The 143,297-nt window shown below is 45.6% G+C and overlaps 1 protein-coding gene and 1 pseudogene across 1 annotated transcript; both read right to left on the bottom strand.

Moving 5' to 3' along the window:
- Positions 1–24,132: 24,132 nt before the first annotated feature.
- Positions 24,133–25,260, bottom strand: LOC146186687 (uncharacterized; annotated as a pseudogene).
- Positions 25,261–33,937: 8,677 nt separating this feature from the next.
- LOC146186686 (neural cell adhesion molecule L1-like) lies at positions 33,938–131,357 on the bottom strand. Its single transcript, XM_084608083.1, has 12 exons — positions 131,233–131,357; positions 129,361–129,516; positions 128,897–129,220; positions 121,657–121,980; positions 106,482–106,567; positions 104,457–104,540; positions 100,618–100,801; positions 92,135–92,428; positions 74,274–74,374; positions 52,935–53,148; positions 48,930–49,124; positions 33,938–34,160 (listed from the first exon to the last, which is right to left on the bottom strand). Exons 1-12 carry the CDS (start codon positions 131,282–131,284, stop codon positions 34,057–34,059), a joined length of 2,118 nt encoding a protein of 705 aa, XP_084464209.1. The 5' UTR covers positions 131,285–131,357; the 3' UTR covers positions 33,938–34,056.
- Between the last annotated feature and the right edge of the window lie 11,940 nt (positions 131,358–143,297).

Below are 143,297 nucleotides of genomic sequence, written 5' to 3'. Positions count from 1 at the left end.
AATTGTTGCCTCCGTGATATTGGGCTAATTTTGTTTCTTACAGCAAGTATAAAACTGGCGAATTGCTGCGTTCCCTTTCAGAGAAAACTCAGCACTCTGGAGGATATTTATTAATGTGTAAGCATTGTATGGATATGTAGGCGGGGTTCGAAGGGGAATGACTTTGTAGGAGGTCTAAAAGATGATCTAGTTGGTATGCCTGGAAAATTAATTTATTTATTTCAGATACTGGGGGGGGAGGGGGTCAATCGCCATTGGGATTTTTACAGGATGGGCATATAATTGAACACATACTATAACAATGACGATAAAAAGGTTACAACTACATTAATATAGAAGAAAAACGGTTAGCAGATGATAATGTCATACATTGGTACCATCGGATAGGCGTAATAATGATACCATCATATAAGCGTCAAAGACAAGTGCGACTGTGATGAATTGGTTAATTAATTCGGTAAATACTTAGAGCCAATAAATTGAGTACCTGGGAGCCAAGACGGCCGCCAAGCAACTTCCGCTTTCGGTCTTCAGCTTTTGGTCACATGCCTCAGTGCAAAAAATCGGAAGCCTGAGCGTTCCAACTGCACACGGTGCATCGGTCGCAACTAGTCGAACAAACCCAGCGTTCCGTTGAAAGCATCAAAGTTCACCGGCGTTTTATAATTGGTGTACAGGAAAGGAAAGGTGTGGTATCTGTCACTCGCGGGTGGTGGTAAAAGGCCGTTAATTCATCGAAATGAGTATGCGCAGAAAGTTGTGATTGGATCAAACCTTATGGGGGTGCTCCTCATAAGCACTAGGTGTGGTTCCTATTAAGGTACCCTAGTGGCGTCGGCCGCTGCCCAGCTGCGCTCCACCAAAGCCATTTGGGCCTGTAGGTCAGAGCAGCCAAGCACAGTCACCTGCCAGTTCTGCCGGATGTGGCTCGAGAAAACCCACTGAAACATCTGGCAGACAACACAGAAACGCTTAGACTTTAGCATTTCTTCAATACAGGTTCTGCAGTTACCTCAGAAAAACTTTATTACACGTTTTGGTTTCCACTAGGCCTGAAAATTTCTGTTTCTTTGCCTTCAAGTTTTGACATTTGGATATCATTTAACATTAACAATCAAGCTCTGCAGACAGCAACCAGCATTGACCAGTCACCTAATTATTGTTTTACTCGGTACATTAGATAGCTCAACCTATTATCGTTCCTGTACCAGCCTTATCATGCCAGCCATACTGTCCGCTTTAAGTAACACGTCTATAAGAAAAGGTGAAATAAATAATTTGGTCTAATATCCTTCTTTATATCGGACAAAATTTGAAGAGGCAAATTTTAAAATTTATACAGGTTTTCGCTCACTAAGATCGTTGGCGACCACCCTTTTTTAAAGAATTTAATAGCATATTTGGAAGAGTCTTTAACATCGCACTGGAGCGGAAAAAATGCGTATTGTTTTGGTCGCACGTAGTGGTAATAGTGCCCGACGTATATAATAAAATCTAAGAAATACGGCCGCGTTAACATATTCAGCCATACAATGCGGCAGTACTTAAAAAGGCACAAGCATTGACTCTAACAGCACTTTTGTAACTAGGACAAAATTATGATTGATAGCCGCTGGTGATTTTTGATTGAAAAGTATTTTGGGTAAAAGAACAAACCTAGTCTACGAGTCTGCTTGAGCAAGCGCAAGGATAATTTTCTTGAAAAGAAGCCCTGAGCCCTGCCATTTAATAATCCGTCATTCTACACGCCGAGTTACTTCGCTGAGCACTTCCTCAAATATTCCATATCATCGAGATGGTTGCGATGATATGGGCTTCTTTATCTATTGCCTTCAGCGCCACTTTTCTCGTCGTTGCAATCAGGTCAGGGGCTTGAATTTCAGATTGAAACCATATTTTTGACACATCTCCGAAAGAGGCACAAGAATCTCAAGCACAGAATCATCTCCCCAAATGGTTTGCTTTCTTTTTCAGTATTGTTCTATCTCCTTCAAGATATACAACAACATTCAAGAGATTCAAGAGGATTCTTCACGGGTACTCTGCGAGATGGGCGGCGATTTCTTGAGTTACGCAATATTCCTCTCTTTAAAAAAAACCACTCTTTAAAAAAAAAGAACCTCCTTCCAAAGTTTCTACAACAAGAATTTTCCCAATCTATGATAGAAACCCTGGTGAGACAATAATCCTTTTCGTCTCGCGCGCTGTAGCCTCGCACATGGCAGCGCCACTTCATGACTGAGTGCAAAAGCGGCGAAGAGTGGCGGAGGGCACGCCGACGCAAACTGTTTTTCGCGGACTCTTGGGCCATCATTGATTTCGACGCGTACCACCTCGAAACAGATTAGTAAGGGACAGTTTCATAAAAGCATTAGCGGTGAGAAGGACGTCTCTCGATATAGAACAGATATTCGACCTTAACCGAGGACGACAACCTTAGCCTTGAATAATTGAGTGCGCGGAAGAAGTACAGATGGTAGGATAGTTAGACAGGATGCCAGTACATTATCTCTACTGTCGAGAGATCTGATTAAGAAATGCTGCTGTATGAAAGCCTCTAACACAACTGACAGGATAGAACTGGCAGAGCTATCCAAGGTAACCAATAGGTGCAAATTGTCTGATATATAGAAGTATAAAAGGGAGAACGTCAAGCGTGTTCTAAAACACGGGAATATCCCTAAAGTGGTGATGAAATTAGGCATAGGCAAAAACCAGATGTATGCGCTAACGGGAAAGAGGGGCAATGTCATCACGAATGTGGACAAGATAGCCAAAATATCCAGGGAGTTCTGGAATGATCTATACAATAGCCGAAGTAGTCAGGACCATAATCAGATTGGCAGCAGCGAACAGCAGTAAGACATTCCGACCGTGAAGGAAAAGGGGGTTAAGTACGTTTCAGAAACGATGAAAAAGGGAAAGCAGCTCGGGAGGAACATGTAACAACCGAAGTTTTCAAGGAAAGGGAGGTATGTAGTGAAGTCGGGCCACCCTATGTACGCAAAGACTGGTGTCACTGACAGTACTCGAAGCATCCAAAAAGGCTAAGAGTATAGTTATTCATAAAAGAGAGGATGCAAAGTGATTCAAAGTATAGACCTATAAGCTTACTATCCGCTACCTACAAGGTAATTACTAAAGTAATTGTTAATAGGATCACGACAACCTTCGGCTTGGATTAACCAAAGTACCGAGCAGGTTTCCGAATGCATTCTCTATTATTGAATATATCAATACTATCAACCAGGTCATGTAAGAATGCTCGGAATATAGCCAACCCCTGTACATAGCACTCATTTATTACAGACGAGCATTTGGTGCAGTCGAAACCTGCGCAGCCATGGAAGCATTGCGAAATCCGGGTGTTGACTAACCATATGTTAAAATACTGGAAGATACCTAAATGGCTGCACAGCAAGCATAGTTCTGCAAACAAAAAAAATCGCATAAGAAAAGGTGTGAGGCCAGAGGGCACAATCTCCCCAATACTACTTACAGCTGGCTTACAGTATTCAGAGACTTGAAATGAAGCGGTTAGTAATAAGGTTTATAGAAATACCTCAATTATCTGAGATTCGCAGGCAACGTTGCCTTGCTATCTAACTCAGAAAAGGTATTCCAAAGCAAAATTGATGACCCATAGATAAAGAGCAGAAAAATATGAATAAAGTAATATTCAACAGCTTCGGGAAAGAAGAGCAGTTTACAATAGCTAGCGAAGCACTGTAAGCGGCAGGCGAATATGTCTTCTTAGGACATGTAGTAAACGTAAATTCGCACCATGTAAGAAAAATAACTAGGATAATAAGATTGGGATGGTGCACATTTGGAAAACCATCATTATCAGCAGAAGATACGAATTATACTCACTACAGAGCAAAGGCCTCTCCCATCTTCCTTAAATTGACCTCGTTTTGTATAACTGCATCATAGCCTGCTTTATACACTCTGTGCCTCGCAACTCCGCGCTCCGCGGCCGTCGCCGCCGCTCCTCCTCCGTTGATAAGTTACGCCGTTGCCTGCCGAGAGATGGCGACAGCGACGTAGGGTCAGCCTCGCCAGATGAGTGCCGGGTGCGACGTGTTGCAAATTGGTCCGGATAGCCACGCGCTGCCACTTTCTCGCTGTTTCGTGGACTATTTTGCAGTGTGCAATGTCATGCTTCTACTTTTCTCTGCCTTCGGGTGCTGCAGGAATACAGCATTTTACCAACTGGGTAAGTGCCAGCTTTGCTTTGTCCTTCCGGCGATCGCTACGAAGTGTTCAGCTGCTTTGAGGCTTGTAAAAAATAGTGACAGCACCGAACACTGTGTTTATTAAGCGTCAATACTGCAATAGTAATGTTAGATGTGCACCTATGCTTTCTGGACTGCAATGCTAATTGCTTGCCTGCCTAGCTCGTCTGCGAAGTGCTAGATGTGCTCCTGCGAAGGTTTTTTGCAGTATACGCTAATTACGAAATTTTGTGATAAAATAGACACACAAGATTTACCTATTGTGAAGATGACTACTTCAAAGTGAGTTAAACCGAATCGTGCAAAGCCTATATTAGTTTAACCTTGTCAACTAAATCACCGTGCCTCTCTAGCATCGGAAACCGCAAAACTCGTACTTAACCGCATTAAGACCTGTGAAAAGTAATGTCAGCACCAGAAGTGTGTTTATTACGCGTCAGTAAGGTAATAATAATATTAAATGTGCACGTGTATTTTTTGGACTGCGATGCTAACTTCCTCCCTGGTCGGCTCGTCTGTGTGGTATGTTACATGTGCTCCAGCGCAGTAGTTTTTGTTTCGGTAACTGCGCAAATCTGTGAAAAATTGAAAACACAAGCTTTGCCTATTGTGACAATTATTTTGGAGTGATCGAAACAGAAAGATGCAAAGGGTATATTTGTCTTTCCTTGTTTTTCAAGTAAAAAAAAAACGTTTGTACGACGCGCTGAATCATTGAAAGTAACAGCCCCAAAATTGTTCTCCTTACAGATCTCAATTGCATACTGCGATGCAGTTGTTCCAATCATCTGTTAATCAAGCTGGCTTCTGAAGTGCTATCAGTGACAGCAGTCACCGTGAACATTTTTTCCTACTTGTGGCAACTATTCATCACACCCCTTCTACATGGTACTCTTGTGGCACAATTGCTGTTGTGAAATGTGTAAATAAATGCTAGTGCCTTTCTTCTTAAATTTTGTTTTATTGCATCGTAGACTAGCATTGTATTTTTTCTATTACCATTGGCGCTAGCGGAGCAGTCATGCAGTTTTTCGAGCCATGCGCAATTTTTGAAACAGCCTGACATAAAATGTCATATAGCGTTGGTGTTATTGCTTAACAAGTATCATAATCCCTTGTTATGCTTAGTGGACGTCGGCCTTAAAAGTAAATATGCTGAATATACACGATTCATGCTTAGGAACAGTTATCACGCTGGCGAATAACAGCGCTCCTGTCCCCGGCGACGTTCGTACCCGTGCGACCCGCACGGCTAGACCTCTACGTCAGGGGCGCCCTCAACAAGGGGTGCGGCAGGGCCGCGCAACTTTACCCGACGGCGCCGCTCTATTGTTTGCGCGGCGCGTTGACAGGCACAGAGTATAAAGGAGGCTATGGCTGCATGCACTTCACCCCTGCGAACTTCTTAGCGTCCTCCACCCACTTAACTTTCTGCCGCCCCATGCTACGCTTTCCTTCCCTTGGTTTTCAATTGGTTACGCGGCTCCCATTAGTTATTCTCTCTTCCCGAGTAGCACAACAGCATTGGACCAATAACGGCTCAGCATCGGCAAAAATTGGCAAACATGTCATGCCTTTATTCGTATTTGTCCCAATTGCAAGCCAAGCCAATACATAGCCGGGCTAAAAACAGATTTAGGACTTATATTTAGCCATTGAAAAAGCCGGCACACTTTAGGTGCTGGTTTTCCAGTTTCAAAACAATATTTATGCATATTCCTTTCGACAGGCTGTTCTATACTGCATAAACAGAACCGTATTTGTCAGCTATCGTACTATTTTCCATCTGATACTGTTCACTGGCTTCTGATTGTTTTCTTGCTCTCAAATTCATTGGCACCGTAATATATGTACGCCAAGCCTACATACTGACATGCATAATGTTTGTATGTATTAGGACTTATATGTTGGTTTCATGTTTCCTTGCTAATGCGTTGCTTAGAAGCATTCACATGCACAGAGCTGTTTGTGCATCTTATTGGAAAAATGCACTACAGTCAAACCAGGAATATACATTGTGAATGAGATTTCTTTATTTAGTCATAAAACAAGCGCGCATATGGCCCCGAGGTTTGAGTAAGATCGATTGCTTAATTTGTTACCGGTGCCAGACTCTGTGGAAATCCCAGTGGCGATGCAGGGGAAGCAGCTTCTGTATTTAGGCCACTAGTGAGTGCGGAGTTTCCGAAAGGTGACGCCAGTAGTGGCCAAAGGCAGGGCAAGCGGCTAAATGGGGGGCGGTTCCAGAGGCCGTCTGAGAACAATCAACCAGATGTCTCCTTCAGCCTCTCTTGTGGCCTATTGCAGCGGGAATCCATCTAATGATGCATACCTATATTACACCGATGTCGACGTCATCCTTGTAATAGATATGGCATCTGCAGCTGTGGTCTATTGCTGCGGGAATCTATCTAATGATGAACAGCTATACTACAGCGATGTCCTTGTAATAGATATGTCGTCGGCAGAAACAGAAACTCAAAACAAATATACAGTTTGCGCGGCTCCCCACGCACAGTTATCGCGCGTCATAGCTCCGCCAGGGAGACCTCAGCAGCAGTCGTTTATCACAGCCTTGCAGGACTGGTAATATATGCTTAATCATTTTCTATTGCAACGACGTTTCTAAGTGTATTGTCACGCTACCAGGAATTTTTTTTTCTTTCTGGGGTTATAAGACAGCGCTGTATGGGAACAATGATGGAGATATAGGAAGATTGTAGTACATGAGGCATGGAAGAAAATTCTTTTATTTATTTATTTGTTAAGAATACTGCAGAGCTACATGGCTCTAAGCAGGAGTGAGCACAAAAATATAAATACAACTTACACCACAAAATAAGCATCAACTACATCACATGATGGCATGCATCTCAAACAAATGAAATCGGACAGGGAAGTACAAGTACATCATGTATGAATTTTCTTCAAATATGCAAGAAATGCATCAACACTGAAGCTATTGGCAATATATTTCGGTAATTGATTCCAGGTGCTTATGGTTGTTTTTTAATAAAATGAAAATTTAAACGTGTTATTCAGAGCGGCATATTCTTTAATCATTTTACGGTAGCTTCCGCGCAAAACATTTTCCTTGAAAAATAGTGACCCCTTGTGCTGCATATTAGCGTCATTCGCGTGAAAATTTAATAAAAATGTCGCAGGTTACAATCCTGGTTTGCTTCCGCTAATGCAAAAAGCGGAGTACATTCTGGCTCGAGAGCGAGCCATATTGAACATCGGCAACAGAGCCAAAGAGTGGAAACAAAATGCAAGATGCGTTGACATAGTTTATTTCAGGCGCAGGGCCAGGTTCATGTGCAGCAGCGGAATTTACGGTCATAAAACACGTGAAGAGGTCCAAGGTGAAAAATGATTGCCTATTTTTATGGAAGAGAGATACACTGAGGGAGCTCGACTGCCGAGGGGGCCTTGGACAGCGGTTACGCTTTAAAGAAGGGAAAAAGCGCAGACCTCTTATAAGCTGAAGTATGACTAGCTTATATAAAGCATCACCTACTACCGCTCTACACAGCTTCCAAGTGGCTAACGGCTTGTTTTCTTTTTCTCCATTCTTCCTCACGACAGCGATGCTGATGGTACTCAAAGTAATGTATTACAGTCGCCGGAGGCTTGGACAGCTTAATTGCAAATGGTTCTCACTGTGAAAGCAGGAATAATTAATTAAAGAAATAAAACCTTCATGCAGAAAGGCATCAGTGTAAATATTTCTGGTCATAAAAAGAAGTTGGAGCTAACAGCACTGGATGCGTATATCAAATATTGATTGATCAAGAGTGCGAGGCAGTAACACATAACCGCGTATGGGTACGCTATGAGTCTGATTTGAATAGTAACAGTAATTTTTGTGTGTGAGCAGTAACACGGAAAAAAGAGGGGGGATTTCTGGGGGCTAGTACTGCTTTCAGGTGTCTTCATTGCTTCAATATTCAATAGCTTTAGGTTGAAAGGGGGGGGGGGGGGGGGGAGAAAAAGGAGGCGTCAATCGCGCGTTGGCAGCGAGTGCATTGTTTGCACCCAGGCTTTTCTAAATATTCGCGACAAGAATTTTTGCGTCGGTTTCAAGCGCATGCTTCTTGGAGGACAGCTTCTGCTGTAGCCGACCAGCATAGAGCGCTCGGAACCGGGCAAGCTGTTGGTTCAATTATGGTTGCGAAAAAGAAAATATATTCAACAAAACAATTAGATACTTTGGGAAACTGTTGTGTTACTGCTGTAGAGCGCATTCAGTTAGAAACCTTCGTGCTCAGATATAACTTCCACGAAATTGTGAGGCTTAAATGTAAAAAAATGTACTAGACCACGATATATTGTACTTTGTCTTTACACCTATCTGCTAGCGAATAATGAGAATAAAATTCTATGCCATAATTCTCGTGAATGGGCTTATCGTTATCTGCGCTCTTGGCTGAAATAGTGAGCAATAAAAATATAGATGCCCATGAATGTAAGCCCATTTATTATATTTTGATAAGGTGTCTAGCCCAGGTATATGGATATAGGTAGCAATAGTTGTAATCTGTATTTCTTATAACCTAAAAAAAATGCAGGACAGCGCACAGCCAAATTTTCTCATAGAAAACGGGGACGTTGCTTCTCCCTATGAGATGCAGCTGAAATGCCACTGATAAATTTCATCTAGTGACGTCACGTGTAAGCCTGTTCGAGACGAACTGGGTACGCCAATAGTGCCAACGTTTTCTCTTTCTGCTTACATTAAATCACGGAGATAGGGATATTTTCCGCCTGATTTGCTGTTACAAATTTTCGATTGCTTGCGATGATGATTGTCCTATCATTTTTCCACTGTCATCATTCCTTCTGTTTTAAACTATGTCCGTTGTGTTATTTTTCCTCTGTGTAGTCCAGCGCCATTCTTGTAAAGTGCGTCGTCAATATAGTCTGTATAACGAGCTTTATTGTAAGGCAAGCCGTTTGCTGGGGCTATGTGAAGGTAGGCACTGCAGGTAGGCGCTTGCAAGGTAGGCGCTGGCTCGAACAGTTGGTACTCCGTCTCGTTCCGGCGCGCTGGCGCCAGGGCGTCATCTTCTTTACATTCACGCGCCAGGAGAAGAGGGAGCCATCCTGGTGACATAAACAGCAATACGTCTGGGTCGTGGTAGGGGTCTAGCCAAAAAGCATGGGCGGTCTCACGCCCACGTCGTCGAAGGTCTGGCGAAGGCGTGATGAGCTCAACAATGTAACTGACGGATAAGGTGCGCTCAAGGACGCGGTAGGGTCTATGGTATTATGGCAGTACCTTGGAGGAGAGGCTAGGTGATGCAGAAGGCACACATAGCCAAACACGGGCTTGCAGAAGAAAGCTATCGACGGCGTGCGCGGAGTCAAAACGATGTTTCTGTTGGCCCTGGTCGAAAAACGAGAGCGAACGGGCGAGCTTCCTGCACTTTACAGCGTATCTGGAGGCTTCAGACACGGTGGTGGCTTCGGAAGAATCGGGCAGGCTTAGGAAGTATGATGTCGAGTGGTGAAGATGGCTCACGTCGTCATAATAGGAAAAATGGCGAGAATTCCGTAGTGGTCTGCGTAGCCGTGTTGTATGCATACATGATGAAGGGTAGCAATGTGTCCCAGTTGGAATGGTCGGCAGGCACATACATTGACAACACGTCATCTAGGGTTCGGTTGAACCTTTCAGTCAGACATTTAGTCTGTGGTAGGTAGGCTGTAGTAGTGCGAAGTGTGATGTTACATTGTTGCAGGAGGGATGAAACCACCTCAGATAAAAATACATGACCACGGTCGCTAAGGAGCTCCCCTGGGGCTCCGTGACGAAGGATGAAGTGGTGCAAAAATGGACGCAGCAACATCACGTGCGTAGCAGCAGGTAGAGGTGTTTCATGGCACTCCATGTGACAATGGCAGGTCTTTCCATTTTCTTCTTCAATAGAAGTGGAAAAAACGCCCACTTCAAAACCTAACCGCGCCAAGGACGTTTTAATTCACTGCCTCTGTCTTGTGTCCATATTCACTTGAACATAACGGTAAAGTTCGGGCTGTCTCGAAACACGTACACTGACAATGCAACCAAGTAGAGCAGCCTAGTTATGCGACTGTCTCTAGTTTTATAATATAACCATGCCCGGTAGCTAAATTTATCTGAATGTTTATGAACCGCTATCAGATAAGGCGGACGAGAATTATTTCAGCAATTTGTGTACGCCTGGTTGCATAACCGACGCACACTAGCAAGTTAAATGGGCTGCTTATATGTTTACCTAAAATCTATAAAGACCGATTTGGAGCATTGAAGATCCTAGGGGAATGTCTCATTCTGAAATGCCATATCCTAAATCAACGAAACAGTGTTGTCAACAAACGCATGCCAAAATACGTGAGATGTTGGCAGTCTACGCGGAAAATGTTGACAACGCTCGCTAGCAGTCTGACTAAATAACCGTGCAATGTTGATGAATATATTGCCAGATGTACCTCATGTTGGCAGCGCGAACTTAATGAGCGAACAAACGTTTGCCAGCATACATAAGCGTATATCTTATGTTGGCACTCATACCTAGATGAGCGAACAATATTTGCAAACGCCGACGAACATATATGAATTGTTGGAAGACCGAAGAATCTGATGGACAATGTTGCCGAGGTCACACCAGCTAATGCGAAATATTGGCAGGCTACACCTATAGCAGAGCAATGTTCACCACTGGTTTCTAAACATAGTACCAATGTCAGCAAGCAATGGCATGCCTGGCCCGTTGTAACCAACTTATAGAATTGCATGAGCAATATCAAAAACACACTGGCAGCAATGTGGCGCCCTTGGACAATGTTTTGCTAGAACATTCCCAATATCGGGCCGGCTAACTATGCTATTTAGGTTGCCACAGCATGCCCTACTGATGTTCATTTCTTCTAGATTTTGACTAGAATATCAATGACAAGTTATTCCTATGACCCACTCTGATATGCTCCCTATCTCTTAACGATGTACCCTGCTATTTCCCGTTCCACAAGCAGATATTTACGTTTCCTCAACTTTGGTAGAGCGCCGCCGGGGTGCTACAATGGTAAGACGCCCGACTACTGTGTCGGAGTACCCACCCGGCTTCGAACCCAACCTCGGCGGCTGCGTTTCGATGGAGGCGAAACGGAGTGGCGTCCGTGTGCTGTGCGATGTCAGTGCACGTTAAAAAACGCCAGCTGGTCGAAATTTCCGGAGTCCTTCACTACGGCGTCTCTCATAGCCTTAGTCGCTTTGGGACGTTAAACCCCACAAACCAAACCAAACCAACTTTAGTAGAGCCCTTTTCGTTACCCTCACGGTTATGCCACAGAGGTGAGTACTGGAATAAAGTCATCCTCAGTCGTGATGTCAGAGACCGGGTGTGATGTCATTATGACGTCAGATCTGGTTATGAGACACGATCGGATAGCCGATCATGACGTCTTACTTGATGACGTCACCACATGGTGATGTCAAACCCAGTAATGTTTGGCATTAGTCATAACTAATGACCAATGAGTACTAGTTATTGACTAATTAGTCATAACTTAGTGCTGATGAGTCACCACTTAACCACCAGTCATTAGTACTATACCAGCGATGACCAACCGCGCTCCGGCGCATGCGCACAGCTACTTCGCTCGACGTGAACCATAGCTGCTTAAAGGTCACGGCGCAGCCACGTTGAAGGCTCCAAAATCTGGTGTAATGTAGCACTCGCTACAAAAAACTACCGCAGGTGTCATCACAGACTTCGGCCCTGAAATAAGGGATATCGATTTCAAAATCTCATCTAATGTAATGCAGTGATTAATTCAATTGGCCGAAACAAGTTTGTTTTACTGTGTTCTCGGACTGAATACCTTCGTTCCCTGTTAACTTAGACTACGTGAGACATCCAGTCTGACTGCATATCGCGTGACCTTACGTGCATAAGGTCGCTCATAATTTGAAGGTCGCCAGCATACATGACGTCAGGATGGTCTTCCCCGTCCACCCAAAATTAGCTAAAATGGCGTGTGAGTGACGGGCAATAAAACAAATTAGCTGTATACTTGCTTGGCTACGCTTAGAATTCGCTTGTTGTTAGGCGTTGATGTGCTTCCGTCAACTTGGCTTCTTTCACTCTTACCCACTTCTCGATGGCTGGCCTCCCGCGATGCCGAACCGTATAGGGAACCCAAGCTCAAATTTCGCCACCGCGCCGCATTCCTGGCGTGGTGGCGAAATGTGAAACGATGGGGCTTCGCCGGAGCAGACGCTCCGCTAGCTTCCTGTGCACGCACGGCGATCGCGTTGCGCCTGGCGGTTATTTAGTAATACAAAAACGCTTCCGCTGATGCGAAACGGAGGTACTAAGTAGCATTGCGTCATGGGAAGCCACAATAGTAGGCCAAGCACCAAAAGACAAGGGTCACGTGTGAAACTTTGCAGATTCCTTTGAAAGCGTGTCCGCAAGACCTGTTTTCCACCCGCATGACAGCTTTCTGAGAAGTCTCGCGTTTTTTGTGCAAACGAGAGCCAATTTCCCCCTTCTTCGTAAACTCAGAAATGTTGACAGTTTACAAAGACGGCTTGGAGAGGCATAAAAAAACGTACAGTGGTTTACCACCATGCATAAAAAGCGAAGATGATGGAAGATTATCCTGCTTTTCGCTCCCCGCGTGTCAAGTTTTTGCCGATTTTCTGGTCTCTCCCTGCGTTGTGAGTGCTCTGAAAGCAACCAAATCAACAGATGCGACGTCTGCGATCGAGACTGATGTGTGAATGTGCCCTAAGTGTCCGCATCGGCCTTTTCATTTTTAGATTGACCAAGAAAATATCTAGGAATGAGGCCTTTCTTTATCGGAGGTGGGGGCGGCGTTGGAAAACATGCCTTGCTGAGACACTTTTAGAGATTTTCGCAAATTGGCCAATAAGTGAACCAATTATTATTATTATTATTAATAACGAAGATATGTCGGAAGTGCAGTACAAAAGTGATCCTAGCTATGGCTCGGCTGACACTACTCGCACGGAGCACCCCATTTGCGTCACAGGGTTCGTGAGTGCAAACCAAATATTATCATAAATGAAGCACAACCATTTAATAAGAATCGAAATAAAACACTAAGTAGTACAAGCTTGGATTTCCCCTGCCTTCCGAGCCAGCGAGCCGGTTATGTCGCGTGCAGCGCACGCAGCACGCATGTGCTTATGAGATTGCTAGCGTTCTTGTCTTTGAAGAAACACCTCCTTCGGACTATATACTTATTCTTCTACTGCAAGATGTGCTTTGGTAACGTCGTAATAATAAAACAAATCCGTATATAGATAGCATGCTACAGGCCAAAACGATGGTCAACGAGCGCGCCACTTTATTTCACAGTACTGATGATACTTCAGCAATGTTTAAACATATTACATACGACAATACAATTACATAGCGGACTTACCTCGAGATGCACTTCCTACGTTTTTGTTAACGTGGGATGCATTCACAATAAATATTTACTCATCCCCATCTGTTGTCTGCTCTTCAGTGCAGACGTGAATAAAACGTTTCCCGCCTATAATTAAGTATGCTTCATGGAAATAAGCGTCAGGCTGCCCAGTCAAGACGGAATGCAGGTGGCATGTCGCGGTGCGCCGGCGGGGCGCGTCAAGACGCATGCTCGTGCTAGAGAAAGCGCGCGGCGCACGCCGTGAAGGCAGCGAGCTGAGCCGGCGGCGTCCAGTGTGTGCCCGCGCGACAAAGCAGCGCGAGACGTCTGCACGTGCGCGGAAGCGATCGAGCGAAAGGAGAAAACTTGCACGGGATGCCTAGGTGGTGCCGCTGCGTGTATCCCCAGTTTCTACATTTCTGTCAGAGTTCCTTGTCAGGAGCAGCAGCGCCACTCGACGGTGCTTTGGAAGCCTACATATACACACACAGCGACACCTCTTCTCCTCAAAAGCGTATGCGCACAGCTGGGAAAGCGAGCGGCAGCGGCTCCGCGGCCGGTGCTCCGCTCGGCGCGCCGACAGCTGCGGCGGTTGCTAGGCAACGGCTCAACATTAGAGTATGACCCCACGGCCTTTGCGCCTTCACGAAGAGAGCGCCGTTACGTGGAGAGGCGCCGTTACGCGACGAGGTGAACTGGCTGACGTAATGTTGCTTTCGTAACAAAAAGAAAACATGCCAGCGGCTGCTCTAAGAAGCATTTTAAGACGTATGTCAAATGTGCCGCAGGAGTCATTTATCAAATCTCCTTAACTTGTAGCAAGGTATACGTCAGCAAAACTGGTATTCATAAATGTGGAGCAACAAACACAAACACAAGAGAAGAGACACAACACACGCGCACTTTAAAAAAAGAATGATTCACTGCAGAGCCCTTATCCGCAATGACAAAGAAATCGTCAACATATCTAAATATCTTAAAACCTTAACCATTAAGGGATGTATAAATTGATCTGTCAACAGAGGATAAAAAGATGTTACATAGAAGTGGGGCAACACATGACCCTATACAAATGCCCCTCTCTGCACGTACATATCGGACCCAAACGACACAACAGTGGACTTAAGGTAAAACTCGAGTAGGGCTAGAAAATTGTCCAGCAGAGTTCTGAAAGTCTATAGTGCCATTACTTTCAATGCATTCCCGCACCGATTCAAACAATTCTAAATGTGGCACCGAATAGAACAAATCCTCTACATCAATAGAAAAAAAGTACCCAAGATTGGTTTGATCTTTTACAAAATTGATCACTTCAAAAGAATTCTTAGTAGCAAAGGGATCATGAACCTCCAAACCTTTTAAATGTTTATGAAGATACCGGCTGATCTGCTGCTGCCACGCATCACGTTCACTCACAATACATCTGAAAGGCGAGTCGGGTTTATGAGTCTTAACAGTGAAGAACACATCCAAACAAGCCTTGCATTCACTGATTTCCTTTACCAACCTGGTTAGCTTCATATCATTACATAACGCAATAGCTTTTGTTCCGCAAACTTTCTTCTTCAATGCAACAATGCAAACACGGGGGCCAGTTGGTTGATCATACTGGGGAATACTGCGCTACTTGATAGACAGAGACAAGTGGAGGACGACACACGAATGAAGCGCAAACTTATATGTATATATCTACGTGTTTTGTCGATAAAAATAAATAGTTGTAAGTTTGCGCTTCATTCGTGTGTCGTCCTCCACTTGTCTCTGTCTATAGTATTCCACAGTATTTCTTCTTCAGTTTAACGAAATTTTTCTCAATTGCCATTGTCGCCTCCTCTTCAAAGAGTCCAGCCGGTATCACGTGTGTGTTGTGTCTCTTCTCTTGTGTTTGTGTTTGTTGCGCCACATTTCTGAATACTATGCAGCACCAACTAGCCCCTCAAGCCATTATTTTGAGCAACACTGGTGTGTGTGTGAATATATCGGGCTGCAGAGCAGAAGAGTTCTATAAAAAACACTTTAAATTTACCTTTACGCGTCCACTTTACGATTTCTAGCCAAAGTGTGAACCAAGTCTCACAGACTTAGGGATTTTAAGCAGCAGCAGGAACACTTTCGTCCGTGAGTTGCTCAAAGCTCCTAATATCAATATGATGAGAACTGCCTGCACCCGTGAAAACTCGGTGTCACTTCTTAGCGCTGACAAGTCTGCTTATTTGATTTGGTAGGAATGACATACCGTGACATTTAGGGTGTTGGCGGCGGTGTGAAGGCATATATGGGCGTCATTTCACCAATTCGTGTGCGCATGCGCATAAAATGTCCATTCTTTGTCGTTTCGAAGAAGTGTGACCAGTTGGAGTTCGGCGCCTGTCCTATCCGTATCTATTTGTGCATTCGTCTTTGTAAGCGCTGTGGAACATATCCTTTTCATTATTATGTTCTTGTGTCCGGTAGTATTGCAAGCGAATTGAAACGCCGCCTCCTTATTCCATACCCGTTTCTTTTTTTACGTTTATTTAATTTGTTTGATTCTGACATTTGTTTTTATTCGTTATTTGTTTCCTAATATTTCCTGCATGTGCTTGTCATGCCTTGTTTGTACAATGACGGCACTCCTCCTGCTAGGCTACAGCTACTCTGCAGCATTTCAAATAAATAAATAAATTACTCAGGCCAGGGTAAGTCGTCGGGCAAAGCGGAGGCTGGTACAAACCTGAAGGTCAAGCCAGGACACCACTGTGGTAGAAAAACTCCGAGAGTTACTTATTTTGGCGAAGCTTGAAGCTCAAAAAAGACACCGACGTGAGAGAGAAAAAAACTTTATTTTATTAAAATTATGGCAGACACACCCAGGAGGGTCTCTTAGTGCAGGAGCCCTCTGGCTGTTCCCTCCAGCTTGGCCTGCTAGACTAGTTGTAGCTGATCTGCGGGTTGTATGGCCAGAATGGCAGCCTCCCAAGAGGGGGGGGGGGAGGAGTTTTCGGTAGGAAGAATGTGGATGGGATGTGGGCATTGCCATAGGTAACTGTAGAGAGTGAGGGGGTAGCGTTACAAATGTTTCAGTATGATGGTAAGAGCGTATGGTGAAAGATGTGAGCAAAATGATGGGAACGAGTGCGTCTGAAGTTGTCGCCAGTGCGTACTGTAGATGTGATTGAGCGTGTGATATGGTGGGGAGTACGCGACGCGGCAACGACATTAGCGGTGGACAATGGTACTCTAGTAAAAAGGTTCTAAGTGAGTGCATACTGAAGGTTTGGGGAGGCTATCCACCGGCGCCCAGAAGCTCGAATTTCGGGCAGGCTATCCACCGGCACCCGGAAGCTCAGTTCTCTGGCAAACGCATGAGCACACTCATTTACGAGCATGACCTTTTGCCCAGGTGGCCATGTGATGGTGATGAGATCGAGAAGGTTAGGTAGTGTAAACAATATTCTAGCGGATGAGTGTGGGAGGGTACCTCGCAGCAGATATCGGTATGCTGTTCGGGAGACTGTGCATGTCGTTGTGTGCTGAGTATACAACAGACTGATGTGTGCGGGAACGAGTGTGATGGCCAGTCATTCGCACTCGACGATGCTAGTGCATTGGATTGAGGTCGCACTGAATGTTGAGCGGCGAATGTCCGTGAACACAGCAGTGAAGATGTGAGGATTGTCTGGATGAAGTGAAGAGTATGTGTAGACGATGTCCTGGGATGTACTGCTTTCAGAGTATGTTCAGAATACGACTTTTACGATATTCGGGGAAGGGTTTGAGTTCAAGGAAGATCCGTAGATGCGCGCAGTTCTCGCAAAAATAAGCAAATTATACTAACTAGCGCAGGAATAAGCCTTGCTTAACTTGATTCCTAGAGTAAATACAGTATAAGGAGTTAAAAGTGAATGTCTCGTATTCATGCATTCCGGGGTACGCACACGAAATATCGGCAGTGACAATACCTGTAGCTAAATAAACCGGATGGCTTTTGTGATCTACGAATGCGCAAATGCGCACAATATGCGGTTGAGGCAACGCAATGTCACCTGTCAATCATAAACACGATGGTAACTGGAATCACTCTTTCAAATAGAGCATAGGTTTTTGTTGCAACTAGAAATCGTTGCTGCAAGTTGGACATTTGAAGAATGCGCATAGATACGACAAATAGCAACAAAGTAAAAATTATAAGGGGTGCATAAGCTTCGCATTTTTAGAATAATGCGCAATAGCGTTATATAGAAGAACTTCGTAATCATCAGCGGTAGCATGGCGTAGGACCCTATAGTGGCCAAAGAAAGGTGACGCAAGAATTATTCGGAATTGCCTCTCAGCCGTATCTTGGTCCATACCCAGACGTGGTCAGCGCGGTGATATTGTTACGGGCGACGGAGAAGAAGCGGGCGCTGGCGTGGACAGGCACGTTCGTAATAGATTCGCCATCTTTCATTAAACGCCTTCTACCATCGGCATCGGTCAGTTCCATCTCCTTTCTTCATCGGCTTGCCGCCTCCCAATATATTGGTGAAGGTGCAGGGTCCATCATCATCACTCGTCTTCCTAGAACTGAGCTTCGGCGCCCTGTGTTCTGGCGCCGCCGGCAGCGGGCTCCTGGGACGACGCATCACCTGGCGGTTCTCCGGCCTACCTGACCCTACGCTACATCACCGTTCTCCCCACGCCCACCCCTGCGTCATGACCACAAGACACGACGAAAGACGCTCTAGACGTCACCAACACGCGAGGACACATCACAAGACACAGCGCATCAAAGACCTGACTAAAGGATCCGACTGACCCGAGACTCCTACCAGACAAACACACCTACTCCATACAACAGTACACGTGATGAGATCGCCCCCGACTGTGCTGTTTTATGCGTGACTGGGACCCAGCCATCAAATCCCGGCGACCGGTGCAGCGAAGGCTTCCTGGGTCAAGCTTCATCGGTCATCACGGCGGCAAGCCGTTACCTTCTATCACTTCTGTCTTCCCCAATCAAAACAAGATCATCATCATCTCACAATTTTGATCAAATTATGGCTTCTTCCTCCACCGATAGGGACGATCTCTCGGTTGCCTCGGGTAGTGTTACTGGCGATGAAGAAGCGGGCCCTGGCGTGGCTAGGCGTGCCCCGAAGAGGTCCACCATTTTTCATTAATTGTCAACTACCATCGCCCACGGTCATGTTCTGTGCCTTTTTTTGTCGGCTTGCCGCCATGTAACAATACTTAACATCCCGACGACGAAAAGTATATCGCTGGTCATGATATTACGACTGTGTTGCGGACGGATGCGAAGCCTAGCCGTTCTGCTGGCCTCTTCGACAAGCTTGACGAATTCTTCTACGTCAGAGACGGAGGCGTTGTACCATCCTGTAGGAGCTTCGCATGCAACATGGTAGTAATTTCACGTCCATGAAAAAGACGGAAATTAGTGCATCCGATAGTTTCTTGGCACGCGGTTTTATGTGCGAACGCGCGAAGGGCAGAATGCATTCCAGTTATTGTGGTCGACGGCTGCGTAATATCGCACTCAATATGAGCTACACCGCCCGAGCGCCTGGACGTGGACAGTGGTGCCGATAACATCGTTATCTACTGCTATAGGGATAGGGTAGGATGCTTTCGCCAGTCGCGCGTCAGCCCGTATGCTTCCTTTCTCTGCACCGTTTAATTGATGGGTGTTTCAATCACTGCTTATTGCTTTCTTTTGTCTACTGAGAGTGAACAGCAAACAAACCTACAAGTGCATATGAGCGTGTGACAGAAAGTTCTGCATTCCCCTGTGCATGAAGTGATTCAGCAAAAAGGCGGCTGAGCAGATATTTGAGATTTCAGGAAGCAGGAATGCCCAAGCATGAAGTTTGGCCGCCGGATCAGAGCTGCTGCTATCATTTTCGGAATTGATATCACCGCAAGGAAAATGAAGGGGAGGATGACAGAAAGCAAGCGGTGGTGATGCACTCTCGCAGAAACAGCCACTATCTTATATCCCTATAATCTCTAAATTCCTCGCAATCACTGCTATTGTACAAACATGGAGTGCTCTCCGGCATGCGCACTCACGGTGTAGCTCATACTGATTGCGATCGTACATGAAAATGCTATCTGTCCGGGTTTTGTTTATTCGTACTTTTTGTCCGTCCCCCTAGTGGGTATAGGCGGTACTTCTCCGGTGAGCTGCGCAACTGAGCCACAATACTTCTTACACCAGCTGTGCATTAAATGCGGTTCCGCTATCTGTCATAATACCAGCTGGAGCAAAATGGCGGAGCACGAGGCTTTCTACAAAAACATGGAACGATTTCAGCAGCAATACTACTCTGAAGGGCTTTGTTTAAAAATAACGTGATAAATCATCGGTGGCAACGATCCACATGCTCCCCTGAGATGACGTATGAAACGGCCCCAAAAACTTGATACCAGCTTGGTGAAACGGCGGATGAAAAGGTTGGAACAAATCGGCAGGCTTCAAAGATGGTGTTTACGGTGGTGACAGTCACAATGAAATTTTGCGTACTCATTGTGTCCGCAATACTTCTGACGTATCCATGCCAATATGCGACTGAAGCCAAGATGTCGGACGATGCTTCATCTCGACAGGCACACAGAAATTCGGTGCGAAGAGCAACAGAAACGACTTCGAGATACGTGGGCTGAGAGGCTTCAAAAGTGCATTTGTACAACACGCCACTGATAGGGAAAACAAGGCTAGTGTGTCCGAGAAACAGAGAGATGGTAGTGGCATGAGGCCTTCAAGCTTATCAATAAGCGAACAAAACTCGAGGCCTCACGCTGCATTTGAGAAAATGTTGACGTTGGGAATGCGCCAAGGAAGGCTTCGACATCCAGCTCAGCATCAGCCATGACGATTGGTAGGGTTGCCTGCGAGAGACAATCTGCGCAGATGTGTTTTGGCGAGATTTATATACCACAGTAACTTCGACCTCTTAGAGCCAAACCTACATCTGGTAAGGTGTAGAGAAGGATCCTGTGTGTAGGTTCGGGAAGGAACCTCTCTGTAGCTACCTCCACGTGACGGAGTCCTCCTTGCTGAGGGATATGTGCGGAGGTGGATACCGCATTCTGTAGCCTTTGTAGTAGTTCAGGATTGCAGAGTACTCTTGGGGCACGGGGTGTTAGATGCCCGGTATTGAGCGTAACCTTGAGCTATCTCGTCCGCCTTCTTGGTTTCCCCTTACCCCGGTGTGTTCCGGTGTTCACACGATCGTGTGTCTCATTAGGTCTTCTTCTTCAGGTTGTTTCATTATGCGGATTGCTCGATGACCGATTCTGCCCCGCAGATAGTTGCGGCACGTTGCTTGCGAGTCTGTCAAACTTGTCAGTGACTGCTTCTTCCTGTAGCCTTCCGCCAGGGCCATAGCTACGGCAACCTCCTCGGCCTCGACGACTGAGCAGTCTTTGAGCGATGCGCTGGTCAATACTCTTAGATTCGAGTCAACAAGCATCGCTACCCCGTTTGAGTGTTCCTGCCCACTGGTCCTGAGGTATTTATTTATTTATTTCATAATACTGCAGGCCTGATGGCCCAAGCAGGAGGGGCATACCAGGTAACAATCACACACAGAAAAAACAAAAAATACAATACACACTACAATTCGGTGAGAAAAAAGGAATCATAATAGTAATAGTAATTATTAAACAATTTGACAGTCTAACAAATAAAAATAGGCAATAACACACAGCACAATTCGGCATGAACAAAGGAAACAGATATAAAGTACTGAAAAGTTGAGCAGCCTAACCAAACAAATGACCTTCCAGTGCCTTGTTAAAATTACTGCTTTGGAAAAGAAATTCTGGAAGCAAATTCCAATCAGAGATTGTCCGTGGGAAAAAACTGTACTTAAATGAATTTGTTCGGGCAAAGACAGGTTGCAGCATATGTTCCCTAGTGTGTCGTGTTCGTCTGGCAGTAGAAGGTTGGACAAAGTTAGGTAATGGAATATTAACTTCCTGTGACAGAATCTTACGAAGAAACAAAATTCTGTTCATTTTGCGGCGGACTGAAAGGAGCGGGATGTCATTTTCTACCATCAGCTGTGTGGGAGAATCAGATCTGCTGTACTTGTGGAAAATAAACCTGACTGCTTTCCTTTGTATCATTTCAAGAGCAGTGATGTTCTTTTTGTGTGAGGGTCCCAAATGATAGAGGCGTATTCGAGCTTAGTTCGGATGAATGTGTTGTATGCCAAAAGTTTGATATTAGATGGGGCGCGATTAAGTTTGCGTTTTAGGAAGCAGAGTGTCGAGAATGCCGAAGAACAAATTTGTGAGATATGCGGTGACCAGTCCAATTGATTGGTAAGTGTCAGCCCTAAATACTTATGGCTTGCTACTTCTTTAATATCGGAGCCTTGTAGGGAATAAGTAAATGGGCTAAAATGTTTTTTCCTTGTTACACGTAGGAGTACAGTTTTCTTGACATTAAGTTTCATGCTGCATTCCACACACCATTTGTCAATAGCTGTCAAAGAGGCTTGAAGAATACCATGATCAGAAGTTTTCCTTACCTGCTTAAACACTATGCAATCATCTGCAAATAATCGTATGGATACAGAATTTGGAATAACATCAGGCAAATCATTTATATATATAAGAAACAGTAATCGACCCAACACGCTTCCCTGCGGTACACCCGAAGTGACACACAGTGATTCGGAAATGGCACCATTCACCTCAACAAACTGACTTCTCTTTTCCAAGTATGCCTCTAGCCATTGAACTATATATTAGCTCTAATTTACGAATAAGTTTATTGTGTGGGACCGTATCGAAGGCCTTGGCAAAATCCAAGAACAATATGTCCATTTGGCCGGAATTGTCAAGGGCAGAGGATAATTCATGAACAGTTGACACAAGTTGGGTAACTGTTGACATTCCTTTTCGGAATCCATGTTGGAAAGGTGACAAAATGTTTTTGTCACTGAGAAAATCCCTAACGATACCCGCCAGAATGTGTTCTATAATTTTGCAACAGCTGCTAGTTATTGATATAGGACGGTAATTGGATAGTATTGATCGATCACCTGATTTGTGAATAGGCACTACAAGTGCTACTTTCCAGTCAAAAGGTAAATCACTTGTACGGAAGGAAACTGAAAACATGTTGGCTAAATACTCAGCAATCTGTGAAGCATAGCGTTTTAAAAAAGTGTTTGGAATGCCGTCCACTCCACAGCCTTTCTTTGTGTCAAGTTGGCGTAGCAATGATAATACGCCTTCTGTTGAGATGGAAGGAATACTACTAGGATCTATACATTCTTTCGATTTAGTAAGGACAGGTTTCAATGTGAAAGCGCTTTGAAAGTAATGATAAAAGAATCCGCAATTTTCTGGCTATCAAGTAACACAGTTTCATCTGTTTTCACTCTATCTATCACTTCCTTTCTCTTACTTAGATGTCTCCAAAATCTGCTAGGATAAGTATTTAAATATGAAGGAAGAATAACTTGGTAGTAATGGTTCTTTGCCATCATTAACTTACGTGCTAACGCGTGCTTTAATTCTTGAAAGGTTGCAGTAGGGGCCTTAAGTTGCCTACGATGTCGTTTTATTTTGCGTTTCAGGTGTATAATTTCCCGGGTGACCCAAGGATTCCTTCGATTAGGTTTTATTTTTTTCAGAGGAACAAAAGTTTCAATAGCAGAAAGTATTGATTTTTTAAACCTATTCCACAAAACATGAATATCATCGCTCTCGTTAATAACTAAAGACGTTTCTAGGTAGTCTATTATGGCAGTGTCGTCTGATCGATTAAAGTCTCGAATACGTACAGGTGGTACATTCTCGGACGACCGTTCATAGTTACAAGACCAACAAAACGATAACAAGTCATGATCTGAAATGCCACGCTCAACACTCAAAAAGCCATTGGAAAAAATTTCACTGACAAAAAACAAATCAAGAAGGCACTGTCACGGGTGGGTTCTCTAACCATTTGATCTAAATTCAAAGCTAACATGATATCCAAGATAGTATTATTGTCATCACATTGTCCATAAGCCAGACATGGCCAATTCACGCTTGGCAGGTTGAAATCGCCAGTTAATATGGTATTACAATAACGCTTTGCCAGCAGGTGATCATACAGTTTTTGAAGGTACAAATTTGCAGAGTTGGGTGGACGATAAACTGAACATAGTAGAAAGGAAGTGCCCCAAAGAGATACGTTCAAAAATAAGCTTTCGCGGTCAGGTATTTGGTTTAATACAGTAACGGCAACAGAAGACTTCACTATAACGGCAACCCCTCCACCACGAGAACACCGGTCACGCCTGTATACTTTGTAACCAGTTGGAACAATTGTATCGCTAGAGATGCCATCATGTAACCAAGTTTCTGTAAGGATGACTATATGAGGGTCATATGAAAGAAGCAGGCATTCCAGGCTATCAGTTTTATTCACGATACTCCTGACGTTGAGCGAGAGCATGCGTAGTTGACGCTGCAGAGTCTGTGATCGCTATCTATCTGATTGAACGGTCCGTCGAGCCGGCATTCGCATGTTGCATGAATCATCCCAAACGTAAAGGGCTTTATCAACACGTAGTTTATCTCCAACTAGATTTACTTTTTTGCCAGCGTCCTTCTCTGCTTTTCCGCTTTGCCAAAGTAATTTGCGCTTTCTTAAAGTTTCTGGCGAGAAGTCATTTTGAATAGAAATACCAGAATCTTCTAGCTTCCGTACGTTACGCCAAACCATTTGCTTCTCAAGGTAGTTCTGGAAGTAGAGAATAACTGGGCGAATAGAGGCTCCTCGCCCCATTTTGTGAATGCGTGCTACAGACAAGCAATCAACACCCAATTTTTGATTAAAGACCTCATCAATTACCTTCCGTCACAGGTCATCTTCAGTTTCATCATCCTGTTCGTTAATGCCAAACACAACTAAGTTATTTCTTCGACTACGATCTTCCAAATCCGATAGGCGTGACCTCTGCGAGTTAAGTTCTTCTTGGTATTTTGCAACAATTTCTTGCAGCCTTTGTATCTGCTGCGAATTTTTGTGTACTTCCTTAATATTCTCTTCTACCTTCTCCATGCGCACACCAAATTCAAACACAGCTTTCTCAGTATTCTCCAGTCTTTGCTTAATATCTACTAGATCGCTGCGAATTATTTTCTGACCTTCCACTAGTTGCTCTAACATTTCCGCAACAGAAGGACCAGGGTTTTCCTCTATATCGCCACAAAGCAATAACTTACAAACATGAAAGCAGTCAGCAGCAATAAATAGGAGAGTGTGTGGGCTCGGCACAACAACAAGCGTTCTTTCATCACTTCTAAATAAGCTAGTATAACTAACCTGCAATAAGATGGGAGGCATGCTTAGCACACCGTCCGGTCCTCTTTCGCCGAGCCCACTGAAGTCCCAAGAATGCAGTCCTGATTTTATAGCCCGTGTCTTTGATGACGTCACAAATCCGATGCATGATGTTGCCGCTTGTAGAAAACCGTCGATGCAGTAGGCGTTGTCCCACGTGCTGCCAAATGTTGCTGCTTGCTCTCTGAGCCCATCGCCTTGGGGTTGAAATGTTGAAAGCAGTCCGGCTGTAGATAGCACGATCACCTGCAGTAAGATGGGAGGCATGCTTAGCACACCGTCCGGTCCTCTTTCGCCGAGCCCACTGAAGTCCCAAGAATGCAGTCCTGATTTTATAGCCCATGTCTTTGATGACGTCACAAATCCGATGCTTGATGTTGCCGCTTGTAGAAAACCGTCGATGCAGTAGGCGTTGTCCCACGTCCTGCCGAATGTTGCTGCTTGCTGGCCGCGTCCACATATACCGTCGTATATGTGGCCGCATCCACATATACCGTCGTTTCGTCTTGGGCAGGTATGCAGGTATGAGGCTCTTGCCTCTGTGCGGCACGTTGGAAGGATCTTGGAAAGCGTGGACAATGGATGACGAACGGGGTGCAGCCGATTCGCAGTGAAAGGCCTTTAAGGCCGGCGACTTGTCCGAAGGCTGGTGTGTGCGATGATGTCTTTACTACGCTGGTCACTTCCTTCGGGGAGAAAGGTCGTAGATGTACCCTGGACCTGTACCAATCGTCACGGATGAAAATCGAGCAAGAGAAACAGCCCGTTACGAAGCCGGGGATCACCAGAGCACTCCGGTCTCTTCGTCTTCCAACAAAGAGCCACACCAATTCAACATACATCATCATCATCATCAGCCTGATTATACCCACTGCAGGGCGAAGGCCTCTCCCATATTTCTCCACTTAAACCGGTTCTGTGCTAGCTGCATCCACTTGACCCCTGCGAACTTTTTAATCTCATCCGCCCACCTAACTTTCTGCCGCCCCCTTCTACGCTTTCCTTCCCTTGGAATCCAGTTTGTTACCCTCAGCGACCATCGGTTATCCTCTCTTCGCACTACATGTCCTGCCCATGTCCATTTCTTCTTCTTAATTTCTACTAGAATGTCGGTAACTTGAGTTATTTCTCTGACCCACTCTGCACGCTTTCTATCTCTTAATGTTACACCTACCATTTTTCGTTCCATAGCCTTCTGGGTTGTCCTCAACTTAAGTAGAACTCTCTTGGTTAGCCTCCACGTTTCAGCCCCATAGGTGCGTACAGGCAAGATGCAACTGTTGTATGCTTTCCTCTTGAGCGATACCGGTAAGCTGCTAGTCATAACCTGCGAGTACTTGCCAAATGCGCTCCATCCCAATCTTATTCTTCTTGTTATTTCCTTTTCATGGTCCGGATCTGCGGTTACTACCTGTCCTAAGTAGACATATTCGCCTACTACTTCCAGTACTTCGCTACCTAATGTAAACTGCTGTTCCTTCCCGAGGCTGTTGAACGTTACCTTAGTCTTCTGCATATTGATTTTAAAGCCTACCTTTCTACTTTTTCTGTCTAGGTCATCAATCATTATTTGCAGTTCATCCCCCCCCAGTTGCTTAGCAAGGCAATTTCATCAGCAAATCGCAGATTACTGAGGTATTCTCCATCTACCCTTATCCCTAACTGCTCCCATTCCAAGTCTCTGAATACTTCCTCTAAACAAGCTGTGAATAGTACTGGGGAGATTGTGTCTCCTTGCCTAACACCTTTCTTTATGGGAATTTTGTTACTTTCTTTATGCAGAACTATGGTTGCTGTGCAGCCACTATATATATCTTCCAGCACTTTCACGTACGGCTCGTCTGCCCCCTGATTTCGCAATGCCGGCATCACCGCCGAGGTTTCAACTGAGGCAAATGCTTTTTCGTAATCAATGAATGCTATGTATAGGGCTGGTTATATTCCGAGCATTTTTCTATCACCTGATTGATGGTATGGATTTGATCGATAGTAGAGTACCGTTTCAGAAACCCTGCTTGATCCTTTGCTTGATTGCAGTCTAAGGTTGTCCTGATTCTATTAGCGATTACCTTAGTAAATACCTTATACGTAACAGACAGTAAGCTGATTGGTTTGTAATTTTTAGGGTCCTTCTTGTGAATGAGGATAATGTTGGCATTCTTCCATGGTTCCGGTACCGTCGACGACACCAGGCACTGCGTACACAGGGTGGCCAGTTTTTCTAGCACGATATCCCCCCCGTCCTTCAGCAAATATGTATTTATCTGATCCTCTCCAGCTGATTACCCCTTTTTCATAGTTTCTAGTGCTTTCTTGACCTCGTCCTTCGTCATTGGTGGAACGTCTATTTTTCCCCACCGCCAATCTCACTACGGTCCTGACTATTTTGGCTACTGTAGAGATCTGTATAGAACTCCTCGGCTACTTTGACTACCTTTTCCATATTAGTGATGACGTTGCCCACCTTGTCCCTTATCGCATACATCTGGTTTTAGCCTATGCCCAATTTCTTCTTTACCGCTTTAAGGCTTCCCCCGTTCTTTACAGCATGCTCAATTTTCTCCATGTTATACTTCCTTATATCGGCCACCTTGCGCTTATTGATTAGCTTTGATATCTCGGCCAATTCGATCTGGTCTGTTGGATTGGAAGATTTCATACTCTGGCGTTTCTTAATCAAATCTTTCTTCTCCTTAGATAGCTTACCGGTATCCTCTCCAACTATCCTTCCGCCTACTTCTACCGCGCACTCAGTAATGATATCTCTGAAATTATGGTTCCTTGCCTCTATGGCAATGTCGCCGTCCTCAGTTAGAACTGAATACCTATTCTGTAGCGAGATCCTGAACTCTTCTGCCCTCCCCCTCACCGCTAATTTGTTGATGGGTTTCTTTCTTACTAATTGTTCGCGTTCCTTCTTCAGATTTAGGCTAATTCGGGACCTCACCATCCGGTGGTCACTGCATCGCACTTTCCCGATTACCTCTACATCTTGCATAATGGCGGGGGTTGAACACATTATGAAGTCGATTTCAGTTTTAGTCTCTCCGTTAAGACTTTCCATGTCCATTTCCGGTTCTTCCGCTTGCTGAAGAAGGTATTCATGATTCGTAAGTTATTGCGCTCTGCAAACCCAACAAGTAACTCCCCCCCCTGCTATTCCTAGAACCAATGCCATAGTCACCTACTGCCTTGTCTCCTGCCTGTTTTTTCCCTACCTTGGCATTGAAGTCGCCCATTATTACAGTATACTGCGTCTTTTCTTTTCGCATTGCCGATTCTACATCTTCATAGAAGCTTTACTCTGCCTGGTCATCATAACTACATGTAGGTGCATAGGCCTGTACAACCTTCAGTTTATACCGCTTATTAGGCCTAATTACGATGCATGCCACCCTCTCATTAATACTATAGAATTCATCTATATTACCCACTATATACATATTGACAAGGAAACCTACTCCTAGTTGTCGCCTCTCTGGTAAACCTCGATAACACAGTACATGCCCATCCTTCTGTACAGTATATGCCTCATTCGGCCTCCTAACCTCACTAAGCCTTATGACATCCCATTTCATGCCCTCTAGTTCCTCTAACAGCACTGCTAAACCAGCTTCACTAGCTAGGGTTCTAGCATTAAACGTTGCCAGGGTCAGTTTCCAATGGCGGCCTGTCCAGCGGAGCCAGGCTTTCTTAGCACCCCCTGCTGCGTCACAGGTTTGACCGCCGCCGTGGTCAGTTGTTCCGCAGCCGCTGGTGACTGAGGGCCGGGGTTTTATGGAGCTTATCATAGGAGGTTTGCGGCCAATTACTGCACCAGGGTGGCCAACTCCTGTTCTGGTGAGGCAGTGCGTTGCCGGGGGTGTTCACCGGAATCAGGTGGCACCCCAAACCTGTCTATGCAATTCCATCAACACGCGGACTTTTTTTTATTTTTTTTTCATCCGGTGGAGAATTGCGCGGCACCGGGATTTGAACCCTGGTCCTCTTGCATGCGAGGCGGATGTTCTACCGCTACGCCACCACTGCACTACATACATGTGGCAATATCTATTTAAGAAGTCTAGAAGATAGCCTCCTTTCTCACACTGCCGTATCAAATTTTCAATACAAAGTGGAAATTGTCAAGTTTTGTTGCACAAAAATGAGTGCGTTGTCTTGATCGCATTCATATTAATTCAGTCACCTGAGGAGAGTGTACTGAAGATAGCAAAGGCCACTCTGCCGAGTTTGTAAGCAGCTTCGCGCTTTGCGCTTTCCGCTTTAGGCGTAGAAGAGCCTCTTAAACATCTCATTTTGTAATTTGTCCGCGGCTTCAGCCATTACACTTCATACGACTTCAGGCGTCCTGATATGGAAGTTTTGAATGCGTGGGTTTCCTACTCCTGAGACAGAAAGTAACCGGCCAATTTCAACGCATGCTCTGGATTTTATGTTTTAACAGTCGGCCAGAAAATTTGTGCGAACGTGTGCGTATACTCGACGAATCTCCAGCACAACCTTATTCTCCTTGTTAAGAGCAGAGCGGCAAAATACATATGCGTTACTTGCCTAAATTCTGATAACAAAATACAAAACCAGTATGCGGGAATTTAAATATGGGTTATACGAATGGGCGTAGTTTGAAAGAGTGAACCAAATGTAAACTATGAGTAAACATTTTTTATTCAACTGGCTTAACGCTTTAATAAAAATGAGTGGAAGACTCGCTTTTTAAGACTTACCGCAAAGCTCCTGACATTCGTCGAAAATCTCTCCATCACCATCTTCAGTGTGTGGCACATAGCATTGTACAGTTCCATCGCAAAACGACGTTGGAGCTGGTGTGACCCGTAAATAATTAGAGGATTAACGCGCTCTTAACGGTGCGCACACTCCCAGACCCCCTTAAAGTGAGTGGGGGTAGATGTTCCGATCGCAAAGGAGATGCCATTGACTTGCGTGGCAAGCTCAGCCAGAATTCAACTACTTTGTAATGACAGAAGGCGTGGCCGTTTCGTGCCCAGCTTTCGCCGGTTGAAGCCAGAGTAAGGGATGGAGTCAGAAGTAACAAACAGAACAAACTTTATACACAGCAAAAGACGATACAGAGGAATACACACGATCACTTAAAATGTACAGATGAGAGGTTCACAGAAAACAAACTCTAAGCATGTAACTATAGAGGAATTCAATAACACAGAGGCCTACAATACGGAACAATACACGAGAGAGTCAAATACACACCAAATTCTGCACCGGGCACTGTTGCAGTCCGACGCCTCGAGAGTCACGATGTGGCCACCATGTAAGATGAGCGCCGCTCCATCGCAGGTCTGTGGGCCTGCCAGCAGCGGGTGATCCCCGGGAGTCCAGCTGTAGCACTTGCGACCACGCCGCAATAACTCTGACTACACAAGAGACGCGGCCTCTATAAATAGGGCGCGCCGCATCTGTCTATTAAGACGCGCCAAGGCTAGGGAGCACACAGACTTAGCTTCACTGCTTGAAGCGCTTCCTTTTCCTCCCATCGAGCAGCACGTCGTCATTGGCTAGGCTCCGTCGAACCTTCTGGAGACGACTGGCATCTTCCGGCCTGATGAATCACCTTCATGGCTAGCTGATGATTAAGAGGGTGACGGCGACGCATAAAAAGCTACTCACTCTCTCGCGCGGGGAAGGAGGCGTTTCTCGAATGTCGTCGAAATGTCGATGCGACGCCGCGCGGGCGGGCTTCTCGTTGCGCTAGCTTAATAAAAATGTGCGCTGATTTCTTGACAGGGGGAAAAGCTCTGTGCCTATCCTCATGAAGGCAAGTGAACTCTGTCCCCTCAAAGGCTCAACCTGTAGACATGAAAATTGTGCTAACATCTTGTGTCCGTGTTGCCCTTCATACTGGGCCTCAAACAGCAGAAATAATTTTCTAGCTTTTAAATAAGAACCAGAGTAGGCTTCTGATAGATTTAATAACGGCAGACGCCAGTAAATATTAAACTGTTAATTTAAGCCTGTCAACGAGTTTTAGAACTACGAGATTCCTTTTCCAATCCGCTTCATCTGTTTAAAGGCTACTAGCATTTTCCAAACAGGGGCTTTTCTTGTTTCAAAACGTTCAATGCAACAGGGCATTGAAGATCATGGAAACAGTCATTTTCAAGTGCTCACTCACCCATCGTCTACAAAATCAGCGGAAGGAAAGCCAGCCTCAATTTGTAAATACGATGTGCTTCTATACGCATGCGCATCGGAACTAGTCGACAGATCATTCAAATCACCGGGAAGCAGAGCACTGCTATGGCTGCCTCGTACTGAAAACACTGCGGAGAACATTCGAACCTTGCAGCAGCCAAAGAGGGCAAGCTGACGGTAGTAGCTCTTTAAGCACACCGAGCCAGGAAAATGAAGTACAGGCACGGTCCCTCTTGGGATAATACCGCGGAAAGGCGCAACGACGAAGCGGTAATGTTTGATAATGACCTTGTGCGTCACCACAGGTCATTGCATGACTTTTAGGAACCAATGAGAGTTATAGTTCGCTTTCCTAGATAGATGACCCGTCAAAATAACTACAGAACCGTGTCAAAAATATGACAAAATCTTCAGTAGTTCTGTCGTAAACATCAGATTTTTCGGTAAATCTGTAGTACCGTCTGTTGCAGAAGTTTGCGGCCCAACGCGCCGGGCAGAGGAGCAGTATCGCTCCCGAGAGGCGGCGCTGCGCCCGCCGGCGCTGCCTGGTGACGTAGCTATAAAGAGTGAGGAGGCTTGTTCTCTTCTCCTCATCCCGCGGTTGATATCGCACATCTTTGGTCTCAGCCGTGGGATGAGGGGAAGAGAACAAGCCTCCTCACTCTTTATAACTACGTCACCAGGCAGCGCCGGCGGGCGCAGCGCCGCCTCTCGGGAGCGATACTGCTCCTCTGCCCGGCGCGTTGGGCCGCAAACTTCTGCAACAGACGGTACTTTTCTGTAGTTTGGTAGTTTTGCTGTAGTCTATTTCGGTTGTCTGTAGTTCTGTAGCACTTTTCTGAGGTAACTATAGAAAGTTCCGATGCTACAACAGAACGTTCTATTGTCACAATAGGTTTTCCATTACAACCCGCACAGAAATTCTGTCGTTACAGAAATCTTTCTTTAAATTTCTCGACATGGTGAAAGTGCCAAAATGCACGTACCGTTACGCACACCGATAATAAAAGCGTTTAAATTGTCAACACTTGAAATGAAGGCAGCGGCTGGTAACATTGCACTCTTGACAGATGTGCAGCCATCGCTTCTTTTGAGGCAGGGGGAACAAACACTCGATACAAACAGCGAGCACCCTTTACGCACTCATAAAAACGCTTCTTTTTGTACTGGTGGGCTGAATTTAGAGCTCGCTTATCTTAAACATTTGAGAATGGAAAGGCTCATTAGAATCAAGTAACCTGACGGCATCACAACCTAATGATGGGGAGATGTAAAAACGGTCGTACTAAGTGGTGCCCAGTTCCTATTTCGACACTCACTAGCAACCGGCGCACCTCGAGCCACCGCAAGCTGCCAAATCTATTTCAAATTTTCTGGTGGCTAAGCACAAAAAAATAGTGCATTCGTTAGCCATCGCAGAGCAGTGGACAATTGTGGATGCAGTATAATCAACGGCATTGTAATTAAGGGGATGTAGCTGTCAGCCAATGAATCATGACGAAGGAGCCCTTTTTAGATCGCATCTAGCTTTTACTATAGTGCCCGGAACCGTGAGTATCAAATATTTTGAATTAAAGCGGAAAAATATGTAAATACTGAGCGGGATAAAAATAAAATTTTCCTCTTTTCAAGGACAAGAAAACTTATATAGAACGGGACAAAATTAGATGACTGGTAATGAAGTTTGAGTTTTCATTTATAGCAGACGTCGCACAATTCACAAAAACTAAGGGACGCGTGCATATCGGCTAACATGAGGTTCGCAAACTTGATAACAATAGTAATGTAGAGATCAAAGTGTACAGAGAAAACTTTGCTGTGATAGAAACAGGAAAAGAAAGCAATTTTCAAATTATGTACATTGATATGTTAGGCACATAACATTCGGGTATAAATCAGTAGAGTAAACATGCTACTTTACTTTGAGAATGGCAAGATGTATATTGTTGATGATTATGATGATTTCATCAGTCGTAATGGCACATACCCATCGCGCGGGATTGGCCAGGTTGCATTGCAGTAGATATTACTTGTGGTCAACGAGTTGAGCATTTTGATAAACTTGAATTGATATAATAAATCAAAAGAAAACAACGCAATATATAAATCAGCATTTTCGTTCTGAACCACTATTGCTTAGCAGCAAGACAAAGACGTGAACGAGACTACAATTGTTATCGGCAATCAATATTGTACATTGAAATGAAATTGTTCATTTCAGCAACCCCGGCATTGTGGGCGACTTGAGAGTATTCAGAATGGTCAATAAAGGCCTTCTAAAAGCCAGGTGCACGTTGGTAGTTAAGGCAGATTGGGACAATTATTGTATATAATGAGGTATTTTACATCAATAATGATACTGTACCTGTTTCAGATATGGTGAAAATATAGAGCGCTCACATTTGGGGTATGAAACGGATCCTAACAGGTTTATCTGAAAAACCCGGATTTTTCCCCAGGGTAATATACAATACCGGAAATGAAATACTTATTTCATATCAGGGTGACAAATCGATCATTGAGAAGCATATTGAATCAAGTTTCCAAGAGTTGATCTGAGATGAAACGCGTTTTTTAATGTAATTTTGTTAACCTATCACTTAAGTACTGTAAGCACTGCAACACATTCTTCATTCATTTACGAAACCCAACTTTCGCTCAGTGTCCAAAAAGTAAACTTTTTGAAAGAAGAAAAAAAAAATTCTAAACACTAGACTTCTTGCATCTCAAGTGGGCTGCACAGTCATCATTCTTTTTTTTTTTTTTGTTGTTCAAGGCAGATTTTTATTTGAAAGAACCACCCCATACCAACAATTTATTGTGATCAGAAAACAATAGGTTTAATATGTTTATTTCTTCTGAAATCCAAGATAATATTTTCAAGCCACTCGAAACCTATTCTTCAACGGCCTGGACTGGGAGGCTGAAATACCTTTCTTCGCCTACATTGCGGAAAAGTGAGGCGGAGAACACGCAGCTTTCGGCGTTGAATAACAATCCTGCAAAGTAAATAAATGTAATAATGAAAGTGCTGGCTTAGAGTTTCAAATTGTCAACAGTATCAGCAGTTCTGAACACGGCTCTTTATTTCTATTTATTTCACCTCGGTATAGAAAGGGCAGGGGCAGACCATCTAAGTATACAAAGAAATACGATGGATATGCGATGACAGCTCCAATTAAACCCGGCAACTTTCGCTATATCTACCTACCTCATTACTTCCTTCCCCAATCAAACAATGCAGCACAAAGCTAGTCCAAGAATTATTTCCATGAATCGATTTTACGCAGCAATGAAGGGCCGTTTATAGAAGTCATAGAAGTTTTGAGCTCAAGTTACCAGGTGGTACATTTCGACTGGGATCTATGTAGTCCACCGCAAAGAGATGTTCAATGGAATGATGTGCAAGTGCATGATTTTTCATTATTGCGATTACATTCAAAATTATTGTATGATCCGATTTTCTGCCAAGACTTACTAAATTCAATTAAATTCGTTTCATAACGACCTTGCTGAGTCTTCTTCAGCACGACTGTATGTACAATCTGTAATTTATGCCGTCTACCAATTGGAAGCGAATGATGGAATATGAAGTGCACAAAACTGTTGAACGCCTCAATTATTTATTCTAAATGCGCACGTTAAGGCATTTTCGAAATCACGTAGCAAACGGGATTTATTGTATTTTTGCTGCATTAGAAAAGCCCTCGATAGTAACCGTCATCTTAAAGGGGTCATGAAATGGTAATAACATTAATAATGTAATGCAAGATATCCATAGAGAAGTTCTATTCTAGTCTTCGAATCAAATGCAAAACCTCTGAGCGGAGTCTATAATTTATAAATGATTTTGCAGCGAGAGCTCCATTGCCGACATTCACGCAACTTCGCCGCGCCTGTCCGAAGAGTGATGAAGAAGAAAAAAAAGGTGAACGCAGAAACACTAAATTGACGCAGTGACTAGCTTTGCAGCTTCAGGTGCATGTACAGCAGAAGTAGTCAATTTGGCACTGAGTTGACAGGACCGTGATCTCGGTAGCTCGAAGCTGAAAATTTGTTTTTCATTAAAGGCGAGGGTTTTGTACTGACGTAACCTGAAATTTCTGGGCCTACAAAAATTTCAAGGCGGACCAAGCGAATACATACCTGTCTGCAATAGAAAATACTCTTCTTTTAATAGTGCGAAGAATATACAACTTTTTCATCGATTTCTCATTAAACCTTGGCGCAATACACGTGAAAGGGTTTATTTCTTCCATAGTAAATCTTCTTCAACTCTTTAGGCAATTTTTAAGGAAAATTCTATTGTTAAAAACAAGTTTCGCGGCGCCCTGAACAATACATTTTCGCGTATACTTCTTATATCGCGCGCACTTTTGAGCGGAGGAACCCGCCATAAACTCGCACTGCAATAGGTGCGTACGGCTGTCTCCCTAGGTTCCCCGGCCGCGGCGGGGGAACGGGAAATGTGAAAATTTGCACCTTGCACCCTTGCTCACGTGCAAGCCTGGAAGCAGACCGGCGATCGTCTGCATGGCGGCGACACTTCTCAGTCAGGAAGGCGTGATATGGCACGGGTATCCCTATGTGCCGGTGGCGTCGAGCATTTAGTCATCAACTTGCGACCTCTATCGTCGAGATGTGGCATTCCTCGTCTCCCACGTGATGTGTTGCGCACGCTTTATTAGTTTGGTTGGTAGTGCGGTCTGCGAGCGCCCTTAGCCTCATCGCGTAGGCATGTGTACATCTGCGTCGTGCTCGTGGCACCGCGGTTCCGCTTTCGGGTGCTGCGGCAGGGATGTGGATTGAACGATGTCTACGGCTCAGGGCAGTGTTTGTAACTAGCATGTCTGTATAATTAACACTTCTGCTTATTACTAATGTCCATTAACCGCCGGGATGGCGCAGTGCTTACAGTGTTCGACTATTGTTCCCAAGGATACGGGATTGAATCCCGGCCTCGGGGGCCGCTTTTTGATGGCGGCGAGAAGCAAGACGCCCGTGTGCTGTGTGATGTCAGTGCACGTTAAAGAACCCCATGTGGTCGAAATTTCCGGAATCCTCCACTACAGCGTCTCTCATAGCCTGAGTCGCTTTGGGACGTTAAACCCCACAAACCAAGTTTCATGCTCCCTTCGGAGCCAAAGCGCCGGCGAGCAGTGCACGCTGGCGGTGCCCTCAGCTTGCTGTGGCCGCCACACGAAACAGCACCCCTTCCAAAATATAGATGTGGAAATGCACATGAACACCCTGTCCCATTGTAATGGAAGCGACTAATTATCAAGCGGGGTTACGTGCGCTGTTCGGGAGGATGGCGAGGGGAGTGCAAACCTGCTACCCCCACAGCATTACCTCTCCAGAAGCTACTCCCCCGCGGCCCTCCAGCCATAGCCCCGAGGAGCTAATGTTAACAGCGCGAGACGAGTTTCTTCATCCTGAGCATGAGTGCCTCTGGTTTTCTGTCTGGGGATGCACGCGTGCCAGATTCCAACTTTGTGCCCAGGAGACCGCCACCGTCAGTTGAATGCTGGAACTCCCGGCCATGGTACATGCGCACTTACCGCTGCAGGCCGTGAGCGCGAGGCCTCGCGAGATGAGCAAAACATACCTGTCACCTTTCGCGTGTGCTTCCAGCTTTTGGCGGTTCATTTCACCTCCGTACGCGAGTGGGACGTTCGTTCTCTACGCGGTTATTTTTTATCATTGTCAGCTGAGTTATTACTCGAGAAGAATGAAGCCTGCTTCTAGAGCGCTACTCGCGTCTTTCCCCTCAGTCTCAAAATAACCGTGAAGACAACTTAATGCACCGAGGGTAGCTAGTCACAGCTCTGATAGGTCTCGCGCGCTGGTGCAAGAAGGCAACTTCTGCGTCTAGCCCTGAACGTTATCACAATAATCCCCATATTCTTCGTGCTTAACTTGAGGCCAGAGAAGTGACATAACGAGCGTCTGTGTATCGTACTACCGATACGCAGACAAGCCATGAAGTTAAAAAGACTGATTTCCTATCTCTTCTGTGGCCACCAGGGGTAACTTCTTAACCGGAACAAAGTTAAACTACCGTAGCTGTTGTTACTGAGAGTCTCAGGGGCTACGTTAGCCACAGTGACAAGTAATTTTCGCGAGAACAGGGACGTCCCACGACGCCCCTGCTGTATAGCATGCTGACACGCGGGCCCTAGTTAGATAGTCATTGTCTCATGGTGTTTTGACTTCACCACGCTCTACGGAGCGATGAACAACATTGCAGTATGCTGAATTTCGCTCGCGAACGTTCGTGAGAAATATTTAACATTACTATTCGTTCTGCAGCTCCCGTTAGCCAGTTTATAGCGCATGTCGCAGCAGGCGGCCGCATAGATGAGCTCGGGCTACCCACCTTTCGAGGCGGCAAGCATGAGCATTTCAATTTCGTCAATGCAGTGAAAAGCCTATAATCTGCCGAAGTGAACTTTAGGATTCCAGGTGGTAGGGCGCTTTGCTGCCTTTTTTGCTAGTTTTTGTTCTTGGCAATGTCTAACAAAAATCAAGATCGAGAAACAGTGCATCGCGACCTGACATCACGCGATACCGGGGCTGTCCTGCTGTGGCCAATGGGCGTCGTCATCCAAACGTCGCAGCCCAGGAGTGCTTAAAGCAACGAAAACGTGGTGAGCGGATGTTGCCCATCGGTCAACAGCATGTTTTTCGGACGCTGCTGTTTTTTACTAGGTAAAGCAAATGGAACTCTTTCAAGCACTGTGCAATGCGGTGAATTTCCGCTGGACTGCCAACCAAAAATATATTCACAGTGTATTCGACGTTTGAAGCAGATTTCGCCTGATCAAGACAAACTGGGATCTGCTTATTGTAACATTGTATACCACTTTGCTAAATGCTTCTGGCTTACAAAGACTTCGGCTAAGGCTTATCAAGTGGATGATGTTGCTGAATGGGAATATGGTATTTCTCGTGTGCGCAAGAAAAGAGACCATGCCACACGGATCGCATTCTAAGCAGCGGAACGCATTGAGCGTGATGTAATAATTTCGATGTTTTGAATGAGTTAAAGAAGCCGGTGGAAGCTATTGCTGAAATTAAAGCTAAAGTTGAATTTATAGGAAAGTGTGCGAACGTACAGGCTAAAAATGATGAGGCTTAGTTTTCGTTAAATACTGTTTTTTCCTTCTTACCAGCTGCATCTTCTGTACAGCCGAACTTCAGTGTTAAAGAAGCTGTTTCCTTCATCCTGCACCGAATCCTCTACAGCCTTTAAAGAAAACAAACTATCGACCCGTTTCCCTTAACATCGGATATCTATATCGTTTGGCTATTGCCGCAGGCCACTGCCTAACATTTAGTGAATACCAGCAAACTGTTGCAGTTTAGCCAATGAAAAGGCAGATGAAGCGGCTAGTAAAGGTTGCCAACATCAGGCATATATTTGTAACCTGACGAGATCTTATGCATCCCAACTTGCTAAAAGATTTGCTTGTGAAGAAAAATATCGGCTTTGGAGATTCTCAACACATCACTAGGAATTCCTTTCCTCACTAGATCCATACCTATGATCAACCCTCTCTCCCAGATTTATTCGCTATATGTAAACTCTATATCACCGGCTTCGCTGAACTTTGCATTGACAAACGGCTTGCGATGCCGTTTCGGTTAGACGAGCGTCTGCATTGTGACAGCTGCGGCACGATAGAAACTCTACAACATATATTGCTTAACTGCCATCGTACACAGACAAATGTGCCTTCCATGTACATTGCATGGAATAGCTTTCCCCGGTACTTCTAACAATGCACAGTGATTAGGTCCCTTAGCCTACCTTAGACAACAGAGACAAGCAATAAAATTTTTGTTTCCATATGTAAAAGATTTTGGATTTCTTGACAAGCTATAGTTTCACATTGCATGTCAGGCTCAAACATTTTTCGCGCGAAGAATTTTTCATATTTCCAAGTCACTGCCACGCATTTTTCATTGGGTGAATTTGTAAGCCCATTTGTGGGACTATGCATATCATCTCTTCATTCCTTAACATTGCTCGACTATTCACCTTAATACGCATTTAATGGTCACGTTCTATCTCTCTCCTCGTATTTGGTTAATTTTAAACTGTTATCTCATCCCCTTTTCTCTCCCCAATTTCTTTTCCTGCGTAGAGTAGCATGTTAGTGAATCCTGAGCACTAGCTAAATTCTCGGCTTTTCAGTAAAGGGTTTTCTCTCTCTCTATCTACACCAGCGGCGCACATTAATAAGATATATTTAGAAAACTCAGTGACCAGCTTTCGCGTGAAAAACTCGCTTTTTTCACCTACTGAACACGGGATCTAGACACTACTACGCACTTTAACGCTGCTTGAAAACTTTTTAGAACTAGTGCACTCAAAAGTTGATGCCATCAAAAATGTACTAGGGTTCTTTCTCAATTTGACAAATCAGTTTGTTGCTATTGACAAAGATCGCATTGTTTAAGCTTGAAAATTTGCCATTTCAGGGATCAATTGCATCGGTATTGAAAATTTCCTTTGTGAATCACAAAGTCAAAATTGATGAACGTTAAAGCAATCTGAAGGAAACTTTAGAGTTCTTTAAGGTTTTTCACTGGGCCCTTTAACACTCAATTGATGTATTAATGACCTTCACGTTCTTCACGTCATGAGCAATCTGTGCTCTATCAATTTGCAAATAACACAGGGCGGTTCTTGCGTCATTAAAACAATCATTTGGGACACAATTATTTGCAGTTTGATGCTGAGCAATATATGAGCTGGTTCTGAAATGGCTTCATATTTGTCAGCGAGTCAAAATTGCATCTTTGATGCTTCCACAATCCCCACAGGAAACTGGATGTGCCATAACCAATACTCCTGCACAGTGAAACGCGTACCAACTTGAGGTGCATCCCTATCCAATGCAATACTTGTGCAAAGCATTTGGGCATTGAGTGTGATAATGTGCTATCCTGGAATAAGGATATTGAGGCTTTACGTTGGAAGCTAAGGGTTCTGTCAGCGCAGCTGTAAAATATCAGAAGCTGCGCAACCTTTGATTTGAGAAAATTAGTCTTTAATTCAATAGATAAAAATAGCTTCGGTTATAGAATTACTCTTGCTTGGAGTTTGTTGGGTCCCCTTCAATAATCAAATAAACAGTCTCGTATATTAATGCGTGAAATATATGGCATATGTGATTGAAACGGGATCATGAGTAAAAATTGAATATCTAATTTGGAAGACATTTTACCTTTCCAGGTGTTGTGTGGCCACTTAACTTCTACCAAACAGTATTTCAAGTATTATAAACTGTATAATTGGAAAGCAAATTCAACCTCTGGAAAACCGAGATACACACATTGACAAAAATGCTCACGAAATATAGAAAGAGGTGCAAAAATGTTTATGTCAAATTCTTTGTTCAATATGTTAGCTGAGAAAGACTTATGGTTCAGTTCGGTTGCAAGCGCGAAGCGACCACATTTGTTTTTTAGAATCTCGTAGTTCAATACGTGATAAAGTACGTGTTATTGCTACATGTATGTGTGTTATTTCTCTTTGTATTGAGAGTTTTCTTTTTCTGCAAAATTTTTCCGATGTATGTAAAAAAAGGAGGGAGACTTAAAACTTGTACATTGCTATTTGCACATAGCTGTCTAAAGCTATGTTGAGAAAATGAGTAACTGTGACTATATTTTTCGTATTGTTTAGAAGCTGCAATATATTTCGATTTTTCCGTGTGAAAGACCACTGCCTGCCAGCGTCGTATACAAGCCTATGTACTTACGCGGTGCTGGACTATAAAAGGAATTGTAATTTTGTAGGAATTAAGCAATTACAACTGCAATCTGTTTTTTCGCAAAGTGTCCGACAGGTCCTGGAAGCCGAGCGGCGTTGTTACGGCGCACAAAAAGGCATGCTGGTGCTGCTGCCTTTGCGGGCGCTCGAACATAGCCCATATTGTTGCGCGTGCCTTGGATTCCTGTCTATAAACAGCGATGGCACCATGCGAAACCATTATTCCCACGAGAAGGGTACATATGAGTCCTTCAAAGTCGTAACGCTATGCTGCGGCAAGCAATACCATACTACATGCGCACTGCAGGGCATGCGGACGGCCCTAAGACGCTTTATCTTGTGTCGTTTCGCTGTCTGATGATGTGCACGGTGGAGCTGTCGAACCGGCTAAACACTGGACAAGTTCGCACCAACATCATGGTTACTTTTGCGGAAACAGGCCGACTGCGCTATAAAGCTGCAGGCAAAGAGGGCGGAGGCTTTACACAAAGTACGCAGCAATTTGAGAACCGCTGCGTGGACCGAGGAGGACACTCTCCCCGGCCAGCAGGAAGCTACTTCGATAGGCCAGGCTCGGCTTTAGAGCATGAAAACGTGTTAAAACTTGCACCTAGAGCAGACATAATTCTGATCAACGCGCAAGTCGCAATTTCTTGTACTGAACCTGACAACACGCTCTATTGAAATTAGGCTTCCACAGAAACACGCGCTTTCTCTTCAGAAACGACCTAGTCGGAGATTTAAAATGGAATAGTAATGGGCAAAAGTAAGTAGGAAAAATGCGTTCCAGCCAGCCATGAGAAGAACCAGCAGATCCCACGATGGCAGTTGTGGCAACAAGAGCCAAGCCGTTCGGAGACTGGTCGTATTCCTTGTATCAGAGCCTGCTGCAACTCCAAGCAACCACCAAAAATGATTTCCGATCGGCAAGGGTCGAGCAAGCTGGAGTTCATTGGATGGGATCCTGTTTCTAAGACAGCAAAAGCTGCTGCAGGAAAGCTCCCTTAGCGCCACTCGGGACCCGCGGCCTCACTAGAGGGATATGTGTGGCACATCGCTGCGCACACCCCAAGCCGCGTTGATGACACGCGGAAAAGAGGCAAGCCAAGAGCAAGCGGTAGGCTCACTGAGGGAAGACCTACGGCAAGCTAGGCAACGGGATAACAAAAAGCATAACTGCTCTGGTTCTGCCCGCCTCCCTCGCTCCCCCAACGAGCTACCCTAGCGGACTCGTGGTTAAGGCCGGAGCGAGAATTTCGGTCATCGACACGTGCACTCTTGGTTCTATGCTCGTAGGTGATTGGGTGGGTAGGTAGGTAGTAGGTGGATAAGTAGTAGGTTGGTAGGTAGTAGGTGGGTAGGGTAGATGAGTACGGTAGGTAGTAGGTAGGTAGTAGTTGGGTAGAGTGGGTAGTAGGTAGGTAGTAGTTGGGTAGAGTGGGTAGTCGGTGGGAAGGGTAGGTAGTAGGTAGGGAAGGGTATTTTGGTAGGGTAGATCCGTATAACCCGTGCTATGGTCTTTCCAGTTGTGATGTGTGGATGCGAGAGTTGGACTCTTAAAAAGGCTGACCGCCCAAGAATTGACACGTTTGAATTGTGGTGCTGGCGAAGACTCTTGAGAGTTCCTTGGACTGCCAGAAGATCAAATCAGTCGATATTGTCGACCATAAACCCTGACTGTTCATTGGAGCGTCGAATTCTAAAATTAAAGCTCAGCTACTTTGGTCATCTGATGAGGAGAGGAGTCGCTGGAGTAAGATTTGATGTTGGGAAAGATTGAGGGTCGCCGGAGAAGGGGTAGGCAGCGAACGCGATGGTTAGATGGCATCCTCGAGGCACTGCAATGAAGTTATGTGATGTTAGGAAGATAGTGAGAGACCGGAAAGCGTGGCGTGACATGGTCCGTAGGGTCACGAAGAGTCGGACACGACTGAACGACTGAACTGAACTGAACGGTAAGGTAGGTAGTAGGTATGGTAGGGTAGGTGGGTAAGGTAGGTAGTAGGTAGGGTAGGGTAGGTGGGTAGGGTAGGGCAGGGTAGGGCAGGGTAGGTGGGTAGGCAGGTAGGTGGGTAGGTAATGCAGGGTAGGTACGGTAGGTAAGGCATTGCAAAATCAGGCGGTAGACGAGCCGTACGTGAAAGTGCTGGACGATATATATAGTGGCTGCACAGCAACCATAGTTCTTCATAAGAGAACAAAATTCCCATAAAGAAAGGAGTTAGGGAAGGAGACACAATTCTCCCCAGTACTATTCACAGCTTGCATAGAGGAAGTATCCAGAGACTTGAAATGGAAGCAGTTAGGGATAAGGGTAGATGGAGAATACCTTAGTAATCTGCGATTGGCTGATGACATTCCTTGCTAAGCTACTAGAGGGATGAACTGCAAATAATGATTGATTACCTAGGCAGGAAAAGTAAAAAGGTAAACTTGAAAATCAATATGCAGAAGAGTAAGGTAATGTTCAACAGCCTAGAGAAGGAACAGCAGTTATCACGAAATCGGCGCACATTTTATTAAGCCGGCGCGGCGTGAGGCCCGTGCGGCGCCGCATCGAAATTTCCACAAGGTTCGAGAAAAGCCTCCTTCCCCGCGCGAAAGAGCGCGTAGTTTGTACGCGTCGCCGTCACCATGTATCGCATCACCCGGCAATGAGGGTAACTAATCAGTCCGGAAGATGCCAGACGTCTCCAGAAAATTCTACGGGACCTACCCAATGACGACACGCGGCTCGACGGGAGGAAAAGGGAGCGCTCTAACCAGCGAAGCTAAGTGTGTATGCGCCAGCCTTAGCGCGCCTTAACAGACAGACGCGGCGCGCTCTATTTATGGAGGCCGCGCCGCTTGTGGAGTCAGTCAGTCAGTCAGTCAGTCAGTCAGTCAGTGATTTCGGCGTGTTCGCAAGTGCTTCGGCTGGACTCCCGGGGATCACCCGCTGCTAGCAAGCCTACGTAACTACGAGGGAGCGGCGCTCGTCTTGCATGGCGGCCCAAATCGTGACTCTCGAGGCGTCGGACTACAACAGTGCCCGGGGAACAATTTGGTGCTTGTTTATGAGACTCTCTCGTGTTTGATTTGGGCTGTAAAGCCTCTGTTTTATCGAATACCTTAGTAGTTGCATGCTTAACGTTTGTTTTTCTGTGAACCTCTCGTCTGTGCAATTTTAGTGTTTGTGTGTTCCTCTGTATCGTCTCTTGCTATGTATAAAGTTTGTTTTGTTTGTTACTTCTGACTCCGACCCTTACCCTGGCTTGAACCGGTGACAGCTGGGCACTAAACGGCCACCCCCTTCTGTCACTACAAGGTAGTTTAATTCCGGCTTAGCTTGCCACGCAGGTCAGGGCATCTCGTTCGCGACCGGAACAGCTACCCCCACTCATTCTAAGGGTGTCTGGGAGTGTGCGCACCGTTAAGGGCGCATCGTTTATAATCCTCATAATTATTAACGGGTGACAGCAGTTTTCATCAGGTAGCAAAGTACTGGAAGTAGTAGGCGAATATGTCTAATTAAGACAAGTAGTAACCACAGATCCGGACCATGAAAAGGAAATAACAAAAACAATAAGATTGGGATGAAGCGCATTTGGCAAGCACTCAGAGATTATGACTAGCAGCTTACCGGTATCGCTCAAGAGGAAAGTATAAAACAGTTGCATCTTACCTGTACTCACCTATGGGGTGAAACGTGGAGGCTAACCAAGAGGGTTCTACTTACATTGAGGACAACCCAGAGGGCTATGGAACGAAAAATGGTAGGGGTAACTTTAAGAGATAGGAAGCGTGCATAGTGGGTCAGCGTAGTAACTCAAGCTACCGGCATTCTAGCGAAATTAGGAGGAATAAATGGACATGGGCCGGACATGTAGTATGAAGAGAGGATAACTGTTGGTCGCTTAGGGTGACAAACTGGATTCCAAGGGAAGGAAAGCGTAGCAGGCGGCGGCAGAAAATAAGGTGGGCGGATGAGGTTGAAAAGTTCGCAGCGGTCAAGTGGATGCAGCTAGCACAGAACTGGGTTAATTGGAGAAGCATGGCAGAGGCCTTCGCCCTGCCGTGGGTATTATCAGGCTGATGATGATTATGAAGGTAGGTGGGTGGTAGGTAAGGTAGGGTAGGTAAGGTAGGTAGGCAGGTAGGCCGGTAGGTAGGTAATGTAGTGTGGTAAGGTAGATAGGGGTTTAGGCAGGTAGATAGGGTAGGTTAAGTAGGTAGTTAGGTTTGGCTTGTCATGATATTCCTATTACATGAATGCAAATTAAATGAATCACTAAATGCGTCAGGAATGAAATGCGTCCTCCTGTAATAGCTGCGGAGACCTCCTCTCCCCATAGCGGAGGCACAGCTTCGCACAGAGTACCTCTGGCTTTGCTGCCGGCGACGCGCACGTGGGCGATCACATTCTGCGAGGAGACTCTCGCGTCACCTGAATATTGAATCCTCCGCAGATAGCTGTCTACTGGCCTCGAGATCGAGAAGAGTCGCCACCTTGAGGCGTAGAGGCGAACCCTATTCAGTGTGGATGTGTTTGCGCTTCGCGTGGCAGCCCACAATGATTTACGGGCGCGCATGCGGCGTGTACGGGAATGTTTTTTGTTTGTTTCACAGTTCCTGAGCGCTTTTGTTTACCTATCTGCCTCTTGCAAAGAGATATGTGAGCAGGCGATCATCCCAAGCTTCATTAAAAGAAAAAAATACTTGTCCGTATTGGGTATATCAAACTGGATAAGGACATCATCAGTCGCGGTCTTCGGCGTTTCAGATCCTTTCACACGCGGCGTCTCAAACGAAGGGGTGCGGTTGTTAGCGCTATGTCAAAGCAAAACAGGTCGCCGCCGTCAATAAAACTTAACGCAAACGCTCAGAAATGGTATATTTCCGTTTATGCTTGGAATACAGCCGCTACTGCCGATGTCGCTTTCATGCGTTAAACTCCGGGCCAATATGCATTTCTTTTTTTATTATTTTGCTGTTGAAGGCTTCTGCGCCTCCGTGACAGTGGTAGTGAGCTCATTTTGCTTCAGAGAAAAGCTCCACTGTTTGCGAAGCATATCTTCCCTCCACCTAATTGTTGCACTAAACATAATACAACTAGATCAATGTACTTTACTGGTTGTCTATATAATCATTATGATACTTTTTCGTCCAAGTGCTCTCTTCCGAGCAAACTCGTCGATTCTGACAAGGGGAGTAAAAAAGCTTCACGCGGGGTTAAATATCACTGTTTGGTTCAGGAATAAATACATCTTTATGGTCGCATGATAAGATGATCTCCATTTCTTTCGGAATAATTTTATATGCGGCACCTGTTTTATAAGTCCCCCTAATATTTTGCTTCGCATCAGATTGAGCAGTGCTCAATAATTAGTGATAAAGAAATCTTCAGCCTTCAAAACTGCTTGCCAGAAAGCCACAGTGCCCATGCGCAGTTTCTGACGATGTCTTCGCAGCAGTGATTCAAAACTTGCACTTTAACGTTGCTGAAAATTGATAACTGATTATTGTAAATTTTTTTCAAGTGTATATAACCTTACTCAATAGGTGAAATTTATTGCCGTTGCAAAACGAAATATTTACACTACTAATTTATAATTTATCAACATCACACACATCAGAAATCCCTTATACTTTCCTCTGTTTCAGGAAATCATTTAGAGTCTGTGGCGCGTTCAGTAACACACTATCACATTCTGTGCTAGTGGCCGCAAGAAGCATCCGCGGCGTTATCAGATCGGTAAATTCAATCCATTCAGCATTGTACACGTGAAAAATCAGCTGTCCTGTGCTGCGAGGCTTCCTGTATAGTGTCGGCGCAATCTCATTTTTGGGCAATACTTGTGCTTGGCTGTCTAGCCAGAGTTGTGCATGATCGGTCTACTGCAACTCGCCATGCAGTACGCTGTCAGTACTACATTCAACCTGCTTAATCCTCGGCGCAAGTACAATATAATGAACCGGGCTTTCTCGATTTGTTCTACGTAATGCAGGTCAGAGTATGAACCTTGTGTCTGCATGGGCTTTACTCTAAATCTGCCTGTCTCACTAGCATGAGACACGCGCACACTGTTTAAAAATCGGTAAGAAAAACAAAGCTGTCATTAGGCAGGCCCAAGGCGGTACAACGCAGGAAACGTGCAAAGTAAATCTAGAAAACGTGTGGTTGCGTGCCTTGTTTTCCTAAAATATGCGCTTCTTTTGCTGCATTGGCGCAATCCATGGATATAGTTTTCTGCAATATTGCAGAAATACTGCATAAGGCACGTTTTCATCGCAACAAACCCACCGTAAACTAGGACGCAGACCTACGCCGCGTTTGACTCTGCGAGCGCCACCAGCTGCCGATCCACACTACCGGAGCGATGGTGGCTTCATTTCTAGGTCGATCTCGCGGCGTGTAGAATACACAGTTGTGCATATAATTTGGGCTCTTTCTTCCTTCGAAGCGAAAGCGCTGGCTCGCAGTGCATGCTGGCTGGTCCTCGTCTTAATATGTCTCGAGCCCGTGATATATGTGCTTGGTGCCCCACAGACTACAGCACCCCTTTCAGAGCCCCACAACTTTTGTAAACTATATTTCGAAAGTTATCAATCATATTCAACTATCGCCCAAAATACGGCTGCGGCAAGGTATTACTGACGCAGCTTTTAAAGATATAGCAATCTGGCGGCTCAAAGGAGCCGCCTTTAGCGTCGTTGAATTCCTTGGATGAGAAATATCTTCCAAACATCCATGTCTTCACTGACGCCTTACCTTCAAACGGCATTTCGTGTCATAGGAATTGCGCACTCTAAACAAGCCAAATGAATTGATATCATCCGCAGTGCAAGACATTCTCAACAAGAGCAGGGCTTCATGGCATTAAAAAAGCTGGCTCTCTTATGCGCTGAACTGCTGGTGAATTGCTGGCGCTTGGACCGCTATCTTTGACTACAATACAGGACTATACGATCCTATGATGCCTAATAAAGAGTGCTTCCTCTACGCCTTGCCGGCAATTTCCTACGGCTTGATTAAAATATGCCGTTACATTATATCGATCGGACGCATAATACCAGCGTTTTCTGGTTAACGCGATCGTTTAGGACTTGCACTAATTTAATATGGGTGCTTCATCAATTTGCGCAAAGACTGCCGAGCATTTGCCTCATAAGCTTTGAATCAGGAGCTGAAAACGTCTGATTGAAAACTGCCGAATGCTTGTGGCCGCCAATGTCAACAAATAATGGCAATCTCTGTCCTCCCCGCGCAAACTGCTTATCGCGAAAACGAATTCACAATGCAATAGCAGCAAACAGAAGCCAGTAGAAGCAGGAATACCCTAGAGTACCGAGAATCACGACTCGTACATAACCTAGAACGGGACGCTGATCGCAGACGCAGGAAACAAGCTGGTAAAGCTGTTCGCTCAGCCTGTGGCCTAATACCTGATGTCACTAAAGAACGCAAGGCCTGCCCACGATGTCCTATCTCCCGACCTTCAATTTAATGAAGTTTAATGACTTCTGACTTTTTTAAACTGATGCCTGGAGAAAATCTAGGTCTAAGGGGTCGAGGTTTCCGGCTACCAAGTAGTTCACGTCCATTTATAGAGGTCATATTTTTAACCCGTTTCTCCATGGCAGCTATATAGAACTATATAAAATTTATTAGCTAGAACATAAAATAAAGCTACATCCGAAAGCATTTGAAAAGCAGGCTTGAAGATTTCTCTTCAAAAACAAAAAATATGCAATGCAGACTAGTCCGAAGGCCACTAAGCTTTGTTAAGCTTACAGTTTTCCCAGAAGCTAAGAGTTACCTTTGTTGTTTAAGAAAGTTGTTGTTTCCAAGGGCTTCATTCTAGTTTACTAGGGAATGCGCCGCATTTTTCCGTTGCTGAAGAAAAAGCAAATGAGTATCGCGTCTACAGCCACCTCTCCAAACAATAATTTCAGTATGCAGACCTATGATGCCTCGTAAGAACTTTTGCGGAATCATACTCACCTTCTAATGATATTTTTTTTTCTATGTTATACTGGTGTCGCCAATATATCGTTTTTTCATATGTTTTTTCCTTGTTGCCGTTGCAGTACCACGTGATTACCACGCCGTCCGAATTGCTTGAGCCTTCATTGTCATATCTTAGTAGCGCCCAGCGTTGATTTGGAAAAATAGCAACAGTCGATAGGGGAGGTGGTCCTGTAAACATGACAAACAGAAACTGTCATTTTGCTTCATATGATGCAGACCAGACCGTGTCTAATGTAAAACAGAGTGAGTCGCATGTGTTTCTCCACCGTACAGGCGCATTGTGCGAACTTATGAACCCCAGACTGCGGCTCCTTTTTTCTGCGCTTTTGGACACTACTGGGGCTTATCTCAGCAGAAGAAATGCATCACATGCCACGCTGTACCGCGGCTCAATCACCGCAGGTGCCAGGGCTCGGGTGCTAAAATATGGTAATCTGCTCTGGTTGTAAAATATAATAAAATTGGCACAATTCTGCTTCCAAATCGGGGGCTTCCATAGCTGCCATCAGCTATATAATGAACTGCAGCAGAATAGATTGCCCAATGTGATTAGTGATTGGAAGAAGGGTCATCTTGATGTGTTTTTTACCGTTAAGACTCGCAAACCAGACTCGCCTTCTAGATGTATTGTAAGGGAACGTAATTCGTGCAGCTGCAGATGTGGGGTGGTTTTCTGTTTTTTTCTAAGTGGCGCAAGTTGTGACTGTTTTGTTAGCAAGATTTGAATGCTAGACTTTGTCTTGTATTTGTACCTTGGATGCTACCTTAGTTATGACGGTTGCTATCATTTGTTGTTAGCCAGACATATCTGCTTAGAAAAGTGGAGGTCTGCGAGTGTGATGTACTTGGGTGCAGAGAAGAAAGTTGTGCATGCGTGTGAAGTACGTTAGGGTTACGTTTTGTATTACAGTTGCTAGTGTGCGCCTGTGTCGTGTTCCTCTGTTCTTGTTGTCATCGTTGTGCCGCTATTCTGGGTATCATGCAACAACTCGCTCCACAAGCTGTTATTCTAATGGGCCTACATTTGCATGTCATCACTGTATTGCCGTACTCTCATCAGGTTCTACATCAATTTTGTTGCTATAACGACGATGCGGGATTTAATCCCGACCGCGAAGTTCGCTTTTCGGTGGAGGGGAAAAGCAAGTCGCCTATGTACTGTGCGATGTCACTGCACGTAAAACAAGACAATGTAGCTGAAATTTCCGAAGTCCTCCACTACGTCGTCTCTCATAGCCTGAGTCGATCGGGGACGCCAAACAACACAAGCCAAACCAAACCAAACCAAGCATTACTTTTAATCAATTTAAAACGGAGTCAAAGTTTTGGGTCGAAGGAGCCAAATTTTGGAGAATATCTGCCTACCTTTATATGTCATCATGGTTTTCATATAACCTAATCATGTTCTGCAACAATGTTGAGACGAGGTGAAATTTTGTGGGTGGAAGGGGCCAAAATGTTGGGGTGACCTGCCTACATTTTAAGCCACCGCAGTATTAACCATACTCTAATCAAGTTAAACATCAATTTGATCACCTTCAGACCAGGTCAAATTTTGAGGAAGGAGGAGTCAAATTTTTGGGGCGGCTCATCCAATCTTGGAGGTCCCCATCGAATTGGGCGTACTCGAATAGATTAGACAAACTCTGGACACGCCACTCCTAAGACAAGATAGCACACAAGTGATGACTGACATTTAGTGTGAAAAATTCTGTGTACAGGCTCTGTCAAAGCACTCATTACCCAATAAATTCTTTTTCATTTAAATACATAGCCCGCAGCTCTAAAACGAGATCTGTTTCTGGGGCCACACTGTAGCGCTGCAATCTCTGGCGGGCGCCCGAATTCCCGGATGTGCTATGAGACGAAGAACTTCGCCTTCAATCTTGTGCAGTCAAGTAATCCGCAAAAATAAATTAACACAGGCTCTGCAAAATTTAATTTTTGGGCTTCGCCGCTATTGGCTGTTGCAACATAGGTACGGCTACGAAAAGGGCGCCGGGATGCTAAGGCATTCCAGCAGCGGCAGCCACTGGGGACCAGGAATAGGGGCCGCACCAGTACATCCCACTGCAATTTCTCCCAACAAAGTTTTTCAGTGAGTCGTTCGGTCGGTCGGTAGGTACCGTTCGGGAACGCTAGCTTCACACTTATGGAAGTAAGTTTAAAATAAGTCACGATAATAAACTTGCAGTTTCTCAGCAGAGCTCGTTAGTCGCGTTGTAGCAGAAAGCCTTAAATCGCGCAGTGTCAAGATTCCCCGTTCTGAAGGATCGAAGTCATGGTTTTCTTTTTTTGATAACCACTTCGTTTTTGTGTTTAGAGACAAGCACAGTTTATATTTGATATTTAGCAATAGCAGGCGGCAGCTACAAAGCATGGCTCTCAAATATAAATGCGGCCGGCGTGAAGCGCATTCGAATAGTTCGTTTCGTTGGTTTCGTCTTCCTATTTATGGACGCTCGTGGTGGAGAACATCTACGCTCCCCTTTTTTACGAAGCTACTTGCAAAGCAAAAATTTTTTGAGGTATTTACAGCCTGATTGCTGCATTGTATTTACGCCCTTGTATCTACGCTCCCTTCGAAAATACCTGTTCTCTGTTTCTCGTCTGTTTTTTTATCCTTCAACTTAGCATAACCTTGTATAATGCAACACATTATTTGGTCACTCTTCCTGCCTGGATGTTAAACCAGTACTTTCTTCCAATACCTGTAGTAAAATAAAAATGCAAGCATCGCTTTTTTTTTACTTCTTGAGATACAAAGTAGAAATTGAGGAAAAAAAGAGGTATTCCTTAGTGGAGAAGGAACTGATTTGGCACTATGCTGCTCTGGACTAACTGTTTAGCGCAATAAGATTGCTTTAGAGAGCAGACTGGCAGCACATCACACTAGACAACGTTTTGGTGCCTGGATGCACGCACACTGCTTGCCTTGCCGTGTAGCACGGGAAATATAAAGAGCGAGCTTCCAGGTGGCCTCCTTCTTTGCTGAGCTCAAGGATGACGCAAACGATGAACATGTAATTTGTCAATTACACGTAATTTTTAAAATATGGTACGTGCCCTCGCAAGAATAAGGGCAAAGTTTGTTCTCATGCAACTAGCTCCGGCTCTGAAGCCATTGACCATATGGGAGTGTACGTAAGGCTTTTTTTTTTTGTAGGCGGTTTCGTTTCTACACAGTTTTCCAATGTCTTCGTTTTAAATTTTGGGGCCAGATTTTGTTATATATATATACTTTCCTTAAATGGACGCAAATCATTAGTTCATTGAAATGCGCCACGAAAATCATACGACTATTGATGCGCACGCTGTTTCTAGTTGACAGTCTCCATACGTCGTATGAATAAACATAGTTCAGAAAGAGGAGCTTTTTCAGACACAGTAAAAATATCCCCGAAATGACAGAATATATTGCAGTAGAATTAGGGTATCTATAAAAATAAAGTAGTTTACAGACGCAACGGTAGCTACTGAAGGCAGTGTTTAAAGGTAAACTGGCATGGAAAGCGGTTTGCGGGATGGTTCGCGCCTAACAAACCTTCAGTCGACGGGCGGTTTTGCGCACACCTAATTTACCCGTTATCGGCATCAACATTACAACATCTCGCACTCAGGCTATGCTTCTGGATGGCGCAGGACTGCTCAGTTATAGTCTTATCATATACGAGATTCATTACAATAAGAATATGTAGAATCTGCCATGATATATGCGCGTAGCCAGAACATGAGCTTAGATAATGTTCTAAAAGGAAGCTGCAGACTTATTCGTACCCTAAAGAATATAGAACATGGCGTGCGGTAATGAAGCAATAAATACAACAAGAAAACTGTAGACGACAATAGGGGAAATGTGCAATTGCATGAAAGTCAAGAAATAACTAGAACATACACTCTCGCTTTCAATATACTCAATTACTCTCGCAAAAGTCAATGAAAAAAATGACGTCATAAATGCACGTCTCCGTTTCATACCTGTAATGTAAGTGTTTACGTTGACGGAGCTTTCTGACCCGCATCCGTATATGTTGCAGCAACGTATCCAAACTGGGAATTCGTCTTGAAGTTTTTGGTGCGTCAGCCTAAGGTTACCACGTGTTCTCGCCACAGTTCGTCCATTGATTACTGTAGCATCGCAGTCGACCGAGTCGTCGCAGGTAGTCCACATGCCATAATCTGTTATTTTGAACTACATAAAATGAACAAAAATCACAAATGTAATATGAAAAAAAGGGACTCTATTCATAGCCCAGAAAGAGAATTTAACAAAATCGTAATGAACACGGCAACTTGAATCTGTATTCCGACTAGCTTCTAGTTTTATTAATTTACCAATTTACTACTTATTTACCTATTTTCGATACCGTTAGGGAAGGCAAAAAAGAGGAAAATGGATGATGCGCAAAAACGGGAATAGTCACAACTCAAGGCCAGGCAACCGAATACAATGGAAAGCAAAAATGGCTGAGGTTTAACCCTGCTGGATAGGCTCAGATTTACACATGTTAGACATGGTTCGCAGGTATTAAACTATCAAGACTGTGGAGTAGAGAACGCGTCAACTGCAAGTGTGAATAAGTTATACTGTCTTGACTGAAAGGTAAGAGTCTAAGTCGTGGTGCATTATAGGTGGTGCCACGGTTAAGCTTTATAGCCACACTGACCTGTGGGTCGTTGATGTTGAAGTGGCCACCCAGGTTTATCTCAGCTGATACATAGCGTAGTTAAACTTTCGCTTCAGAACAAGGTGCAAATATGTGAATAACACAGTATTGCAGGTTGTAAGCTGCAACAGCAGAGTGAAGCCAACACGAAATGTCGCCATGAAAAAAAACAAAGTGGCTCCAGTCGTAGGGTGTACTAATAATAAAGGAATTCACGAAGGCTTTAGGTTTGCAGGTGCTAGTGCCTACTTTATTCACGTGATCTGAATCCAGTATTCTGTGGCGAATGGATTCATAGTTTATAACTTTGTCGAAAAGACACAGGTGTACTTTTTGCGTCGCAATTAATTGAGGTTAGGCGCAGGGAAAACTTCGTAGCTGTAATCATAAAGTTCGCGTGCAGCTGGAGAGGACGAAGCACTCTGATTTGTCCAGTATCACTTCGGGCAGGAGAATCAAACTTTGTAACAGCTCTGTCCCAGGTTGATGAAACATATTCTATCTGTTAGGGTACGAGTGTTTTGCGTAGAAAAAGCTTGACGTTTTTTGAGTTTGAAAGTTACGCCTCAGATACACGAGCTATCAATTAGCTTTATTACTAATGTACCATAAACCCTGACTGCTCATTGGAGGGTCAAATTCTAAAGTTAAAGCTCAGCTACTTTGGTCATCTGATGAGAAGAGAGGAGTCGCTGGAGAAAGATTTGATGTTGGGAAAGGTTGAGGGTCGCCGGAGAAGGGGTAGGCAGCGAACGCGATGGTTAGATGGCATTCTCGAGGCATTGCAGATGAAGCTATGTGATGTTAAGAAGATAGTGAGAGACCGGAAAGCGTGGCGTGACATGGTCCATAGGGTCACGAAGAGTCGGACACGACTGAACGCCTGAACTGAACTGAACTGATTCTAACTACGTGGACTAGATACTTCTAGATGTACTATGAATTTCAATTTATTCATCTGTTGTAACAGCTCCTGAAAACACACCCTTAGGAGTATGTAGAGCTGAATCTGTATTAGGGCGAGAAATAATAAGGTGCACTACACAGGGCGGAGAATTTTTATGTTAAGGTCAGACTTATTCAAGTGCCGGTAATGGTAGTTTGTATTTACTGAAAAAATATAATTAGAGAAAAGATATGCGGAAGATAAAAGTTTACTGTGAAAACAATTTAAATAAATAAAAATGTTGGCGTTCCAAGGCGGTGCCTTGCAGAACACTGGAAAGGCCAGGATGGATCTTGGAAATCCTACCGTTTACTGTAACAAACTGCTAACGCAGGGTAAATAATAGCTAAAGCAATATTTAAAATTTTTTGTCCAGTTGTAACACGGCAGTTTGAGTAACAACGGATGACGAGAAACTCTATCAAAATGATTTGCGAAGTAAAAAAAGGACCGATATTTAAAATACGAATGTTTGTACACGATTCGTGATCAGGATCCTCCTCGCCTATCGTTCAGTGAACCGGTAATTAGTGGTGAAATATATGATTAAACAAAATATGAATATATATTACTATTGGTTAGGAATTTGGCAGTGATGAAATTACCACCAGCTATGGAGGATGTGTCGTAAAGGTCGTGTGACATCAGCTGCACCGTCTAAGTTTATTACTAGAAGATACATTGTCAAGGCATTTGATATATTGAAAATCAGGCCAATTCGTCCTTTCAACAATTGAAATATAACTCACAAATGCAGCGCCCTATATATTAACACATTCGCCGTGAGAGGCTGGACCACGGCTTAAATTCCTTAGTACTAATCTAGACGTTACAGAGTGATTAACTCTAGTCCAAAATTTAATGGGAATCTTTAGCAACACACAACATATTTCATTATTCAGATAACTTGGTTTAGAGCTTTTCAATGCGGAAGTGTAAATTTCAGCCGAAGTACCATGACAGCACCAATAATGCTGCTAACTGGATGAGATTTAAGCGATAGCAGGGCGGGTTTTTTGCCATTACGCAAGCCTTTACGTAGGGGTGTAAAATGTTCAGAAACTTTAAGGCCCGAAAAAATCAAGGAACAAAGTAAGTTATTTCTTTTTCAGAAATGTAGAAAATTTAAAAATATCAATTTTTATATGAATACCTAAACTGAAACAGTGAAATCTCTTTCTCTAGTTTTGGCTGCTCATTAATAAAATTTTACGTGACTTAAGGAGGTTGCTGCTATATGTGTGGCAACTTACATCACCGTGGTTAAGGACCAGTGATGGCGGTATTTGGTTGGGAATTTTCACGGAAATTGCACGCTACATTTGGAAGACAGACAAAAGAGCAGAAATAGTATGCGTTATTTCCGCTTTGTACCAGTTGTCCTGATTTTTCTCGTTCGTCATTTTCAAAGTTAGCACGCAGTTCACATCAAGAAGCAGTCAGAGTTGGCCTGTGTGCACACAAGAGCAGAAGTACGCTCTGGGAACATAGGGTACAGAAGATGTTGTTTATACGTTTTAACTTAGAGCTTGACATTTTTATTTTGGTGAGCAGGGCCGGAAATGGCAACAGCATGCTGCGATGCAAAAGAAGTTCGATTGAAGACAGGTCTTGTTTCCGTGCCTTTTTCCGTGGCACCTTTTTACTAGTGCGAAGCGTTTCATTGGCTCAAATACCTTTTATTAGTGATTTACAGGTCAGATTGCTGTATGTTCTTCTTGTGTTTTTATTTATGCCTAAGCTAATTGTGCCTTTTCCTTTGTGTGAATTATAATATCCATTTCAAAGTTTAAAAAATTTCCCTCCAAATAAACAGTTTTCTAAAAGATTACTGGGCATATGTCTGCATTTTAAGCTGTATCCTATTCTTTTGGTGTCAGCGGCTTCTTTTATTTTCTTTGTGATATCTTGCTAACTCAATGTTTAAGAATTAGTTCGAGTAAACTACGTGGCAAGAAAATAGCTGGGCGCTTTTGTGTGTGCTCCACCTTAGTTTGTTTTAACCAGTACATGCGACTCTCATGTTGTGTTCATTTTGCTGTAAAGTTCCAGAAGACTGATCAAAATTCATCGCATTTTTCACTGAATCAGTGACTTGACAAGAAAAATTGGCGATGTTTTTGTGTTCACATTTTCCTTGATATTCATGTTCAGTTTTACTTCTCTTCCTCACAGTTCATTTTATATTATTCAAACTTCATCAGTGGAGCTGTATTTAACCTAACGGCGTTTACAAAATGAAAATAACTAGCATGCTTTCGACATTTGCTTAAGGTACATTTCTTTCTGAAGGGATGTCCGTGGAGGATGTGTTGGCAATCATTGTCCAAAAGCAAAAGTACTGTTCTGCGAAATGGGTGCATTTCTGACTGATGCTGCCAAACACGGGGGTTTTACCTGTAAAAACAGCATACTGTTGAGTTAGTGGCCATAAGCATATAAGAAGAAAATAAATTTTTTGATAGTAAATGGTAAAAATAAATATCGGCTCTCCGATATTTCTTAAACGTTTTTCAGATATATAAGTGGCATTGTGCTATATGAGACTTATCAAGTATACCGAGACGGACTTAGGCACTTGCTATCAAAATGTTCTTACGTGCAGCCTCATTCTCACGTGCAAAAAGAGACTGCCAAAGGCAATATAGCCCAGATATTTTCTTACCGCGCTCGTTCTCATATTCAAAACTAAAGAGCAAAAACAATTAACCCACACCTCTTCATACCTAGCTTGTCTCACGAAAAGCCCTTTAAGGCGGGAAAAACAAAAATCCAGCAGCTCAGTTCCAGCAGATCAAGCATTTAAAACACAGAACTTCGCAATTGGCTAAGCAAATATACTATTCAACTAAAAGCAAAAGAGAGAAAGTTTTAAAACCAAGCATTCTCCAAACTTCTCAGTGTTCTTTCCCATTTAGAAGCAATCACCTATAACGTTTAAGGATTAGCAAAAAAAGTTTTTATTTAAGGGCATCATTATCTATAGCATTCTTTTTTCTCCATTACTCGGGGAAAAAAGAGAAAAACAAAACAATTTTTTGTAAAATATTTTCCGAGCCCTGCCTACTTTAAAATAGGCAGACATGCCCTAAAATGCTTTTAATCAGTCTATCCTCGGCACAGCGCCCACAAAACGAGTGCTCAATATATGATGGGCTATATCTCAAAGTGAAGGAATAGATTCTTTTCTTTACTATGCCCTGTTTTTAATAACACGACGTTTGTTATCGGTTGCAAATGGGCCGATTGATGACGTAATGACATGCTTATTGATGTCGGAAATTCCAAATATTTCTTCATCACGCTCTCTCCGTGCAGACGAGGCATGCAGATCTAACAGCAGAAAGGCTCCACTAGTAGCATAGGTATAACACTTTTTAAGACAGACCATGCAGTGCACGTAAGCTATATCGTTTACTTCTGAAATAATTTTAGTTAAATGCTTCACATTACTGGGATATACAGTGTACTCAAGACGAAAACATGTTCTATGCTTGATTAGAACAAGCATGACACGACATCAAAGATGCGGCTGAAGCCATTTGAATTACCACTGCTGAATGAACCTCTTATTTACCACTTGGCCTAAACTTGCTAACTTTGATGAAGACACTGATGTATCAGTGGCAGTGCTCAGCACAGACAATTACCAGACTACCGCATGCTCAGAAGTAGCTAAGACAAACAGATCCCCATTTCCTGTAATCAGCAGAGGATCAATACTGGGACTGCTGAACCAATCCGCCAGAAGCCTTATCGTGTATCTCATAGGTTTTGACGCGCTTAGGATTGCACGTAACGTTCGGAGCAAATGAACTTGCGAACATGGGGTTACATGGATAGCGTCAAATTGGTTAGCTTTATTTTTCAATTCCGTTATCTTTAGATTTAAGGCAGCTTGGTCAGGTGCAAGCTAGAGAGCAGAACTTAGTTAATTGTCCTAGAGGCCAGGTTATTCTCACCCAAAACTAGGATTTCTAGTGCTGGTTAGTGAGATTATTATAATTTAGCGTGCGAAGTATTTTTCAATACTAATTATTAATTTTCTCGATCATCGTCACCTGTAGCAGGCGCAATTTATGTGAACATCAGAGTGCCAGACGATCGAAAAACAAGTTCGTGAAATGCTGCATAAGGGCATCATTCAGGAATCATGTAGTCCGTGGGCTGTCCCTGTGATATTATTCAAAATAAATGTGGCACATGGCGATTTTGTGTCAATTATCGACGGCTGAATACTGTTACTAAGAAGGACATGTATCCACTGCCACGTACTGATGACCCCATTGATTGTTTGCATTCTGCCTCCTGTATTTCTTCCGTTGAGCTGCGATCAGGCTATTGACAGATCCCCATGCACCCGAAAGATAAAGAAAAGACGGCATTCATCACTACAGACGGCATTCATCACCACAGACGGTCTGTGTGAAGTTATTGTGATGCCGCTTCAGCTACCTTCGAAACATTCATGGATACAGTTTTGCGCGGACTGAAGTGGAATATTTGTATGTGTTATTTGGACGACGTTGTAATATTCGGAACTCCCTTTTGTGAACACAAGAGTCGATTAGAGATTGTCTTGTAGTGTATTGAGAAAGCTGGTCTGGTACTGAATTTTAAGGAAATGTTTTAGAGAACGCCAGACAGTAGTACTTGGACATCTCGTAGACAACGATGAAGTCAGGCCTGATCCGATAAAAAATAAACTGTCACTTGTTTTAAACCACCGAAATCGTTAAAACAGCTAAGGAGTTTTTTTTTGGACTTTGCTCCTACTTCCGGCGTTTGTTCCAAAGTTTGCTGACACAGCATATCCACTTGTCTTCTACAAAAAAATGTGCCTTTCAAGTGGACTACTGATTGTGACTCCGCCTTTCCTCAGTTAAATTTTGGACATCAGGACCTGTACTACGCCACTTCTGCCCATCAGCTCCAACAGAACTTCACACTGACGCCAGCGCAGTCGGAGTTGAGGCAGTGCTCATACAGCGCCACAATTGCAATGAGCATGTCGTTCCATATGCAAGCCATTCTTTAAGCAAGGCTGAGCGTAATTACACAATGACTGAACAGGAATGCTTAGCTGTTGTTTTCGGTGTGCAACGATTTAGGCCATATCTTTATGGATGTGCATTTAAAATTTTGACATACCATCATTCCTTATGTTGGTTTGTAAATCTTCGTGACCTCCAAGAATTCAACTTTACTGTCTTTTAGAGTGGTCGTTGCCTATTTACCCTATATGCGGAGTGCATCATGAGGAAGGCCGGTCTGGACGAGTCTTCAGCTGGAGTGAAGATTGCTGGAAAACGTATCAACAACCTTAGATATGCGCATGATACCACTTTAATGGCAGAAAGTGAAGTGGAACTCAAGAGGCTTCTGATGCGCATACAAGAAGAGAGTGAGAAGTTTGGGCTTAAACTGAACATTAAAAAGACAAAGATCATGGCGTCTTGCCCTATCAAGTCCTGGAGCATCAATGGACAAGACGTGGAAGCTGTGACAGATTTTCTCTTTGTGGGCTCCAAGATTACCTCGGAACGAGACTGCAGCCATGAAATTAGGAGACGCCTGCTTCTGGGAAAGAGAGCAATGGTTAGCCTTGACCGCCTAGTAAAGAGCAGAGACATTAGTCTGCCAACCAAGATCCGTATAACTCGTGCTATGGTCTTTCCAGTTGTGATGTAAGGATGCGAGAGTTGGACTGTGAAAAAGGCTGACCGCCGAAGAATTGACGCATTTGAATTGTGGTGCTGGCGAAGACTCTTGAGAGTTCCATGGACTGCCAGAATATCAAATCAGTCGATATTGTCGACCATAAACCCTGACTGCTCATTGGAGGGTCAAATTCTAAAGTTAAAGCTCAGCTACTTAGGTCATCTGATGAGAAGAGAGGAGTCGCTGAAGAAAGATTTGAGTTGGGAAAGGTTGAAGTTCGCCGGAGAAGGGGTAGGCAGTGAACGCGATGGTTAGATGGCATCCTCGAGGCACTGCAGATGAAGTTATGTGATGTTAGGAAGATAGTGAGGGACCAGAAAGCGTGGCGTGACATGGTCCTTAGGGTCACGAAGAGTCGGACACGACTGAACGACTGAACTGAAGCACGGTAATACTGACTGCCTGTTACGGTTACCTCTTGAAACTACTGATTGCGATAGTGAGATCTTGGATGAATATATAGCTGCTATCTCTCCAAGGGTTGGTGAATTCAAGATTGCACAGCGGAACGACAGGCAGCTGGCGCCGCATTTTGATGCCGCAACTATCGGAACCCTGCGACTCATTCTGCATTCATGACGGTATACTATACAGAAACAATTACTCGCCAGTAGGGGCGCGGTTTCTTCGGGTAGTTCCTACACGTCTTCAGTGTCAGGTGCTTCAGGTAATGCACGACGATCCCACAACTGCACATTTGGGTTTTGCCAGGACATTGCACAGGACTAAGGAACGTTTTTATTGGCCGAAGAAGAGTCAAACTACTCAACGGTATGTGACCAGCTGCCTCCAGTGCCAGCGTTTCAAGCACCCAACCGGCTCTTAGCCGTGGGATCTTCAGCCTATAACACCACCATGAACCCTATTCGAACAGGCGGGAATTGACCTTCTAGGACTGTTTTCCCGTTCCACCATCTGGAAAAGCTGGATCATCGTCTGCGTAGATTACCTCACGCGGTATTGTGAAACCGCTCCCATACCGTCAGCCACTGCTTCTGATGTCTCTGCCTTTCTCCTACGGTCAATCATTGTTCGACATGGGCCGCCTCGTGTGCTAACAAGTAACGGGGCGACCGTTTACGGCAGACGTTGTAGAAGAACGTCTTCGTCTCTGCTCATGCCATTTTCGCCATTCAACTCCTTACCATCCCCAAACAAACGGTCTTACCGAACGCACCAATCGTACGCTAAGCAATATGCTCGCAACGCATGACGACTCCCGCCACAAAAACTGGGATGTACTTCCGTTTATAGCATACGCATTTAACACTGCTAAGGAAGAAACGATGGGCTACAGTCTGTTCTTTCTTCTTTACGCCCGACTTACTCTTGACACAGTTTTACCTTTCTTAGTCCCGGCTGAAACTTCATTAGCGCACATTCTCTTTTTGGCTGAAGAAACTCGCCGACTTGCTAGACTTTGCACCCTAGCCTCCCAAGAAGGCTACGACAAGCGTAACAAATATGTTAATTAGTCCCCTGTTGACTTGGTGTGGCTTTGGGCGCCGTTGCGTACGCGCGACTTATCCCAGAAACTGTTGCACCAGTATGCTGGCCCTTTCGTTGTACTGGAATGCATTAGCGCAGTCAACTTTGTAGTCTCTCGCCTGAGCTCCCTCGATCGTCGTTCTCGGAAGACTCAAGTATTTCACGTGGCCCGAGTGAAGCATTGCTTTCAGCGTGACGAACCTTGACTAGCCCGGCGGTTATCGTCTACGAAGGAGGCAGTGTCACGCGCGTCCCGCTGCCCTATATTGGAGGAAGATGAGGTGTGGCGGGAGAAGCTTAAGAGGAAGCGGAAGCTGGGGTCGGCTCACTCTAGGTGTGCTAACGTCTAGCGCAACTAACTTCCGCCGTGTAAATATATATCTATCTATATATATATATATATATATATATATATATATATATATATATATATATATATATATATATATATATATATAGTTACGCGAAGACGAAGTGTTTTTCCCCCTTGCCTCACGGCAAGATAGCTGACGACGAAGTGGGGCTGTTTTGCTGTGGCGCTGCTTGCTGCTATGCCAGTTGCAATCTTGCAAATATACTGTAAATAGATTCAGTCTTCATGTGACATCTTGGTGGAGGTGCGGCCGTTGATCCTGGCGTCAGCCTCCGCACAACGGAACTCCGTAGCGGCCGCCTAATTTCCTACCCAACGATGCCCCAGGATACCGTTCCCACTCCACCGGAGGCCTTGCTGTCGGTAATCATCACTCACCCGCGCGATCCTTGTTGTTTTACTGGTACGGACACTCCTGACGAAGAAGAATGGATGCACAAGTATGAGCGTGTCAGCAAATATAATCGCTGGGACCCCACCCTCATGCTAGCAAATGTTTTTTTTTTTTACTTTGAGGGCACTGCGCTATCTTGGTACGAGAACCACGAAGAGCAGCATAAAGTAATGGCTTCACTGAGGGCCCAATCCACTCTCACTGCCATGCTTGCCATGTACGTCTTCTCTGATCACCGTGATTGAAACGTCGCCTTCCCATACGTTACATGTGCATATAAATCATCCCGTCACGGCACTGCTGGCTACTCTCCGTTTTATCTCTGGTACGACTATGAGCCTCAACTGCCGCTTGACACAGTTTCGAACATTTGGGCCCCCACAGTCTGAATACGCCCGTGAAGCCATTGCTCGTGCCTACAATGCTCTCCAAGTCGCCCGTTCCCGCTAGCAAGCTTCCCAGGCTTGCTACACAACAGCCGCTACATCGACAACACCTTCTCACCTGGGTCCCTTTTTTAGATCTGGGTACCTTATAGCCGTATTGGGCTGTTGGAAAAGCTTCATTCTCACTATATGAGCTTGTATTGTATTCTGCGCCAAGTAACAACTGCCACCTACGAGATTGAACTTGCCTTCCCCGAGTGCACTTTCGGTACTCTACACTCCGATACTGTTCGCGTCTCGTGCCTAAAGCCCTGCACCCTACCTTGTCCCGACCCTCGCTAAGCAGCACCGCGACGGTGCTTCTGCGCCTTCCGACCATGCTACGGGTTGATTCATCGAAGATGAGACAGACGAACTGTGTGTGCGCTTGGCGCGTACTCGAATCCCGAATCACTGAGAGCGGTCTGTATGCTGACGTCCGGTACGCCTTGCGCTTGTGTCCAGTGCTGCGTTAGTGTGTCAGTGTTTATGTGGTGTGAACGCCTCAGGCCCCGTACAATACTTTGGTGTTCCTTAATGAAATCTTCCTTTTGCTTAGACAGTTCTGCTTAGACCCTTTCAAGATAACAGTTATCCAACTCTATGCACCAACCACTACTGCTGAAGAAGCTGACGTTGAGAGATTTTATGCTGACCTGCAATGCATTTTAGACCGCACTCCATCATCAGACGTACTTTTTTCTCATAGGAGACTGGAATGCTAAGGTGGGGAGTGAAGAAATGTCTGAAATTACAGGGAAGTTCGGTATTGGTGAGCGAAATAAAGCTGGGCAGAGGCTAGTAGAGCTTTGTCAAGAAAACAACTTGACCATAGCGAATACACAATTTCAACAGCAGAAGAGCTGCCTGTACACATGGACTTCCCCGGATGGTATGTACAGGAATCAGATTGATTATATTCTTTGCCGGCAGAGATGGAGAAGCGCTATACAAGCAGTAAACACAAGGCCTGGGGTCGATTGTGGCACCGATCATCAACTCCTTGTTGACAAATATAAGCTTCCATTGAGGAAACCGCAGAAAACTAGACGGCCTTTCAGGTATGATCTGGATCAAATTCCATCAGACTATGCTGTGGAAGAGAGGAATCGATTTCAAGAATTAGATCTACAAGACAGAGAGCCTGAAGAGATATGGACTGATCTTCGTGATATAATACAAGAAGTGGCTACTAAGGTAGTTCCAAAGCAAAAGAAATGCAAGAAAGCAAAGTGGTTATCTGAAGAGGCTTTAAAAATAGCTGAGGAAAGGAGGACGGCAAAAGTTATGGGGGAAAGAGGAAGATACAAGGTTGTCAATGCAGATTTTCAGAAAATAGCAAGGAGAGATAAGAATGCCTTCCTGAACATACAGTGCCAAGCAGTTGAGGACAACCCCCAATTGAGAAAGACAAGAGCTCTGTATAAGACAATGATATCAAAGGAAGCTTCTGTGTCTAAGCTGGGCCTGATAAAGGGCCCTCAAGCCTGCACTGAAGCCTCAGAGATAAAGAAGAGGTGGCAGGACTACACAGAACAACTGTACAAAAAGGACCCGGATGTGCAAACCCAACATAAGATGGCTGTGATTACTGATCTCGAGCCGGGAATCCTGAAGGTGAAGTTGGATGTGCCTTAGCCAGTGTTACGTTTCGCCACCGACAAGTGTGTCAGCTGACGCGGCCACCGCATAGCAACAGGCCGAACAGCGAGCGGATCGGCCATTTCGGCGCCGTCCATCGGCCGCTCAACGCTTCCTCCCGCGGGCAAGTCTCGACGTGATCTTGCCAAGCGTCAAATATGTGTGCGTGCGTGAGTGTGCAAACGCTGGCCAAGCCCGGAGCTCGAGGGAGAGTGCGTCGTCCACGCCCGTCTGCAGGAGGTGGAGGAGATGTGGTCGCGCCACCTGCGTTTGAGTCATCGTCTCGTGTCGGGACATGCAGGGCTCTCCCTTTCCCTGTGAACTGGCAAGCCTATAAAAAGCAGCGGCAGACTCCGCTGCAACAGAGACTACGTTGACGCGCCGTCGACACGACGCTAGACACCAGCTGTGTGAGAGTGTCTGTATGCTCTCTGGGTCAGCTTCTCTGCCCGCTTTTTCATGATGTAGTAGAGGTTGTTTCGTTGATGCCGTTGATGGGACCGTTGATGCCGTCCGCCGAGCCACGGAGCCGCCAGGCCAACGCTACCGAGGGGCCGCGCACCGCATGTAACAACTGGCGTCAGAGGTGGGATGAGTCATGCGAGCCACAAATGTAATAGCAGCCTTGCTAAGAACAAAGCTAGCGGAATTGATGCCATTCCAGCTGAGTTGCTTCAAAACCTCAACCATGACGCTGTTAACGTTCAGTATGTATTATGTAAGCAAACTTGGACAACCCTACAGTGGCCACAGGATTGGACGAGGTCAGTTTACATCCCCATTCCAAAGAAAGGCAGTGCCAAAGATTGTTCCAACTACCACACGATCGCGCTTATTTCTTATGCTAGCAAGGTGATGTTGAAAATCCTCCAAGGTAGGCTGCAGCAGTATGTGAATCGGAAGCTTCCGGACGGGCAAGGTGGCTTTCGCAAGGGCAGAGGAACTAGAGATCAGATTGCCAACCTTGGTTGTATCATGGAAAAAGCAAGAGAGTTCCAGAAACCCATCTACTTCTGCTTTATTGATTATGCGAAAGCGTTTGACTGCGTAGACCACAGCAGATTGTGGCAAGCTCTCCAAGAGATGGGAGTTCCAATTCACCTCATCTATCTCCTCAGGAACCTGTATGAAGGGCAAGAGGCCACAGTCAGAACAGGGCTTGCTCTGACTGATTAGTTCCCGATTGCGAAAGGAGTGAGACAAGGCTGCATACTGTCACCCTGCCTTTTTAACCTATATGCTAAGTGCATCATGAGGAAGGCCGGTCTAGACGAGTCTACAGCTAGAGTGAATATTGCTGGAAAACGTATCAACAACCTTAGATATGCGGATGATGCCACTTTAATGGCAGAAAGTGAAGTGGAACTCAAGCGACTTCTGATGTGCGTACAAGAAGAGAGTGAGAAGTTTGGGCTTAAACGGAACATTAAAAAGACAAAGATCATGGCGTCTTCCCCTATCAAGGCCTGAAGCATCAAGGGACAATAAGTGGAAGCTGTGACAGATTTGCTCTTCTTGGGCTCCAAGATTACCCCGGAAGGAGACTGAAGCCATGAAATTAGGAGACTCCTGCTTCTGGGAAAGAGAGCCATGGCTTGCCTTGACGGCCTAGTAAAGAGCACAGACATTACACTGCCAACCAAGATCCGTATAACTCGTACTATTGTCTTTTCAGTTGTGATGTATGGATGCGAGAGTTGGACTGTGAAGAAGGCTGACTGCCGAAGAATTGACGCGTTTGAATTGTGGTGCTGACGGAGACTCTTGAGAGTTTCTTGGACTGCCAGAAGGTCAAATTAGTCGATATTGTCGACCATAAACCCTGACTGCTCATTGGAGGGTCAAATTTTAAAGTTAAAGCTCAGCTACTTTGGTCATCTGATGAGAAGAGAGGGGTCACTGGAGAAAGATTTTATGTTGGGAATGGTTGAGGGCCATCGGAGAAGGGGTAGGCAGCGAATGTGATGGTTAGATGGCATCCTTGAGGCGCTGCAGATGAAGTTATGTGATGTTAGGAAAATAGTGAGAGACCGGAAAGCGTGGCGTGATATGGTCCATAGGGTGTCGAAGAGTCGGACACGACTGAACGACTGAACTGAACTGATACTCTAACAATTACACCGCCTACGTCTTCCGCGCACTGAGTAATGATATCTCTGAAATTATTGTACTGAGTATCTATTCAGCAGCGAGAGCCTGAATTCTTCTACTTTTCACTTTACCGCTAATTTGTTGATAGACTTCTTCCTCACTAATCTGTTCCGCTCTTTCTTCAAATCCAGAAAATTGGAGGCCTTACTATCCTGTGGTCACTGCATCTCACCTTTCCAATTACCTATTCATCCTGCATAATGGCGCCGTTAGCACATAGTATGAAATCAGCTTCATTTTAGTCTCCCTGTTAGGTATTTTCCTTGTCCACTTCCGGTTCTTCCGTATTGCTCCCGAATGTATTCATGATTCGTGAGTTATTGGTTGAGCAAACTAAACTATTAACTCCCCCTGCTATTTCGTAATGCGATGTCATAGTTGCCCACTGCGTGGTCACCAGCTCGCTTCCTGCCAACTTGGCACTGATGTCGCCCATCACTACCCAAGTAGCACACATTACATGCCCCACCGGGGGCCTGTATGGGCAAGTTGGGCTTGGGCAACCACAATAACACCCACGAGGGCCCGCTTTAGGGATCAAGCGGGCAAGCCCAAATTGGGCTTGCCCCTGCTTTTTCCATTTGGGCGTGGAAAGGGCTAACTGAGTACATATTCCCACATCTGGCCCTCAAGGGTCCCGCTTGGGAAATTTTAGGGCCGATGCAAATGAAATTTGGGCTTTGTGTAGGAAACGCCCGGGCTGATCTAATTGGGGCTGCCCATTCAAAAGCCGAATAGGTCCCGCATGGGCCGCGGCGGGGCTAAATACGGGTATGCCCGCACATTGCCTACATGGGACCCTTGAGGGGCACTTGAGGGAAGGTCAGACGAAAATCTGGAATTCATGCAGAAAATTCCTGGGCTGCCCCAAATGGGGTTGCCCACCAAAAACCTAGATAAATTCCGCGTGGGCGGTAGCGGGGCAGGCAATTGCTCCTTCCCACTTCTGCCCGCATGGGTCTCTTGCGGGGCAATTTAGGGCAGATGCGATGCAAATGTGGGCTTAAAGCAAATAGAAGACGGGCTAGTACGATTGGGGCTGCCCACGCAAAAATCAAATAGGTCCCGCATGGTTTGCGGCCGGGCTGAAAAGCGACCACACCACCACGCTGCCCACACGGGTATTTCTTGGGGTACTTGCGGGAAAATGCAACATATATTCGTAGTCCATGCGGTAAAATCAAGATCAGCCCAATTGGGGCGGCCCATGAAATGCCGCAGTGGGCCCCAAATTGGCCGTAGGCGGGCTTACCGCTCTGAAACGTCTCCACCCTATCTTTAAGGCACCATTTTATTTATGTAAATCATGTTATACCGGCTAATAATTGCCTCTTCTGGAGGTTTCACATAACTGTCCTTAGCATATCTCTGCTATGAATAAAGACTTATTTATTTTTACTCTACCAACTACGTTAATTATTCAGTGTCGACAGAAAATATGCAACAGTAACTGTTCCGCTTTACGAGTATGCACTGAACGACCTCCAAATGTTTCCTGCGGCATTACTATTCTACACGAACCACCGAAATAAATATTCAGACCAACATGTTGGGGTTGGTGTGGGCCAGCCCACATTATTGTAGTGTTGGGAATAAATTTCTCTCATGTTACTGAGTGTCGCATACAAGCAAAAAAATAGCGCTTAAGGTATCGCAATTGATGATTATTGGAATTTGGGCAGCTCCGAAAATGCCAGATTCAACTCATCAGGGCAGCACGTGGGTCAGCCCGAAACGGACCGGCTTTCGCATATCCCGCGCCTATATAATTCAGGTATTGGAGGGATTCATCGACTTAAAAATTAAAACCTTGATCAATGGGATGGCATTGCCTGCACAAATGTGGGACCCATTAATGATTCTGGTGTGCTGCCCACATTCGTCTACCTGGGCTGAATGCGGGCAGCCCTATTTGGGCTGCCCACACGGATACAGATTGGGACCGATAGCGGCAGAATTGGGCAGCCCACACGGGGCCCCTCTGGGTACGTGTTGCAAATCCCGCACGGGGCCCGTATGGGCTGCCCTCACGGGCCCAACGCGGGCCCCTACGTCATAGCCCACTTTTCGCTACTTGGGTACAGTATAATGTGTTTTTGTTTCCCAATTGCCAATTCTACATCTCGGGATATTGAAGAAATCAATGTTGCCAGTGAGTGCGCTAAAACAACTTACTGTTGCGCATATCTGGGCAGAATATCCTAATTGTATTTACGTGTACACAGATTAATCTGTGTCAGCACAGGCAGCAGCTAGAGCTTTTGTCATACCTGCTCAGAAAACGACTCTACATTTTCTTTTCGGACACACTTTTACGTCACCGCTGGGGAACTTGTAGCCCTTCGGTAATCTATTAGCTACATATGTGAGGAAGGTACCTCCTCGAAATTGGTATATATTCACGGACTCAAAGACTTCACTGCAAATTTTAGAAAATATCGTACGCCACACCGCCTACCTGTCTCTGGCAAAAAGCATTATGGAGCTTCTTAAATCTGTCCGACTGCAAGGTCACAGGATAATGTTTCAATGGATCCCTGCCCACTGCGGGCTTCGTGAAAGTGAACAGGCAGATGTTGAAGCAAAAAGTGTCGTCAGTAATGGCCTCCAAACAGTTGTGCCTTCTTCAGGAGCGGATACAGCGTGTCTTATAATCAACAGTATGAAGAAGGCTACGGCAGCTTACTGGGCCCAACCAGATGCCCGACACGTTCGCCTATGAGGGCTCGATCGAACATTAACATTTTATGCTCTGCGTGAAATTCCACATATTGAAACATGCTTGCTACATAAACTGCGTTTAAAGGTGGCTTTCACGCTCAGGTAGTTGCATTTAATTGGACAGGTGGATTTCCAGGAATGTTCAGCTTGTCGCACTCCGAGACTTTGGAGCATATATTATTGGTGTGCCCATTATATGCGCATGAAAAAATGTGCTAGCCGATTTCTTGAAGCGTTTGGACAAGAGGGCTCGGTCAAGGGGGCGCTGCAGGAGATGCTCAGCTGCCTCAGATCGCACGCCAAACCTGCTTTTATGACAATTCCATTGACACGCGGTATTTGTTTTTTTAAATGCTCAGCAAAATTGTTCGAAACTGAGATTCGAACCGCGGCCATTTTGCGTTCGTGGCGAATGCTCTACCTCTACGCCACCGCTGCACCCAGAAATGCACGAGCGGTGCAGAAATGCAACGCTGCACTTGCAGGAGGGAGAAAGAGGCCAGCGAAGCTTAGATATAACCTCATGGCAATAAGCTTGCTCTGGGTATTGATGCGAAAAGAGCAGAAATATATATTTCGTGACGGCAATATAATCATGCACCGTTGACTTGATAGCATTCCTGAGTGAGGTATAGGCTCATTGGAAAAGCTCCGCGTCTGTGAAAAACAACTTCAGTTGTCACAAAAACAATTATCATGATCGAGGGCACGGTGTCGGACGCATCGGTTAAAGGGGCAGTTCTCCGTACAAACACAAATGGCTGTGCACTCATTAAAGATATAACTGATGCGCAATGCTACGAATGAAATGCTGCTCGTGATGAAAGTGTGTTTTTCCCGCATTTATTAGGTTAAGGATATACGTGCACTACTTAATCTCATATTTCATATGTCCATGACGAGCCAGCGAAATCTTCTTCCGAAATCTCCGAAGCACGCTCCTTCTGACCCCGTGTTCCATGGAATTGATTTGGCTTGGTTATTGTGGTACGGCTTAAATTCCTAAAGCAACTAGGCAATTAAGAAAGCGATTATCGAGGTGGCCCATGTACAGTGCGATGTCAGTGCACGTTGAAGAACACAAAGTGGTCGAAATGTCTCGATTTTCTACTACAGCAACCCTGCAGGATGACTGGTTCTGTGGCGTTAAACGTTATAATAAACAGAACGAATCACTTATTTATATTTTGCGCAAATTGATATTTCTGTCATTTATCAATCTACGCGGTTTAATGCTCCCGCTGACAATTCAAGCGATATCACCAACATGGAAACTGAAGATCTCGGATTTCAATGCAAATTTTGCAGACCTTGAGCAATTTATCCGTGATTTCTTCGCATTGCTATGTGAGTGTTGTTATATAAAACATGCCACTTCTTAGAAGGAAAAGTAAAGAAACTCATGTAAAAATGTATCCCTATCCCCATGTTATCTGCTCTAAAAAGCGGCCTCATTTTGTATATGGCTGAAGCGCCTCCAAAACAAAATCAGTCACCCATCGAAGCATAAAGCGTGCAAAGACTGCTAATCATGGGCACCTCTCTTTTACTGATGCGTAATAGCCAAAGCAGGCAGACGTTTCATTTTGACGCACTGTCTGATATCCTTTCTTCCGAGAATCAAATGTTCTGCAACGCCTTCAAATGCCAAACACAAATGATACGCAACCTAATTTGTGCAATATCCTCAAGATTTTATATCACAGGTGTTGCACTGTAAATATTACGCCCTTCTTATCTATTACTGATTCAAAAATTGTTCCCAAAGCGAATCAGGCAATGAGGGACGGCGTAGTAGAAGGCTCCGGCAATTTCTTTTACCTGCGATGTCTTAATGTGCACTCATACCTCACAGCACACGAGCACATTATGCTACGCCTCTAAGCAAAAATGCCTGCTGCCGAAGGTTTTTGAACTCGCATCATCCCTGGGTACAACAGTGGAGTGCCCTAACACCTTCAAAACGGCGCGGGGAAGGGGGGGGGGAGGGAGGGGGATTTTCTTATCACTTACTAATACTTAGCAGTCTAGCTCATTCGAGACTGTTGATTCGAGATTGACATTTTTGTGGGCGTTTGTAGCCAGTGAAGGTGGGGCAAACCTTGCTCAGAAGTGGAAGGTCACAAGAAATGCAGGAAAATTCTATAGGAGCGGACGTTTGTATCCACTTGTGATGTTGATGCCAATTTCGCCATCGTATGTATCGCATCGGTACAAGGTGGCTCCTATTGGCAAGGCTGGTGACACTAAAAACTCTAATGATTAAGACCTGTTTCCTTAAATCAACTCGTGCAATCACCAGGAACAGATGTTCTTTCATGCAATGATAAAAATCTTCAGTCTATTTCGCTTCTTTGGCACCCACTACTTCGTATTCACAAAAATAATTTTGCATTCACTAACACTTTTAACTTTTTTTTAGCTCCCCTTGTCTTATTGACTATATATATTGAACCTGCGGGAGCTTTTGACACAGGATATTTGTTAATTTTAAATTAATCCAAAGAGTTGTAGCCATCTGAGATGGTGGCTGATTACCAAAACATAAAAGTTATCGACATATATGAGTACCTAATTTAGTTTCATATAAATCGCAGAAACATGGTAACAGTAGACTATTTTGCACAGCCAAATAATTAGCCAATACTGTACATCATACGGCATGCGACCATGAGCACTGGCTTATTACAGGTCCACGAGCTAACTATAGCTTTCGAAGGCTATTGTAGCCCTACCTTCGATGTTGAATAAGGCTGCAAATACAAACCAAAACATGCTTCATTTTACTTATTCATTTCAAAGCATTTTTTATATATAATTCACCCAGGCATATAATTCTTATGTAATGTTTGTAACAAATAAAATTCTTTACAATTTGATGCTGATGAATTCTTTTAAGGTTTTCATTGATATCCTAGGAAAGTACTTGCTACATTTTGTTTTGTTTTTGTTGAATTTTATGTCTTCTAAAGGTAATGATTATAATATTCACGTGATTTACATGTGTCACCATGCCTGTGATTTCTTTTTAATATCTTGCTCATTTGCGTCCAAGACATCCGCGTGTCTTGGAAGAAGGCAGCAGAGCAGTTAACACCAACACAAAGCACAAGAGGTACACACACGTACACAAGGACTACGCTGCACTGACAACTATGTTAACTGAAAACCGCACATCTTCTTCCTTCACTTCGTCCTTCATTTTACGTCAACCAACTTCTTTCTTGTCGTTAACATCCTGCCGGTTTGCGCAAAAATTCTACTTCTTCAACAAAACCACCGATGGCATGCTGACACATTGGTCTCCCAAGTCACAGATTGCATATGCTTCATAAATCTCTAACTTGTCCTTCATCCTTCTCATAACCTTAACATTGTGAAGGTCAGCCGGACATTTTTGGTCTCTACAATCAACGCCGTCTTTGCAGTGCACAGCCAGATTTGTGCCAGACTTCTCCGATATTGCCTTAGCGTGCTCTCTAATCCTTGATTGTAGAGACCAAAAATGTCCGGCTTACCTTCACAATGTTAAGGTTATGAGAAGGATGAAAGACAAGTTAGCCAGAGAGATTTATGAAGCATATGCAATCTGTGACTTGGGAGACCAATGTGTTAGCATGCCATCGGTGGTTTTGTTGAAGAAGGAAGTAGAATTTTTGCGCAAACCGGCAGGATGTTAACGACAAGAAAGAAGTTGGCTGACGTAAAGCGAAGGAAGAAGTGAAGGAAGAAGATGTGCGGTTTCCAGTTTACATAGTTGTCTGTGCAGCGTAGTCCTTGTGTGCGTGTGTGTGCCTCTTGTGCTTCGTGTTGGTGTTAACTGCTCTGCTGCCTTCTTCCATGAGATGTATGACCAACTAGCTCATCGTTCGACTCTATTATTATTGCATCCACGTGATTGTTACCTCGCTTGTAATACCTGCATTGCCCTGCCAAAAGCGAGTAGGGGATGAAAGCCTAATGCAACGCTTTACTTCCATCACTATTTCAAGGAAGTGTTGTTTTCTTGAAAATAAATTAAGAAAAGTTAAAAATATATTCTAGACATATTAGTTCTTGCACGTGTTCATTAAGCGGCTTTCCCTGGCTTCCATATGCGCTTCGGTATATATAACCTTATATAACCTTTTTTCGAACCAGACTTCGAGATGCGCTTCTGAGAACTGCTAAGTCGAGATAGGTATAGCGCCTTTCGACGAGAGTCTTACCCCCTTTTATATGGTGACCACAACAAATGTGGACATAACAACGCGGTATTAACAATCGGCTTATACACTGCAAGTTGCTCAGTGAGGCTCATGGTGTGCCTTCCATTTAGAGGCGTGAGTGGGCCTTGCATTATAGCCTTTTCATTTTGCGTGACCAGATTTCATAAACGTTCCGCCTTTTTCGGCTCCACGGAAGAACCGGCAAGAGATATTCAGAAAATTACCCATGCGCGGATCAAGATGATTCGTATTGTCACTGTTACCGGAACACATTTCGTACTGGTACAAACCAGCGCATATCTGATCTATGTCATACCCTAGACCAGCTTTCAGAGACCGATACACGAATAATATAATTCTAGTCTGTAAGGCAGGTAATTTCTTTAGGAAATGCTCGTCCTATACTTGTCCTATAGCACTAAGCCACACTAAGTTGGTAATTTTTATAAAACGTAGCAGCACAAGAAAAAATAATTTCATGCATATAACTCAGCATGAACGTTTTAGTGTGATTTTCTTAGCAGTTCAATTATCTGCAAGCTCTTTTTTCTTAACAACCTGTATAGTGTGACTATATCGCACCTGAAGGTAATCGACGCTGCTGTTGGTACAGGTCCAGGATAGCAAGCAGGTGCCAATTCCGTCGTCGATACTTGCCTCGAGCCCGACCTGCGCCGCTGGAACTGTGTTCCAGAGGTAGCAGTATCATTATTAGTGCCACGAATAAAAATTATTGCTAACCTGCGACTCTCGTACCAGATAACAATGAGATAGCATGAGTTGTAGTTAGTATACTGTTACGTCAACTTCTGGCAATATTTAATCATTCCTCCTCTCGTTACCATACGAAAAAGACAACGTCTTGTCGAATACACGGAGTGGATAAGAAGGTGGTGAATTTTATTCTTTAAGAATAATACTGCCAAAGGGCCATTCAGGCTCCGTATTTAGTGGAAGAGGTGGCGACCTAATGGCTCCTATCTGATCACCCTATTGCGAATGCAGTTGCCGTACATTCGCCTTGCTTCCTCGTAAACGATAATTCCTTCATTTATGCCTTCAATATTTCACACATCCAATATGACATCCTACCTAGTACATTATATCAAACGTCACACGATGTAGATATATTTAACGAATGTGCCTATATTGCCCGGGTGGCGTGTACTCTGGATCTAGGGGGCTCCCTGGTTCAAACCCCATTTCCCTTCCTATAAATTGTTTCTATCAAAACATTTATTTCCCGTCATATCTTCACAATACAAAGTGTGTACTCTAATGAGCGCCCATGGTCGTTGTACCTGCCAGCTACCCCTGGCCGAGGCGTAGTCCAAACATTTCGTTGACAAAACTGACGCCTGATTTTCTACTTAACAGGAGCCTTAATGCGAAAGTGCTTAATGCACCCCCACCATTAGATGCCTTAGCCATGGGAGCGGCTGCATTTCTGACCTCGTCCGGTTTGCTTACATGAAAAATATCGCCTCGCAGTCTGATTTTCGGTTTAAAAGCCACGGTCAACCTCAGCCCAATTTGGCATTTGCGAAATGTTATCTGCGCAGCGTGCAGATTTCTCTTCTAACACTCAATATGAAACGGGTAGCGTGAAGATCAAAATACCTTGCAGTGCTTACGTGCATAGGTGAGCAGTTAATTTTACTTGGGCTCGAATGGCACAAAGAAAAACTTTCGAAGCCAAAGAGTTCGAGCACAGCCACAGAACTGATACCTTATTAGTGGCACAACTATGAAAAAGCCAAGAAACGTTGTACAAACATCCCGTATTTGCTTCACTTGCATGTTTCTGGGCTAAAATATCAGTCGTTTAGAGGTATGGTGTCGTGTGCCATGCTACCTAGGATTGCTGAGTAGCATGCCTGACACATTGCCGCAAACGGTCTCTGCGAGAACAGTACAGTGAACATGAAAAGGCAATGCAAAATGATGCGGGAATGGTTACGTTAGAGAAGGCTTTGTAAATGTATCTGATAATGATACAAAATAACGTTTTTCCTAAACGCCATTCAGTACCACCTGAAGCTTTCCTCTGTGGCCGCTACCTTTAGAGGTAGCCTCTGTAATTTCTTCGTGCCTTTGTTGCATAAACTCGAAGTGCCACATTCTGCCAAGATTCCTTGGTCGCACTGAAATGAGGCGAGGGTCTTCTATGTCACATTTTTGCATGCTATAGTTTTCCAGGCTGCTAAAACCTGCCACTTCTGTTCAGTTTTCTTAACGTAAACAGCAATTAGAATCAAAACAACTGGCGACAAAAACGATGCAGCACTTTCTAGGCGCTCACTTGTCCGGTCGTTTCATCAAAGGACTGCCTTTCGGGCTCCTACAGAAATCGATTAGCTACACCATCTCTAATATAAGGACTTCATCCCAACGACAACATTACGAGTGCTTATATGTCTGTCGGTCATTCAAGAACTTCCTTCAAAAAAGTATTTGTTTATTTTTCAAAGTTCATTTCCTCCTGGTGTTTTTACTTAGGAACCATAAATATATTAATTGCACTATTTATCTCATACTATGCTGCTATGTCTATATTACTCACTGAGTGCCCTACTAGAGATGCAAACCGCTGTCGGTAGCACTTTACCGACTACTGTCGATCATACAAAATTAGAACCATGATATATCATATTAATGCCTATATCAAACTCTCGGAATAACCTTGAAACCCCCATGCAAAAGTATAGGAGTGGTGGTTGCCTTTCTCGAACTGTCGTTCAGCGGAATAATCGATATAACGAAATGCGCGCCATGCCCCTGCTAGGAGGGTGGAGGAGGAGGAGAAAAGGAGGGCGGAAGGCAGGAACGTTAACCAGAAAGAATGAATTCCGGTTGACTACCCTGCACTGGGGAAGGGGAATGGGGGATTAAAGGAGGAGGGTAGAAGAGGATAGGAGGTGCGAAAGTCCCAGTCTGTCAATCAGGCTATAGTCTCTTAAAAAGCGAAGTGCCGTGTAGGCTTTGAGCGCAGATGATGTTTGTGGCCATGGTCCCACTATATTCCCTTCCGTTAAGGGGTGAGCGTCCAGAAAAACCAATGCAGCACGCATCGTATGTCGTTCAGTTGCAAAAACAGAGCACTCACAAAGGAGGTGCTCAATCGTTCCATCAACGCCACATCGTTCACAAGCAGGGCTGTCAGCCATCCCGATCAGGAAGGCGTATTTTTTTTGCGAAAGCAACGCGAAGCCATAGGCGGCATAGTAACGTTGTTTCACGACGTGTTGTGTGGTGGGGAATGCGTAGGCGCAGTGCGGCGTCCACTGCCTTGAGGCGACAGTTGGAGTACTCCCTGGTGTTCCATGCTGAATGTGTCAACTCCATAGACAAACAGCGAAGCCCGCTCGCTGCGTCGGCTCTCGTTAACGGAATTTGCACTAGAAATACATCGTTGTGGGCAGAACGGGTGGCGTCATCCTCCTGGGTATTTCCTGCAATGCGACAGTGTCCTGGCAACCACTGGTGGATGATGTCGCGGCCTTTGGATATTGCAGCGTTGTGCAGCGTGCGGATCTCTGCAATTAGTTGTTCATTTGAGCCGTGGCATAGTGCCGCTTGCATGCCTTGAAGCGCTGCTTAGGAGTCAGTGAAAACTGACCATTCTTGGGGGAATTCCTGGCTGATGTATTCGATTGCAGCCCGTAGGGCAGCTAGTTCTGCTCCAGTCGAAGACGTGAGATGTGTAGTATTTAGCTTTATCAAGACGGACTTTGCCGGTACTACCACTGACCGCGCGGAGCTGGCCGACGTAGCTAAAACATCTTCAAAGGGTGCCACAAGGTCACGTTTCATGAGCGAAGTCGCGTTGGCTTCGTAGCCTTGGTAGCCCATTGGCAACGCTAACGATGTAAAAACGCTGAAGTTGGCTTCGGTTTGCCATGATTGTTTTGAATAGGACTCTGCTGCCATACAGAAAAGGCGGAGTTCGGAACGTTTTAGTTCGGTGAAGCCAGCCTTGCAGACCGAACTCTGCAGGCTGCTCTCGTTGGTCTGCTTGCCCGCTAAAGAAGAAATCAACTGTGCCGTACATTGTTACTGTAATTGTGCGCCGGTTTATTATGTTCAGCAATGGATTTAACCGAAGCATCATCTGCAGTACCCTGAAAGTTAACGTCAACTCCAAAGACAGCAGTACCACGCGGCGCAAAGCGCGGTGATGGTTAACTCTTTTATTGCGCCCAAAAACAGGGGACCAGTCAAAGGATCAATTGCGCTGGCTTAGAGGAGGTCGGCGGGGATCCCTCGGCATGTCGCGGCCTCCCCCGCGCGCTAGATAAGCCGGCGTTGGTTTGCTTGCTGGGAAGTACGCAGGAGAGACTCTACGTCTCTGGGGTGTTTGTGTTGTCTGTTTTGCAGTGTGTACAAATCCACGCCATGTGCATGAGAGATAGCCGGAGCAGAGCAGTATTTACGCATGGGGGCTATTTGTTCGAGAAGGATCCTGCTCTATAAGAGGGGGTGTGGGCAGCTGCCATTTCGTAGTTTGCGCTATTGGGTCATCTTCCGTCGTGTTAGATCGCGGTGTGAAGGAGGATATGAGCATCTTTCGAGTCGGTAGTGCTCGGGTATGGCCGTGTAAGTAGTGAGTAGAGAGTCGCGTGAGATATTAGCGTCAGGGGAAGCAGGGTGAATGATCATACCCTCGGCTCTACAGCTGACATCTCGAGCGACTGTGCGACTGGGAATTTCCGCTGAGCGACTGGTGGGCTGGAGCGTAAACGAGATGTGGAAGAGGGTGGAGTAGAAAGTAGAAAGTATAACGCCTGGCAAGATATACGGCCAGTATTGTAGTTGCGGATAATCCGTTGAGAATCAGTGATGACGATTTTGGTATTAGGGTCGGCTAGCGCTAGCTTAATGGCAACCTTCTCTGCTGTGGTGACTGTTTCTGCATTGCGATTGCTGCAAGCTGTGTAACAACTGCGGTGTGGGACGAGAGTTACCGCCACCATCGCTGGCCTAGATGGGATATTAAGAGGGGGCGCATACGTGACGATGAAGCGTTTCTCGAATTGAAGAGCCCGGTCAGCCCGTCTTTTGGCCTGGTGTTCCGGGTGCATCCCTTTAGGAATGGGAGGGATGTGGAGATTTAGGCGATATTCCGGTGTAAGTTCAGCAAAACGTGGGGCCGCACTCGGCGGGAAGATCCCAATTTGCTGCAGTACCGCTCGGCCAGCGTGTGTGAGTGAAAGCCGCTCACACTGGGGTTGCTTCGATCAGTTCGCTTACAGTATTGGAGATTTCGAGAGCCATGAGCTTATGGGTGGCTGTGGACATGGGACGACCTAGGGCCGTCTTGCACGCTTTTCGAAGTGACGTCTCTACCCGTTCGCGTTCAGCACGAGTGAGACGTAGGTAGGGTCCAGATTAGGTGATGCCGGAGCAGATGAAAGCTTGAACAAGAAGCAGGAGCTTGGACGGTCGCATCCCATTATGTGTGTTAGAGATTCGCTAAAGAGGCGTCAGATCTGTACCACCGACTGGTCGATGCGTTAGAGCGTGATGTTTTTGCTGCCGTCCGCCAGTAGGTGCAAGCCCAAGACACTGATGTGATTTGTGCGAGGAATCGGGTTTCCTTGCACCTGGAGGTTGATATCAGGAAGTATATTTGGAGGGCGTCGTCCCGGGGAAGGGATGATGATATACTCTGACTGTCGCCGAGCAGGTGAGGCCAGCTGATGCACATAATTTCCGATCAGTTCGATGGCAGTTGTAGAGTCCCTTCAATCTGGCCGTCACTGCCACAAGTGATCCAAAGTGCGAGGTCGTCAGCATAAATGCTGTGATGCAGGGGGGGGGGGATGTCGTCCAGTAGCTTGGGCAAGCCTATCATTGCGACTTTGAAAGGTACCCGCGAGTGTATGGAGCCTTGCAGCTTGCCACAGTTTCCCGGGGAGATGATGGAAAGATCTCCCGTGCCGGATTTAAGTTGCACTGTGCAGTCGGTGAGAAAGTCTCCGATGTAGGCATACGTGCAATGTCCTACCCCAAGAGCCTGAAGTTGTTGAAGAATCGCTTCATGGAGGACGTTGTCGAATGCCTTGGAAACATCGATGCCGACGATGACTTTCGTGTCTAATGTGCGTCTCATGACTACCTGATGATGGAGCAGAAGCATAATGTCCGGAGCCGCTAAATGAGGGCGGAAGCCGAACATTGTGCCTGGTAGAATGTGGTTTGTCTTCTAGGTATTGTGGGAGTCTGGTCTGGATAACGTGTTCCACCACCTTCCTAATGCAGGACGTGAGAGAGATGGAGCGGAGGTTGGTCAAGGTTGGTGGTTTGCCTGAATCGGGGATGAGGACTAGATTAGTGCATTTCCACTCCTGAGGGATGGTACAGCTTGCCCAACATCCTTGAAAATAGTCTGTAAGAGCATGAGTGGATGCAAGCTCTTACACTCTGATCGGTTTCTTTCTAATACTGAGCCCGCTCCCGTTCGAGCGAGAGGTACAGGGGCGTCTCTGAATGAACGCATGGTGCAGTGTCCCTCGATGCGCGGTGCACGAGCGAGCCTCTCGAGATAAGCTGCACTGGCGATGAGCGGTGGGCTGCTTGTCCCGGAGCAAGAAACCATTCAGGAGGTGAAACTCCCGTCAGCTTGAGCGATCGGGGGCGACCAGATAAGGTCACAATTGTAGCGCCGACATCACGGAGCATGACGCGGCCGTATGCAGTGGCGGCGGCATGCGGCGCGTCGTAGAAGCCGCAGCGACAAAACGAAACCTGGACTGGTTTGGTTACTTTGGCAACCAAAATGGCGATATTTCCACGCCGACGGCCGCCGTCAGCATGACAGTGGCGCCGCGGGCTTGTGACCTTTTCTGGTAGCCGCAAACAACGTAGTTTCCACTCCTAAAGGTTTCTTGCTCCGTGCTGCTAGTATACAAGCGACACGTGTATTGCCGCTGGTACAGGTCATGCCATTACAAGGCTACTCATGCACACGTCTCATGAATATGTCATGAGACGCATGAGTCGCGGAGGCTCCAGCCCCCATCCCCTGGGTCTGCGTGCCGGGAGTGGGGAGTAAGGGGCCTCTATTTAAGGCGGGCAATAAAAGTTGTCATCCATCCATTCATGCTTATACAAAACAGATCCCGCCGGGCATCCGATCCTGGCGTCGGTTCGGCGCCTTTCATTTGCTGCTTCCTCAAGGCAGCCTCAGCGTTTCAAAATGATTTTCACGATATAAAAGGCGCAGTGTTTGTCACAATTCTGCGCGGACACATGTACCATGCCGTTAAGGAAGGGAGGAAGGTGGGAGTGAAAGAAGAGGGAGACAGAGGTGCCGTAGTGGAGGGCAACAATCCACCGCTCTATAATGGCTTTCGCCTCATCGCCCTTTAGTGGTCCAAGGGGAGAGCTGGTGAAGAGTGGCAGTTCCTGGCCCTATGGGCCCTGAGAGGGTAGGTCAACGCCGCTTTTGGCGCGGGCTAGCCAGCCACCGATGAGGATGCACTCGAAGTCGTCCTGCGCAAAATTTTTAAGACAGCCCTCGATCTCCCCGTGAACACCTCCAACCAGCGTCTACTGGACCTGGGCATGGTGAATACGTTCCGGGAGATCCGAGAAGCTCATTAACCAACCAATACACATGTCTTTCTAAGACACTGTCGGGTAGCCGCCTCCTTGCCCGGCTACACATCCAACATACCACCCTTATGAAAGATCGTGTACGCCTCCCTTTCGAGTGGAGATGCGCCCTCCACGTACGCCCTCTTCCTAAAAACATGACACGTGAAGACCACAATGGCCGGCGCCTGGCGCGGGCGGAAGCCCTGGGCCGCCATTATGGGTCGAAACCCGGCATTTACTACGTGGACGCCTCCGGCCCCCACCATGGGGGATGGTACACAGCCGCAGTGGTCCACCAGTCCAAAACTGTTAACGGGCTTACATTTCGCGCCTGTGACATAACCCATGCGGAGGATGTCGCCATTGCGCTGGCAGGTATTCACACTGATTCTAAAACAATTATCTCCGACTCGCGAGGGGCCTGTCGGAACGTCGAGCAAGGCTGGGCGCCATACTTAGCCTACCGACTACTTCGAAATTGCACCTATACCGGGAACCCCGCTTACCGTAAAATAGTATGGGCTCCTGCTCATATGGGTCTCGAAGGGAATGAGGCAGCCGACGCCGCCGCCCGCGCGCTCTCTTTCCGGGCTTCCCATCTCGACCCCCTAGATCAGGATCTCGAATTCGAACCCGCGTATTCTTTTAAAGACATTGTTCTTTGCTATCAATCTTGTCGTAGCCTTTACCCTCGCCCGAGTAAAGGTCTATCTAAGACGGAGGAGCGGCTTCTACTTCGTCTGAATACCAACACTCTGCTGTGCCCGGCAGCACTAAAACATTTTAATCCCTCCTTCACGGGCAGTTGTCCGCACTGTGCGGAGGAGTCTTCGGACATCTACCACATGGTGTAGGCTTGCCCATCCAACCCAGCTATTCCTAATCACCCCAACCCCACTGGGAGGACTGGGAGGCGACCCTGCTCGGCTGCTATGACCTGCAGGCCCAAAAGGCCTTTGTCGAGCGCGCCCGGGCAGCGGCCGACGCCACTGGAATCCCGTACGAGGGACCCCACCTAGAATCTGTAAGGGCTAATAGTCAAAGATCCGGCCCGTAAATACATCCACCCCTTTTAAATCAATAAATGTTTGTCACCACCACCATCCCTCTTCTTTTTCCTTTCTTCTCTATTTTCACTTCTCTCTGCACGAGGCAGTGGAGGTGACTCATCTACAAAGCCAGTAGCAGGCCCGTGCCTTTTCTTTTCCTTCTTCCAACAGCCACAACAACAGTGGTCAAAAGTGCCCTTTATAATTATATTATTTATCATTCCTATTTGCGGTCTACATGCCCATTTCCTGTTCTTCCTTAGAATGAAGAGTCATACATAATTCATATATTATTTGGTTCTGCGAATTCTACACGCAGCTTCCCATTCATATTTATAGAGCCTGTGCTAGTCACCTACTGGCACTTTTCTAGCCTGCATTTCTAAACCAATAATGTATGCTGCAGTAACTGCGGTTATTAGTATAGTCACTGCTGATTGTGCATCTCCACAAAAGCTTCGAAATACATCCATGCTCCCTATATGTCGTTGGGCACCAATATGTTACATGCTACATCGATTCTGATTAAAAATCCTGTACCTAGACCTCGGCATTACGCTTGAACTTGGGCAGCATGGTACGTGCCCGACGGTTATTGCAGTATTTCCTATTTCCTTAACTTTTTTCGCGTCGCTTGACGAATTCATATGATATTCCATTTAATTTCCGCTGGCTCCCGACGAAAAATGTTTAACTAGCCTCGTTAGGCAGCCTTTTTGCCTTAAATGTGGAGGTAATGCTTTCCATCACTGCTTGTCTGAAGCCAGACCTCATCACAATCCGCTGCCTCATACGTCTGATCACTGCCGGGGTCAGCTACCCTGCAGCTGCTTAGTGCCAATGCTTTAGTGCGGGGTTCATGAAGGAGGCGGTGGCCAATTACTACACCAGGTGGCCAAATCCTCCTCTGGAGTAATTCTGTTGTACGCGGGTTCAGGTCTTACCCCAAACTTATGTATATAATTTCGTCGGCAAGCATTGTTTTCGTTCTATGAAGGATAGCACGGCACAGAGCCTGTGCTGAAGGTCATCTATTTGTTGAGCTCTAAATGGCGGGTTTTTGCCAAGCCATTTCACAAGGAAGTAGTATTGAAAAGGGCAAAACGTAGACACGGACAAAAAAAAATATGGCTTAGCTCTGCTATGCCTAGATATATGTAGCGAAAAGCAGTAACTACCTCGGGATCAGAAGTTAATTTCTGCCGTCTTCTGTGCCGTACTCCAGCAGCTAAACTCTGAAAGATTTTCCTTCCTTCCTTCCTTTGGAAGGACCTCGAGAATACAGCATTGTATTGCCACCTCTGCCTACCGGGGAAGGGCTAAAACTGTGCTTGTTCTTCCCTGTGATATCAGTGGAAGGCCTTACAGGATAGACCATTTCTGCCAAGCGATGAAAGACGCCGGGGTCATTGAACAGGTAGGACCTATCGGCACACACCAGATGTCTCATGTCTGTTCAGTGAACATTTGAACCAAAGAGGCAAAGAAAAAGTTTCTTGGCTTAGTGCACACCTTTGTTAAAGGAAAAACGTGCGTGCTTTGTGACCCCGAAAGGCAAGACGTAAGGCTTAAAGTGCATTGGGGGCCTTCAACGTCAGAAACGATACGTTGAAACGCACCTTTGCCGTATACGGCGAAGTGAAAGAAGTATCTGGCAACAAATGGAAGACCGGCTGACTCGACTACCCGAGTTGCTCGGCCGATACTTCGTAGGTGACAGCCTGGATCGCACACCACGTCAGATGCGTATCGGGAACGCTACCATTTTATTCATCGTCCCAAGGCGGACGCCGTTGCCTGCGCTGCCGCAAGACTGGCCGCATCCGGCGTGACTGCAGTGTACCCAAATCCAATGAGTACCACACTTTCGGGAATGCACGAGATGGTATGCCCGAGCTGCTAGAAGAGGAGCGTTCGGCGATAACGGCGAGCTGCACATTGATGAGGATGAAGTGGAGAAGGCAGCCTCGAACGCAGCAGTCAATAAACAAACGGACGCAATGCACAGCAATGGCCAGGGAGACACTGATGCAGACACTCCTGCATCAGAGCTTAGTCCACTAGAGACGAATACCACGAGCACTACTACCATTTTGTCGCAAGTTACTCTGCACTGCAATCCCTCTACTGGAAAAGACAGCATGACATCTATGGACTTTGACTCTGTAACGGATAAACGGCGTGGCGGAGTAAGGTGGCTGGTCCTGGCTCTGAAGGGGCTGAGATATGTAGGTTACCGCCGTTTGCGGGGGGGGCTAGCCTGTCACTGAAATTTTTATTAGTTGTCAGCCGTCATTGCTTCCGCGACCGGTTCGGTAGTGGACGACAGCGGTTGCGGCGAAAGTCTTTCTCTCCCTCTTGTTTTCTTTCTTCTCTATTTTCTTTTCTGTCCGCACGAGGCAGCGGAGGTGGCTCATATACAGAGCCAGTAGCAGGCCCGTGCATTTTCTTTTCCTTCTTTCTACAACAAGAACAAACGGTGCCATGATGAGTTGACTACAGAGAGCAAAGAGCAGCGCCTTCGGCGTCTAGAGCGTCAATGGCGCGTTGCCGATGTGAAGAAGCAGCGCATCATTAGAAGGATACGATCGTCGTCCCTTCCTCGCGGCGACAACCCGGAATCCTGAACAATGGCGGGACGGCACTACAAGGTGCGGTACATTGCGCGAAAAGGTAAGCACCATACTGGCGTCCTGGTCTTGCTAAGCGACGGCGTCGTTTGAAAGGGGCATTCTAGTAGCAACGCTCAATATCAGGGGTGTGTCCTCCAAAAGGAGGCAAAACCAACTGTGGCGACTAGTTACAGAGCAGGAACTAGATTTTTTTAGCGGTGCAACAGACCAATATCGAGAGTCAAGACCAGACCGGCAGTATGGTGCTCCCTTTCAGCTGTCCATATGATGTTTGCGTGTGTCATGCGGTAGGGACTTCGGCAAGTTGAATACTTTTGACCTGCCAATCGCTGGTTGCGATTGTGAAGGGTTCTTTTTTTGTACTTTGGAGGAAATCACTGGTTCATATGCCGCAAACCGAAAACTATCGATCACGTTTTCTTAGACTGTTGGGAAGCCCTTTTCGTCTGGGACATTCTACAAAAAAGATCTACCCGTGGATGCATTCGGAATTCTATTTTTACCAATTGAAGATGGTGATGGGCTACCGCGGGACATGATCATGTTATTGGGCCTGCGCAGTATCTGGCGATCCAGAATGGCTTTCAGGCATGCAGATGTTGATGCAAAGAAATTAAGGCAGCATTTTCGCGAAGCTGTTGCGACTGTTATTGATGTTTGCAAGACACAAGACGAAGTGCCTGAGTGGTTTCCGAGAATGGAAGTGCAAATGTCTGATTTGTAATGAATCACGTAACCCAAATCGCGTGGTTTTAACCCATGATGTATCTTTGCAGAGTAATGTTCTTTATGTGTAAAATCTGATAATAAATTTGGCAATGAATAAAAAAAAAGCTAGGGATCCATTAAGGGATAGAGGTTCGATACCCGGAAGAAGACAAACATTTTTTTTTAATGAGGAGGAGTCACAGACCTCTTAAGCTTTACTAGGCAACGCCGCCAGAGCTTGGTGAGGGAGCTGCGCAGATGGACTTGGGTGTGACGTCACGGCATACGGCATACGCGACGCTGAGCTCCTATCCGCGTAGTGAAACTTTTCGCTTGACTATAGCCTCCGGTTACACGCGGCTGCAATGAAAGGTCAAATGGTGGCGAGGAAGCAAGCGCACAGTATTAGCAGCGGCGCTCAGGCACAGTAGCGGGCAGCTGCACCAGATGTCAGGCGACGGAGTTGGCAGCGGCGAAGGCAGCCACCTGCGCTGCACGTGACGTCATTCGGTTTCGCGCATGCACAAAAGTGGCTTTTCCAGCTCACGGACCATATGCGAAGCTCGGCTCCGACCCTCATAGTGAAGCTATTAGCTTCAAAAACTTCTCTAGCCAAGCGCATCCTACAAAATTGCCGTCGGTCCAGCGACCCTCAAAATTGTAATCTCATCTGGGCTCCGGGCCATCAGGGACTCCTGGGCAATGAGTTCCGGTCTCTCCCCGGGCACTCAAACTTGCTCGAGAAGTCTACTCCGAGCCCACGCAATGTCTTATTACATTCGAACAAATTACAACATATTATAAGGACAGCCACCGCCTCTTTCCGAAACCGGTCTCCGGAGAGCGGACGAAAGGTTCCTCAAAATTTTTACAAACACAATGATGTGCATGATGTGCCCGGCAGTTTTAAAGCAATTCAATGCAGGCTTTGATAGGGGCTGCAGCCTGTGTGGAGCGACCTTTTCGGACGTTTTCCACGTGGTCTGGTCATGTCCATCCAACCGCCACCGTTCCGAAATCTTCATTACCCACCCTTTAGGGAGGCCTGGGAGGCGGCGCTGCCCAGCTGTCATGACCTACATTCGCAGCGGACGTTGGTCGATAGGGCGCGAGCGGCGTTAGACGCCATTGGTGCTCCGGAATAGGAGCTCCACCCAGATTTGTGAGGGCCTGGGCCAATAGGGCTTCGGTCCAAACACCTCCTTGTACAAAGAGTAAATAAATGTTTGTCACCCCCACCAACCGCGCCACGCCGACCGCTTGAGTTGGGAACCTCTCTCTCGCTTTTATGTCATGTAGGGTGTGACGTCACAGTGTCACGTGGGTAAGACGTACGTGGCTACCGCCGCGCTACGCTGTGCTGGTCGTTGTGGCAGTAGGAAAAAGGAAAGAAAAGCACGGGCTTGCTAGTGTCCTTCAGGACCCCTACTGTGGGAAGTAAAGTTTTACCAAACCAAACCAAACTGGCTCTGTAGCTGAGCCTCGTGCAAACAGAAGAGAAAACAGAGAAGAAAAGGAAGAGGAACAGAAAGACGCGTGCCGCAACGACAGCCGTCGTCCACCACCGACGTACGTGGCTACCGCCGCGCTACGCTGTGCTGGTCGTTGTGGCAGTAGGAAAAAGGAAAGAAAAGCACGGGCCTGCTAGTGTCCTTCAGGACCCCTACTGTGGGAAATAAAGTTTTACCAAACCAAACCAAACTGGCTCTGTAGCTGAGCCTCGTGCAAACAGAAGAGAAAACAGAGAAGAAAAGGAAGAGGAACAGAAAGACGCGCGCCGCAACGACAGCCGTCGTCCACCACCGAAGCGGCGGCGGGTGCAATGACGGCAATGTTCGATCTAGAAGGGTAGATCGAACATTGAAATTTCATGTTCCGCGTGATACTCCGCGCCATCAGGCCTGTTTGCTACATAGACTACATGTAAGTGTGGCTTTCACGCGCAAGTACTTACATTTAATTGGACAGGTGGACTCGCTGGAATGGTCAACTTGTGGCATCCCAGATTATTGGTGTGCCCAACATATGCGTGCGAAAGAAGTGTGCTAGCCGCTTCCTTGAAGCGTTTGGACAAGAGGCCTCTGTCGGAAGAATTGCTGTTGGCGCTTGGTTGGACAAGGGGAAAGGTGTCCAGGCCGTGCGTGCTCTTTGCCGTTTTTTATACGCCAACGGACTTGATTCGCGCTTGTAAAGCAAGCCACTGTGCCTGTATATATGTATTTCATATGCCTTCTCCCATATCGTCACCCATCACCATCTTCTTTCTTCTCTCCTTCCCCTTCCCCAGTGCAGAATAGCAGGCCAGGTTCGAAATATTCCGGCCAACCTCTCTGCCTTCTCCTTTCAATAAATCCATCTATCTATCTAATGACTGCCTACAACAGATAAAAATTCGGTGGCAGGCTAGCCCCTACGCGAGCGGCGGTGACCTACCTGCCCCAGCCCCATCAGGGGAGAAGGCTCGAAACCTAGAGTAGTATTGCTTCGCAATCAAAAAGAAAAGAAAGAAAAATAAGAGGGAGAGACAGACGCGCGCAGCAACAGCCGTCGTCCACCATCGAAGCGGTGGAGCGTGCAATAACGGCCTACAAAAGATAAACATTGGGTGGCAGGCGCTGGTGGCAGGCTAGCCTCAAGCCGCAAGCGGCGGTGACCTACTTGTCCCAGCCCCAGCAGGGGCCGGGAGCAACCACCCTCCGTCCCACGCAAGCTGAGCGTTGTTGTTGTTGTCGCTCTAGGAAGAAGGAAAAGAAACTTTGGAGGACGTTTAAGCTTCGCCATTAAGAATGGAACGTGATAGCATATCGCGCCCCGTTTGCACAGTCTACTCTTTTGCCTGTCGCGCTTTTGAGTGACATAAGGACGTAGTTCACATGATACAACACTCGGTAACTTGTCCAAAGCATGACTGTTTAGTAATTGCTTGTTTCTAGGACGTAGAAGTGCTGCCAGCCACCTTGCCGAAACGCGTGGGCCTCAAGTTGCAGTCGTAGTTCGTCGGAAACACGATTGCCGATCCGAGCCGGCGCGATGAAGACCTCGGAGGTCATGCCCTGTCTATCTTATTCTGTGCGCCACACGAAGAGGAAGTACAGCGAAAAAGTATTTTGCCACTCGCTTAACTGCGTGTTCTGTAAATCGGTAATTTACATGCTCATGATTATTATTATACGCCACAATACACTTCTCTAAGGGAGATTTCCGAGACAACCCCGCGTTATTAGGCGCGCCTTAGTCCTTTTCAATCCATTTACCTGGCATGGCCGAGTGGTTAGAGTACTCGTCTCTCACCCCGGAGGCCCATGTTCGATTCCTCAGGTCGACGATTTTTCCTACTCCTTTATATTTATTAACGCTTCTGGGATTTTTCGCTCACGGCCAAAGCCGGACGACGCGGGACGGCGTCCGCCGACGACGACATCGACGTTTCTGCGACACGGGGCCCTTAATGCTGCCGCGTTAAAATGTTCGGACCTGCTACTAGCTCTGTAGCTAAGCCACCTCCGCTGCCTCGTGCGGACAGAAGAGAAAATAGAGAAGAAAGAAAAAGAAGAGGGAGAGAAAGACGCGAGCCGCAACAACAGCCGTCGTCCACACCAACGTTCTTTACGAACGTTGTCCACCACCGAAGCAGTGGCAAGTGCAATGACGGCCTACAACCGATAAAATTCGGTGGCAGGATAGCCCCCGCCGCAAACGGCAGTGACCTACCTGTCCCAGCCCCATCAGGGCGAGGATCAGCCACCCTTCACCACCGCAAGCCGAGCTGTTGTTGTGTTGTCGGTGTAGGAAGAAAGAAATGAAAATGCACGGGCCTGCTACCGGCTCTGTAGCTGAGCTATGGTGGCTAGAAGCCAGCATACTGAGCCACCTTTGCTTCCTGATTTAAAACTGATTTATTTATAGGAAGGGAAAGGCGCGGTAACTGTCTCACTTGTTTTCTGTGGACACCGCAACCGCGCCGTAAGGGAAGGGAGGAAGGTGGGGGTGAAAGTAGAAAGAGAGAAAGAGGAGCCGTAGTGGAGGACTACGGAGTAATTTCGACCACCTGGTGATATTTAACGTGCGCTGACATCGCACAGCACACGGACGCCTCTTCGTTTCGTTTGTTTCCTTCCTAACAATTTTAATAATTGGTTCATTGGAAGGGAAAGGCGCGGTAACTGTCTCACTTGTTTTCTGTGGACACCTGAACCACGCCATAAGGAAAGGGAGGAAGGTGGGAGTTAAAGTGGAAAGAGAGAAAGATGAGCCGTAGTGGAGGGCTACGGAGAAATTTCGACCACCTGCGGATCTTTAACGTGCGCTGACACCACACAGCACACGGACGCCTCTTCGTTTCGCCTCCATCGAAACGCAGCCGCCGAGGTCGGGTTCGAACCTGGGAATTCCGTACAGCAGTCGGGCGTCTTGCCACTGTGCCACCCCTGCGGGGCATCCTCGTGCGGACAGAAGAGCAAATAGAGAAGAAAATAAGAAGAAGGAGAGGAAGACGCGCGCCGCAACCGCAGCCGTCGTTCACCACCGAAGCAGTGGCGGGTGCAATGACGGCCTAGAACAGATAAACATCGGTGGCTGGCTCGCCCCTGCCGCAAGCGGCTTTGATCCAAGGTTCCATGCCCGTAGGTCCAGGAACTGCCACCTTTAGCACCTTCTGGACTCACCACCCCCCGCAAGCGGTTGTTGTGGATGTAGGAAGAAGGAAAAAAGAAATGCAAGGGCTTGTAGCTCTCTAGCTCTGTAGCTGAGCCACCTCCGCTGCCTCATGCAGACAGAAGAGAAAATAGAGAAGAAAAGGAAGAGGGAGAGAAAGACGCTCGCCACAACAGCCGTCGTCCACCACCGAAGCGGTGGCGGGTGCAATGACTGCCTACAACCAATACCAATTCGATGGCAGATTAGCCCCCGCCGCAAGCGGCGGTGACCGACCTGTCCAAGCCCCATCCCCGCAAGCAGAGCGAACGTTTTGAGAAGGACATTTGTGGAAACGCTGATTCAGCTTGCGAACAGAGAATTCCCTTCAACCCCCATCTAGTGGTCTTTAATATAGGAAGTAATTGGTGACTTTGTAAATGCAAACAGAGGCCAAAAGCCTTTATCTTTTATTGTGAAAGTGACCTGTGGTACAAGTTTCTGCTTCGATATAATAATAATTGGTTCAGGGGAAGGGAAAGACGCTGCATCGGCCACACGTATTTCTTTGGACACCTGAACCCCGCCCTAATGACAGGGCGGACAGTTGGAGTGAACGTGAAAAGAGAGAGGAGCCGTAGTGGAGGGCTTCGGAGAGATTTTGACCACCTGAGGACCTTTAACGTGCACTGACATCGTACAGCACACGGACGCTTCTCCATTTCGCCTCCATCGAAACACAACCGCAGCGTCCTGTTCGAACCCGGGAACCCCGGCACATATAAGAGGGGATATGGGAAGCTGCCAGTTTGTAGCTTGCGCCATTAGACGGCCTCATGTCTTGTTAGATGGCGGTGTGTGGGAGGACAGATGCAGCATTATCTTTCCGGGACAAATAGCCCCCATGTGTAAAAACTGCTCAACTCCGGCAACTCTCATACATATGGCGTGGACTTGTACACATTGCAGCATTCTGAGCAAGCAGGCCAACGCTGGCCAATCCAGCGCGTGGTGGAGGCCGCGACATCCCAAGGGATCCCTGCCGACCTCCTCTAAGCCAGCGCAATCAGTCCTTTGACTGGTACACTGTTTTGGGGCGCAATAAAAGAGTTAACACCACTACCACCGGCACAGTAATCTGGCATCATAACCTCTGGCAGTAGCAAACCTAATTGGCAGAAGCAAAACTGATAAAAGGATACGCTTTCTTAGCCTCTCATATTACTAATGTTTTGTTTGTGGTCGGAATATATGTGGACGGAAAAATGTAGCGCCTTTGGAGAGAGTTTATAGGGAGTGTTCCAAGTGCGTATTATTCACGTCGTTTCAGCCTTATGCCGTCACTCTCTCACCTTCCCAAGCACAGTCTAACCAGAGAGACTTGTGACACTTAGTGCGGCATTTAAAAGGTGCTCGTCATGCAATGTTTCATGAAAGAAAAATAGCCAAAATCCAGTATCCCGGGCGATGAGAGGGTTTTGTACGATAATCCCAGTTGGTTGGTGAAAGGCATAGAAATGAAATGTATATTCTCCAATACAACCACTTGGTTACTTCATTTTCTCTTCATTCAGTCCAACAATGCACAGTACCCGAACAAAATTACGTAGTCTCTCGTTATTGCGTTACGTACCTGGACTATACCAGACGCTGCGCAGTTACCCTCATCGAGTTATCTCGCCCTAATGATACAATTGAGATAACGCACAAGAAAAATATTTTCAGTGTATAAATTTTCGGATTCCCTCTGCGTTCGGTATAAATAAGCCGGGCTTGTTATCTCATGTCTGGGCACTGTGAAGAGTGGACATATTGTACTCACCATTTGACCACGTGGTAACACTGGCGCTTTCTGGTGGTCCAAGCAATGGTCTTCCGTCTGTGGCTTGTATCTGTGCTCGTATCTCAACGCTGATAAGTGTGCTAGGTTCAAATCCTTGTAAAGTGACGTTATTTTCTTTGGTGTGAGTCAATAAGCAAGGATTCAGGTTGGCAGGGCAATAACGCACAAGGAACCCATCGTAGACACGTCGGTCACTTTGCGGAAACAACCAGGCTAGTTCCAGTGAGTCTGTTCCCGTGGCTTCGATTCTAGCCAGTGTGGGAGACGGAATGCCTTAAAAAAAGCAGAATGGTTCAAAGCGTTAGTAGCAGGGTAAACAAATAAGTATTGTGGATAAAAAGGCACCTAAACAGGCATCTAACAGATTAGATCGCATGCATAAAACTCAATAGATTGTTAAATGGGGCGTCTTCAACGGCTTCGTAAGCTACACGCCACGATTACGCCAGACTGAGGTCTTGGTGGTTTAACACTCTTGCAGCCGACGACGCTTTTTTAGGACTGCTGCAGCTGAGGCTCTAGGGGAGCACTTCAGGTGAGGGTCAAAGGGAGTACCTTTGAAAGACAAACAGAACCACCTTTGCAGGCTGCGAGGTTCGAAACTGGGTTTGGGCCCACTGTGGAGGAGGGGCGCGCAGCGGGGTTTACGGAGCTTCTCCCAAACGCACACCCCTGGAAAAGCCGAGCGCCAGGCCGGGGGACGCTTGTACCCATTTTTACCGGTGGGTGTCCGGCGGTGGGTTTCGAACTAACCACCATCTTGGAGGCAGTTCTACTAAGCGAGGTCGTTCCGCCACACTAGCGTGTTTTTCTTCGAGTGTTAAACATGCCCAGTGACTATTTGTTGCTCGTTAACATCAAGGGTATCTGCTACAAGGTTCCGCAAAATATCTAAGCACATTACATGCTGGTCTTTATACGCGTTCCGCTAGAAGCTTTCTCCTTGGCTGCTATTTTATCTTTATTCTGTTCATGCCTAATTTCGCCTATAAAATTCGAAGCAATCTGACCACGAGTTTTATTTTTATCAGGTATATAGGCTTCTACTTTGAATTAACCAAGCGTACACTTGCAAACAGGAGCTTCGCTAGTTATACACGAGTTTCGATTGTTTGTACTTGAGTTAAAATAAAATGCCTTTCGCCGAGAGCTTTACGAGTGATTCCTAGACGACGGGCACATTTTATGAGCACTGATTTGCTAGAGGTCATGAGTAGCTTAGGCTAAAACGTCAAATGATTGTCGAGCTCTGTACATTGAATGTAAATTTGAGTTTGTTTTTTTGCCCGCAATAATTTCACAGTATTGCAAGCTGGCATGGTCAAACTATTGCATGCATGTGACCACTACACAAGAAGGAAAATCTGGTAATAAATGCCAGTTCTCAAAGTTGCTGCTTGCAAACTGTGTTTAAATTTGTTCGTTGCTCTGTATATCACAAGAAACACGTGAAATGCTTCAAATATGGATTGCGAGATGGGTGCTGATTAAACTATGCTGCGAAAGATAAAACACGTTGAGTGGTTTGGAAAGTCATATTTCCTCGCACTCAAAGGTCTCGCTTACGTGTGGAAGCATTCTGGGAAGCGCATCGCTCCAATGCGATTTAATGAAGAGAACGCCTTCGACTATATTTGCATACGCCGAAGCTTCTTACAAGAGAGGCTAGAAACATTGATTTTCATAGCACAACAAAATACTTCCATAGCGCAGCCCATGTTAGTCACGAATTTCCTTACCATAGTATCATAATTTGAGCCCTATCAGATTATACGCAGACAAGATTCACAAAGAACAGGTTTTATTTTTGGTATCTTGGTCATAACGGGCACCTGGACTTTCAGTGAAATTTATACTAACGTAGCATGAAAGGATTTATCACCGATTTTCACAAATCTTCAGGCGACCTTGAGTCAAAACCGGGAGCCAATATCTGAGCACCAATTTGTCGTCATCCGGTTTCCGATTCTCTGTCCTCTGGGCACCAAAACCAGAACATCCGGGCACCGAATGAGATTTAACGAGACGAGTTCTCCACTCTAAGTAATTGTCTAGGACCGGCATGTGTCCAAAGTGCCTGTCCGTACCACCGTAATTTTTTCCTATTGACCCCAAAACTTTTTTTTTATTTGAGAAGTTTGCCGTAAGGCATAAGTTGAGAAAGCGGGGTTGGAATGCAGGACATAAAAAGTTAAACGGAGTGAAGTTCAGTTTCACTAAGGTAGTCACAGAAGTTGGCGGTGTACTGGTAGTCCATTGTCCACTTCTCAAAATCCCATTAGCGGTTACACCGCAGGCCAACCTTCATGAGCAACCGTATTCTAACTGGAGCCGTTGATGAGTGTGAGCTGCTAATATATGACGACCATTCTCAATTATTGGTAGAAATGTTTGGAGTTGCCAAATTCTGCCCCCTTAGAATTGATGAAACTGCAGTAAACCCTAATTTCAGTATGATAAATTCATTCATGGCCTCCGAGTCTAGGTGAGCCACTCCAAACATTTATACATACGGACCCCAGAAACTTCATCTGGTCGGAATTCGACAAAAGTTTATTCTAGCTAACCGAATTATTACTACCTCAGCACTCACTTGCGAATTTAGTCTCGCCATCCGCAATATTTGGCCATCAGAGCCCCGAAGTCGAACTTTTGCATTTGATCAAATGATGACCAGCCTAATTTTATTATGAGCAATTAAATGATAACTTTCTAATTTGGGTGGACCACCTTAAGCATTTGGCCATCTGAAGCTCCCAAATTTGGTTTCTTTCGAGTTTGACCAACATTTGTGCGCAAGCAATTTCAACAACACCTCAGATATGGCTTCAAATTTTAGAGTAACCACTCTAAAAATTTGGAATACTTATTGTCCGCGCGTAAGAGCAATGGTGCGTGATGAAGAGGACAGGTCGGACTTGCGGAAAGCGATTGATCTGCGTAATCTCATCTACGCACAGATCTGCTCGCCCCTGCCTTCAACGGTGTGATTATGTGACCGCTCAAGAACGTGATAAGGCTGCCACGGAGCCCATGTCCGTTTAATGCCGTTAATCTCAACCCTCTTTTGTCTCTCCGTTCATGCAGGCCGCATAGAAATGGCTCTTAGCTGTAAAACCGAAATTACGTTCCTTTGTCTTACAGCTTTGTCAAAGTGAAAGGCCAGTAATTGTGTACTGCGTATTAAGTTTGTTTCACATAGACGGAGCGAAATAGAGTGCATGACACGTCATTGTAGAGCTGACAGTTCGAATCTGGCGCCATAGGTTTTGGCACGTTATCAACGGACGTCTCTTCTGTGCCGAGCTTCTTTTTCGCAACTAAATAAGTAGAATTTCCTCACCCTGCAGGTCTTTAGACAGGCACTTTTTCTTCAATTAAAAAGCGGATATGGCGTAATTTTTATTATTAAAATTTTAATTTTAACTTTGTGATTATTACCTTTAAGATTAGAAAAGGCTTTCAGCGGAATATGCACCAGCGCCTGCGACTTTACTCCTGCCAAGACCTTTTCTAATAAAACAATTCATTTTTAGGAATGTTTGGAAATGTTCGCTGAAACACTAGGTATTTCTTTTGATTTTCCATGAAGAAAGATTTAGGCTTCTACGAAAGCGTCATGTTCACAGACACTACATGCACAGGCTTGTAACATTGATGTAGAAGACAACGTCGATAAATATTTAGCTCCATAAAGCAATCTTTTCGAATATTATACCAGTAGGGAATAACAAGAAGATATTTAATTGGAAACGTGAGTTAATCATTACCAATTGTGACCGTTTAGGACAGTTGATGCGAATCTAACAAATTGGAACAGCAAAGATAAGGGAACACAAGAAGAAGCGCATGGGACAGCATTTTCCCCTGTACGTCTTTCTCTTATGAACCCGGATCTTTCACTGGATCAGTCCGTTAGAAGTGAATCCGTTTATTAAAACTACGAACTTCCAAATTCCTGCAACGGAAGTGGTTAGGAAGAAAATAAGGATGTACAAACATCCTAACTGGCTCCTTAGTTTGTTTACTAACGCGAAGCTTACGGGCACCATCATGCATCCTAAAATTTGCGTTCTCATATCCTGGGCGGTTGTAAGGGATTGTGGGCCATGGAACGTTTAAAAATCCGTGCAATGACCTCGCAAGAACACCATCTGGCGAAAGAGAATTCACCCTAGGCTCGCAGAACAAGTTTGGCTCCCCGCACTCCTAAAACAATGCGACGTTCACGTTGCTCATTTGGGTTTCTATCCACGGATTCGGTAGTGTAATCCATCATGAAGCTGCAAGCGGGTCGTCATAGCAAACCCGCCGTTCTAGGTAGCGTGCATAGCATCGGTAAACCTTTTAATACGCTTTTAATCAGAATATAACATATCCGCCTCAAACCGGTATTCGCTTACCTTCACTTACATCACATCTATTAAGCTTCCCATCAGCTCGATAAGCCGCGAGGTGCACGTATATTCTGCTATATATCCCCTCGAAACCATTTAACAACAATAATTTTTCCTACTGCACCGGACATGCCCACAGTTCGTTTTATGAGGTGTACCCAGGAGAGTAACATGGCCAATCACATTCCATTGGCACATGCATCCGTTCTGACGAAACTCCTACAGGAAGGTACTTTAAACACATTCTGTGAAGATCAATTACCTAATCAATTTGAATTTGAGCGTCTTCGCACCGTTCTCGCTCATCTTGTTGCTGTTATAACCTTCAAAATTCAGCGCTTATTCTCTAGCACTTAGCCCCAACATCGTGTAGCAGGCGTGCGGGATAGTTCCGTGGACGACGACGCTGGCTGACATACAGGCGCGATGTGTCTGGCTGGCCGCAGAGGTGGCTCCTGCGTAACGTCTAAAACACCGTGACCAAAATTTGCTTTTGAGCGACGTTTAAAGGCAAGTGGTACGGATAAAGGCTCAATTTCTAAACATTCACCGCAATGTTCACAACAACGTTTTAGGGCGATTGCGCGTCACTGAGGCTGAGAAGTTGACGTTGCGGTTGTTGGTAGCTACGGCCGTTGGTGTCAGCCTTGCGAATTCTGCTTGCAATTGTGCCAAACTAGCGACAATTAAATTTTATATATGTTCTGCAGGTTAGGCTCGTACACACCATCTCGCATAATAGTTAATAGCCACTTTTACTGTAACCGGGAGGAGCCCTCAGAACATTAAAGGAAAGCTCAAAACCTTCTTTCTACAACTCCGCTTCCCGCAAGGGCAAATTTCCTGAAGTAAACTGTGAGGGGTACTGCCTTCTCGAGGGAAAAAGAAACAAGCTTTTCCCAAGTGTACAATTGACAGGTCGTAACCTAATGTTCTATATCCTAGCACAGACGGCATGTGGAAGATAGCGGATACAATGCAAGGCTCGTCTTATTCATCCATGCAGGAGTGCCAGTATGGCTCCACGCGAATGTAATGCAGTAACGTACATTGCGGTCTATTTATTCCTTTGGTCAGATGTGGCCTACGGGCTGAATTGGACAGGGACTGATATGACTGAGCACCGTTTCACTAAATGAAGAACATTCAAGCATCTTGTGAGAATGTCCTTGTTGGGTTAGCGATAGCGCTTTATGAGCGACAGTCCACCACGTCTGTAGCTATAATACTCATGTGTGACGGCAGTCATTGAATTGGAAATGTATGAAGACGTCTGTGCAGTGCAGATTGTGCACCAAGAGCACAGAAGTAATAGGCACTGCATTAGTAGCGATCCTGCATTCAAACCTTAAAAAGGTAGGTTTTGAACCCGTTCACAGGCGGTTGAGCCATAAAAGACCCTAGTATCCTTATAGCCACCTAAATGGAAACGCTTCCTGCCGTAATGATGGACACGCGAGTGTAGGTCAACGCCGCTTTTGGCGGGGGCTAGCCATCCACCGAATTTTATTTGTTATAGACCGTCATTGCACCCACCACTGCTTTGGTGGCGGACGACAGCTGTTGTTTCGGCGCGCGTCGCTTCCTTCCTCTTCTTTTTCCTTTCTTCTCTATTTTCACTTCTGTGTGCACGAGGCAGCGAAGCTGACTCAGCTACAGAGCCAGTAGCTAGCCCGTGCATTTTCTTTTCCTTCTACCTACAGCCACAACAACAGTGGTCCAAAGTGCTCTTAATAATTATATTATTTATCATTCCTATTTGCGCTCTACATGCCCATTTCCAGTTCTTCCTTAGAATGAAGACCCATACATAATTCATATATTCATACTTCATACTTTGGCCTGCAGCAAAGCGTACAGGCCAAGTAGGATTCATAGAAAAAATGTGGAATGTTGTGATAGCTCTTCTGTACTCGTCCACAGAACTAGAAATGAAAAGCTGAAGATGGTGGACATACTCGTTTAAAATTGTTTCAGTATAGGCGAACGCGTTGTTGGAAAAGGAGATCAGTACGTAGCGCGCACGTGAGGGATAGGGATGCTCAGAAATGACCAGAGTGGTCTCAATCACTTGCTTTGGCTTCAAACATTAAGGCCTATGGAAATAGCAGTGTAAAATGTCAAGCTGTCTGGAGACTCGGATCCGTGAGCCGATGAGAAGGGCTTGCCCAGCTGCCGTCTGTCCAAGGCAGCCAAATTGTATTGGTAACCTATGTGAATCGACAAGACTAATAGGTTTCCCTGGGGTCTCATGCCTGAGAAACTTCAAAGGCTCTTCCTAGGCTCATTTCGTACAAACCATCCCGGTGTTTAAACTGGGATACCTAGGCGAAAATTAAACATGATAGGTTTCATATTACGACCATTAAGGAAGGGCGGCTTCTCCATTGTTCATTTGCGATTCGAATGATTATACTGCGATGCGAAGATAGTGATGAGACTCTAGAATCTACTGCTTGTTGTCACTGTAGACATGAGCTGATCATAGCGTTAAAAGGGCATGTGACTCAACTGGCGAATGCAACAGATGCCAAAGGCCATCTTCAAAGGCGCAGAACAGCTTCCTATATAAGGAAAGAGGACTAAGTCGGATGTTTTCGTATAGAGAGACACCGCTGCACTTTGATGGTAATGTGGTACGGAAGGTAGGGACTGTCGAGCTATCAACGCAAAATTTATTGTGTATGTCACCGGTAAAAAAAAAAAAAAAAAAAAAAAAATTAGTGTCGTCTGCATTTATCGATATGCGTACATGCTTGCAATCGTTCTGCAGAGAAACGTGAAGGCCAATAATTACGATATCAGTTAGCGAGGGGAAAAAACACTTCTCTGATGCACACCTCGGGATACAGTCATTTCAGTGCTTATAGAACTCCCTAGACGCACTATAATTGGATGGAGTCCGACATGCGAGAAGTAATGTGGTATAAATCTGCGATGCCCATGTCCTTACAATGTATAAAGCACTTATGCTGGTCCTCTCCTCCGCGTCCTCCGTGTAGGAGTAGGCTATAGGCCTGAAATGTTTATTGTCGCCTATTACGCATTGGTTTGGTTTGTGGGGTTTGACGTCCCAAAGCGACTCAGGCTATGAGAGACGCTGTAGTGGAAGGGTCCAGAAATTTCGACTCTCTGGGCTTCTTTAACGTGCACTGACATCGTACAGCACACGGGCGCCTTGCTTTTTGTCTCCACCGCAAAGCGGCCGCCGAAGCTGAGATTCGATCCCGCATTAATGGGAAAAGTATCGATCGCCGTAACCACTGCGCCACCCTGGCGGGGCTCCTACTACGCTTTTGAAATGTTTCTGGGCCCTTCATAAAAACAATGACAAATAAAACTTTGCAGTTCGCTTTGAAAGCAGCTGTGCTTGCTTACTTTGGACACCTCATGTGCTCTTTATGATCATTTCGGGCAAGTCGGTTCGTTCTTTTGGTAAAATTAATTCATACTTTACAGTGTTTTCATTTTAGAAGTATTCAGGAATAACCATTCATTTACATTGAATGACCGTATGCTGCAGACTTTTATTTGCTCATAAAGATTGCGTCATAAAAAGCTTGTTTCTAAGTTGACAATCTTTTTCACTGCTTCTTGCGCAATTTGTGGATGTCCACTAGCCCTCCTCATACTTAGGACCCATTTGTATTGGCACGCTTAAAGCGCCCACTCCTTTTAATTAGTATTACGCTATTTCTTTTGCCATTGCACATGTCCGATGTAATTGTTTTTCATCTCGCAATTATCTCTGTCCGGTGTCTCTTTCATCGCCGCTGGTCGCACATGAGGAGCCCGATAAACATGTGACACTTCCCTTTGGCCCCACCAATTTTGTTTGTACATGAATTTTTTTGCTACTTATGTATATTTCCTCCATTCAGTGCTTGTGCCAATAAGGGGAAGTATCATAGAGTGGACCGGCATGACGGACCCGATAAAGGCTTTTGTGGCTGTTGATAGATTCCACGTCATAAAGGCCAGAGCACCTCCCAATGCTTATGCTGTAGAGTGGAGCGTATCATACATTCCCGAAGGCGAATAGTATATTGAAGCCGAGGTTCTCACTCTGAGGTGGCGTGCTGAAGCTTGTGTTCACTGCGTCGTTGCACTTCCCTGCGGTGCAGCCTTCGAGACTGACAATGTAGAATCTCCAAGGAATCAGCCCAGTGACAATTACGTTGTTTTTTGAAGTCACCCTTTTCTTTCCATCGAAAGTTATGGTGGTGTGACCTTGCAGTCGTGCATTGCCCTAGAAAGCAACAAAAGAAGCGATGGCTAAGAGCTGAAACCCCTACGAACACAAGGCTGCTTAAAACCGTTCTGTGAAGGCATAAGCAACACGACTGTTTAGTTAGCTAACACAGACCGCCATTCTCTTCACACTCTGTCTCAAAGTCCAGAGTCGCCTATCGAACTTCCATAAGCGTCATATCTACCTCGCAATATAGGGGCGTAGAGAAATATCGAGTCCGATTAACTACACGCGCTATAGCTATTGAAACGCTGTTATCGGTAAAGTTCCTCTCTAAACGTTTTATGTGAACACCGGTTTCTGCTGCTGGGACAAATATCAGGAGCGGCTGAAGTGTAGGTCGACAATGACCTACACATCGGCAGAGTCCTGCAGCACCTCTAGGCGCTCCTTACAGCCAGAACCATGCATCACATTGCAGGTTCTGAATGTGAAACGAATGCATGCCGTTTACTTAATCATTATCACACTTTCCACTTCCCGCTTAAAGCTCGGGCAATATAATTGCGGCTTACACTTTTCTTGCACTGTTCCTTACATATTTCCTAGAATGATTCTAATATGCGCTGCACTTCAATTTAACATGGTACATTTTCTGTTATCCTTCTTATTTCCTGTTTGAACTCCGCTTTGATGTTTTTCATGATGTTACGATGGATACAGGCGCATATCCCCTCTGACATACGCCGTTGGTTATAACTTTGTTTTGATTCTTCTCATTTCATGCGCCCCCCTTAATTTACATACTTATTTGTCACTCCTATCTACCCCCCCCCCCCCCCCCCCCGTCCTATCTTCCGTGGGACTTTCTTAGTAAATAATAATGATCTGTCATGTCCCTAATATTCCACGTTAGCACGTTCTTTTTTAAATCCCATTTGAGTTTCCGCCTCTTCCAGTACTCTTAATTTATCCCATTCATTTATTTCTATTTTGTATGTATTGATAAGCGAATGTAGCTCTTCTCATCTTGCCTCATCCATTTATCCCAACTTTGTTTATTCAAGAGCAGTGTTCTTTCTCTGCAGCCATGGTGTAAACGGTGGGCTTTTTTTCCAATCGCACTTACTCTTAATAGTCTCCTAGGTTTGCATAAAAGGTGCAAGGTCTCATATATTTTTTGTTTCTGTTTCTGGCTGATTTAAAAGCAAAGCTACCAGCCATTACGATTTCTGGTTCCTATATTTTAATGAATTCTTCCTGAGGAGAATATTTACCGTTTCATGTTTTCTTCGTTTCTCTTTTTGCTTTTATTATTTTAGTGCTAATGTCTTAATTGTTTCTTTCAGTTCACCTCTCTTCGTGCTTGTTTCTCGTTCGTTTTTCCTCTCATCGCGCCTTTCTGTACCTATTTTATTTGTCAAGCGTCCAGACGTCTGTTTTATTTAGAGTTTCCTAGCTGTATTCATTTTATTTTTGTTCTTTTGACAGTTCCTTCCTTCCCCTGCGGCTTTTCGCGCCTACTTCGTACAAGTTTTTTTCCCAGTTTGCGTTTTCTATCCTTTGACTATGTTATACATATTACATCTCTTCCACGCTTCTTGTGATGGTTGTCGGTTGTTTTTGTAATTTACCGCACTGTTCTGCTTTTCCACCTAATTGTTCCTTCGCATAACTGCCTAGCTTACCTGCCGTGCGCTTTTCATAATGCTGTGTGTTGAAATTTCGTAGATCCGCGCATAATAATTGGCAATGGCCATTCTGAGATTTTCACTTGCTTTCTAGACTTTCCAATATATCTTCCAGAAAAAGGCTTTTTAGATATTTTTTTTTCAGGAATAACTTACTTTCCCTTTAGTCGTATCTGTTTTCCAACACAACAACTTTATTCTCTGTCGGGCTTTCAATATTTCCCGATAGCATATTCTAGATTTTGGGCGGGGAGGCTCAAAAACAAAACAAAAAAGAAAAATACGCATTTGTCTTATCAAGAAGCTCTTTATCCTACAATATATCAAATTTTAAACAAGTTACTCCTTTCAGGTGCTATGTGGAGACTTGGAGCTACGTTTACGGGATGAGGGATTTCGTAATACATATTTCTGCGTTGCGTCGTTATTTAGGTTGTCAGCCGATATTTTTCACTCAACTGCAATTGCTCACTCCTTGGCAAGTAAGCACAATTTGTGTATTTTCTTTGCCAGACACATGTGTAAATATTTTCTTCAAGAATCTGAATCCAACAGACGTTTGTAGAAGAGAGGACACAATTGTGAACACTGAGAACTAGCATCGTTTGCGGCGCCGTCACATACCCCTCACTAATTTTTTACAGCGTGAATTTTGCATAATTCACATCGTATTTCAGGTGTTTTCAAAATCTTTATGCCGCTTATCGAATGTGTATTTGATTTGACTTGGACACTTTAACACTGTTGAATTTGTTATCAAAGTGTGAAATAATATATTCTTGTTTACGCTTGAAGATTTCATATGAACGTCTTATGAAGGAAGCCAATACTCACCGAAACCAAGCAAGGGAGAGAGGGAATGATGACGCTTCGCTTGGTTTCGGTGACCGTTGGCGCATGTATAAGATAACAACCTGCTTATTTCCTTATGCTTGTCTTCTAAAACAGGTACCTTATATCATGCAGACAGCTGAAGGGGCAAGGAGTGAGAAATGCCAATTTTGCCTGGTGCCCAAAATGCTTCTAATCAGCATAATGTCTAAAAACTGCTGTTCTGAACTGAAGCTCTGCTATGAACATCAGTCTCTGATGGGCGTTGGGCAAAAAGCGCAGTGTTGTAATTTATGTTTTTACGTAGAACACCATGTAGACTGTGGCTGACTGTAATTTTCCATTTATAAAGTATGTCCGGTTAATATATCAATGGGCATAAGCGTGACCATAGCTTACTTAGCTAAATACTTGTTTTATGTCACATCCTTCTTCAGAAATGAAGAGATCGATAGGCAAGAAACAAAACATTTCCCACTAATTGTCAGATTTCAATGTGGCGTAAAGAGCGTTACGCATTCACAGAATTAATATAATTTTTTAAATGGAGTGTGTGATTATGCGACAATTGACTTCCAGCAAGGCCAGGATAAAGCATGCGATTGCTGGTCCTATTTTTGATTTAAACCTTCGTCGCAAGTCTGCATGGTTGCAAAGCGCAGAAGCGCTGAGAAAACGGTGGGTGCGTGAGATAGATGAATATTTATTAGGCGCTACATAATTGTGCTCATAACATATAAAAATGATTGTACAACTTCTGCGAATACGCATGGCTGGTTTTTATGTGACCGAGTGTAACTATGTTTGCTAGTTCTGGAAAGCGAACACTGCCTTGGGTGGAAACATCGGCTCACTTAATTCCTAACTGCAGTTGTCAAAAGAGAGTGCTGAGCAGCCTGACACACACGCGTAGCTGAGAGACTGTCTCTTCTCTTATCCAAAGAGTGCCTGTGCAGAGTATACTCAGTAAATATTGCATGATTCTCATTTTGTGAACGAGCGCAGTGGCTGCGTCCATCTCACTGATTGCGGCTGCCAAACTAAATAAATGTTTTTAAATATTGTAAGCTTGTCTCACGAGATGGCTATAACTGCAGGAATTACAAAGCGATTAAAAGCACCTAAAAAGGCTTTTTGTTACTGGAACATAGTAGGTAAACGCTAGTATTTCAGCTGTGGGTAAAAGGAACTTTGCAACTATAACCTTTGTAATGCGCAAATATATTTGTGCCAAATATTTCGCAGGTACTCACGTGATCAATGTAGACTGTAATCTGAAAAACAGAAACATAAAAGCAATAGGTTACGTACCTTCCCGTCAAGTTTGCTCATCTTCCTGTCTATTCATGCTCGTTCCATTCGAAAAACGCCTCTTCAATTTGGAACTATTTAAAGGCTTTTAACATGCTTTGTTCAGTTCAGTTCAGGCGTTCAGTCGTGTCCGACTCTTCGTGACCCTATGGACCATGTCACGGCACGCTTTCCGGTCTCTCACTATCTTAACATCACATAGCTTCATCTGCAATGCCGCGAGAATGCCATGCTTTGTTACGTTCAGGGTTCTAGCAGCTAGCACAAATCCTTCAATCGTTAAAACTTAAAAGGTGTGCAAGGGATAACGAGCGCTTTTTGGCACAAGACATGTAATGAAGTATGGCTCATTCGCTGTGCAGAAGTAGACCGCTTCGTAAGAAAAGCGAGCGACAAAGTGCGAGTTAGTTAATCAGATCTTGCTAACACAGGCCGTACGATACATCCCTTGGGGTTCCCATTTGCACTGATTAGTCTATTTCCAAATAACGTCTTAAGTTTAAATAAATTTGAAACTATTTATTTTGTGGCATTTAACGTGCCAAAGCGACTCAGGCTATGAGAGACATCGTAGTGGAGGGCTCTTGAAATTTCGACCACCAGGGGCTATTGACGTGCGCTGATGAAGCACAGCGCACGGGTGTCTAGATTTTCGCCTCCATCAAAAAGCAGCCGGGATTCGATCGGGGATCTTTAATGGATGGAATGAAATTTAAGAGCGTCCCTTTTCCAACGGGATGGTATCGGTGGCTATCATGCTCATTTTCTCTTTATATCTTAATTATTGATTTACATCGATTAACTATAGCATTATTCTATTTATTTAACTTTGGTTTCTACATTACTAACATTATGTTAAGTTTTTGCTTTTAAGCCACCATCTATCCAATCGTTGTTTGCTAGCTTCCACCGCAGGTTCATTCACCCGACCACTGGTATCTGTAAACCCCCTGCCTGCATCGACTTCCGGATGGATAACATCCCATTCAAGTATATGATGGTTATTATTTCTTTGGATTGTCCACATGTGTCATCTCAATGGTTAAATTTATGTTTGTAGCTGCGTGTTTACGGCACCCTTATCTAGCTTCAAAAAGTAGGGCACTGCCTCTTGAGTTATCAAAGAAAGCTTCTTTCCTGATCTCAGGTACAGCAGTCGAGCACCCTAACCCCTGCATTACCAGTGCGGGGTCTATGAACAATGCAGATAGGATTTAAGGATCGAATCATTTTTCATCGGAATGAACGGGCAAAAACATTTTGGTGGATTTTACCGCTGCTTTCGTAGGAAATATTCATTGTCCATAAATATAGAAGAAAGTATAAATAAAATAAAATAAAATGAACACATGGACGCCTAAGCTCTGGTATTCCGCTTTGATGTCTCCCGTATGCAGCATCGCTTGAGGGCTCTCCTTTGCGTGCCTGCACTCTGCTGCTCGTTTATTCAATCGTCGCCTAAGTCTCTCTACTATCGTAGAAATACACTTTAGCATATAAAATATAGGCTGTCATCACTATACCAATATCAGCAGTAATAGATATCAAACCCAATTTAATGAAACCCTAAAAAACTTAATGCGTGTCTTCTAGCTGGCGTGTCTATATGCATGAAGATCCGAGAATCCCTGAAGGTTGGATTCCCATCTGAACCTTCCATTTTATAGAAATACCAGAGTCAGTAGTTCCTGCTTATTTGGCCGAGTCAGGTGCCTCGTGGAGCTGCACTGGCGGCTGACCAATCAATCACCTTCCATGTCACTGCTAGATATGTCGCCTGTGATTTTTCGGCCTAACCGGTCACATCAGGTTTTCTGGAAAACCGAACCTTTCACTCTGCAGCTTTAAAACGTCAAACTTACAGCAGCGAAACAGAAAGAGTGTGCACTTCCAGTGTGACTTACTCTGAATACGTCCACTAGTTCCGATGCACGCCATGAGATAAGTGCTTTAGTCGAGTCGATTGAGTTGGCCACCACGGCATACGACTCTGCGATACATGCAAAGAAATATATTAAGCATGGATGAGAGTAATTGAGTAGCCTGCTTATATTACTACAGTCGAACCCCGCTACAGTGAACACTGTTTTTGCAAATGCTTCTTGTTCCCTGTCAGGTCGCCATAAAAACTGACAAATGTTTTGCCACAAAGCAATATTTTATGCACATTTCCGCTTCAACAAAATTTTCCCTAAATGGTGCTGGGTTTTAAAAATTGCACAAGAAAGTCGCCAGAACATGTCTTTATTGTAAATAATACAGCTCTGGCATGAAGGCTTAAGTATTTGTCGCATTTGATGTTACCGAAAAAGAAGAGCACCGCTAGTGGCGAAGCAGAAGGGCAACAACAACGATCCCCCTGTGTGGGTATGCGCTAGTGTTGTTTGCAAACAGCAACTTTAGGCCCGTCAGACTTGATCGCCACCATGGCTTAGGGCTTTTGCAAGCATTAAGAGTGCTTCTCTGCCCACCGTTCGAGACCTTAGTCTTTGAGCGCCTTCTCGTGGCCTAAGTTGAACGTTTTGCTGCCAAAAAAAAAGCAAAACAGGAATTCTTTCCCTCACTATACATGGTCAGGTCTTCGAGTGCGCCTTTCCTGTAGTGGTTAGGCTGAAATACAAGCGCAAGGCTAGACGGGCGCAGGACACCCGGCTTATGAATGAGGCGACTGCTTTTCTGTCTTCTGTCACTACAAACCTTGAACAGCTGACTGGCTGGTAGAAGTGCTTGCAGGCAAATAATAATAATTTGAATAAGATCAATGACGAATTTGAGGAGTACACAAGCGAAGAAGCAGCATTTTCGGAAGAGTATGCGGCATCATCGATGACGAAGACGACGCGACGCGCACGCTGCCGTGGTAACAGCGAAGATACGAAAGATTCAACATAAAGCAAGGTCAGGAATGGACCTTGCTTGGAAATGACTCAACCGTACCGAGTCGCCAGCAATTGCAGCAGCTGCTCTAAAAGCAAGGTTGTATTCACCACTGATTATTAGTGGTCGCCTTAGTAGCGCAGCTCACGCGGTCAGTGTGTAGCTCCGAAGCAAAGAGCACTCCCTAAGTCATACATTTTTGTTGCTAGATAATAAGGTGGACTATAAGGAAGTACCATATGTAGATCATGTTCTATTGTGCTGCCGATTCTAAAGCGCAGTCCACTCTGGCTTCGATGGGAAAGAAAATAGGCCTTGCTGCGACCACAGAGTAGTAGCTCACAATCAAGCGCTATCTACCATGTGCCCTCGGCCACCGGCGACAGAAGACCACAGTAGCAGCAGAGACGGGGCATACTATCGAGGCACCCAAATCAGTGAGGCCCCATGGACGGCACCATTGCGATAGGCTCGCGGCATCCAGTGCTGCTAAAGCTGCGTACATTAGGCCTACATTCATGAAGGGGAATGTACCGGACCTTCTTCGATGTTGGTTTAAGACCTTAAAAAGCAAGCCTGCTGTCATAAAGAGACGATTTTTTCGCTGGTTGTTACTGCGCCAATGGACACTCCAGGCTGCATAAAAGCTTCGTCACTGCCACTTTTAGACACTGCATAATTTTCGTGTTACTCACTAAACGTCCACCGCCACGACCATCATTTCAAAATAAAACTTTTTTTTTTCGTTTGACAGCTAGCACTAATTCTCACTCTCTCAAAGTTAGCGCACTTTGGGAATGTGTCACTGATATCGGTGATGTAGAAGCGATGTAAGTTCAAACGTGAACAGAAAAACTTACTTCCAATTTTTTAGTGGTATAGATTTACATTCTGCCAGGTTCACGTTTTAGGCTTTTTATTCGGGTACCACGTGCTGCAAAAATATTTGTCCTTCTGCTTCTTCTACTAGATTCTCTGCTGCTTTACAAATTTGCGTCTACAAATCGATAGGGAATGGTAGCTCGGATGGCTTGTGAAGGTGTGTTGTATGGAAAAGTGAACTATGTATATATAATTTGGAGCTCACATAGTAGAAGACAAGTGAAATAAGATAATATGCAATGCTAGGCTATTAAGACGCATTTCATCCAGCATAGATTCCGTCCAACTGTGTTTCTATGGCAAAAAAAAGCCTAGCTTTGTAAACATGCCTTTTTAATATATTACTAGCTATGAGTGGCTATGAGTGCCAACAGTGCAATGATTATGACCACAACTTGGCACGAGGCTGAGGCAAATTAGGCCTAATAACCAATAAATAACTTAATGTGATGCGCAGCTTAGGAACTAAAAACTGAAAATGTGTGAAAACCCATTGCACTTATTACGTCTTCCTAAGTCTCAGTAAGAGTATTAGCCTTAGTTGAGACTAGTAGATTCGTTGCTAAAACTTACACTCCGCAACTAATTTAGTTTTTTAAGTATCAATAATACCATACTTAATTGAGGGTCATGCAATTTAAAAGGGAGACCCTTTTTCAATTTTTTAATCCGCTTTGTGGGGGTGAAAGAGGCGTAGTCAACAAAAATGAGAGTCAGCTAAGAAATTATGCCCTTAGGGCTAGGACGCCACAGCGCTAGCTCCTAATAGCGGCTGCACTTTTAGACCTTCTCTCGCGTACACGCTCTCTGCCACACATCTATATATGCACTAGAGCTGTGTCTCTACTACGTTGCATATCAGCTGAAAGGAGTAATTAGCTACCACATTACGTCTGGGGCGACGCGGCATATATATATATATATATATACGTACTTGGTTGCTAGAGGTTACATAAAAGTGAAAAATTGCTTCATACTGTTTCCAAGTTTATTTGTAGTCGACGTTTCGGCAGGAGCCCTGCCTTTCTCAAGAGTCTTGAGAAAGGCAGGGCTCCTGCCGAAACCTCGACTACAAATAAACTTGGAAACAGTATGAAGCAATTTTTCACTTTTATATATATATATATATATATATATATATATATATATATATATATATATATATATATATATATATATATATATATATATATATACATATATATAAAAACCCCGCTCTTCAAAACCGTGCGGACGGGCATGCGTGTCTCGGGTGTAGCGTGTCCACCTCGAGATCCAAAGGTATCCGACGGCTGGATTCCCCTCTCACCCACCCATCTCAAAGGAGAAGCCGAACTTTGGCAGCTCTTTCCGACACCGCCATGTCATGAGGTCTTCTGACGTCATACAGTGCTCCAGCCAATTGATGCCCATCTATGCCAGCTGGGAACTGCCACCTACCATATGTATTGAGTTCTCGCTCGTTACTGCGACCCGAACGCCCGCAATGCCGAATTTTCTGAAATCGCGTTAATCCTCCTCTGACTTATCAGGTCAGTGAGTTCTTGAGGTGGAACCAATGGCTCCACCTCAACAACTCGCTTACTTAATAAGTGAGATCCAAATTTGGAGCCCTTGCAAAAAATACTATAAATGCTGAAGGGTATGGAAGCACCAACCATCACAATTAGACCTCCCCTTCTGTATTTAGGAACCTTCGGCTTCCGGAAGGCTCTAAGAATACATCGAAGGTACAGTTTCATCTGAATTTTGTCAGGCGAGCAACTTCAACTTGTGGCATCCCAGAGACTGGACCATATATTATTAGTGTGCTCAGCGTATGCGCGCGAAAGAAGTGTGCTAGCGGCTTCCTTGAAGCGTTTAGACAAGAGACCTCTGTCGGAGGAACTGCTGCTGGGCGCTTGTCAGGACAAGGGGAAGGGTGTCCAGGCAGTGCGTGCTTTTTGCCGTTTTTTGTGTGCCAGCGGACTTGATTCGCGCTTGTAAAATAAGCTACTGTGTCTGTATATGCATTTCATATGCCTTCTCCCACACCGTCACCCATCATGACCTTCTTTCTTCTCTCCTTCCCCTTCCCCAGTGCAGAGTAGCAGGCCAGATTTGAATTATTCTGGCCAACCTCTCTGCCTTTTCCTTTCAATAAATCCATCTATATATCTATTCACGAAGGGAAAAAATCTTGTGTCCGGAATCCACTCTGGGTAGTGAGCAGGAGTGGAAATCTTTATCCAAACGAAGTCGAAAACCTATGCATCTGAGACCTCGCTCAATCGCCTTTCACGTATTGCACTTTGAAAAAACTTCTATGTTTTGTAAATAAAGACGCTTGATACTGGCGAGGAAGTTAACTGTGGCGACAAAATAACGAGCAGAGAAGCCATTTGGGAAACATCCAATGCTTTTCAGCCTGTTATAGGAAGATTCAGATGCGTATTTTTTGTGTCAGATATTTCAACATTTTCTTTTGGGCTTGTGTGCGTTTGATATTGTGTCATCATTCTGTCCTGGGCTAGTGTCTCGCTACACTCTAAAACGAATTAGCCTATCTGGGAGTAAAATGGGACTAGCTCGTCCTCTAGCGCGGTCCCATGTAGCAGAATCCTTCCCAAGGTCTGAGGTAGATTTTCATAACTAACTATGCGGAATGTTATAGTTTGGGAACGACAGCATATTCACTACAAGAATTGTATTTATTTTGATGTAATTATCTATGAAATGAGATTTTAACCACTGCCTCAACAGTTTTGATGTTTTTAACTTGAGAAAATTAAAAAAAAATCTGTAAAATTATTCAAAATCCCTAGAGCTTCGCATAAATTCAAGTGGGAATTAGCTTTCCTATTTCAGCTGACAACACTCTGCCACGGAGCTCGGGTTGCATGCCCTAACTTTAATAGGGACAGCGCAAGAGGACAAGCTGCTCTGTTTTACTACCTTATAGGATTATTCATGTTGAGATTGTAATACATTTCTAACTGCAATGCCGATTTAAAAAAAAAATTATAAAAGAACTTTTGAAGGCTTCCGACCTGGGAATGTAATATCACTCCGTATATATAAAGCTAAACCGTTGTTTAGTTAATAATATTGATAGGTGGCAAGGTTATGTCAAGAGATTAGTCCAACATGACCCAGCACAGAGCACACTGGAACACAGCAGCGTCAACCAGGCAGCAGCCGACACTGCTCGAACGTCGTCTTCTCCAAAACTCACAAGATTCTTCTTGTTCCTTCTTTATGCGCATATCAGTGCATGCACCGCCTCATGTAACACTACCCCGCCGGCTGTAAAGCACCGTCCTGGTGCGTGCTAGCGTCCAAACCAGGGTCCGTGCAGTACGGCTTCAGGCGTGCAACATGGACCGTCTCGGTGCGTGGTGTAGAGGTATGCGTTGCGGGATGCAAGGGCGCAACTTTGTATGTCACTGGAGTCACTTGTCGTAAAATACGGTAGGGCCCTGTATAATGGGGCAAAAGTTTTTCCGAGAGGCCAACGCGGCGAGCTGGGGTCCAAATTAGCACGAGAGAGCCACAAGAAAACTGAGTGTTGCAATGACAGAAATCATAGCGTCGTTTCTGGGAGTGCTGGGAGACCGCAATTCAGTTGTGAGCAACAACGCGACCGCTCCGGAAAGGCGGTGGTGCCGGGTTCGATTCCCGGATCAGGACGAATTTTTCTTTAACTACGAAGTTTCTGAGAAAGCTGCATAGCTTTCCTTTGTAGCCGTACGGCTGCGCTTGGGTGGATGCAATGAGTAATTACTCCCTTATAACAACACGGGCAGCATCAGCTCGGGCTATGGCGTCACGAGCATATGAGCTGGCAGTGGCGACAGAAGGAAGCAGGCTGTCAAAAGGAAACAGGTTCACGGCCGTGTAGAAGATAGAAGGGGCAGTAGCCGGTAGTGTCGTGACGCGACGAATTGTAAGCGAATGTCACAAATGGCAGCGTTATGTCCCAGTCGCGGTGGTCATCAGAAACGTACATAGACAGCATGTCAGTCAGTGTCCGGTTAAGGCGTTCGGTAAGGCCGTTCGTCTGTGGATGGTGGGCAGTCGTGAAAGAATGACAAACGTTGCACAATTGTAGGCTGTCGTCGACTATACGCGCAAGAAAGCAACGGACACTGTCGGTGAGCAGTTGGGGAGCTCCATGTGCGAGCATAACGTGGTTGAGGAGGAAAGCAGCGGCATCAGTTTCAGAACTTGTTAGTATTGCTCGTGGTACCACGTAGCGTGTGGTGTAATCAGCGGCCACCGCAATCCCTTTCTTCCCCGATGCGGACAGTGGAAAAGGCCCTAGAAGATTGAGACCCGCTCGAGAAAATGGGTCTATGGGGATGTCGATTGGCTGCAGAAGTCCAGCTGATAAAACTGATCGCTTTTTCCGGCATTGACAGTGGTCACAAGCACCTACGTAGCGGCGGACTGCGCGATATAGGCCTGGCCAAAAGAACCGACGGCGCACTGTCGTATGTGCGAGAGACGCCTAGATAACCCGCTGTGAGAACGTCGTGAAGCTCTTCAAGTACAGCTGTGCGTAGGTGCCGAGAGACTACTAGTAGAAGGTCGGAGCCATCAGGTCGCATATTGTGCCGGTATAAGCTGCCGTCGTGGAGCACTAACAAACGAAGGGAAGGGTCATGGCGATCGGCGCTGATGCGATTGATAATTTCGCGAAGCTGTGGATCCTGGCGTTGCTCACGGCGAATGTTGGAAAAGTCAGAAATAGAGAGCACGCAAGCGTCATTGTCACATTCAAGTTGGATTGGAGGGTCAAACGGATGACGGGATAGGCAATCAGCGTCTCGACGCAACTGGCCAGACTAATAAACCGCTGAAAAATTGTACTCCTGAAGGCGCAAGGCCCAACGTCCAAGGCGGCCAGTAGGGTTTTTCAGTGTGGAAAGCCAACACAATGCGTGGTGGTCAGTGACTGCAGTGAATGGCCGCCTATACAAGTATGGCGGAACTTCGTAATGGCCCAAGCTAGGGCTAAGCACTCACCCTCAGTGATGGAATAATTATGTTCGGTCGCAAAGAGGAGTCGGCTGGCACAGGCGACGACGCGAGGGGAACCGAGCTGACGTTGTCCGAGAACAGCACCAATTCCATGACCACTTGCGTCGGCGCGTACTTCGGTGGGCGCTGCTAGATTGAAGTGAGCCAACACTGGCGGACCGGTGAGTTGGGCAATAAGAGCGACGAAAGCGGTCGATTGTTCGTGGCCCCAGGAAAAGGGGATCTCTTTTTTTCAGAAGCTCTTGAGTGGATAGGCAATTTTCGCGAAGTTTGGAACAAGTCGCCGGAAATATAAGCAAAGTCCGAGGAAGTTACGCACGTCACTGCCAGATTTCGGTATAGGAAATTAACTTACAGAGAGAATTTTCTCGGGGTCCGGCTGGATGCCATGGGTGTTGACCAAGTGTCCTAGGACCCTGAGTTCCCGGCTACCAAAGGTACTCTTCTTGGATTTCAACTGAAGGCCAGCTCGTCGGAAGACGCCAAGAATAGCCGAAACATGATGGAGGTGGCCCTCAAAGGTTGATCAAAATACGATGACGTCATCGAGGTAGCCCAGATTTGCTGTCCACTTGAACCTGCGTAGTAAGGAGTCCATCATGCGCTCGAAGGTCGCAAGGGTATTACATAAGCCGAAAGGCATCACATTGAATTGGTAGAGGCCAGCCGGGGTGACATAAAGCCGTCTTTTCACGATTTCTTTGGTCAACCGAGATCTGCCAATATCCAGAATGGAGATCAATGGAGGAGAGGTAGTTGGCACCATGCAGGCAGTCGAGGGCGTCATCGATCCTTGGAAGAAGGTACACGTCTTTCTGTGTTATCTTGTTTGAGTTTCGATAATCTACGCAAAAGCTCCAGCTGTTGTCTTTCGTTTTGACGAGTACTACCGGATACGCCCAGGGGCTACACGACGGCTCAATAATGTTACTGGAGAACATTTTCTTCACTTCTTCCTGAATGATCCGGCGTTCGGTAAGAGCAAATCTGTAAGGCCGTCGGTGAATAGGGCGGGCATCTCCAGTATCAATGCGATGTGTGACGACGGATGTTTGGCCCAAGGATCCGTGACCGAGATCAAAAATGTCGCTGCATGACCGCAAAAGGCCAGCAAGGGCGCTGGCATATTCAGGACGCAGGTCAGAGGCTACCATGCCTCAGATGCGTTCCTCTGCATTATGTGACGAGACAGGTTGTGCAGGTACCTCATCGTGACGGTCGGACAGTACCGCAGAAATAGTAAAGCTGGACAAAGGTGACAGCTCGGAAAGGAAAATGCCCTCCGGGAGAACTTGCGAAGACATGTTGAAGTTGATACGGGAATGTATGTGAGGTCATTCTCGACGTGTACAATGTTGTGAGGTAGGACGATGTTGCGCTGTAGAGTGACGTCGGTGATGGTGTTGACAACGTAGTCGCCGTCAGGAAGGGAGGGAAAAGGTGACATGGGCACGTGCACTGCCGCCTCGGGAGGTAGGCGAGTAAATGTACTGGAGCGGAGGTGAGGCTGGGAATGGTCGGCACTAGGGTCGTGAACACAATAGAGCAGGGCTAGGCGCAGCAATCCTCAGGAACAGTCAATGAGAGCGGAATGGGCTGTTAAAAAGTCTAGGCCTAAAATCACGTCTTGAGTAGTAAGGACGGACAAGTAGTAAGGACGGCGAAGAGCACAGGGACGTGGTGGTCGGCGATGATGACACGCGCAGTGCACATTCCAATGACGGTAGAAGTGTTTCCATCAGCAGCACGAACTGTAGAGGTGTTATCGGGCGTAAGAACGTTTTTGAGGCGCTGCGGAACGACGAACTAAAGACTGAAATATGGGCTCCATTGTCAATAAGGGCAGAAACGGAGGCTCCGTCCACAAGAATGTCAATGAGGTTACGTCTAGGTGTGGGGGTCAATTCCGAGTTGACAGCCCGGGTCCGTAGTGCAGCGTCAATCCCGGGCGCTGCACTTGCTAGTTTCCCGAGTATAGGGCCGACGTATGGTGAGGCTGAGTTGAGACGACGCAGCGGTGAAAGAGATCGACGAGCCAGTGGGGATGGAGATTGGCTGGAGCGACGGGCAGTGGGGATGGTTTCGTTGCGAGGCTGATCTGTTTCAGGAGGTTAATGTCCAGGTGCATCAAAGGCGGGGTGGGGCTCCTCTGGTTGGGCAGGGAAGCGTCGAGGTCCATTGTAGTATCGACGGCCGGCGTTGTAATAAGAGCGAGGGGCGAAGAAGGTACGGCTACGGCAATAACGCGATGTGCGGCCGGCACGACAGCAAATGTAGCAAATTGGCTTGTCGTCTGAGGTGCGCCACTCTGCTGGATTGCGGCTAAAGTAGCGACATGGGGAAGCCTGGCTGGCGGTACCAGCAGCCACTACAGGAACACGGTGCGTTAGTGACTGTCGAAGCACGGGGCTGGAGGAGAGGCCGACGTTGGCAAGTTCCTGGTGAACAACCGCCTGTATCATGGCCATGATATCGAGCTGCGGGGACATGAGTGATGCAGGGTCCAAAGCCTCGAGTTCTTTTCGAATGATCCGAGTGATGTTCGCTGGATGAGAAGGCTGTTGCAAAGGCGCCAGGTCAGCGCAGGATGATGTAGCCGCCGTGTTCGGAAGGCACTCAAAGCGATGTACGAGACATCGGTGTTTAGCCTGCTCGAATTTTCGACAGACCTGAAGTACCGCGTCGACGGCAGAGCAATCGGTGCAGAAGAGGATGTTTAACGCATCATCCGCTATACCCTTGAGAATATGCCCTATCTTGTCACCTTCTCGCATGAAGCTGTTCACCTTGCTGCACAACGAAAGCACGTCTTGAATATAGGCAAGGATAGGCATCCGTGGGGGATTGGGTGCGAGTAGAAAGTTCTGCTTTTGCTGCGAGAGCCCGCCCCATTGGTTTACCGAACAAGCCCTGAAGCTTTTGTTTATAGATTTCTCAGGTCACTAGCTTTTGCTCGTGATTTCAGAACCACGTCCGAGCTGTTCCCGCCAAATAGAAGATTAGGTTCGCCAGCATAATGGTCGCATCCGAGTGGTTGTTTCTGCTGAAGCGCTCGTTCTCATCTAACCAGTAGTCTACGTCCGGCTTGTCTTCGCCATTAAAGGTGGGAGGGTGACGAATCTTCGTGTGTACCACTGGCTGAGCCGATGTTGCTGCCTTCTAGGAGCTGCATCGGAGCTCAGAGTGGTTGTTGCTGACGTCGTTGTGAGGCCCGAGTAGGTGGCGGCAACTGCGGAAATCCAGCTTTTTCTGTGCTATTTTGCTCTTTTTTTTATTCTGCGCCCACGGGGATCTTTAGTCACCTCCAACAGAATGATACGGGGCAAGGTAAGACCAAAAGATTAGTTCAAAATGACACAGCAGCACACAGCACACTGAAACGCAGAAGCGTCAACCTGGCACCAGCCGACACTGCTCGAACGTCATCTTCTTCAAAACGCAAGAGATTCTTCTTGCTCCCTTATGCGCATAACAGTACATGCACCGCATAATGTGACAATATTATTGTCTATTTGATAATGTGTATAACATAAGTTTAAGATGTTAAAAAGACGAACCACGGAAAGCGTGGTTTTCGCATATTCATCGCAGTATTTCGTTGGGCCCTTACTCTATGAATCTATGTCCAACTGTAACAACCCTTGGCTGTCGCTAGATAAAACATCGCTTGAAAAAGTCTTCGCTGGAGCACTGCTATCTCGCCTTGGTAGCACGGCCTTTAGTTACAGCTCACACCATCTCCTCTTGTATGTGTTCCAAGTTTCAGTTTGGCCAGAGGAAGATAGGCAATTCTAGTCCCTTACAAACCACTCTGGGGTTTTCCTGTGTTAAAGAATAAAAAGTTAAGTGCGTGCTATTTCTTGGCATAAAAACAAAAAGTAACGAGTGGAAGGAAAAATAGAGACGATCACATAACGCTTTCATTTGTTAATATAGGCAACTCATGACGAAGTATCTAAAGGACTTGAGGGGCTTATCTTGCGCTGGCCAGAGTTAAAACTTGGAACACACGTAAGATGTGATAGTGCAAGCCGGAACTAAAGGCTTTCCTGTGCAGGACAAGATTGTAGCGCCCCTGCACGTGTCGAGGTTATGAAAACATGTTAGCTACTTCTCTCCAATTTGTATAGACAAATAGGGAACGGAAGAAACTAGTAAAAAACAATCCCATCTGTAAGATTGCGGTAGGAGGGACACTATATTTTTTCAGTACCTTGATAAAGAAAAATGTTCGGCATTAACAAAAAAGCTAGCCATTAGTGCAGAAGCGATGGACGGCTATTTCAGAAATAACATCAAGGAGTACGCAACAAGTGGTAGGATATTAGACACCACAATGGTAAACTACTAAAGAAGATAAAATAGTTGTTCAAGAAACGTCCTCACGGGAAAACCTCTAAACCAACCGGCAGATTATATTGGCAGAGTTATCAACCTTAATCTACAAGTGTCAGACAAGCGGTGTTACGAACTCCAAATGGAGATCATTTGTCCTGCCGTAAAGAATGGAGGTAGCCTGAAAGCAAATTAGAGGATAACGTGGACATCAACGGACCCATGAAGCTATTTTCGGGGCCCGTGAAAGATATGCTCACACACAAAAAAAAGAAAAAAAATGCGCAATAACTACGGTTTGGATATACACAATGTTTCAGGGTTCAAAGGTCCATGAAAAGCTATTTGGCAAAAAATATAAAACACGCATTAGCAATAGGTATCCCATGAATATTAACCGCAACGCAAAAATGTTTGATCCACATTTGCTAGCTTCGAACCTATGGGCGATCGAAAACAGCTTCTCCACTACGCTCAGCTCAACCCACGCCGGTGTGGAAGAAAAAAGGAAGAAAACATGTCGTGACGGCCCCAGAGCACGGTCCGTCCCGCTCGCCCAACTCAGTAGCGTTCAATGGACGGACGCACCCAGCAGCCCCACTGACGTCAGTGAGGAGGCTGGGGCGCGGTGACATGTCGCCCCAATCAGTTGCGAGTGGTTCCGAAAAGCACTTCTTAAAAATTATTTGTAAATGATCGACTCCACGCAAAACTTTAAAACTTGACTCGAATACTCAGAAAGAGCACCTCTGTGATAGATTTCTTGGGTTAGAAGTTTACCGCAGTTAGCATTTCAAGGGCCGGGCCCTTTAAAGGCATGGAGGTTCATAGCCGAATTTATTTTCTGTTTGCAAAAGAAACGAAGGAGGAGTACTGAAACGGAGAGAACGCACGAGAAAGGGAAAGAGAGGTGGCGTCTGTGGCGTTCGCTGATGCTGGAATCTGTAAAACTCGACTTCTGGCTGCATGCTTGGGCGGGGTTCACTGCAAAGCTTCCCGCGTGTCCGAAGAGCGAGCGGTCCGGTGTTGGGAGGAGTCGAGGCAACCGGCATACCGGTTCCAACGCGTCGCCTCTTCCCCTAATTCACTGCAGACCGTTGCGGGCTGGCCTTTCAAGTGTGAGTTTTTTAGAGTCTAGTTTAGCCTTCGCTCAAACCCAATTCCGTGACCCGCTCGAAACGACGTCAGCAGTCTGCAGAACATAGCCTTCCTCCCCTAAGCCGGTCACAAAGGGTTCTCCTCCACTTTTACTGCGCCACAAGGGGTTCTCGACGCACCCATTACTCACAACCACTGTATTAGATGATGTTATCGGCAAGTTAATGAGAGTAACAGTGGAGAATCGAGGCTTTCGCTTTAAACAAAGTAATTGAGTAAATAAACTGAGCAATTATAATCACTGAAATGGGGGCACCAACTCAGGGGGATCCAGTAAATCACAGCGGCTAAAAAATGCCGTGGAAATTCCATTATCGAAACTACACCATATCCATGACCTCGAGCACACCGGAGCCTGAGAAGAAAGTTCATATTATCTTAATAGATAAAAATGGCACCACGAACATTGAAATTAACAGTCCGATGAGCTTATTCTCCGTTACCTAAAACAAATGTTTGCGAAGAAATTCGTAGGAAATCAGGTCAGCTTTACGGTTCACTCAAACGAAGGATAAAGCAGTCTTTCATAAATGATATAATACAGTAGATTATACTCATACTTTCAACTAGCTCATGGAGACTTGAGAAGAAAAAAGCCAACCCCTATATACAGCTGTCACACATTAAGAGAAAGCTTTTGGCACCACCAAATGCTCAGTTAACAGGAAGCAAAAAAAAAAAAGCTGACTTGACGAGCAGCAGAACTATTTCCTTGAAACTCTCCTACTAGAAAAGGCTAAGTCCGATCATGCATTTTGAAGATTTCTTGAGCAAGCACGCATTTCCACATTACGCTCGCTTGTTAAAGGTCCCCTGAAACGCCCACCAAGAAGCCACTGATAAACGTGTTCAGTGGATAGAACAGATACTTTTGAGCACTAACCCGAAGTGTAACTCCTTGGAACAAAGCAAGCGATTTATTATTAACTTTTAAAAACAGCGTTTTTTGAAATTCGCGGGCAGAGAAGTCGCTGTTTGGAGGTGTCGCATGGAACTATTTCCTTAACCCGTGACGTCACGGGAGAGTTGACTGGCAAGATTTGCTAGAAGCTGCCATTCGCTGCGGCCACTGCAGCCATGACGTCATGGACACACTTCCGGTTGCTGTGAAAGTCGTCTGCTCGTGCTCTGCTTGCTCGAACTCTGTGCTGTTAGCTCGCCGCCCTTGTCGGTTAGGCGGCCATTGCCCATCAAGTATAACAACCGAAGCGACGCAGTGATCGGCGGACCGAAGCTGCATTTACAAATATCTTATTTATACAACGTGTTTTCAGGAGTACCGGAGTGTCGTCTGACGAGGCGTCAACAGCACGGTCAAGAACCGCACGATGGCAGCACCTCCTCGACAGCCGTAAACACCCCCGCTGTGGCCCCTCCTCTCGCATACTGTATGCGAACGACAGGGCGGATCGTTAGCACCGATGTCCGAAATAAAGCGTGCTAAAATTTGTTGGCGTCTGGAATACTGAGCCGAATATCAAGCATGAAGCCCTCGTGAGGATCGGTGAACAGCAGCAAATTGCTGGTAAAAGCGATAGCCGTGACACAAGCAAGTTTCTGATCAAGCCAGCTGCCGCTGGTACATTTCGGCTGATTCGATCTGCTCGTACTAGCTCTGCGAATAATGCGTCGCCAGAGTTAATCCTTATTGTTTTTTACTACGGCAGGATAGGATTCACTATAAGGCAGTTTCATAAGTAGACGATTTACGACAGCATTGATCAGTTCCAAAGCGCCGACCACCGCGGCTTCGAAGCGAAACAATTTACGCCTAGCGACGACTAGGGACGGTCACGCACGGGGCGTCGTTCGCCGCCCTCGCGCGCCCCACCCCCACGGTAATAGTGTAACGTACCTCAGCCTGCTCGCGGCATCCCGTGCTGCAAGCGTTGCAAACTCGTCTACTTTCATAGATAAGGCCACGCATTTTTCGACGTTTTGCTCAGCAACAAGCCGTTCGAACGATACTGCAGGCAAGACAAGGCTTCAGTACGCAGTCGGTGCGCTGTCTGCCGTAATCGAAGACGTCGGGCGGCACCATATTCTATACACCGATCTTTAAACGTAATACAGTGGGCAAATGAATAACTTTGTGAAGCAGACCGGCTCGTACGTTTCGCGCACTCGGGCGCGACGAGTAGCCTCCGTCAACAGACGCCGTCATAATCTCGATTAACGACGCAAACCGAGGTCGCCAAGCTCGGTTTGGTCCGCAATGTAACATGGGCTAACCACGGGTTGGCGTAACCGTCGCTGCGCAAACTGGCGAACTCCTCAGGCGTGTGCGAGCGAGGACGGGTTGAAGCGAATACGCCAGCGAGCGAGCGCGCGTCAACCGGAAGTTTCTCGAAGTTACGTATTTCTGGGCGGAGCTTTGAACTTGCTTGTATTCTATATTTTTTTTATGGCTCCCTTCGGCGTACGAGTTGAGAGCGAAAATTGGAAGGGTCATTTTTAATCTCCGATATATCTTGTGTTACAGAAGCTAGACAGAAATTTTTGCGTGAGAATGATGGGTGGTTCAATATCTATCAGTTTTATGGCGTTGTTTACTCTTTTTGGCGACCCATTTCAGTGTACCTTTAAGGCCATTCATGCGCGCTTTTCTTCTTCTAGCTTTCTATATCTTTTTACGCTATTCCAACTTGCTGCGTTGGCGTTATTCTTCGTGTCGGCGCTTCGATTTGGAAAATATTTTAAGGATACGGAATTTTTTAGGCCTTTGCGGCTATTCTGTGCCTTCTGAGCTGAAGAAAACAATAGTAAAATGTCCTTTTTTTATGCCGCACGATGCGCGCGACTTACCCAGTGGTACGCTAGCGTTGACCTCCAGTTCAGGACCTCGCAGAGGTTTCCCAGAGCTGGTCGACCCCACGGCACTCACTGACAGTCGGTAATCCATGCCTCCCTGAAGAGGCAGGGTTACGTTCATCACATTCTCCTCAGGCGACCACTCCGCAGATAATGCAATTTCCTCCTCTCCTTGCGGTCCACGGCGCTCGCTGGTTGCCTCCCACCGAATGTGGAAGCCAACAGGGTCGCTGTTCCAAGCGGAAGGACCAACGATGTTGAACACCACATTCCGTTGTTGTGACGAGAGCACCGACACCAAGCCTGGCATTTCTGGCTCTGCAAGGAGGCGCAGACGCATTTAACTGCTCACTTCTCCTAACTTCTAACAGAACTCCAAAAATATAGTTATGGAATTCAACTCCATTAATCGGACGTTTATGAGCAGGTGATGTCGGCGACGTCAATCTGAGTTGCGCTTTTTTAGTAGTGTACGCGGGCAACAGCAAGATGGCCACATACTGTGGAACGAAGCATTTATATGACCCTAGACAATAACTCACCAGTCAAAGATGTTTTTGTACCGTGTCGACAAGTGTAACAGCCGTTATGATTGCACACAACAGTTATTTACTGGCATCATGTGATGACAGCTACGTCCAGATCTTTCTTAGGTTCCAGAATCACTGTTAAGCGCTTTATGTGCACAACTCTTCTAATGATTTGCGTGCTGAGATTCGTAGAGATGGCTGCCGCGCGTTGGGTAGTGCGAGTGTAAGCTGAAACTTCGCTGAGTTGGAAAAATGCATGTCATATATTCTACCTAACTTTACTTCAGCAACCCCTCTCCCAAACCTGCACCGCGTGTTAAACTTTTTAACAGGTGCCTCGGCTACAATTTGCCGGTTTAACTCTCGTAAATCGAGAATATTTAGAAATCCAACGATGCAGATAGAACGGTAATTATTGCTTGCAAACTAGTATACCTTCCTTGACTGTGGTCGGCAATACTTGCTGTCTAAAACTGCCGTTAATGTTTTAGTAATTTGTTGGCACTCTATGATTGATATCGCCAACGACAAATGTGGCAACCAGGAAACAACCCAGATGATTTTTCAATGAGGCGAATCTTGAGAGCGAAGAAGATCTCGGCCACGTCCCAAAATATGGTTCGGCCACATGGTGCCGCCAGAAATGTGACAGCTGTGTGGCATTGCCCCCCCCCCCTTTCCAACATGCATCGACCCGATGCCGCAAACATAGGCGAGCGATGTAAAAGTGAGGCAAGTTATAAGGGTGAGTTTCTGACTCTAGTTTGGACCCTAGGAATGGTTTACCGGTTATAATACGGCTTTATTCTGACGACGTGAACAAGTTCAGAGTTCGGCTGTCGAAAGGAGCGGACAGTACTTTCTAGGAGCACCGCCTAGTTCCCTGCGCTCAGACAGTAGAGCATCTAGTAGGGGCAAATGTAACGCTTAAGCACGTATTTAAAGTGCTCTCGCAAACGGATCGGGCTCTGCACCTACACTTGGTCGCAGGGTGCGCAAGTCACCTCTCTGTGGCGCAGGTTGTAGTGCTGGTGTCGTGTTCTTGTTGGTGCCGAATTTGCAGCTGGGCAAATTGAGGCGCGGCTTCTGCGTCATGATTAAATCGGTCAGCGCCCACAGCAGTGAAGGCAGCAGATCCTGAAGAAGCATGACATCCAGCAGAGTCAAGTCTTCGCGTCAATGAACCAAATGAAATGGAATGAAGAGTGTAGTTTTGTGGAGCTCCGTGTTGTATGCGAACGTGTTGTACGGTAGTATTCGGTCCCAGGTCCAATGATCGTCGTCTACATATATGGAAATCATATCGCCAATTGTCTTAAGTCACTCAGTCAGTCCATGGAATTGAAGGTAGTAGGATGTCTTCTTGCGATGCGTGATGCCACTGAGTCGAGGGACCTCGCTCGTGAGGGCCGATGTAAACGGGGTTCTACTGTCAGTTATGACTACCTTGGGGGCACCATGACGAAGCACAATGTTGTGAATGAATAAATGTGAGAACATCGGCTGCGGTACCACGGGGAATGGCCTTGGTCTCAGACTAGCGACTGGGGTAGTCAGTGGCAACCGCTATATACTTGTTACCCATGGATAATTGCGGGAATTGGTCAAGTAAGCCAATGCCGACTTGTTGAAATGGTAATTTCGGGAAATTAATAGGCTGCAGGAGCCCAGCTGGTTTAGTCAGCGGTGTCTTCCGCCGCTGGCAAGTGCGGACGTAGCAGTGAACAATGGCAGCTAGCCTGGGGCAGCACTACATTCGGCGTATCCGTGACAATGCGCTTGAAATCCCGAGGTGGCCTGAAGAAAGGTCATCATAGCACGCACAAAGAACTTCGTCGGGAAGCGTTTGTGGGTACTACAAGCAGATAGGCAGTTTCTGTTGGAACATAGTTATTCTTGTAGAGCACACCGTCTCGTAAGCAGAATGAAAGTAGCCCGCTCATGAAGAGCCGAGGAGGAGATTGCATGGTTCTTTCGAGATATTCGATGAAGGGCAGATGTTCGAAGACGGCCCGCTGCTTTCGAGCTAGGTAGACGTCGCGATGCGCCGAGGAAAGCGGAATCATCGTTGGAGCCGCCCGTGTAGCAGAGAATAGGGGCACGGGGCAGACAGCATCGCTTTATTTCTGATCGACACTTGTGCACGATAGTAATGTCAAATTCTTGCAACCGAATGCTTTATCGAGCAAGCAGCCCATATTAATCTTTCAGGTCTGCCAGCCAACACAGTGAGTGATGATCGCTCACGAAGTTAAACAGGTGGCCGTTGAAGTACGGACGAAATTTCATGACGGTCCACATAACAGCGAGGCACTCCTTTCCCGTAGTTGAATAATTAACTTCGGGACGGGACAAAGTCCCACTGGTGTAGGCAATTAGACGTTCTGTACCGTCTTGCCGCTGAACAAGGGCCGCACCGAGGCCAACGTTGCTTCCGTGTGCAGTTCCGTGTCAGCCTCTACACGAAGGGGCCAAGTATAGGCATACCATGGAGACGGGACTTGATTTCCGTGGAGTATTTTTCCTGGTCGTGCCCCTAAAAGCACGGTGCGGCCTTTTTGTCAGGCGAGTCAGAGGCTCAGATATCTTAAAGAAATTGTCAACAAACTGCCGACAGTACGCGCACTGGCCGATAAATCGACGCAAGCTCCGTTTAACCATTGGCTTGGGGAATGCAGCTACAGCGGTCGATTTTTCTGGGTCTGGATTAACACTTCGAGCGCTGACAATGCAATCGAGAAGCTTCAGCTCAATAAACACAAAATGTCATTTTTCGGGTGTGACCTCGAAAACAGCGCGCAAACGTTTCAGGTGTTCTCAAACGTGTTCGAGAAAATCACAACGTCGTCGAGATGTATGAGAAAATACTTCCACTTTAGACCACAGGGCACGGTGTCCATTATTCGTTACAATGTGGCAGGGACCGAGCACAGGCCAAATGGAAGAACCTTAAACTGATACAAACGCTCAGGGTAATAAAGGCGGTCTTCTCACGGTCTCGCTCTTCAACCTCTATTCCCCAATACCCACTTCGGAGGTCAAGTGACCAAAAACAAATGGCATGGCGAAGGCGGTCGAGGGAGCCAAGTGTGGGGGGCCACAAGGGGGCGCCAGAGGAGGGACAGCGGTATGGCAATACAAATTTTTTTTAAGGCGTTGTTCATATGCCTTTCGCCTGAAGGTCTGATATTCAATCTTTTTAGGCTCTGAATACTATAGTACTGAGGTCACTGCAACATTCAATTATGTTAGCGTCATCTTTCCACTTGAAGCATGTGGCTAAATATTGTTTAATTCATACCGAAACAGTGACCACTTATGGCAAAAATGACAATATTAACAAATATTTCGTTGCCAAAATTTATATCACGAAAAGTGTTTCTAGTTTGTATATTCACTGCAATAACTACCCAGGTAGCACAAAGTGGGCTATGAAGGGTGGGCTCCGCTGGGCCCAATGTAGGCATGCAACGAAACCCCGGTGGGCTCAATGTGGGTGCTGCAAGAGGGGCCGACGTAGGCCCGAAGGGGGCTGTCGACAAAGCCCCAATTTGCCCCACTAGGGGCCGATGCAAGCAGCCCTTGCGGGGCTGCCCACATTTTTCCGGCATTGTTAAAAGGGCACATCCCGCCAACTCCCCGCGATGGTTCTACTTTGGACCGATTTGGGCAGCCGCTTTGGAGGAACATTTTTTTTTATTTCAGTTAGCCCCCCAGATAATGACATAGGACCAATGCGGGTTCTATAGCGCTAGCCGCACTTGGGCTTGCCCACATTATTCTCATAGGGGTCCGACGCAGGAAATTGATGGAAAGCCCTAGTCCAAGTTATCCCAATCAATATTTATGCACATAATTAGGTAATTATTTTATCCATGTCTGTACTTTCTAAACAGCCACAATATTAAATTTTACAATTATTCATAACATTCATCTTGCCGAAATGACTTCATGTACATCTTGTTCAGGCTATGGAGATGTGTGTTCTGAACAGTAATATTGTGCTGAGAGTTGCAGGTTGTCCAAAGCAACCACATAAGAGGCAACAGTTAGCAATCAGTTTGTTTTAGTATTTGTAGCGCAATTTGCATGAGCGCGAGAACTAAAGCCATGTAAATTTCTAATCGACTGAACATGGCAACAACTGTTATACAAATCATCTATAATAGTAATTTAAGGCAACATCTAATGCAAATAAAAGTTGGAAACAATGATTACGCAATTGCACGCACGCCTTCTAGCCCCATTACGGCCGATGTGGGACCTACAGCGGTTTTGTGTGGGCAGCCATAATTTGGCTGGGTGTTGACTTTGAACCCAAAGCCCACTTGCTGTCGCACGTGCCTTCAAATTCCCCACAAGGGACCAACTTTAGTATCATGCGGGGCTTTCCGCCTTCCAGCCCGCTTACGGCCCATGTGGAATATAAAGCAGTTTTATGTGGGCAGCCCCAATTGGGCTGGAGGTTGTTTTTGAACCTAGAGCCCACCTGCTGTTCCACGGGCCTTCAAAGTCCCCACAAAGGACCGATTTTGGTACCATGCGGGCACGCCCGCCTTCCAGCCCCATTACAGCCTATGTGGGACCTAAAGCGGTTTAGCTAAGGCTGCCTCATTTGGGCTTCACGAGGGCTTGCCCAAATTGAGCCCTTATTTATATTTCACCTGCCCTCAAGTAACCTACAAGGGGCCGATTGGGGCAGCATGTGGGTAAGTCCGTTTTCTTGCCCCACTACGGCCAATGTTGGTCCCACAAAGATTTAATGAGGGCGGCCTCAATTCGGATCTATGAGAGCTTTCCCATAAAAAGCCCACATTTATTTTGGATTGCTCTCAAATATTCGGCAAGGGACCCTTGTGATCTGGATGCAGGAATGTGCTCTGCATTAGCCCAAAAAAATCTGCTATGGGACCCATGCAGGAGGAGCAGAAGCAAGCCGAAATGGGGCTTGCCCACTTTTGCCCCATCGGGGACCGATGCAGGTTTTATGGTGGTTGCCCCCGCCCCACTTGCCTACATCGGACCTACTAGGGCCCCACATTCTGTGCTACCTGGGTATTGGCCAAAACTACGGCTGGTTTGTGATGTATTTACCCTTTCCAATAAGCCCAGCGAGCACAGCATAAAATGTGCTGCACTGTGCCAGTTCCGCGAACGGTGGCAATAAGGCTAGGGTATAATCTTTCCATTTTTCTTCTCTACCACAGTTATACTGCATTAGAGTGAGAGCAAATCGACGGCAGAGCGCTGCACCGCTCTTTCCTGCCCGGCTGCTGAGATAAAATAAAAACCTTTGTGACAAGTTTCAGGGTTGCCGCTTGCTCGTCGTTCGCCGATTCACTCGGAAGCAAAAATGTATCAACCGTGTCTTGGGTTTAAATACTAATTTGAAGAAAATAGCCGAACGAAAACAAAATGAGCGCTGTACTACATATGCATATAAATGCGTTGATCCAGACATCCACACTAGGGATAGCATACCCCGTGTCCATTTTTCCCACCGCAGTGACTGCTTCTAGCGTTAAAAGTGTGCAATGTAGGCGGAGTAACGTTCATGCTTTCTTGTTCCAAAATCACTTTGATTCCGGTGACCACTTGTTGCAAATAGCCACCAGGCGAAGGTGGATAGATCAAGCAGATGGTAACTTTAACTTATACATAAACTTTACAGACCCTACGATAACACGTGTACGCAAGGTTACAGACCGCTAACAGCTCCTTTATGATTACCATTGCGCAACCTAGCTTGTACTAACACATCGAGAAGGTTCCGAACTATTCTCAAGCAACTTATAATATTCTGTAAACCCTCCCACGTTTCTTTCTCTTCTTTCCTCCCATACATGTTTTAAAGTTATACTGTTTTTTTCTTTTTGTGCTATGTTATGCATCTAAGGTCTATCAATCAGGCACGCAAATTTCATGTACCGCTGCTTCTTCCAACATGTCACGTTTAACTTGCTTTTCAAACCGCATGTACGCCTAGTCGAAACAATTTCCTGCACTGACGCATAAACAGGCGTGACTCAACAAGCGATTCAGGAGAGGCTCATAATATTAAGCCGCAAAGCAATTTTTTGTTTTCTTTGTTTCTGGGTACGTAGTGTTATCTGTAATGCATTATACAGCTCTTCTCACATGCAAATACTTGTTGCTTTTCTTACCAGAACATAACGCTTTTTCCTGCACTGTTCACAAGAGCGCAGCATATGGACTAAGTCCAAATATATTTGGAGATAGGGTAACAGTGCAAATATTGTCCACTTGTTTATTGTGGATTTAACACTACGTAACTGAGCAATGTTGAGTGCATTCTGCTTAATATGCTTTCCTCAAACGTTTCATAGCTGTACACATGGTTTTAAAGTGCTGCTTGCCAATCTATGTACACCCTCGTCCACTTCTAGCTGGAACACGCTCACTGCTTTCAAAGCGTCATTGTTTCCGGCTCGGCCAAGCAATAAAGCTAAGTTGCAGGTCATGTGAGGGAGCATGTCTGGCTCCCTGTGTTCTTGCATCGACTTGCATCAATATGTGTTTGCGTCGGACGCAATGTTGTTTTTAAAGCAGTGATAGCATTATAGCTAGAAGTGGATGACCCTGTACAGCATAATACCTGTATTTATGTAGTTTAAACACAACTCCGTTACGGAACTGGCTCTTCAGAGCTCCGTTCCCGTTCTTTCAGCTTCTGTCTCACTCACCTGATGAGTCAGTCCGGAAGACAGCAGAAGCTGCTCTGCCAAGTTTAAACGCACTTTCTCGTTTTCCGCTCTTGGTGTAGAATGGTCTAAGGGTCACCGTATAATTTGTCCATGGTTTTAACCATTGCAGCTGGTACGAAGTGACGCGCGCTGGTATGGAGTTTTGAAATGAGTGGCGCATCGACTTCCCGGACAAGAAGTAGCCGGCTAGCTGGAGCTCGTGGCCAGGAACATGTTTTGGTACCGTCGACCACGAAACTTGTGCAGACGTACTCGTTACGCCTTGGCTTTCCAGCAAAACCTTCTCCAGGTACGGGAGGGGAGCTGGAAGTAATATCGTAATATTTTTGTGGGACATTTTATTGCGCAGATGAGCTCACAGTCGTTACGTGCTGTTCTTAACATTGCCCATGTTGTAGTTAGCCCCCCCCCCCCCCAAGCAAGCATCCTAATTGATATCTTACCACAAATATCAGGACTTTCATCAATAGCCGCCAGGTCACTTTCACTGGTGCCAGTGGCACAGTCCAATGTTCCATCGCAAACGGCAATAGAAGGGATTGTAGATTCGTCGTGACCCGCAGGAAAGCAACGGAGATTTTTCTCTTCGTATGATGTACCTGCACAGGTAAAACAAAGCACGAGTGTATATGTTAAAAGCGTTAATTGTTGGGCTAGTTGCAGATCAGTCTTAAAATTCGTCTTGTTTAGCGAAAAAGACACGACACACAGTAAGACACGTACACGTGTCTTATTACTATGTGTCCTGTCTTTTTGCGCTAAACAAGTTGTATATTTCTTCTTGCATTGCATCTTACGCCCCGATGCGTAAATGAATTTCCCGTAAATATGTATCAGAGCAAAATTCGGTAACTAAATGTGACCACAGTAGCGCCAGGGCTCCCATTAAACTCTTAAAATAGACACGATGGCATATTTCGCCATTCAGTTTAGTGTAATAAGGCCTATTGATAGAATGCAAAGGGAAACAAAGTTCAACCTTGACGCAAAGCAGATGGGGATTGGCATGTGGACTATGTCGGTTGTTATAACATTTATTTTTTTACAATACTTTAACGCTGATATTTGGTTTAAAAAATAAGCTCACGGCATTACAAACAGGGCATTCGAATGGCTTTCTGTCATGCATGCAGGCGAAGGCACAGTACTCAAAACCAGCAGACTGGCTCAGTTTCTTCTGTAAAGCACATGTTGAAAGCAATTGGACCATAGAGAGAAGGTTGATAAAAAAAGGCGCAGTTCATATTCCATCTTGCGATGACTGCCTTCGTCTACAATGCTATTAAGTAAAAAAAATAGCGCAAAAATTGAACACAAAGGACAAAGAAGAACACACAAGACGTTTGACGAGCGCTAATTACCAACTCTTTATTCAAGCCGAAGTACATAGCTTATATATGAAAAAATCGAGCATGCGCAGAATGAGGGAAGTAGAACTTACTTCTTACTTTGTGTACTGGCGCATAAACTTCCTTGCGCATAAACTTCAAAAACCACATGAGACTCACTTAAAACGCCTCGTCAGGCTTGAAAGAAAGGCGAATAAAACATCGTCGGTAATGGGCAATAAATCTCTCCGTATGCGAGAAATAATTTCAATGTGCAAAGATATCAATTTCACGCAAACAAGATGTAAATCATTTTTGACATCAGACACTATTTGAAACGTAATATTTCATTCGTGAGGTTGAAGTGCTACCGACCAGGCCACATTAGGGGCTCTTGCCTAGCTAGGGGACAAGGGGGAGAGAGGCAGGGGATATACGTTGTCCTGTTGTCCTGTTGTGTTGTGTGTGTCGTTTTGTGTGGCCATGTCCATATTGTATTTGTTTGAATCAATTAAGCGTGCTTAAAGAAAGCCATATCAATTAAGCTTACCAAACTGTTATAATTGACCTGTTAATTTTTATTTTGATTTTCCGTGTGAATCCTTCTGTCATTTCGGGTATATTAGGCCACTCTGCGACATGCCACTGCAATTACCACTGTGAAATATGCTATGTGATTTCTAACATCACATCACCGCATGTAATGTACCTGCGCTCTGAGAAGTGAACATGAAAGCTTGTGCACTCACAAATTCGCGAATATATCTTTGGTACTGTTCATCCTTTCGTATCGTCATTTTTATTTATTGTCTTTGGTGCCATTGCATCCACTCCAATCGCTTCATCGTCTCTCAATCAACTGACTTTGAGGATAGTATAAGCCATGTTTTTCACGCGTTATATAACCGAGTGGAACTATTTGATCGTGAATCTCATTAGTAGTGTCTAAGACAAATAATAAAAAATATAGTCAGTTTGTTCACTCACCTGTACTGACCAGTGCAAGAATGAGACAAGCCACGTTGAAGATACGCGTCATGTTGGGGCAGAACTTACGCACTTGGCAGTCGAAAGCAGTTCCCCTCGAATTATGAGTCCACTGCACCGCTTAAGAAGGGCTCATACCGAAACTACCCTTGTCACAATCAGTGGTGTAGATAAATTGGCTGCCGGGGTGTCAGCTGATACCGTAGTTTCTTAAGCTCTGCGAATGTACAAATCTTGATACCCGAATGCATATAGAATTTCGTCGAGCTGTCTGCATGATAACACCGCAAAAAGAAGCAGATAACGTAGACCTGCTGGTCGGTGAATTAAAGCAGGCACTTTACAATAACACCACTATTCATATTTAGCGGACAAAAATGGTTTGACACAATGAAGAACAATCTGGTAATTTTTTCCAGCATTTTGATTCAGTGGACACAAGTGCTATGACACTATCACTAAAAATATAGTAGATAATGCTGCGTTAATCCGGCAACAGCTGATCTGCAGAGTCTTTCGCACATGCAAAAAAGGACATCAAAATCCGCACGTTCTTCAGCGCACAAAAGCGTCCTTCATACAAAAAAGCAACTCGTCTGTATACAAAGTTGTCGTTTAAAAGTCCTTTCCTGATAGCCAGATAAAACGGAGCTGGCATATCCAGAAGCAGTTATAACGATCCCGATATTCATTTCAAGGAACAGAAGACCACTTAAGTATAAACGAGAGTGGAATTGAGAAAGCACCTGCATTAAGGTTCCAAGCATCTCCTAATCATTTTAGTATCGGGAAGTTGAAATCATTGTCATTGCTAGTCATTGTTGCTTTGTACTTACGGACCTCCAGGAGACTAAAAACGACTGCGAGTTAGGACGCCATTTCTAGTTTTGGGGATGAAACATTCTGCATAATGGTAATTAAACGCAATAAAAAAACTACACTGATTCAATATAACATGCCACGATCGTAAAACTTTGGCGGAAATCACCCTTCGAGTAGACACAGCCTTCCCCCTGTGGTACAAAAGGTGGTATGCAAACAAGAAATGCCACATGGTGAGTGCTTCCAACTATTCTGGGTACGAAGGCTAATTGCAACTCGACACCACCTCGCCCTACGCTGGTGCTGCTTTCTCGAGTGCCACCCGCTCATGTACTATCTTCTCTTGCACCCGCTAGGATCGTACGGGAGGCCAGGGAATACCATCTGTGCTATTTGATTTTTTCTGCAATTATTCGCAGTCTCAGTTCAAAAAGAGACCTTCTGAACACCTCAGTTATTGACTAAGATGTTGCCACAATATTTTTCACTGAATCGTGGTTATATTGTAGAAAATTGCAATCAGCTTGAAAATTCCCGCCCCAAATAATTCAATGTATTGTGACCAAACTGAAAACAAAGAAGATGTCTTCATTTATGTGAATGATTGCAAAGTTTGCACTCTGCTGGCGCTGCCTAACCATCAGATTCCGGAAGATTCTGCTAAAGCTTGCATTATTTGCTTCGTAATTCATGTGAAAAGACAGTGTGACCCGAAACTTCGTTCGGGCTGACACATCAATAAAAACAATGTTTCCTGCGAAAATTGAAACCCATCCGGGCAAATTAGCTTCATTTGCCCATGCAGGAGCGACAACGCTATACAATTGCCTGCTTTTGTGATTATTGCTCTCAAAATACGCATTATTCCACGAGAACCGCCAGCCTATATGCTCTTCGCTTCATTGTCATTGGCCAGGCTATACCCACTGCAGGGCGTAAGCCTCTCCCTTATTCCTTCAATTAAACCACTCATGTTCTAACTGCATCCACTTGGCCCCTGCACACTTCTTAGCCTCGCCCACCGAACGAACTTCTGCAGTCCCCTATTACGCTTTCTCTCCCTTGGAATGCCTTTTTTTGACCCGTGCGACCATTGGTTATCCTCCCTTCGCACTACGTGTCCCGCCTTTGCCGATTTCTGCTGCTTGATTTCCATAAGAATGCTCTTACCTGCAGTTATTGCTCTTGCACATCCTACATGCATTCTTCCTCTCTTAAAGTTACACCTACCGGTTTCCTTAGCATAACTCCCTGCGTTGCCCTCAAGTACAACCAATTTCTGTTACCCCCCCCACATCTAAGCCCCATAGGAGAGTATGGGTAAAAAACAACTATTATATAATTTCCTCTTACGCAAGACCGTTACCAGCTAATAATTCTCCTTCCTTACTAACCACCCTCGGCCATGTTGTTTCATACAAATACTTGTAGTGTGTAATACTAAAGTCATCTCATGGAATCAACACATCGAATACATTACGTACAAAGCTAACCGCGTTCTTGGGTATCTCAAACGTAACCTTTCCTTAGATCCAGCGCCATAAAAAGACGACTCAACGTCACATATGGAGGATATAGCCGATAATATGCATGCTTGATAATCTGGACACGCTGCTTTAAAAAAAGCTTTGAATGATTGTTAAAATATTCTGTCCGTTTCATAACAATTATAATAACGCTGCTGTCGTCACTAAATAATAACGTTACTTCACAATCCACTTTTTTATTTCCAGAGTAAACTATCTCGTCTTTAACTTTTTCGCAAAATATACTGTCATAACCAAACGCTCAAGTTTGTACCCGTCATGCTGCTCGACCTTTCTACCCAATGTTGCGAAATCGCCTCTAGGACGCGGCGGCCGCTTTTAGATGGAGGTGAAAGGGCTACGCACCCGTGTGCTGGGCTATGGCAGTGCCCGTTCAAAACACCCTAGGTGGCCGACATTTTCGAGGCCATTTTCGAGGTCTTTTATATCTTTGTCAATTTTGGTGCTAAACCCCGGAAATAATAACCCGAACGCTCAAGTCTCGATACAGTACACGAGCGGGTTTTATTTATGCAGGCTGAATATCCGACTCGTATACGTGTCGCTGTGACATCTGGGTGGAATACAGTCATATAAGAGAACATGTACACTTTCTGCAGAAGCCACTTGGTTATCCGACTATAACTAACGGAACGAGTCTGTTCTCGACACAGCTTTAATACGTATTGGGTTTTCGGACTTCTAGCGAATTATTTACGGAGATGTTGCGCTCTGACAAGAAAGGAGCAATTGTCGAAAATGGAGGCATGCTTGCCCCATAGTTGGCATACACACAAACACAAAAACCACTGTAGAGCTTGAATGCATTTACGCCACGAGATCGCTTTCAGCGTCTATTCCTGCTGCAAACTTGAACCTTTTATGCAGCCATTTGCATCGGAGACAGCGGGTAGGCGTCTTGGTGATCTAATGTTTTTTTTTTCTTTTTTTTTGCCGGAAGATGAATTTTCGAGGGACTTTTCATGTTAGCAGCGAATGTAATCACAAGTTTATGGTTAATTTTGGTCGTGGTGATATTACACTACGAACTTCTCACCTAGCGGGAAAAATGGTGTGGTACCAAGTAAGCTAGAATATTGCTCGTTGAAGGTTATCTCAGGACGCCCTTGATTACACAAGTGCACTTCATGTATCTGCGGTGCAGTCGTGCTTTTATTTTTATGCCAACTATTTCGGACTGTCTCCGCAACAGGATGACGACTTGCTCTTCTAATGAGACGTCGAGATGAAGAGCAATTGAGTAGTTTACTTACTTCAAGACTGGTAACGACGGAAGGTCCACGAAGTATATCATGACACTTCAGTAGTTTAAATCAATCTTCTTCCTACGAGCAAAGGCCCAACACTTATTTGCTTCAATTTACTAAACAGTTTCCAAATTTTACTCTCCACGTGAGCAATGCCCTCTAGAAGCTCGCCACTCTTCAGAATCTTTCTGTAATCTCCACTCAATGATAAAGACGGACTCATCTTCTGGTTACTCCCCTAAGTGGTGCCGACAGAGTCAGCTGTTTTTTTTTAACAGAGGTGGTTTCTGAAGGCGGCTGTGTATTTTATAATGTTTCTCTCAACAACTCCTCTAGTATACCTTTTGACAAACTTCGTTTATTTATCCGCCTATCTAAAGAATGAAAAGAGCTTCGGGTGTTCTGTTTTCATTTCTCTAGTTTATGACGCTAAAGAGAGGCGTCACTGCGAGATCAAGCAAAAAAAAACATATGTGAGCTCGCTTGACACCTTTATAAACGTTCTTCCGGTTCCCCTGTATATAGTGAAGTAGACTTTTCATTTATATTCCTGATTAAATTCTGAAATGAAATAGCTCTCAATTGTTTTTTGGCTAACGGGGATGCACGTGGGCGTTCGTTTGGTTGTGGGGTTTATTTTCGGCGCTGTCTTATTTCCTTCAAAAAGTGTCGTCAATCCCGCAATCGCCCTTTTTCGGTGCCCGCTAATCACATACCGAAATAAGAATTGGTAGAGACGCTGTGCAGCTTCTACGTTAAAGAATGCGAACGCATTATTCTTTCTGGCTGCAAAGTACTAGGAGACATATTTGAAATGGATTATATTTTTTTCAAGCTGCATCAAAATGTGTATCTTTATTTCTAAGCAAAACACTGGGGATTATCGGCCATTCTAGCTGCAACCGCTTAGCAACCACCGCAGTTGTCTTTGCAGGTATGGCTGCATTCTTAGTCTTGTGTTTCTCTCTACCATGGCTGTGCCCCTTCGGAGTCGAAGCATTTGCAAAGCCTGCCCGTGGAACCGTGCTTGTAGACCGTTGACTGTACATGGGGCACACACAACTGTATGCAGACGACTGACATGACAGAGGTGTTGTGCGACCGTGCTGAAAACCTCATTTTTCCTTCGCGAGCAACACCACTCGGAGCGTCGACTGTTGAAAACCAGTTTACAACCCCCCTCTCCCTTCCCCACGTAACCGGCAGTTGTGCTTCATCTCGCCGAGACCTGTAATCGTCAATCATTCATTCGCTGCGCTCCTTTGCCCCTTGAAAACATCCTCCCTAAACTAGCAGGCTAGCAGCGCCGTGGCGTGCATTGTTTGGGCGAAATCTTATTTGCCCAGCAGCACTGCTTCAGTGCGTCAGGGTCTGCCACCATGAATAACTTCACCCTGGTGTGCTGGCCGTCTGCTCCTTTTTGAGGTTGCATCAAGTGTTTACGCCGACAGGCGTAAACACTTGATGCCGTCTGCTCCGTCTGCTCCTTTTTTGAGGTTGCATCAAGTGTTTACGCCGACAGGCGTATTTTCACGTATTAAAACTATAAGGTTGTCTTATTAATAAAGGCCATCGTTGCTGGCCGGCCCTCATGCTTCTTACATATGAGGGCAGGTACAGCATCATCTAGAAAGCATTTTTTTTTTCAGTCTCATCAGCCTAATAAAGGTCCCTCACGACTGGAATGAAATATCAGGGGAAAACGGCGGCTACCATCTGGTAGTGAAGATCTATATTAAAGTTTTGAACTTTGAAGTCGTCAGGACCGAAAATTATTAACCCAACTTATGCGCTTGCTTCCTCTAAATATTTTCGCACAGGAAAGAATATGTTGCAGTTACGTGGTTAAGAGGTACTTTCAAAGCTGCAAACATCTTTTTATAAGCCGAAGCTCTGGCGTGATACTTCCAGTTGTAAGGGACCGACGACCAAAACAGATTACTGCGGAGAGTCGGGGAAAGTATGTGGATACCAGCCCAGCTCCTCTTTGTTCTCGTAGCAAGAGTGGACGCAAGTGGTGCGCAGACAGCAGGGTGCCGCGAGGCTCCTGGAGAAGCACGCAAAGCCATTTAGGAGGACGAGCGTTACGAGCTGCGTTATAGCCAGTGAGGTGGTGAACACCAGCTTGCACGCGCCGTCTCAACCCCGCATTCGCAGGTGATACGCACATTCATGCGGGCACCTGATTGAATGCGGTGGCGAGCGTCTAACAATAGAGCTGCACTCGTGATAACAGGCGAGCTGTGGAAAGACCGCTAACCGCTCTTTTCTTTTTCCTTTTTTGTACTGAGGGTTGAGCGCGCTGTCTCGACCTCGCGGTCGCAGGTGAGACTATTTGGTGGCGAGCATACAGCCGAGCTGTGCCAGAACCACTGACCACTTTTTTCTTTTTCCAATTTTTTTGTAGAAACGGTACTCATTGCCTTGTACGTTGCAACGGCTAGGTGAACGGCCACGTGTACCGCTGAATGTAGAAAGGACGTCACCCTATGAGTTTTATTGCAAAAGCAATACTACTTTCACTTTTCAGCCCTTCGCGTAGCGAGGCGGTAGCTACCATTGACCTATAGCGTGACCTTTTGCGCGCTGCCAAGCACAGCTGGGCAAACACAGGGGCCCCAACTCGCGCCGTCAATTCGCGAGGCGGTAGCTACCAACCGCGGCCTAACTCCCGCTCCTTCCACGAGAAGCGCTACAGCCGGAGGGACGTCATCCCATCTGCCGCAAAAACGGGGGCCCCAACTCGCGCCGTCGGCTCGCGAGGCGGTAGCTACCAGCCGCGGCCCAACTCCCACTCCCTCCGTGAGGGAGCGCTACAGCCGGAGTGACGTCATCTCTGAGACTGTTGTGAGGCCGTTTAGAGCGACGTTTGTGGCGCCGGTTCGGGTACGCCTTTACACACCGAGAGTTAAGCCCAACGTTGATCTACGGCCGGGCGGAGCTGCAGTTGTGCCACATGCTCCTAAAGCTAAGAAGAATTATGGGGCTGCAGCCGCAGCTACCGCCGGAGATGCAACGTGGGATACTATAGGGAGCCCAAGCTCAACTTTCGCCGCGCGACGGCAGCGCCGCATTCCTGGCGTGGTGGCGAAATGTGAAACGATGGGGCTTCGCCGGAGCAGACGCTCCGCTAGATTCCTGTTCACGCGCGGCGATCGCGTTGCGTCTGGCGGTTATTTGGCGATACAAAAACGCTTCCGCTGATGCGGAACGGATGTACTGACACAATGCTACTTATAGCATTGTGTCATGGGAAGCCACAATAGTAGGCGAAGCACCAAAATTCGAGGCCCACGTGTGAAACTTTGCAGATTCCTGTGGAAGCGTGTCCGCAAGACCTGTTTTCCAACACCATGACAGCGTTCTGAGAAGTCTCGCGTTCTTTGTGGAAACGAAAAGAGCCAATTTCCCCTTTCTTCGTAAACTCAGAAATGTTGACAGTTGACAAAGACGGCTTGGAGAGCCATCAAAAAAGTACAGTGGTTAAACACCATGCATAAAAAGTGAAGAGGATGGAAGATTATCCTGCTCGTCGCTCCCCGCGTGTCTAGTTTTGCCGATTTTTTTGTGCTCTCTCCCTGCTTTGTGAGTGCTCTGAGAGCAACCAAATCAACAGATGTGACGTCCGCAATCGAGACTGATGTGCGAATGTGCCCTAAGTGTCCACAGCTGCCTTTTCATTTTTAGATTGACCAAGAAAATATCTAGGAACGAGGCCTTTTTTTTTTTTCGGGGTTGGGGGCGGCGTTGGAAAACATGCCTTGCTGAGACGCTTTTACAGATTTTCGCAAATTGGCCAATAAGTGAACCAATTATTATTATTATTATTATTATTATTATTATTATTATTATTATTATTATTATTATTATTATTATTATTATTATTATTATTATTATTATTATTATTATTATTATTATTATTATTATTATTATTATTATTATTATTATTATTATTATTAACGAAGATATGTCGGAAGTGCAGTACAAAAGTGATCTAGCTATGGCTCGACTAACACTACTTGCACGGAGCATCCCATTCGAGTCACAAGGTTCGTGAGTGCAGACCAAATATTATCATAAATGAAGCGCAACCATTTAATAAGAACCGAAATAAAACACTGTGTAGTACAAGCTTGGATTTCACCTGCCTTCCGAGCCAGCGAGCCGGTTATATCGCGTGTAGCGCACGGAGCACGCATGTGATTGCTAGCGTTCTTGTCTTTGATGAAACACCTCCTTCGGACTATTTACTTACTCTTCTACTGCGACATTTCCTTTGCTAACGTCGTAATAATAAAAAAACAAATCCGTATATAGATGGCATGCTACAGGCCAAAATGATGGTCAACGAGCGGGCCACTTTATTCCACAGTACTGATGATACTTTAGCAGTTTTTAAAGATATTATGTACGACAATATAATTACATGGCGGACTTACCTCGAGATGCATTCCTACCTTTTTGCTAACGTGGGACGCATTCACAATCAATATTTACTCATCCCCGTCTGGTTCTGCTCTACAGTGCAGACGTGAATAAAAAGTTTCCCGCTTATATTAAAGTATCCTTCATGGAAGTACGCGTCAGGTTGCCCAATCAAGACGGAATGCGGGTTACATGTCGCAGTGCGCCTGCGGGGGCGCGTCAATGCACGTGCTCGTGCGAGAGAAAGCGCACGGCGCTCGCCGTGAAGGCAGCGAGCGAGCCGGCGGCGTCCAGTGAGTGCCCGCGCGACAAAGCAGCGCGAGACGTCTGCACGTGCGCAGAAGCGAGCGAGCGAAAGGAGAAAACTCGCACGGGATGCCTAGGTGGTGCCGCCGCGTTTATCCCCTGTTTCTATTTTTCTGTCAGAGATGGCGCTCCCTGTCAGGAGCAGCAGCGCCGCTCGACGGTGCTTTGGAAGCCTATAGGAGGTGACCAAGCGGCAGGTGGAATCAACGCATTCTCCAGGAATGCTTTCATTTCTGCTAGCGTAAAGAATGCCGTTGCAGCTGGTGCCGGAGCGGCAGTTGTACATTCTGCCCTAAACTCACCCACAACCAAGTATATCGTTGCAGCCACGGCACTCCTTGCCTCGCTACTAGTTATACATAGAATAACCATGTAACACCCCGCAATAAACAATAATTGAACCATGTGCCGTGACCAGAGTGAATCACTGTATAACCATACGCATAACCACAAGCACCACAGCCAGCGACACCATCAGCTGAACCTAGGCGTAGCCATAGCTATTGCTTTCGCAATTACCAGGCTTAACCAAGCTAAGTCACTGCCAATTTTTGCTTTTCCTCTTTTTTTCACAGAGAGAGAGTTCAGTTCTCCTAAAGTTGTAGGGGGAACTGGACATCGGAACAAACCAATCAGGTTGATGTTTGTTGTGATTGGACATTGTGTAAGTAGGGATATTCCTCAGGGGGTTAAAACCGAGCCCGAAGGAGGTTTAGATGCTCTGCATCTTCGGCAATGCCGAGGTGGGAATATTTTCCTGATAGCCAGTTCCACCTTGTATCTTTGTCGTAAATGCTGTAAACACTTGCAGTGTTTATAAATAGTCAGTTATTCTTCTGGCAGCCTCCTGTCTTTAATTCGTCGTTACATACCGTCTCCGACAGGGCGCCTCTGGAGCAAGGAACCTCCGCTGCAACAGAGTATACCGCCCCTGACGGCGCACCCCTGGTGCACAAGAGCAAAAGAAATAACTACTTAACTTTACTAACGTTATCTGCTACGTTTCGTTTTAATATGTGCTAAGCCACTTCAGATTGCTATCTCGCTACCTTTTAGGATCTATTGTGAAAGCAAATGCAAAGTCATAAACCATCCGACAAGCAAAACTGCACCGGTTGTAGATTTCGATGAGTTTCAAGGAATCGAATGATCACAGCTTGCAGGTTAAGCATGCGAAATATCGTCGTGCTAGCTTTTCAAACATTGGCTCAAAGAGCGATTAAAACCGCTTCGGTTATCAGGCTTCTCTGCACATGATGACGTCGTTGACGGTGTCGGTATGTTTCTCGCATAGAACGGCGAAGTAAAAACAAGACAACCGGAAATGAAGACCTATAAACATTTTTTGGTGGCATCAGAAAAGGCACCGGAAAATGTGGGCGAAGGTAACGAAAAGAAGAAATATTGCCGTCCGTGACGTCATCACCGAACTTCTACGCAGTCCTTAAGTGCTATGAGGAGAAGCTCAAATTTCAATCATTGATTATGTCATCAGTTTTAATGATAGCGCAAAATACTTTTGCAAGAATTACCGACAGCTTATCAAGATTTTAATCCTTGAATATCACAGAAATCTCGAAAAGTGATGCAGCTGACTTTTAGGAAGTGCAATGTACACATAACTAATCATGCTCTAAGAACACCGTTAGCCTATAGGCGGATGAGTGTCCTGTCCGCTATTGTCCTGTCCCCTCCTCGTCCTTTGTGATTTTGAGCGCTTCGCTGTGTTTGACGATGAACCAACACGCCCAAACATTTTCCCTTCTGGAGTGAAAACCATTACTTGAGCTTCGCACCCTTCAACTTTTAATCACCATCTCACAATATCTTTCACCGTAACCACACTCATAGGTACATATTCAACACTCAAACATTGTTGAATATTCATGGCCATATCTTCCCCTTACCTGTAATTATTTGAATAGCCTTTTTGTGTTAACTAACAAGTATAAAATGGCGAGAGAACTTAATATCCGCAGTCCACACCTATGTAACTTGTGTATCAAACTGCGTGTAAAGTTATTTATCTTCATTTTGCACTGTCTCATACATATTTTGTGTTATATTTTTGACGCGTCTTCCAGAAATTATATTTTGTACAAGCTGCTGCTTTTCGTTTTAGTCTGGTTTTGGAGTTTAACTTTCCAAAGCTACTCAGGCTAAGAGAGACGCCGTAGTGGAGGACTCCGAACATTTCGACCACCTGCGGTTCTTTAATGTGCACTGACATTGCACAGCCCACAGGCGCCTACCTTTTCTCCTGCAACGAACAGCTGCCGCCGAGGCTGGTATTCGATTCCGCATGCTTAGGACCGTAGTCCAGCGCCCTAACCACTGCGGCACCCCGGCAAAGCAATGTTGCTGCTTTTATTGTGCTTACTTCCCTAGTAAACTAGCTTCTCAGTGATTTGTCTATATTTATTCCATCAGCATGTTTTTCTATTTTGAGTATCTCATATCCGCCATTCGATACGGTCTCTAAAGCTCATCTTTAGAGCAAGAGTACTTATAAGAAATGAAAATGAGATCAATTCTCTAGGAGACAAGGTAGTCATAGCGTTACCAGTATGGACAAAATGTTTAATCTAGACTATGGGTTCGCCATTGCAGAGAAAGTTAGCTGACATAATGAGGACGATAAAGATCTTCCAAGTGCAAAGGAATCGAACGTTTGGCCGAAGATCTAAGGATGTTGTAGAAGCAATAAAAAGAGGAAATGCGCTTGAGAGGTTCAGGTAATTACGAAGTCATATATCTATGTCACAAATCATGCTAGAAAAAATGGCTGCCGCGTATACGCAATGCCTAAAGAGCTAAATTATACCGAAATTTTGCAAAAACGCTAACATCATATTGATACGTGGCAAGGTGAGTGCACGAAGGTTAGTCCAGGATGACGCAGAGCACAAAGCACAGAATCACAGCAGCGTCAACCTTCTTTTAGCACTAAACGTTGCTACCACTTTGTCGTCTTCTGTGTCACCGTTTCTGATCGTTTATTTCTTTATCGTCCAGCGATGCAGGGCATATATGTCACATTACCCCCCCCCCCCCCCCCACAAAAAGCCCAGTCCCGGTGCGCACTAGAACGAACTACTGCGGGGGTAGTACGGCTTCATTCTGGCGACATGAATAATCTCGGTGCGTGGCATAGAGGACTGTCGCGGCGGATGTACAGGGGCGACCTCGTATGTCACAGGAGAGGCTGGCCGTAAAACACGGTAGGGTGCTGCGTAGCGTGGCAAGAGCTTCTCACACAGCCAAACTTTACGAGCGGGAGTCCAGAGCAAGACTAGAGAGCCCGGAGAGTAGTGGACATCCCGGTGGCGAGAATCATGGCGCCGTTTTTCAGAATTTTGAGAGGCCAGTCGTCGGCGAGCAATAACACGGGCGGCGTCAGCTCGAGAGATGGCGTCACGAACGTAGCAACTGGCGTTAGCGGTGGGAGGCAATACGCTGTCAAAAGGAAGGGGAGGGTCACGGCCGTATACAAGATAAAACGGTGAGTAGCCCATTGTGTCGTGACGAGAGGAATTGTACGGGAACCTTATAAACGGCAAATTTATATACCAGTCACGGTGATCATCCGAGACATACATAGCATGCCGTGAGCGTGCGGTTGAGGCGTTCGGTGAGGCCGTTCGTTTGTGGATGGTAATCGGTGGTAAAATAGTGCTTAAAGGAGCAGTACCGAAGAATTTCGTCGATTAATCGAGCA

The sequence above is a fragment of the Amblyomma maculatum genome, chromosome 6 (assembly GCF_055883805.1).
Source record: "Amblyomma maculatum isolate TAMU_Amacu chromosome 6, ASM5588380v1, whole genome shotgun sequence".
Lineage (NCBI taxonomy): Eukaryota > Metazoa > Arthropoda > Arachnida > Ixodida > Ixodidae > Amblyomma > Amblyomma maculatum.
Note: the sequence above shows the minus strand (reverse complement) of the source record. Positions and strands in the feature narration are given on the sequence as shown.

Bases quoted from the DNA above. Each gene is read 5' to 3' on its own strand.
- LOC146186686 (XM_084608083.1), bottom strand. From the start codon at position 131,284: ATGACGCGTATCTTCAACGTGGCTTGTCTCATTCTTGCACTGGTCAGT. The intron at 129,517-131,232 runs GTGAGTGAACAA...TTACCTGTGCAG, and splicing joins TCTTGCACTGGTCAGTACAG to GTACATCATACGAAGAGAAA. The intron at 34,161-48,929 runs GTGAGTATGATT...TTTACTTTGCAG, and splicing joins AAAAAAAATATCATTAGAAG to GATTGTTATTCAACGCCGAA.